Source organism: Microtus pennsylvanicus, chromosome 16 (assembly GCF_037038515.1).
Source record: "Microtus pennsylvanicus isolate mMicPen1 chromosome 16, mMicPen1.hap1, whole genome shotgun sequence".
NCBI classification, from domain to species: domain Eukaryota; kingdom Metazoa; phylum Chordata; class Mammalia; order Rodentia; family Cricetidae; genus Microtus; species Microtus pennsylvanicus.
Genome location: NC_134594.1, coordinates 10518927 through 10661828, shown reverse-complemented (window position 1 = coordinate 10661828; position 142902 = coordinate 10518927). Strand labels below are relative to the sequence as shown.

The following is a 142902-nucleotide window of genomic DNA, read 5'->3' as shown; positions in this document are numbered from 1 at the left end:
TATCATACTCCTGCCGTCCTCCCTATCGTACTCCTGCCGTCCTCCCTACCGTACTCCTGCCCTGTCCTCCCTATCGTACTCCTGCCATCCTCCCTACCATACTCCTGCCCTGTCCTCCCTGCCCAATCCTCCCTACCCAATCCTCCCTGCCCTGTCCTCCCTACCCTATCCTCCTACCCTGTCCTCCCTACCCAATCCTCCCTACCCAGTTCTCCCTGCCCTATCCTCCTCCCTACCCTGTCCCCCCTGCCCTGTCCTCCTCCCTACTCAGTCCTCCCTGCAGAGGGCAACTTTCCCACCAGTCCTGAGCACAGCAGCAGTTCCGGTGCGCATGAGCAGGCTAGCTTGCTGGCTGCCTAGCTTTCTGGGTGTGATCGGGACAGAAGCCAGCAGCCTTGCCCTTTGACATGGGAACTGTGTAAGAACTGTTCCTTAAAGGCTTACTATAGCTCAGCCACGTGCCACAATTCACTTGGCAAGAATTCCGCTGCATTTGTGACTCTGGGCATGGGGCATATTCAACTAGCACCTTCTGGAAATTAGTTTCTGTTTTTAAAAAAAAGACTTTGGTCATTGTTTTCATCCCCTTCTGGGTGTTTGTTTTTAATTACAAAACTGCTTAACTTTTTTTTTCGAAACAGCAGATGAGGTTGACTAAAAGCCACCACCAAGTTCAGGGTGGGAGCAAAGAGCACTATCCAGCTCTGCATATCAGGAATGAAAGTGAAATGCAGGTACGTGGGGTCAGACTGACTGTCTTCTAAGTCATGAGCAGTGCAGGGACAGACTGACTGTCTTCCAAGTCATGAGCAGTGTGGGGACAGACTGACTGTCTTCCACGTCGTGAGCAGTGTGGGGGACAGACTGACTGTCTTCCACATCATGAGCAGTGCGGGGGACAGACTGACTGTCTTCCTTGTCATGAGCAGCATCTAACTTTCACTTGCTGGCTTGGGTCGCTGCTCAATCTTGCGCCATGCAGAGACTCGCTGTAATTGCTCATAAAAGCATTAGTCCATAGCTCGGAGACTTTCTCTGCTCTGTGGTCTGACCCTCTTACCTGCCTGAATCTCATCCCCAACCCATCCGCCCCCCTCCCTCTTCTTCACGTCCCATCCCAGGAGGGTAGTTAAAGTGAGTGGCGAGCCAGTACCAGCTCCTACTAGCAAGCTTCCTGTGGTAGGAGAGCTCGGCCTCAAGGCGTTCCCCTCCCAAGAACATGCCAGCACATCTTTAATATCTCTTTACTCAAAACCCCGGGCACTGCTCTCCTTTCCTCTGCCCGTTGCTGACTGCGCTGCTGCCCCAGTTCTAGGACAGGCGTGGGAGCCCCACTTCCCTGAAGCTTAAAACTCTTCTGCTTTGCACACCCTGGGGGAGCTGGGGCCCTAAAATGATCCTTTTCACTTCCTCCTCTCTGCAGCATAGCTGGGTGGTGCGCACCTGCCGCCTCTGTGCTGGGGAAGTGGTGGCTGGAAGATCAGGAGTTCAAAGTCAGCCTCAGAAAGACCCTGTCTCAAAAAACAAAAACCAACCAAATGAACAAACACCCCCCCCCCCAAACTAACAAAACCAAAAATAATAAAATAAAAAAGCTAATGTACACAGGACACACAGTTTTGTCTAGTTTAGAGAGTTCAAGGATGGTTTATCCCTGTGCTAGGGCACACATAGGTAAGTGTCACTATTTCAAGATAAGAAGAAGGGTGGCGGCCGGGCGGTGGTGGCGCACGCCTTTAATCCCAGCACTTGGGAGGCAGAGGCAGGCGGATCTTTGTGAGTTCGAGACCAGCCTGGTCTACAAGAGCTAGTTCCAGGACAGGCTCCAAAACCACAGAGAAACCCTGTCTCGAAAAACCAAAAAAAAAAAAAAAAAAAAAAAAGAAGAAGAAGAAGGGTAGCAGACACCCAGAATTTTACAGCTGCCTAGATGGGGAGCTGGCACCCGGGTCTTGGTCTGGATCACCAAGACTTCACCACTGAGACCAAAGGCTAGTGTCATTTCTTCATTCCTTCACACAGAAGGTATTGAGCACTGCCTGAGAGCTGGGATCCAGAGCCCACACGGTCTGCCTCCATCACCCGTGCTCCAGGTACATGGGTCCATACTTGTAATCCCAGCACTTGGGAAGTGGAGGCAGGAAGATCATTCTTAACTGTATAGAGAACTTGGGGCCCCTAGTCTACCTGGGATCCTGTCTCAAAACGACAACCAAAGGTGGTGGTGGGATGGAGTAGGAGGTATATGGGGGAGGGGTTGGGGAATAAGAGGGTGTAGTTTGCGGGTGCCTGGAGGCATTGCAAACCTGGCCTCCTCAAAGCACCTACCAAGCTGAGCCTCCAATCTGAGCCTGTCTGCTAGAAGTGCACATAGCTTTGTCCGGCAGGATGAACTCTAGTGAGAGATTCCGGTGGGGACTTACCTCCCCTGGCGCCTCCGGCCACCCTGCAGTGTGATTTGGACCGGGATGCTGAAGGGCTGCATGAGGCCTGCGGCTGAACAGAACGGATGCTGCTTGCCCGAGCCGTGCCCTTCTAGAGCTCAGGAAGCTTGAGCATCATCAGAAGTGGGGTTCCAGAGGGAGTTCCCAACTCTCTGCTGAGCCACAGCCACCAGGAGCTCTCTCTGGTTCATCCAGAGCTGCAGGATTTGTAGAAGTTTCCTAGAGAGGTGGGGACTCGGGCAGTCTGGCTGGGCTGGCAGGCAAAGCGGAGTACTCGGGCACAGACGCTCATGTACCTGTGCGATTCTGCAGTCAACAAGTCTCCCCCAACATTGCCTGGCACCTGCACCACCTGTCACCTGTGCTTCCTCTGAGGCCACAAGGCGCATTGTCATAGAGACCAAAAGGCTATGGAAAGTCCCGAGCCCTCAGGGACTTGGTGTAATTGGAGACAGACATACCTAATACATTACACATAACAAGAGGAAATGTTCTGTCCCAGACACAATGCTTTTTTTTTTCCCAAATATTATGTTAGGGTACAGGTTTAACATAGCAGCTTTTCTGGTTAATTGTCTGTTCTGGTTAAGAGAATTAGCTTTACAACCCTGCAAAATGACTCAGTAGGTAAAGGGTCATTTGGCCAAGACTGGGTGACCTGGGTTCTGTGACCAGACAACAGGAAAAGGTGGAAAGAGAGAGCCAACTCCATACACCTACACAAACAGATCATGAGCACGCACTCAATAGTCATAATATTAATCAATTTAATCTTTAAAATTAGCTTTACAGGGGCTGGAGAGATGGCTCAGTGGTTAAGAGCATCGCCTACTCTTCCAAAGGTCCTGAGTTCAATTCCCAACAACCATATGGTGGCTCACAACCATCTGTAAAGAGGTCTGGCGCCCTCTTCTGGCCTTCAGGCATACAGACAGAATATTGTATACATAATAAATAAATAAATATTAAAAAAATTAGCTTTACAGCAGACACAATAACACACACACCTCTATTTCCAGTCAGAAGGTAGAGGCAAGAGGGTCAGAGTTCAGGGCCATCCTCAACTACAGAGAGAGTTTGAGACTGTCCTGTGCTACGTGAGAATTCTATCTCAAAAATCGTCATTACATTTATATCATTTATATCATTACCTGATTTTTCAGAATTTCTGAGACTCAGCGATGGGCTAGAGAATTGGCTCAGTGGTTAAGAGCACTGGCTGCTGTTCCAGAAAACCCAGGCTCAATTTCCAGCACCCATATGGGGCTCACAACCACCTGTACCTCCAGTCTTATGGCATCCAATGCCCTCTTCCGTCCTCTGTGGGCACCAGGCATGCATATGGTACACCAACATACAGCCAGACAAAACATTCGTACACATAAAGTTAAACAAAGAAATAATGAAAAACAAAGCAATATTATCCCTGGAAGAACAACTTAAATGAGGAAGAATTTAGTTTGGATTTTTGACTTTGTCAGGATGAGACAGTCATCGCTGAGCTGTAGGAGGCCCGGAGGTCCTTGTCCTCACAGATAAGTACCAGCAGAACCAAGAACATCAAATACATGGGATTGTCTCTTCAAAGGGAGAGGCGAGACGTACAACCTGTTTTCTGCCCAGAAGGCTGGGGTGGATGTGGTTAATAGCCTAGTGACCTTTTCAGTATTTGTGTAGCCCAGGCCACCCCACATCCTCCCCCAGACCCTAAACTTGAGATTGTTTTCTCATTTACTCTATAGGAGGTATCTTTATGGAAGACGTCACTTGTACTTTATTTAAAAAGTTTCAAAGTAAGCAAGTCTTAAGCTTTGGACACATGGGACTGAGCTCACTATAACCAAGGAACTCTTTCCCAAACTGTGCTGCATTTAAATATGCCTAGAATAAACTACTCTGGGTCAGACTCTCAAAGTTGAAGCAACACCAGCATATAGGCTTATACCACCACATATACCAGAGGTAGAAGCAGAGGCAGGTTAATCTCGATGAGTTCAAAGCCAGCCTGGTCTAAATAATGAGTTCCAGGACATTCTGACTATGTAGGGAGATCCTGTCCAAAAAAAAAAAAAAAAAAATGTTAGGACAGCAAGAAGGGAGACCTGGACAGAAGCCTGCCCACAGGCAAAGCAGAGGATGCTGGGAAAGAGTAAGCAGGCCCAGCCATTTGCCCTCTGCTTCGGTGGGCACTAGAGTCATCTCGCCCTCTAGGCCTGTGGTCAGCACAATATGCTGTGGCCTCAGCAATGCAGGCCAAGCAGGAACATTTCATAAAGGGTCTAGTGAGTCAACACATTAGCCATGACTTTTCAGCCGTCAGTATAACTGTGTGCTTGAGCGGAGACGTTCCTACCTATCGGACCCTTTTATTCTGTGGGGAGACATAAGAAATAAAGGCCCAAGCATGGTTAATCCAAGTACTTGAATGTGCAGAAGAAAGAGAAGCAAACCCAGTTGGAGGAAGTCATGGGAAACGGCAGCACAAACACACCGAGTTGAGAACTTAGTGGCGAGGAAAAGCCTACGGAATGGAGAACAGGCTACAGCTAGGCATGGGTAAAGACTGGTTGGGAAGAAGAAGCAAACACAAGGTTTCTGTAATCCCTACACTGGGGAGGCAGAAAACGGGCCAGCAGGAGTCCAAGACCTGCCTGGGTAACATGATACCCTGTCTCAAAAGAGGCCCATCCAGTAGTGCCTCACCACTAGAAGGGGGTTTACATTAGCTGGGCTCAGCTTCGCTGCTCTCTGTCGTAAAGAGCTGCTGCGGATCTCCCTGCGCCCCGCTAAAGTCTGAGTCATCTGTCTTTTTATTCACTGCCCTGGACCCACAGTTGTGAGTCACCGGAGCCAGCTGGTAACCCTTTTTGATCTGCCAGCTTCTTCCTCCCACAGGGCCAAGGCAGGGGCAAGACAGTCACCCCCTGGCTTGGGTTGGTCACAGATTCGGGGGCTGTGTGGAGTATGCAGCGGGCTGTCTCTGTGCAAATCAGCTTCCTCCCCTGGAGATGGCAGGGTCACAGCCTGTGTGGGGTTATTAAGGGGATTTATGGAAGAACTTTGGAGAAGTAAACATACAGGAACCTCTTTAGTGAGCCATGAAGCCAGGAACAGGACGGATTCAAGAAAGTCACCCCACCCAGCCTCCCACCCCAGGCTCCACCCTCACCTCCCACAAGAGGCCAGATTCCTATTCCTTTCCCACTGTGCATACTGTGGGTCTCCTTTGACCAAAGCTTAAGGATGATTAATTATAATGATGAAATAAACATGATTTATTTTCCAGAGCCATATCTATGACCTTGAAGATCACCCCGTTAATCTTTAACATTGAAACTAGGTCAACTGAGCTGAGTGCGAAGCACGTGCCTTTTATCACAGCACTTTGGAGGCAGGGGCAGGGGCAAAGGTAGGTGGATCTCTGTGAGTCTGAGGCTGGCCTAGTTTACATAGTGAGTTCCACAACAGCCAGAGCAAGGAGAGAGACCCTGCCTCTCAGAAAAGAAACAAATAACAAAATCAAGTGGGCTTGGTGTTCCATGCCTGTGACCTCAACATCTGGGTGGTAGTCAAGAGGGTGTGGTGGTCCATGCCTATGACCTCAACATCTGGGAAGTGGTCAAGAGAGTGTGGTGGTCCATGCCTGTGACCTCAACATCTGGGAGGTAGCCAAGAAGGTGTGGTGGTCATTGCCTGTGACCTCAACATCTGGGAAGTAGCCAAGAGGGTGTGGTGGTCCATTCCTGTGACCTCAACATCTGGGAAGTAGTCAAGAGGGTGTGGTGGTCATTGCCTGTGACCTCAACATCTGGGAGGTAGTCTAGAGGGTGTGGTGGTCCATACCTGTGACCTCAACATCTGGGAGGTAGTCAAGAGGGTGTGGTGGTCCATACTTGTGACCTCAACATCTGGGAGGTAGTCAAGAGGGTGTGGTGGTCCATGCCTGTGACCTCAACACCTGGGAGGTAGCCAAGAAGGTATGGTGGTCATTGCCTGTGACCTCAATATCTGGGATGTAGTCAAGAGGGTGTGGTGGTCCATGACTGTGACCTCAACATCTGGGAGGTAGTCTAGAGGGCGTGGTGGTCCATACTTGTGACCTCAACATCTGGGAGGTAGTCAAGAGGGTGTGGTGGTCCATACTTGTGACCTCAACATCTGGGAGGTAGTCAAGAGGGTGTGGTGGTCCATGCCTATGGCCTGAATATCTGGGAATTAGTCAAGAGGGTATGGTGGTCCATGACTTTGACCTCAACATCTGGGAGGTAGTCAAGAGGGTGTGGTGGTCCATACTTGTGACCTCAACATCTAGGAGGTAGTCAAGAGGGTGTGGTGGTCCATGCCTATGGCCTGAACATCTGGGAGGTAGTCAAGAGGGTGTGGTGGTCTATGCCTACGACCTCAACATCTGGGATGTAGTCAGGAAGGTGTGGTGGTCCATGCCTATGAACTCAACATCTGGGAAGTAGTCAATAGGGCATGGTGGTACTTGCCTATGATCTCAACATCTGGGCAACAGAGGCAAGATGATTGCAATTGAGGCAAATCTGGGCTACAAAGTGTAGAAATTGTAGTGAAATATATAAATTCTAAAATGTATAACTAGCCAGGCGGTGGTGGCACACGCCTTTAATTCCAGCACTTGGGAGGCAGAGGCAGGCCGATCTCTGTGAATTCAAGGCCAGCCTACTCTACAAGAGCTAGTTCCAGGACAGGCTCCAAAGCTACCATTGCCCAGTTACATAATAAGTTCCAAGCCAATCAGAACTACATAGTGAGAGAACCTGTCTCAAAAAACGTTTTTCTCTTATTTATATTCACTTAACTTGCACACGGTTAACAACTATATTTAAAATGTTTATTAAAAGTAAAAGTGGGACAAAATCAACACAATGCCCATCAAAATGCCAGCAAAATTCTTCAAAGACCTCAAAAAAAAAAGGTACTCAATTTCATATGGAAAAGCAAAAAATCCCAGGATAGCCAAAACAATCCTGTACAATAAAAGAACTTCTGGAGGCATCACAATCCCTGACTTCAAACTCTACTATAGAGCTACAGTACTGAAAAAAGCCTGGTATTGGCATAAGAACAGACTGGAGGACCAATGGAATCGAATTGAAGACCCAGATATCAATCCACACGTCTTTGAACACCTGATTTTTGATAAAGAAGTAAAAAATATCAAATGGAAAAAAGAAAGCATATATAACAAATGGTGCTGGCATAATTGGATATCAACATGTAGAAGAACGAAAATAAACCCATATCTATCACCATGCACAAAACTCAAGTCCACATGGATCAAAGACCTCAACATAAAGCCAGCCACACTGAACTTTATAGACAAGAAAGTGAAAAGTACACATGAACTCATTGGTACAGGAGATCACTTCCTAAATATAACCCCAGCAGCATAAACACTGAGAGAAACAATTAATAAATGGAACCTCCTGAAACTGAAAAGCTCTGTAAAGCAAAGGACACAGTCAACAAGACAAAATGACAGCCTACAGAATGGGAAAAGATCTTCACTAACCCTACATCAGACAGAGGTCTGATCTCCAAAATATACAAAGAACTCAAGAAATTGTACACCAAAAGATCACATAATCCAATAAAAAAAAATGGAGTACAGACCTAAACAGAGAACTCTCAACAGAGGAATCTAAAATGGCTGAAAGACACTTAAGGAACTATTCAACATCCTTAGTCATCAGAGAAATGCAAATCAAAACAACTCCGAGATTCCATCTTACACCTGTAAGAATGGCCAAGATCAAAAACACTGATGACAACTTATGCTGGAGAGGTTGTGGGGAAAAGGGAACACTCCTGCATTGTTGGTGGGAATACAGGCTGGTACATCCCCTTTGGATGTCAGTGTGGTGATTTCTTAGAAAATTAGGAAACAACCTTCCTCAAGACCCAGTAATACCACTTTTGGGTGTATATCCAAAGGATGCTCAGTTGTGCCACAAGGGCATGTGCTCAACAATGTTCATAGCAGCTTTGTTTGTCATAGCCAGAACCTGGAAACAACCTCAATGCCCCTCGACCAAGGAATGGATAAGGAAAATGTGGTACATTTATACAATGGAGTACTACACAACAGAAAAAAATTACGACATCTTGAATTTTGCAGGCAAATGGATGGAGCTAGAAAACATTATTTTGAGTGAGGTAACCCAGACCCAGAAAGACAATTATGACATATACTCACTGAGACCCACACAGAGGAAGGAGGCCAGCATACGTGCTGGATGGCATGCTTGTGTTCACATGCATGTTCCCATAGGCTCAGAGATTTGAATGCTTGGTCAGCAGGGAGTGGATCTACTTGATAAAGATTAGGAGGTGTGGCCTTATTAGTAGGTATGCCCTTGCTGGAGGAAGTGTATCCCTGCAGGTGGGCCTCAGGATTCAGAAGCCCAAACCAGTCCCAGTGGCTCTCTCTGCTCTTCCTGCTGACTGCTTATAGAATGTAGACCTCTCAGCTCCTCCAGCACCACGTCTGCCTGCATGCCACCATGCTTTCTGCCATGACGATACTAAACTAAACCTCTGAAACTGTACACCAGCCTTAATTAAATGTTTTCTTTTATAAGAGTTGCCGTGGTCATGGTGTCTCTTCATAGCAACAGAACATTGACCAAGACAAATGGCATCACTCACGGTGGGTTGGGTCATCTGCATCAATTAATGCTTTGGGCTCTATTCACTCTGTTCATGGTTTCCTGCAATTCCATTTGTCAGGTCTTGGCACTATTTCCTATGCTACCGGAGTCCTTTTCATAAAGGCATTGCCTATGAAGATGCCTTACAGCATTTTCCTGTTTCTGAGCTTCCATTCGAATATTAAGGCAACAGAGAGCTACCCAGATCATCTCATCACAAAATTCTGGACACACACACATACACACACACACTCTCTCACACACATACACATATACTCTCACACACACATTCACACAGACACACATACACACACCCTCACACACATACACACAAATTCACACACATACACACACAAACTCTCACACACATTAAATAAAATAATTTTTTATTGATTTATTATATATACAATATTCTGTCTGTATATATGCCTGAAGGCCAGAAGAGGGCACCAGACCTCATTGCAGATGGTTATGAGCCACTATGTAGTTGCTTGGAATTGAACTCAGGACCTTTGGAAGAGCAGGCAATGCTCTTAACCGCTGAGCCATCTCTCCAGCCCAATAAATTTTTTTTTAAAAAAAGGAAGAACGAAAGAAATTCTGGGAATAGGGTCAGGACTGACACTGAAAACACTGGTTTGGCAGTGCCTGCCTGTAATTCCAGCTTTAGGGAGGCAGAGGCAGAAGGGTCCTTGCAAATTCAAGACTAGCTAGCTTTACATAATGAGTTTCAGACTAACCAGAGACACATATGGAGACTTGAGAAGATAAAGGAACATACAATTCAACAGGTACACAGTTCTGAGAAGCCAATGGAGGATGCCCACTTAGTCTCTCATGTGTCCTGCGCATTCTCAAATTCATCTTTTCAAGATTAAAGTGGACGTAAGATTTGGGTAACTCACTCTTGGGAATATACCCAAGAGATGCCCTACCATACAACAAAAGTATATGCTCAACTATGTTCATAGCAGCATTGTTTATAATAGCCAGAATCTGGAAACAACCTAGATGCCCTTCAACGGAAGAATGGATGAAGAAAGTATGGAATATATACATATTAGAGTACTACTCAGCAGTAAAAAACAATTGAATTTTGCATGCAAATGGACAGAAATAGAAAACACTATCCTGAGTGAGGTAAGCCAGACCCAAAAAGAGGAACATGGGATGTACTCACTCATATTTGGTTTCTAGCCATAAATAAAGGACATTGAGCCTATAATTCGTGATCCTAGAGAAGCTAAATAAGAAGGAGAACCCAAAGAAAGACATATAGTCATCCTCCTGGAGATTAACTTGCATCGGGTAGTGAAAGCAGACAGAGACAGAGACCCAAATTGGAACACCAGACTGAAATCCCAAGGTCCAAATCAGGAGCAGAAGGAGAGAGAGCACGAGCAAGGAACTCAGGACCACGAGGGGTGCACCCACATACTGAGACATTGGGGATGATCTATTGGGAACTTAACAAGGCCAGCTGGTCTGGGTCTGAAAAAGCCTGGTTTAAAACCGGACTCGCTGAACATAGTGGACAATGAGGACTGCTGAGAAGTCAAGATCAATGACACTGGGTTTTGATCCTACTGCACGTACTGGCTTTGTAGGAGCCTAGGCAGTTTGGATGCTCACCTTACTAGACCTGGAAGGAGGTGGGAGGTCCTTGGACTTCCCACAAGGCAGGGAACCCAGACTGCTCTTCGGGCTGATGAGGGAGGGGGACTTGATTGGGGGAGGGGGAGGGATATGGGAGGCGGTAGAGGGGAGGAGGCAGAAATCTTTAATAAATAATTTTTTTAAAAAAGCTTAAAAAAAAAAGATTTGGGTAACTTAGTTCACAGCTGTCAGATGAAACTTCTCCATGCTTCCCCAAGGGTGGAAATGCTAATTACCCAGTAAGTTCCGTCTCCTCTAAGTCTGCTGAGGCATTCCCTTGTAATTAGTCTCTTGCCTCTGAAATGAGGTGGTGTGTCCCCAAGGACAGACCTTCCTTTTGTGCCTGAACTTCTGAATTAAACTTGGTTATCTCATCTGATCAGTTTCCATGACCAGGTCCCAGGCTGAGAATCATGGAAAGGGAAAGAAATGCAGCTGACAGAGACAAGGGACTGTCCACGACAGGAACATTTTCACCAGCTACCTCAGGGAGCTGTGTTCCGTGGGGAAAGTGCAGGCTCAGGGATTGCCTGTTTGCTCAGAGCTCTGTGCTCAGCATGCTGAAGGCCACAGGCCCAATCTCCAATGCTCAAAGACCAAAACAACAACAAAGGTGGACTCACCTATTCAGATCACCCCCTTTCTCTGTTGATCCAGGGTGTGTGCAGCCCAGGCTGACCTCAAACTTTTACACAGCTAAGGATGACTTGAAGTCTCTGTGTGGTTATTTGGGGAATGGCTGGCAGAACAGAAAAGTCCACCTACAGTCCCCCTGCTTCTACCCACAGTCAGGCACCATTGTGCCTGCTCAAGCTACTTTTCCAATGGTCACTTTGCTCAGGGCAACCATGCCTTCTCTAAGAAGCTCACAGGGTCTTGTTCTTGTTTCCTGAGAGGACAGTCAGTCTAGACCACAGCAGAGCAGAACCCTGGGGATCTAGAAATGTCCCCCTGCCTTTGTCGTCCCTAGTCATTCTAATGTCTTTCCTTTAAGAGCGGGCAGCATTGCAGAGTCACCCTTCAGCGTCTGGACAATGCACCGACCTAAGACCTTGCCTCTGAAGCTGACTGTCCTCCTCAGCCATCTCTGTCATTACGCCTGCACACGGGCAGCACCTCCTCCTTCGGTTTCTTATCACACCAACTCACCTTAAGTAGTCATGACCAGTTAATATAGATTTGAACTTCCATCCTGATGAGTTTAAAAGATTCAAAGTTCCGCGTATTTGGAAATGATGTCCATGCTAGTGATCCCAGCATGTAGGAGGCAAAGAGCAAGTGGATCTCTACGAGTTCATGGCCAGCCTGGTTTACACTCTAAGTTCCAGGCCAGCCAAGACTACATAGAGAGACCCTGTCTTATTTTTATTTTTAAGTTTAAAATGACTTTCTGCGGGCAGATGAGACTGTTCGGGGTGTGGGAAGACCCTTGCTGCCAAGCCTGACGATCTGAGTTCAATCCCTGGCACTCAGGATGGACGGAGAGAACAGACTCCTGCAAGTTGTTTTCTGACTTCCTCCGTGTGGCATGCACAGGAGAGTGCACATGCGCACAAACCCACCCACACCCACACACCATATATAATTTAAAAATGTTAAATTAACCTTATGCTACTTCACACAATATGGAAAACTTACCTTAAAATGATCAAAAACCTAAACGTAAGCGTTAAAACTACAGATTCTTTCTTTCTTCCTTTTTTTAAATTACAGATTCTTAAAAGACAGTGTTAGCTGAGCACACAAGTAAAGCAGGCACACAATTCAAGTACTTTAGGAGGCTGAGCAGGAGGCTCAGGAGTTCAAGGACAGTCAGGGCTACAGAACACCCTGTCTCAACAAAACTGATTGATTAAAATGTGCAAAGAGGAGATGCAGCCAGGAACCGTGGATTCAAGTCACAGTGAGTGAGAAGCCAGAGGACTAAAGCCCTCTCTCCCTGGGGCCATCCTCTTCCCCACGGATTTTCATGTGACAAAATGTGAATCTTGTTGGATATGCTCTAGAAGCTTCCTGTGTAAGCTTTGTCTCCCACCTGGGGTGGGAAGGAGCTGTCTCTTTTTCTGAGGTGACGGAGGCCCAGAACAGTGTAAGCATGCCACTCACAGCCTTCTGAGTAAGAGGATCAGTCACTTCATTTGGGAGAGTCCTCTCTTCCGCTGCTTCTTGTACACAAAATCTATCGGATGAAATGATTTCTGAGGTTATGTGTTGTGGACTATTCCTTTATACCATATGAATATATGTTGCTGCGATTGGTTAATAAAGAAGCTGACTGGCCAATAGCTGTACAAGGTAAGGTTAGGCAGGAGAGCCAGACTAAGGACACTGGGAAGAAGGGAGGCATCAGAGGAGTTGCCAGAGCCAGACGCGGAGAGGAAACAGGAGGTGCAAGATGGAAGAGAGGTAACACCACATAGCCATAGCAGAATGTATATTAATATAAATGAGTTAATTTACATTATAAGAGCTAGCTGAGAGAAGCCTAAGCTAAAGACCAAGCTTCCATAATTAACAAGTTTCCATGTCGTTACTTGTGAGCTGGCGGCCCAAAGGAAACCGTCGTGTGATATTTTGATTGTGTTCTGACAAATAAAGCTTGCTTAGTGTCAGAGGGTGGAGCCAGCCACTAGCTGACCACAATTAACCATAGAATATGGAGAACTGTAGACAGAAAGGAGACAGGAAGTAGTAAGGTGGGGCTAAGAGAGAGGATTGCTGCCCTTTTTGGAGGAAGCAACGGAAGAGGTAGATGGTGACTCGTGGTGTCTCCCTCCTTCTCCCATCTTTCAGGTTCTTACCCCAATATCTGACTCTTGATTTTTTCATTGATAAAGCATAATAATTAGATAAATGCGTCAGGAAACAATGACTACAAGAGAAAGAGAGAGGTTGGACCCATCACAACACACTCCACATACAATGAGCTTTGCATGTGGTCCAGCCACAGCCTTGCCTCCTTAACCCAGTAACAACACTCCCTCCTTGGAGCTACCCAGGGTAGCCTCCTCTTCTGACTTGGGTCAAAAAGGTGCCAGGGTCATCTAGTGTTCAGGGGCCTAGGGGAGGATGAAGTCTGGAATTGTTTCGATCAGCCTGGCTGGAGCAGATAACAGCTGTTTTGTTGCTGGCACGAGGAGAGTCTGAAGCCAGGTGCAGAGGCCTACACCTTTAAACCCAGCATTTGGGAGGCCGAGGCTGGTGGGTCTGTATGAGTTGGAGACCATCCTGGTCTACATAGTTCCAGGACGGTTATACTAATTAGTCCTGAAATTCGTTTCTGTGTTTAAGCTAAGGGTCTGGTTTTTACCAGAGCCAAGATTCCCAGAAGATGGGGGACTCCCTAGGCTGCTGTGGTTGACAGACCATGTCGCAGCTGACGGAACGCCTGCCTAGTGCCCCTTATCTAAGTCAACATGGATAACTCTGTGCAGTACAAACTTCCATCACTCCTCCCCTTTCTTTGCTCTCTCTCTATTTTCCTTTCTTTCCCAGATGTTAAGTATCTATTTCCCAGCTGCCTATGGTGGCACGATCCCTTGTGTTTGTGAAGCGGAGGTTGGAGGATCAGGAGTTTGAAGCCAGCCTGGGTTATAGGAGAGTCTCAGAACAGCCTGGGAGAAAATAAGAAGAGAGATGGTGGTCAGGAAATAAGAAGGGAGAGAAGAGGAAGGGGAAGGGGCTGAGGAAGAGGAGGGGTAAGAAAAGGAGAGGGTAGGATAAGGGAATTATGGGAAATATGCATAGAGTCCTGCCCTATCACTACAAGTAGAAGTTTCAAAAATTACAATGAGCAATCTTTCTATAGTGATTAGTCTTCGGTGAGGGGAAGCTCTGCTGCTCACTTTGGCTAGTTAACCTTTACAGCAGGGGAGTATTAATTCCAGTGTTCGAAAGTAAGACCTCTACCACAATTTTTATGCCAAATTAGGAAGCAAGGTTTAGTGAATTTCGGTCAGAATGACGGACACGGGCCAAGTCCACACCCAGGATTTCCAGAGAATGGCGCTGAATTACATTAGTCAGGGGCTTTTAAAGGCAAAGCCCACAAGGCTCTGTCCTTCACACCTTCATCCAGTCAGGGACTAGCGTGTGTCCTGATACGTACACCCTGAGACGTACTTCCCACCTACTTGTAGTCAGGCACGCCCTGCGCAGTTGGGCAACCAAGCCTATTTACTGAAGTCAAAACGTGTGGCTTGTCATAGTTCATGAACAACAGTCTCAGGATTCTAGGAAGTTGTCTGCCCTTTGCCAGCGCTGCTTACAGGTTAGAGGCATTTCTGTTGTACAGCTCTCTCAAGCACCGTAGCTTAAACTTAACGCGTAACATGAGTCCTCAGAATAAGGTGGGCAATGGTGCTGGGACTTCAAAACTCAGAATATGGGAATACTTCAGACACTTATGGTCCACAGAGGGCTGAAAAGATTTCCCCAGTGGCCTTTCAAGCCTGTCATTAAAAGGCTCAAAAGATCTTGTATTAACCCCTCTACCTTGGCTACTGCAGTCTCCTTAAAATGCTAAGCAGGAGGCTCACTAATGAATCCAAATGCATATTCATTGAACACAGGTGGGGACAAGGGGTTTGCAGCCTAGGCTGGCCTCCAACTTGGTGTGTAGTTGAGACTGTCCTTGAACTTTTGATCCTTCTGCCTCCACTTTACAAGTGGGACTACAGTCGTTTACCACCATGCCTGCTTTGGCAAGGTAGTTGAAAAGGTGCAAACAGCTTAAATACCATGGTTTAACTTATATTGTCATTTACAGTAAATGTAAGGTACCACTAGGACTTTAATAATATAAGGAATGTTTATATTATATTAACTGAAAAAAAGCTGCCACTTAATATGATAGTCTGATTTTGAGAAAATATTTGTGCATGCATGAGCAGACACAGATCAAAATACACAGTTCAGGGATGTGGGACTTGGTAATTCTTTCATTCTTTATACTGTTCTATTGTCTACTATATAACTCACACCTGTGTAATCAGGAAAAACTCAAGCTATAATACACGTGTAGCAAAAGGTTGGGAGGATGGCGGTTAAATATTCCTGTAAAAATGTTGTCCTAGGGCTTTCAAGAGTTTACCCAGCTGCCCTTCTAAGGGGAAGGAGAAAAGGGGAGGCTTGAAAATAGACCAAGAAAGAGTCCAGTTAATCATCTATGACGATGACGCATGACACCTAAATACTATGACGTAGGCAACTCCGTGGTGCACCCAGCAAGCTTTTCTTGTTTGTTTTGTTTTGTTTGTTTAGTGATGCAGACAAAAGGATGTGTGTTTACTCTTGCCTGCAAAATGCTTTGGAATAAAACCGCTGCGTAGAAGACAGATCAGGCAAGGGCAAGTATGAGAAACTTTAACTGACGGTTGTGGCATGGCGCCCCCTGTTGCCACCACTGGACTCACACTAAAGCCAACATCCGCGGCAGCATCTTTAAGAATTCAACAGTCTTGGGGCTGGAGAGATGGCTCAGTGGTTAAGAGCATTGCCTGCTCTTCCAGAGGTCCTGAGTTCAATTCCCAGCAACCACATGGTGGCTCACAACCATCTGTAAAGAGGTCTGGTGCCCTCTTCTGGCCTTCAGGCATACACACAGAATATTGTATACATAATAAATAAATAAATTAAAAAAAAAAGAATTCAACAGTCTTGTAGCGATCACTCAAATCGATTCCCTATTCTGTGCCAGGCACTAAGTATACTAGGAGTGAATTGTGTCTGCAAATCCTTTCTTACTTTGTTCGGGTCACACTAACGTCTGTGAATGTTCATTTGTCTAAGCTGAGAATGCCTGTGGGTTATGAGGTCACTAAACTGAACCCCACAAACACTAACGCCTGTGAATGTTCATTTGTCTATGCTGGGAATGCCTGCGGGTTATGAGGTCACTAAACTGAACCCCACAAACACTAACGTCTGTGAATATTCATTTGTCTAAGCTGAGAACGCTTGTGGATTATGAGGTCACTAAACTGAACCCCACAAACACTATCGTCTGTGAATATTCATCTGTCTAAGCTGAGAACGCCTGCGGGTTATGAGGTCACTAAACTGAACCTCACAAACAAGCACTGTCTCTCCAGTACCACACAGCTGGATTTCCCGTCATGTTGGGATCAGTCAGTAAAGACTGCCTGAGTAGCAGGTGACTGTCAGCAAGAACACAGTGTATGAGAGGGGGCAAGACACGGAACCGCAGCTGGGGCTTTGCAGGTGACCTTGGGAATAAGGTACCCTGACTCAATTTAGCCATTCACTTACAATTGGTTGAACGCCAGGTGCCTAAATTAAAAAACCAAGTAACACAGCTCCTTTTTCCTAATTGTCCTGATGTCTTTCCCCGGCATCAGATTAGGGGTTGGGGAGGCAGCTCAGTGGTGGAGGCCTGCAATTACATTACTTAAGTGTTTTTGTTTTTGTTTTTTTAAAGCCAGACGTGGTGGCACATGCTCAATCCCAGCATTCGGAAGGCAGAGGCATGTAGTGGCATTTCATTTGTATTTTAATAAATAAAACTTGCCTCGGGATTAGGAAAGTAAAACAGCCACACTGGTCAGCCTTGCGGACCGGGCAGTGACGATACACACCTTTAATCCCAGAAGCCACACTAGTTTACCATAGACACCAGGTGGCAGTGGTGCACGCATTTAATCCCAGAACTCGAGAGGATTATACAACAGGAGGAGACAGCTCTCAGTCTCAGTCCCATTTTGAGATTCCTGGAGGCAGGATCATCATTTTCAGACTGAGGTCGAGGTAAGAGCCAATGCTGGCCATTTTGGTTTTCTGACCTTCAGGTTGAACCCCAAATTCTGTCTCTTAGTTTTTATTAATTGTGCTTCAGAAGCAGATTGAGAATTCGAAGCCAGCCTGATCTATAAATCAAGTTTCACGACAGCTAGGACTGTTACACGGAGAAACTGTCTCGAAAAAACAAAACTGACATATTTTATTCTCTTGTGTATGAGTGTTTCCCTGGACGTATGTCTGAGCATTACGTGTGTTTGTACTGCACATGACGGTCAGAATGCAGCGTCTGATTACCTAGAACTGAATTCATAGGCAGTTGTAAGCCTCATGTGGGTCCTGGGAATTGAACCTGGGTCTCCTAGTAGAGATTTTTAACAGCAGAGCCTTCTTTCCATCCCCTGGAGTCCATTCTTAACACCGAGGGAGGGGAAACACTCAGTCACACTCTAGAGGGTTTGTAAGGACGAGGGCTCAAACCTCAGTTCTCACCCTGACAAGCACAGACCGCTACTGAACTCTTCCTCCAGTCCAAGGGATAATTCAAAAACTATGTTCAGGGGCTGGAGAGATGGCTCAGTGGTTAGGAGCATTGCCTGCTCTTCCAAAGGTCCTGAGTTCAATTCCCGGCAACCACATGGTGGCTTACAACCACCTGGAATAAGGTCTGGTGCCCTCTTCTGGCCTACAGACATACACACAGAATATTGTATACATAATAAATAAATAAATAAATATTAAAAAAAGAAAAAAACCAAAAACTATGTTCACAATTATGTTCATTTAATTTTTTTCTTTTTCTTTCTTTTTTTTTCTTTTGGTTTTCGAGACAGGCTTTCTCTGTGTAACAGCTCTGGCCGCCCTGGAACTAACTCTTGTAGACTGGGCGTAGACCAGCCTGGCCTCGAACTCACAAAGATCCACCTGTCTGTCTCTGCCTCCCGAGTGCTGGGATTAAAGGCACGCACCACCACCGCCTGGCACGTTCATTTAATTTAATTCTTTTCCATCAGCTCATTGACTGTGAAGGTCCGAAAAGTATTTAAAAGATGAAATCCAATCCTTTGCATAGCCTCAGTTCACTCCACCAAGACTTCTCTTTTAGGATTTATTTGCATTTAGGTGTGTGTGTGTTGTGTGCGTCTGCGGGGGCATCAGAACCCCGCAGTTGGAATTACAGTACCGGCGGTTGTGAGTGACCATGTGGGTGCTTTTTCTGTTAGAGGAATAATACTCTTATATACTCTTGCTTAGCCGCTGGGCCATTTTCTTCAGCCTCTCTCACCCCACCTCCAATCCCCAAGGCCTCTCGAATCTAGGGTGTGGCCTGAGGACGAATCTCGAAACGTGTCGCCTTTTCCCGGACCTGTACTTATCTAGCCCGGATGCTCTTTGTTAGGGCTTGAGTGCAACCACCACGCGGTGTGTGTGACGTCAGGCTGCAGAGATACTTCCAGGTGAAACGCTAATGATCGTGGAGCCCCGCGGATTGATCACAGCCGGCCTTCAGGGTCCCGCCGTGTAGGAGAACACGGAGCACAGTGGGGTGGAGGGGTGGAGGGAGGGACACGGTGGGGAGACGCCCGCAGGGGGCGCTGGGCCTCGCAGGGCCGCTAGCCTCTTCCAGCCCGCGGCCTGTTATCAGGCCCCGCCCACAGCACGAAACCACGCCCGCCTCGTTCTCAGACCACGCCCTCAGCCTGGGGTTCAGGGGTTTCTCCACCCCCGCCCCGCCCTCGCGGCCTGCAGCGGCGCACGCGCGGAGCGACGGGGTGAGTGCAGCCGGGCCTGGCGGGCAGGGCAGGGAGGGCGCGCGCGGCGGGGGAGGGCGTGGGCGATCTCCCGGCAGCCACCTCCGTACCACCACCCGGGCGAGCCTCGGCGGAGCTGCGCTGCTGCGTGAGGTGAGGGCCGGCCTGCCGCGGCCTGTGCGCCGAGCAAGGGCCGCGGGGCGAGCGGGGCCTGCCCATCTGGGTGCGGGTCGGCGGCCGTGGCTCGGGTGGACTCTGCGGCGTGAAGGCCCACGTCGGCCTGCAGGAGGCCGCTCCTCCCCAGCGGGGACCCGGCCCTGCATCTTCAGGGACGGCGGGTCTCGGGAAAGGCCAAATGGGGCCAGCACTCTCCGAAAGCCGCTTCAATTCCTGTTATTTGTGACAAGGTCTTGTGTAGCCCAGGCTGGACTGAGGCGTGAGCCACAACGCCGAGCTTCAATCAGAACGTGAAAATTCTCTTTTTATGCTTGAAATTATGTGTGTTTATTGTGTGCATGCATGCACACGTGTGGCACAGCGTAAGTGTAGAGGTCAGAGGACAACTTTCAAGAAGTCTGTTCTTCCACCATGTGGGTTCCGGGAATCACTCAGGTTAGGCTTGCCGGTAAGCGCGTTCTGAGCCATCACGCCGGTCCTGAAAATACTTACTTTTATGGTAGTGAAAACTAAAAGTAATTTAAACGTCTTGAAAACGCAACGACCCTGTGTTGGAGTTGGAGAGAACAGCCAATTGGAGCAGGCTCATGATTGCCTGTAACTCCATCTCCAGGAGATTCAACACCCTCTTGTACCGCACAATACACGCACACACACGAAAACAAGGTTTTTTAAAAATCCATCTTTGCATTGTGTAGAGACACTAGAGTTGCATGAAGTCTTTGAAAAGGGAAGCACTAGTAAGATGTCAGGTGCCAAGATGCCTACGTGTGGTTACCCGTTTATTTTGTTTTTAGGAGATAGTCTATCAGTGTAGCCTTACCTCGGCCTCCTGAGTGCTGGGATGCCAGCTGTGAGCCCCTGAGCTCTGCTGTTGACGTGGAAGATGATTTCTTAAGTTTTTCGAGACAGGGTTTCTTTGTGTAGCCCCAGCTATCCTGGAACTTGAGATCCGAAGACTAGACTGGCCTTGAATTCAGAGATCCACCTGCCTTTGCCTCCCAAGTGCCACCATGGCCCAGCTATGGAGGAGGATTTTTAAAATAAGATTTCACATATTGTGCTCCCAGATTTTTAGGGATGTACCTGTAGGCTGCCAGCCAGACTGCTCTTTGCCTGAGAATGGGGTTGGGGCTTTTTAAAGTGGGACTTTTTCTTTCATGTTTTCTCAGAAATGAAGACACAGCCAGGAGTGGTGGTGCATACCTTTGATCCCTGCACTCTGATGAAGGCAGAGGCAGACCTTTGAGTTCAAACAAACAAACAAACAAATACCTCAAATATAGATTAACATATGACCACATCCCATCTGTTCCTTCTTTTTTGAAACACAATGTACTCCTGACTGGTGCTGGAACTCATTATGTAGACCAGGTTGACCAAGAAATCAAAGATCTCTTGTCTCTGCCTCCTGAGGGCTGGGAATAAAGCCATGCACCACCACACTCAGCAAAGTAGAGGGGTTTTGTTTGTTTTTTGGGGGGTGGTTCTCCGCCTACCCCAGACAAGGTTGTCTGTGGGTGCAGCCCTGGCTGTCCTGAAACCTGTTTTGTAGATCAGCTGTCCTCAAATTCACAAGAGATCCGCCTGGCTTTTTTTTTTTTAAGCACTACATTATAAACTGTGGATACATCATCAAAATTTGACTTTTTCTGAGTGAATAGATTTTAGGTGGTTTGATTTTAAATGTCCTGGTTTTCTACAGTGACGTGTGTATAGTTGGGGGCAGAGGTAAGTTTCAGGTGATTCACAATCTTTTTGATAGGAGAATTAGTGAGCACAAGTTTATCTGATTTATATTATTTGATTAAGAAGCTAAATTTCTGGAGCTGGCAAGATGGCTCCGTGAGTAAAGGCGCCTGATGACCTGAGTTCAATCCCCTGGACACCCCACTCCTGTGCTGTGGCAGTTTGCATGTGTGCATGCTCCGAATGTCTTTATGAAGGCACTTGCATACAGAAAGCCCATACTGTTTGCTGATGTGAAGCTTGATTAGCAGGTTTGGTTGTGAGTGGTCTTAATCAGCCTTTGGTGGTGTTCGGTCCTAAGTAGAAGTCAGACTCTCACCTGTTTTCTCTCTCTCGACAGGCCAAATCCAACTTGCTATTTTAAATCATTGTCTTTTCATGCTTGGTTTCCCTTTTGTGTTCTGAACAATCTGAAATATCCTCTTGACATATTAGTTAATATATATTAAGATATGGGCTACAAGAAACCCTGTCTCTAAAAACCAAAGAATGCTGTTTATGGTGTTGGGTGAGGCATTTTGTATATGTACCTAATATTTCTAGCCTGGTCTACAAAGGGAGTTCCAGGACAGGCTCCAAAGCCACAGAGAAACCCTGTCTCGAAAAACAAAAAAAACAAACAAACAAACAAAAAAAAAGAATATGGCTGTCAGTTTTCCAGGTATCGCTTCCCCCCTCCAACCTGTGGCTAAGAACGTGAGGCAAGATGAACAAACTTGCTGGTGGCGGTATGGAGCAGTGAGAGTCCACACACACAGAGTTAATTGACACCAGTGGTCCAAAGACAAGTGTTCCATCTTTGGTCCTGCTATGTCATAATGGACTTTATCGGAGTTGGTTTCTTCATTGCTTAAAATGAGGTGAGTTTGATAGGGAACCCTTCTGTGTTCCTCATGGGACTGTTGGGAAGATGACATAAGTAAGGAGAATGTGCTTCTTACCTGGGAACTGCCACCTTATCATTGTGTGATCATGTGACATGCAGCACAGTGACTAACCTAGTTTGTGCCCCTCGGGCAATGACTCCAGCGGCTAGGACAAGACCACCATAGATGGAGTCTTAGGACTAGACAGGACTCCATACGCGCTATCTCAAGAAACTAACAGGGGAGAAGTGGAGAGAGAAAAGCAGCGTTCAGGGTGCTCCCTCCCTGCACCAGTGGACAGATGTTAAGCTGAGATGGGAGAAGGAGCTTGGATATTTTGTCATTTTTCTTGTTTTTTTTTTCTAGACGGGGTTTCTCTGTGTAATAAATAGCTCTGGCTGGCCTTGAACTCAGAGAGAGCCATCCTCTTATGCTTCTTAGTGCTGGGATTAAAAGTGTGGACTACCACAACCAGCCATTTATGACCGACTTTTCTTTCCTTCCTTCCTTCCTTCCTTCCTTCCTTCCTTCCTTCCTTCCTTCCTTCCTTCTTCCTTCCTTCTTTTTATTGTTTTTGTTTTGTTTTTCTGTTTTTTGAGACAGGGTTTCTCTGTAGCTTTGGAACCTGTCCTGAAACTCACTCTGTAGACCAAGCTAGCCTCGAACTCACAGAGATCCACCCGTCTCTGTCTCCTGAGTGCTGGGATTAAAGGCATGCGCCACCACCACCTGGCCATTTGTGATTTTTCTAATGTCTGAATAAATTAATGCAGACTTACACTGTGATTTTTTTTTTTTAAAATCTGAGTTAAACTCTCTCTCCCTTATTTTTAAGCCTTCTCAGGTTTTTTTTAAAGATTTATTTAGTTATTTATTTATTTATTATGTATACAACATTCTGCCTCATGTATGCCCACATGCCAGAAGAGGGCACCAGATCTCATTACAGATGGTTGTGAGCCACCACGTGGTTGCTGGGAATTGAACTCAGGACCTCTGGAAGAGCAGCCAGTGCTCTTAACCACTGAGCCATCTCTCCAGCCCTACACTGTGATTTTGATGTCAAGATACAGCTGTGGCTATAAATATAAAAATTTTAAAAGAAATATGAAAATTTTACATATAATTGGGTATTTAGCTAGGCGGGGAAGGCAGAGGCAGGTGGATCTCTGTGAGTTCGAGGCCAACCTGGTCTATAAGAGCTAGTTCCAGGACAGGCTCCAAAGCTACAGAGAAACCCTGTCTCGAAACCACCCGCCCCCCTCTCCCCCCCAAAAATTGGGTATTTATCAGTATATACAATTGTTAAGAGTTTAGAAAGCATAAATATTATGTCCGAGTTCATTCTTTCTGTGGCTAATTTAAGATGTTGGAAGCATTTTATCCATAAGCTATGGCTCATTCAGTGGTGCTATTGCTTATATGACTGCTGGTCTCTTTTACTTTTAGGTATTTTTTGCCATCTGTGGAAATTTGCCTGTGATTCATTTTCCTTGCTGTAGTATTGATAATTATACCAAGTAAGTGGAATACAGCCGAACTAATTAGTAAATTTTCTGGAATTTAGTTGTTTGGTGGCAGCCACACTTCTCAGTAGAATGTTGAATGTGACATCATAATCATTATTAAGATTTTTTTCTTTCTTGAAAATTACTTATATTCCAAGATTCTGTATAACACATTTTTTTTTTCTGGAAGCCATTGTGTTAATAGACTCACAACTATATATATATATTTTTTTTTTTTTTTGGTTTTTCGAGACAGGGTTTCTCTGTGGTTTTGGAACCTATCCTGGAACTAGCTCTTGTAAACCAGGCTGGTCTCGAACTCACAGAGATCCGCCTGCCTCTGCCTCCCGAGTGCTGGGATTAAAGGCGTGCGCCACCACCGCCCGGCTTTCACAACTATATTTTAAAAGGAAAGATATCCATGTTTAACTTGAAGTCTGTAGAAATGTTGTATGCCCAAAGATATAATGGGTTGTGGGGGGGTATGTGTGGGGGGGAGGCAGTGGTGTCTGTATTTGATTGACAGGGTCTCGCTTTGTAACCATGGCTGGTCTGGAACTCTTTTTGTAGACCAGTATAGTCTCAGCCTCCTGAATGCTGGGACTAAAAGGTGCATGTTGCTTTGTTTTATGAGACAGGGTCTCATAGTCTAGGCTTATCTGGGAGGCTCTCTATAATTTTCAATAGAGAGAGGCATTGTGCAGTGTTGTTCTTGTGATACCTATTTTCATGTTCCACACAGATTTCTTTATAAAATATTTTATATGTATGGATGTCTTGCACCACATACATTCTTGGTACCCTTGGAGGCCCACAGAAGGGAGTCAGAGTCCCTGAGATTCAAATTACAGATAGTAGTGAGCTGCCACATGGGTGCTGGGAATTGAACCCAGGTCCTCTGGAAGAGTAGCCAGTCTTCTTAGAAAACTGCTGAGCCATTTCTCCACCCCACCCCCATTTCTTATTGCTACTAAATTCTTTGGCTCATAAGAATTTATACAATAATACTAGTTATTGTACCATGCCTGTGAATGTTTTTCATTTTTTAGATTGAAAAGATATGAATGAATATCCTAAAAAAAGAAAAAGGAAGACTTTACACCCTTCTCGTTATTCAGGTTAGTGTATAATTATTATTTTCAAAAGAGTAAAGGATTAATTTCTGCGTAGTTGTTATTCCCATCTAGTTTTGCATAAATGATAAGGTGCTGTCGGGACCATTTTCTCGTATGTCTCCTGGATGGAGTGCTGCAGGATGCTTTACCACTTGACATTTTAGAGTTCCCAGCTTACTCCTCATGTACCATCAGAGTCAGAACTGTGCTTAAGGTGCAGCAATAACTTCAGCAGGAAATATTGAGGGAAAAAGCTTTATCTTGAACACTTTTTGGAACTGTGACCTTTATTTTATGTGTCTTGAGTGTTTATCTGCATGTGTATGTGGTACCATGTGCATGCCTGTTGCCTATGGAAGTCAGAAGAGGTTGTTGGATCCCCTGGAAGTACATGATGGTTGTGAACCATCATGGAGGAGCTAGAACTGAACCCAGGTCCTCTGCAAGAGCAACCCCAGTGCTCTTCTTAATCCTTGAGCCATCTCTACCTCCCCAGTTTTTATCTTGATTGTGTAATTTGTGACAGAGGTTGGCTCTGCTCTGTTAACATAAGAGGTCTGGGCTGGGGGTATAGCTCAGTGTATAGAATGCTTGCCTTGCATACATGAAGCCCTGGTTTCGCCTCATCCCATCACTTGAGAGATGGAGGCAGGACAGATCCAGAGTGAGGTCAGCTTGGGCTGCGTGAGATCCAATCTCAAAAAAAGGAAAACGAGGCTGTTAGTGGTGCTTGCCTTTAAGCCTAGACTCCAGGCCAGCCTGGTCTATAGAGCAGAGTTCCATGACAGCCAAGGTCACACAAAGAAATCCTGTCATAAAAAACAAAGAAGATCATCTTTGTGACCATCTCTGGCACACGTACTTGAGACAGCATACCCATTAGCTTGCTCCTTGCACATGTCCTTTATGAGGAAAGTGAGCTTGGTCTGTTGTGTATTTATTGGTGCTTACCAGGCAATGTTTGGAATGACTGATATCAGAAGCCCTCTCTGCTCCTGAGACTAGTTCTCCTCATGTATTACGCTTTCTTGGCATGGCATGCCTTCTTAGTAGTTCACGGTACCTAATTCACTGTTTTAATCCTTAACGCAGGATTTATTATATATGTATATTTTGTGAGATTCAAACTTTAGGCAAATGTTTCCTTGTATATGTTTCAAGGTACATTTATTTTTATGTGTGTGAGTGTTTTGACAACATTTCTGTATGTGCACCATAAGCCTAGTGCTGGTGGAGGCTCGAAGGTGTTAGATCCCCTGGAACTGAGTTACAGACAGTTGTGAGCCACCATGTGGGTGCTGTAAACTGAACCTAGCAACAGAGTATCTGAGCCATCTCTCCAGCCCGTTTCCAAAGGTTTCAGTTATATCTTATTTAAATTCATTATAGAATTAAAGCCTTGCTGATCCACCTTAGCCTCTGTGTTCCTGACACCATAGGTGTGCAGCAGTCATTCTTTTTTTTTTTTTTTTTTGGTTTTTCGAGACAGGGTTTCTCTGTGGCTTTGGAGCCTGTCCTGGACCAGGCTGGCCTCGAACTCAGTCACTCAGCTTCTTAAGCGTTACTACAGTTTAGTTTATGGCTCTTTTTTAAAGCCAAACGCCAGTGTCTGATCTAAAGTGTAAAACTGAGGAACACGCTACATTTTTCCTATTGAAACTCGTTAAAATCATGACAATACAGGCTAGGGCTATAGGCGGAGGGCTTGCCTGGTATGTGTAAGGTGCTGGGTTCAGTCTTTAACATAGGGAAGTAGACAAAAAAATATGTCAGACTAGCTCATGCATCTGTGTACTATGCTGGGAATTGTCTTCATTTTGTTTTACATTCAGATTCTTCTGGAATAAGCAGAATCACAGATGGAGTCAGTGGAATCTTTTCTGATCATTGTTACAGTGTCTGCTCTATGAGACAGCCTGACTTAAAATACTTTGACAACAAAGGTAAGTCCCATATCTTCCAGAGTACTTAGTGTAACTCGCTTTGACAGGACCTAGGAATGCCCCCATGGATGAGCCTCTGCCTCTGTGTGTAAGAACTGACTCCTCTGTGGTACTGCAAAAAACAAAAGCCAAGCAACAAGGCTGCCTTTGCATGTTTTCCCTTCAGGATTATCTGAAACGGTAGTTTGAAATGTGGGCTTATAGTTCCAAGGCAGGCAAAGATTTTAATTGTTGTAATATCAGAAAAAAGTAGTTTTTTAAATAAGTAACTTTCTTTTTTTTTTTTTTTGGTTTTTCAAGACAGGGTTTCTCTGTGGCTTTGGAGCCTTTCCTGGAACTAGCTCTTGTAGACCAGGCTGGTCTCGAACTCACAGAGATCTGCCTGCCTCTGCTTCCCAAGTGCTGGGAAGTAACTTTCATTTTTAAGCAAACTCTTAATTTCTTTTATTTGGCTAAGAGTTGATCCAAAGCCAGAGTGACCTAGAATTGGACGTTGGCAGTCAAGTGTCTTCTCTCAGTCTGGAGTGCTGAGAGAAGGGAGGGGTCAAGAGCAGCTGTTGGTATTTTTCAGTCTCTAGAGCATTGGTAAATGATAAGAACATGCATACTTTTCTTTCTCTGCACCCACTGCTGCTCCTTACCTGTGTGAGCCCACACCTGGCTCCGTAGACTCTCATGCTCGCACACAGAGGTGCTCACGGCTCTGCATCTGCATCCGTGACAGTTAATAGAACTGTTTTAGGCAGTTGTGAGGCCTAAAAGAAGCAAATAGTAGCAGTGAGCATATTTTATGTTCAGGTCTTGGTTTAAAATACCAGTGAACTAAAGCCCCTATAGCCATGGCTGGCTCCAGATCTGGGGAGGAGATGGACAGGATGAGTTTCGAGCATCTTGTAGCGCTGGAAAATAGGAAGTATTAAAAACAACAACACACACAGTGCGCGGATGAGCTGAAGGCGCTCTCAAGGGCCTAGGTGGAGCTCAGGTGACAGTGCTTGTCTAGCGCACGTGAGCCCCTGGCTTCCACCCCAGCAATGAAGACAAAGGAAAGCTTCCAATAGCCAAAGCTGAAAATAATTTGAGAAACATGAATCTTTACTGCTATAAATGATTGTGCATAAATGGGGTAGAAGAGAAAAATTGCCTGCACAAAAGAAACCCTTCCACTGTTTTTTTTCAAGACAGATTTCCCTGTGTAGCCACAACTATCCTGGAGCTCTGTAGACCAGGCTGGCCTCAAACTTAGAGATCTGCCTGCTTCTGCCTCCTGAGTGCTGGGATTAAAGGTGTGAACCATAACCACCTGCATGAATTCCTCCCTTAAGGAGATGGAACCCAACTTTCCACCTCTTGGTGTAGGCATCACAGTGACGTTCAGAGAGGAGAGTAGGGGAGGACAGAAACCAGGTGGCACACTGGCCAGGTCAGGAGGGTAGCTCAGCAGTTAGTGTGCATTCTGGGAGGGATGGCAGGCGGGGCTGCCTTCCAGGATCTCGCAATTCCAATCTAATCATGAGAAAAAGAAACAGATGAGTTCCATTAGTACAGCATTCTACAAACTGGCTGACAATAGTCCTTAGGACAGTCAATTTTCAGTCACCTAGAAAGACATGACTAAATGTATGTGGGATCCAAAAGGACATTGGGTAAAAACAAAGTAAGTCTGGATGAAGTATGGGCTTCAGTCAGTAATAATATATCACTATCAGTGGCCATATATCAGTCATTAATTGCAACAAATGCCCCGTACTAGTGTAAAGAATTAATAGTGGGAGCTGGGCAGTGGTGGCGCACGCCTTTAATCCCAGCACTCGGGAGGCAGAGGCAGGTGGATCTCTGTGAGTTCGAGACCAGCCTGGTCTACAAGAGCTAGTTCCAGGACAGGCTCCAAAGCTACAGAGAAACCCTGTCTCGAAAAACAAAACAAACAAACAAAAGAATTAATAGTAGAAATGTTGTGATATGTTAGGAGTACTTTATACTGTTTTCATGATTTTTCCCCTAAGTTTTTCTTTTAAAAAATAGTCTATTAAAATGCACACACATATACTGCTGTCCAGTTTTCTCTGTTGACCCTCAGATCATGCTAACTTGGAGGGAACGAGGTTGAACTAAAGGAATAGTGATTCGTTCTCACTCCTTAGGAAGTTCAGAGTGTATTCCAGTAAGTTGGGCATATAAACAAAGGCAGTGAGCCAGGCAGTGGTGGCGCACGCCTTTAATCCCAGCACTCGGGAGGCAGAGGCAGGTGGATCTCTGTGCGTTCAAGGCCAGCCTGGTCTACAAGAGCTAGTTCCAGGACAGGAACCAAAAGCTACGGAGAAACCCTGTCTCGAAAAATATAAATAAATAAATAAATAAATAAATAAATAAATAAATGCAGTGGATTATTCTGGTATATTCTCAGTGTCTATAGGGATCTGTAATATGTAATAGGCAATATGTCCTTTCATGGCTAAGTCTGTTGTTCCTATTGGTATTAAGTATTTTGTGATGGTTAATGCTTTGATATAAAATGTTTTTCCAAATTCTTTTTACAGATGATGATTCTGATCCTGAGACATCAAATGACTTGCCCAAATTTACAGACGGAACCAAGGCCAGAAACAGGAATCAGAACTACCTTGTTCCCAGCCCCGTGCTTAGAATTCTAGACCACACTGTCTTTCCCACAGGTTAGAGGAACTCATTACCCAATAGCATTTAATGTATTTTGTACAGAGCAGGTAAAAGCAGTGCATGCCGTAACTACTGTTCACACAGCTGTTTCTAATGGGACTTAGTACAGTGCTGCGGTACCGGGACAGATGGTTCCGAAGGGCTTAGTGCAGTGGGGCAGCCCTGGACCGCGGTATCTAATGGGGTGTACTGTGGACAGTACTACATAGGATGATTCTCTAATAGGGCTTATGTAGTACAGTGCTATAACAGTGGGCTTCCTGTTTCAGAAAAGTCTGCTGATGTGGAAATCTGTGATGAAGAATGTGATTCACCCGAGTCTGTGCCTCAGCACACTCAAGAGGAGAGCCCTATAGAGGTTCACACCTCAGAAGACGTCCCAATTGCTGTAGAAGTTCATGCCATTTCTGAAGATTATGATATAGAAACAGAGAACAATTCCTCCGAGAGCCTCCAAGACCAGACTGATGAAGAACCACCAGCCAAACTCTGTAAAATACTTGACAAGAGCCAAGCTTTGAATGTGACTGCCCAACAGAAGTGGCCTTTACTGCGAGCCAACAGCAGTGGCCTCTACAAGTGTGAACTTTGTGAATTCAACAGTAAGTACTTTTCTGACCTAAAGCAGCATATGATCCTGAAACACAAGCGCACTGACTCGAATGTGTGTCGAGTGTGTAAGGAAAGCTTTTCCACTAATATGCTTCTCATTGAGCACGCCAAACTTCATGAAGAAGACCCCTACATCTGTAAGTACTGTGACTATAAGACAGTGATCTTTGAGAACCTCAGCCAGCACATTGCGGACACCCACTTCAGCGACCACCTTTACTGGTGCGAGCAGTGTGACGTGCAGTTCTCCTCCAGCAGTGAGCTCTACCTGCACTTCCAGGAGCACAGCCGCGATGAACAGTACCTGTGCCAGTTCTGTGAGCACGAGACAGGTGACCCTGAGGACCTGCACAGCCACGTGGTCAATGAGCATGCCCGAAGACTGATAGAGCTGAGTGACAAGTGCAGCGGTGGTGGGCACGGGCAGTGCAGCCTTTTAAGCAAGATCACCTTTGACAAATGCAAGAACTTCTTTGTGTGTCAAGTATGTGGATTTCGTAGCAGACTTCACACAAACGTGAACAGACATGTTGCTATCGAGCATACTAAAATCTTCCCCCACGTTTGTGATGACTGTGGGAAGGGCTTTTCCAGCATGTTAGAATATTGCAAGCATCTAAATTCACATTTATCTGAAGGGATTTATTTATGCCAATATTGTGAATACTCAACAGGACAAATTGAAGATCTTAAAATTCATCTTGACTTCAAGCATTCAGCTGACTTGCCTCATAAATGCAGTGACTGCCTGATGAGGTTTGGGAATGAAAGGGAATTAATCAGTCACCTTCCAATCCATGAGACTACCTGACTGTTAACTTTACATAATGTTTATGTAAAATAATGTTTTTTAATATTAAAATGGATGATCTGAAACATAACTTGTATAATTTGTCTTTGACAAGTTTTCTGGCATTACTGCATTTTTCAGTATATAAGTATATTTAATGGAGGTGTTTTCAATCGCATGACAGTCTGTAGTTGTCACTTTTGGTGACTATTTTCCAGTTTTTTGCCTATGCTTTCAAGTTCCTGAATGCAAACAAAGGTGCTGAAGAGACGGACCACAGTTTTCTTTCTTTACCACAGGGCTTCAAACTTGTCTTTAGAACTGAAGACCACCTTCTATGAAGTCTAACTACTGCACTACCAGAGCATATATGTCTAGTGTGGTGTTTGCCTGTATGTAAGCACACCAGATGTGTGCAGTATCCATGGAGGCCCGAGGAGGGCAGCAGATCCCCTGGAACTGGAGTTAATAACTGCTGTAACTGGGTTGAGACAGGCTTCACTCTGTAGCCCAAGCTGGGTTCCAGCTATCAAAGTCCTGCCTCAGCCACTCGGTGCTGGGAAGGCAGGCTTAAAGCGCCACACCAACAAACATTTCTAAAGGCTCTGCTTAAGTTGAAGGGTGTAAACGGAGAGAGCTGGGAATGTGTGAAACTAAGCACCTCACACCCCTTCATAACCAACTGGCACTTTATCTTCATCTAAGTGCACGTTACCAGAGCTCCTAGCATTTCATCCTCAGTCATAATCCTACAAAGTCATGCCCCAACTTCTGACAAAAGTGTACGGATTGAGAAGACCCACTGAAATATTAGCATAGAGTTAGGGGTGTGGGGATGAAAGGTTTCTGGTGTAATGTACTGATGAATCTGCATCCTAGTGGCTGCTGTACCTGCTACAGAGCAGTTCTCAGTTCTGACACCGCTGGCCGAGGTGTTGCTCCTGAGGACCACTGAGGAAGGATCCAACCCTAGCTTCTCAGCTGGTCAGTGGCCGTCTGTGCCAGAGTGTTCTGACTTGACCGTCCCACATCTCCTTGTCTCTACTGGATCACCAATCATACAGCCAGTCCTACCAAGCTTACTGAAGAAGGGTCTGGGCCAGGGCGTGGTGGCACCCAGCGGCAACCCAAGCACTCTGGAGATAGAGGTTTAAACTGCAGGAGCTCAAGGTTTTCAGATACAGCATGCTGCTTTTTATGATTTATTCTTATTATTTTATGTATACGAGTGTTTTGCTTGCATGGATAGCTATGCATCGCATGCATGCTTGGTTCCTGAGGAGGTGGTGAGCCTCTATGTGGGTGCTAGAAATCAAGCCCGGGTCTTTGGCAACAGGAGCTCTTAACCACACCAACTCTCCAGCCCCACAAGCCCAGGAGGCTAAGGTAGAAAAACAGCATTCAGGACCAGCCTGAGCCATAAAATAAAATCCCATCTCAACCAAAAACATAACACTATTTGATAATGGATAACTCAATGAATATTCTCACAATTCAGCATCTATTTCTATTATGCATGCCTGCATTCCTAGAACTCACTTCTGATTATAACATTCCTGGTAGGCTTTCCAGTTAACTGTCTCCTAAAGCTTGAAATCTTAGCAGTTTAAATTTCTTGTAAAATAGCAAGCTGTCAAGGAGTCAAGGTCATAGCACCCAGGAGTGGAATCCAGGTCTGCACAGTTCACTGAGTGAACTTTGTCCTTGCGCTGTTTTCACTAACTTCACGCCTTAGATTCTTGGTAATTCTGCTGTTTATGCTTGCTAGGAAACATCTAGTTCAAGGGGGCTGGCTTTCAGGAAGCAGACCTGATGAGAACAGGCTAATGCCATTCAGTTTTGCATTTTTCCAGGAGTCCAGCATGAAACCAGATCCCCTTGAGTTCACAGGCCTTAAACTGCTGGTGTAGTTGAACTGTACATTTAGCTCAATGATCTCTGGGAAAACAGACCCAAGTAAAGAGAAAAATTTCAGAACTGGCAAGATGGTTTAGTGGGTAAAGTCTCCTAAGTGTGGCGAACTGAGTTCAGTTCCCCAGGACCCATGTAGTGGAAGAGAACCCACTACAACCTGTTCTCTGACTAACACACTTGCCCACACAGAAATGTAATGGATAAGATGGAGAACGCTGAAGACTTCCGGACACACAGAGAAAATTTCCTACTAGATTCTCCCCTTTAGAAGCAGGTATTTCCATTGTCCTGGGATAGTTTCCACACGTGTCCACTCCTACTGCTCTCCGCTCTTCACCACTCCTCCTCCTCTTCCTCTTCCTCCCTCCTCCTTCTCCTCCTCCTCCTCCCCCCCTCCTCCTCCCTCCTCCCTCCCCCCTCCTCCTCCTCCCTCCCCCCTCCTCCTCCTCCCTCCTCCCTCCTCCTCCTCCCTCCCCCCTCCTCCTCCTCCCTCCCCCCTCCTCCTTCTCCCTCCTCCCTCCTCCTCCTCCCTCCCCCCTCCTCCTCCTCCCTCCTCCTCTTCCTCCCTCCTCCTCCCCCTCCTCCCCCCCTCCTCCTCCCTCCTCCTCCCTCCCCCCCTCCTCCTCCCTCCTCCTCCTCCTCCCTCCCCCCCCTCCTCCTCCCTCCTCCTCCTCCTCCTCCTCCTCCTCTCACGTCTTTGTGTGATCCAGACAGTGGTTGCTTACAGGATCACGAGGGAGGGCTTTACGGGGTCAGGGATAACCCTGAAGAAAATGTTTTTCCCACCTCATTAACCATTAACTGCTTATAGATCCTGAGAAGGAAAGGTAGGGCCTCCCCTAGCCCTCCCGATTCTGTACTCTTGGGGCTTAACCACATTCCAGTCAGAGCACGTCCTGAACACTAGCCTCGGCAGAGGAACAGCAGTGGTGAGTGCCTTTGTTTTTAAATGTCAGCTTGAATTGAGTTACTACTTGTGAGGTTCCAAAGCATTTTCCAGTACTCCCAAAGCTGAAAATGTTGTGCACTATTCAAAAGCCTTTCCTGTGTATAATTTTGCTATGTCATTTGAAATAATCTTTTCTAGACTTCTCTAAATGTACTCATCACATATTAGTCAGCTGCTTATCTTCCCAGGGATCTATGACATCTCAGGTGATGGTTTCTGAACTGTTATAAGAAAAATAGATAGGCTTTGAGAAAATAACACTATTCCTAATTTCACTTTTTTGTTTTGTTTTTCGAGACATGGTTTTTCCGTTCTCCATGTAGCCCTAGCTGTCCTGGAACTGCTGTGTAGACCAGGCTGGCCTTGAACTCAGAGACCCACCTGCTTCTGCCTCCCCAAGTGCTGGGATTAAAGGCATGTGCCACCACAAACACAGTTTTATTTTTTTTAATATTTATTTATTTATTATGTATACAATATTCTGTCTGTGTGTATGCCTGCAGGCCAGAAGAGGGCACCAGACCTCATTACAGATGGTTGTGAGCCACCATGTGGTTGCTGGGAATTGAACTCAGAACCTTTGGAAGAGCAGGCAATGCTCTTAACCACTGAGCCATCTCTCCAGCCCCAAACACAATTTTATTATTGTTATTTATTATTAGTATGTGGAGGTCAAAAAAAAAAACTTGGTGGAGCTGGCTCCTTCCCTTCTATCTGTGCCTGGATTCCAAGGATCAAATTAAGGTTTCCAGGCTAGTATGGTAAAGTTCCTTTACTTTATTTATTTGTTTGTTTGTTTGTTTTGCCAAGGAGAGTTTCTTTGTAACTTTGGAGCCTAACCTATTCAGGAACTCGCTCTGGCCTTGAACTCACAGAGACCTGTCTTTCCTTTGCCGACTGAGTGCTGCGCCACTACCACCTGGCAGAATTTTTTTCTTAAGTGCTTTTGATCAAACGTAGGCCAAGCAAGTGTACTCCCACTGAGCTATGTGCACAACCCTCTTTGCTACCCAAAACCAACCAACCAACAAAAAAAATCACACCTTTAAATTCCAGAACTCAGGAGGCAGAGGCAGGCAAATCTCCGAGTTCTAGACTAGGCTGGTCTACAGAGTGAGTTCCAAGAGAAGCAGGGCTATGAAGAAAATCATGTCTGTATGGAGTGAGTTCTACAATGGCCAGAGTTACAAAGAGAAACCCTGTCTTGAAAAAAACCACAAAAAGAGAGCGAGAGAAACCCTGTCTTGACAAACCACAAAACAACAAAAATCAAAACTGATGTCTAGTCAACAATAAAGCCCTAACTAAGACAGCAATGTCCTTAGAAGGGACCTAGAGACCTTACCCATCCATATGTGACTGTAAGGAGCCATCAGTCTGCATACTGGGAGAAGGGCCTCACCAGAACCTCACCATGCTGGACCTCAGTCTGACTTCCAAACTGTGAGAAATGCTTAAGTTATTTGGTCTATGAACTTTAATTTGTTCGAAAGTGTCACAAGCTGGCTCCAAACCTGGCTTTGTAGCTCAGGATGGCCCTGAACTCCAGGTGCTCCTGCCTCCACTTTCCAAGTGCTGGGGTTGCAGGTATGTTGTTTCCCTTCAGCAAATTGCTGCTCTGCAGTTACTAGCCTTCTTGGGCAGCGGCCTGGCAACTCAGGCCATGACCCAGCAGGAATTCCGTTCCCACAGGCACCAGCTGTATTGCTGTCGCCAAATTGAACCCCCCTCCCCATTTTTTTTTTTTTTTGAGACAGGGTTTCTCTGTGTGACAGTGCTAGCTGTCCTGGAACTAGCTCTGTAGACCTGGCTGGCCTCAAAATACACAGAGATCTGCTGCAGGACAATGGTTTCTTATGCTTGTTTAATAAAATGCTGATTGCCCAGTAGCCAGGCAGGAAGCAGAGGCAAGGCAATGAGAACAGGAGAATTCTGGGAAGAGAAAGAGTGTCCTTCCGCTCCACCAAAATGAAACAAAACAAACAACAAAAACTATGCCACACAGAGTCCCTTCCTACTACATCCTGTGCATCTGTCTATCATCTTCCAGACACCGTCTGACTCTCGAAGATTACTTTCTGTCAACGAGTTGCTAACCCAGCCTTCCGACCAAAAAATTGATTTTGTTTAATTAATGCAAATGCAAACTTGGGGTTTACAGTGTGACTGAATGTCCTGTAACACAGGTGCACATACCATACCAGGCCATGGCAACCCAACTAAAACACAGCAGAGGTTTCTTTTGGTTCTTTCTTCTATCTGACCTCTAAACTTTATAAAGTTTCCTCCCTTGGTACATGTATCATCATACATAACACAGCCTATACACGCTGGAATGGATTTTTGTATATCTAGTAGATAGCACTCAAATAGTACATTTCAAATGTATCTATTTTGGATTCTAAAGAGCAGAACTTAATAGACAACTTTGTGTGTGTGAACTAGTGAGATTCATCTAGCCCAGTTGGTTTGAGCCTCTTTCAGGCAGCTTAGCAGATCTGAGCCTGTCTCTCAGTAGTTCTTACTATTTACAGACATTTGTAGAGTGAGGAGCTAGGTGCTTATGGTCAGGTTAGGGACTTCCTGAAGCTTTTCAGGTGTTTTCCTGAGCTTTTTTTGTTTGTTTGTTTGTTTGTTTTTAGACCAGGCTGGCCTTGAACTCAGAGAGATTCACCTGACTCTGACCCCGCCTCCACACACCCAGTGCTAGAATTAAAGGCAAGTACTACCACAGCCTGGCTTCTTCCAGAGTTTTAAGATGATTTTCCACAGAATGCAATATTTTTGTCTCCATTTAGAGCATTCTAGGTTTTAACTGGCTCCCCCCTCAAAAACCTGAGCAGGAATGTTTTGTCTTAGAGGAAACTGCTAAACACCACTACCTTCCAACTCTCACAGAGGAGATGGGTGCTCTAAGAAAATGGGTTGACACTTTTTTAAAACAGAGTCTAACTCTCTAGTCCTTGGTGACAGGGAACTCACTATGAAGAACAGGCTGAGCCGGGCGGTGGTGGCGCACGCCTTTAATCCCAGCACTCGGGAGGCAGAAGAATGCGGATCTCAGTGAGTTCAAGGCCAGCTTGGTTTACAGGAGCTAATTCCAGGACTCGCTCCAAAGCTACAGAGAAACCCTGGTCTCAAAAAAAAACCTAAATAAACAAACAAACAAACAAATAAATAAAAGTGGTCTCAGGGCAGACAAACAAAAAATATCAACTTTTATTATTCTCCAGGCTAAAAGTTTCCCAGCACACTTAATCAAAGCCAAATTTCTGCAGGATGTGGTGGTGCACACACATTTATAAAACCAACACTTGGCAGATTTCAGAACAATTTCAAGTTTAAGGCTCATCTGGGCTGTCTCAAAGAAATTCATACTTCTGATCTTAGTTTTTATGTTTTTTTATTTTATTTTTAGTTTTTATGATTCTACACCTGCCTTCCTTCTAACAGTTATTTCTCTTTCCCTTTTCCCCTACACTCCACCACACTGGTCTTTTATTCCATCCATCTTTCCACTATTCTTTCAACTAGTCTTTGAACAGTTTTCCTCCAGAGATTCCCAGTAAGGGTCTGGAAAAAACCTGAGAAACGACACCCTCTCAGGAAACACCTACTTAGCGCCACCTTCCTCCTTTTCCTTCAGATACTCTATTCCATCGCCCTGATTTCCCCCACCCCATAATAGTAAGCACAGGTTGAAATGATCTCACCCACTGTATTTGATTGACAGTCGCCTATTCAATAGAACCACAGTATTCACTTATGCACCCCTTCCAAGTGTCCATCAGTGTTCTAACCCCCTCACTTTCCCGTTACCCATAAAGTAGGCATTTTTTAGTATTTTACATTTTACAGATGAGATACCCGCCATTCACAGAGATGAAGTGGCTTCCCTGGCAAAAGCATCTCACTTGCTAATTCTGGCTCTCCCGGGATGTGAACCACGTAGAACCACGTAGGCGCTTCGGCTTCACCTGATCAATGAATCAAAATCAATAGTTTACCAAGATTTCCAGGTGATGCCTATCAAAGTTTAAGTCAAAGACAAGCTAACTAACTCCTAAGTAACACGCCTTTCACACGCATCCCACACTCTAAGACAACCATAGGCATCTTTTCACGCCAAGGTTCCCCTGAGCTTTGAAAACTTTGAAGGGAAAAACGAACTGGAGAAGTTGCAAGGTCGGCTGGAAAAGCGGTCAAAGCTTCTGTAACGAGTCCCTGCCCACAACAAACCTCGCCTTCTGCCCTGAAGGAAAATGGTTCCCGGAATATACGCAGTTCCGGTCTCGGAGTAACAGCCAATAGGAGAGGCGAGAGACCGGAAGTAGCCGCCACGCCGCCACGCCTCTGGGCGCCTCCCCTCTCTCGGGAGGATGAGACGTTCCAGGGGCTTGTGCGGAGCTTCAGTTGCCGGGTGACCGTTGGGGCCGGGACGGAGTGAAAGTCTGTTGGCGGGCGGGGATGCCCGGGGTGACCTTCGAGCTCCGGACAGGGAGAACGAGGGCGTCCTGACCGGCTGGGGCGACGGGCCGGGCGGGAGCGACAGGCGGCCGGCTTGCGGGAAGGCCTGTCCAGGTAGGAGTCCACCCGGCTGGGCCAGCTCACGGCCCACGCGGCTTCCTGTCCCCACGCACCTCCTCCGCGACGTCAGTTCAGGATTCCGAAGGGACCCACCCTCCGCGTCACCACGGTGCTTCATTTCACTCACCACCGGGGTTAGTGGGTAATTGTCTTTGGTGTCTTTCATAAGACGCTTCCAGGCACAACGTCTTTTATTTTAAATTTAACATTCCTTGAAGTTTGGGGACTTTGGCTTGGAGACTTCATGCCTCCTTTTTTTAGATTCTTTTTTTTTTCTGTCGTACAGATACTGGAGCCTCCTTTTTAAAAGAAATTTCGAGTCCTTAATTGTGATGAAACCTGCTGCTTTCCCAGTGTCTTGACTGCAATTGTGACCTGGGAATTTTCTTCTCTATACGTGAATTGGGAAAGTTAATTACTTAGTTATGGTTTGAGATCTTGGCTTCCTCTCCCTAACCCAGTTCCCTGGTGGGCTTAAAAGTCGCTCGCAGCCACTGCTTAGCTACAATGGTTTCATCTTCATTCGAGGGAAATAAAGGAGGAAATGTACCCAAGACTTTTGTCCTTAGCCTTTACCGATTTTACATTATTTACTTTTCCGGTGTCACATGCTTGACAAGTGCTTCACCACTGAGCCACCGTGCCCTCCCTTGCTGCAACCCATTTCTAAACTTCTCATGTTGAGACAGGGTCTTACTAAGACACTCAAGCAAGCCTCGAACTCAGTATTGCCTTTGTAGGCCTTGAATTTGCAGGTTTTCATGCCTTAGCCTCCTGAGTGACTGGATTACAGGCAGATTTTACCAGTTTTGCTAAGAACGCATTCAAGAGTAGTCTTCTGTTTCTGACTAAAGTGGTTTCTTAAAAAATTATCTAAAAAATTACCTTAAATCTATTTGGTCTATTTGGTTAGGTTAATTTTTGCTGTTAGGGACTTGAGACACACACAAACTGGAAGGTATTAGCATATGTATGATTTTAAAACATTTTTTGTTTGTTTTTAGTTTTTTTATTTCTTTTTTATTATGTCTTTCCTAGTATCCTTCGAGGACAGAAGAGGGTGTCAGGTCCCCTGGAACTGGAGTTAGATGGTTGTGAGCTGCCGTGTGGGTTCTGGGAACCTGATTTGAGTTCTCCTGAAGATCAACAAGTGATCTTAACCACTGAGATATCTGCCCAGTCCCAGAAATATACACATTTTTATCATATAGTTTTTAAAGTTACATTTGATTTATGGACGGGATTGTTGGAGTTTCACAACTTGTGTTGGAGGCAGGGAACACCTTATTGGGATTGGTTGTCTCCTTCCATCAGTTGGTTTCTGGGCATTGAACTCAGGTCCTTAGGCTTAGCAGTAAGTGCCTTTACCCATTGGGTCATTTTTAGGGTCCCAAAATGCTTTGCCTGATTGTTGTTTTTTTTTTAAGCAAGGTCTTGTCAAAGCTGGCCTGCTTCAGCCTGCTCTCTGTTGGAATTATAGAATGTGACACCACAGCTTCCTTATTACTCAGTTTAGCTTTTTGTTGTTGTTTTTTTCAGTTTAGTTTTTATTATTTGTTAAAAATGGCTTTTCTCTTTTTAATGTTTTAATAATTTTTATTTTATGTGTGTGGGTATTGTGGCTGCATGTAAGAATGTGCACCATGTGTGTGCATGGTGCCTGTGGGGGCCAGAGGAGTGTATCAGACCCCCTAGAACTGGAGTCGTAGTTAGGAGCCACCATGTGGGCACTGGGAACCAGGGTCCTCTGGAAGAACTGCTGGACCACCTCTTCAGACTCCTTGTTATTCAGTTAATTAGTGCTCTGGAAATGAGGAAAGCCCTGCTATGTTGTGTTATCCAAGCAGAATGGATTTCTTTGGTTCAATGTACCTCCTGCCTCAGCCTGCCCCATAGCTGAGACTCCAGGTGTGTATCACCCAAAGGCTCACTATTGCTTTTTAACTTTTTTCATCCTAGGTGCATAATGGCAGAAAGTGTGTCTCCACTGAAGCACTTTGTGCTGGCAAAGAAGGCCATCACTGCGATCTTTGGCCAGTTGCTGGAGTTTGTTACTGAAGGGTCACAGTTTATTGAAGGTTGGTACCTCTTAAATTTTTTTTTACAATTACTGTTGAGAATATATACAAGTGTTTTATTATTTCAACTTTAGTTCTTTATTTTATTTTGGCTCTGTGGCCAGAATGAATTTAAACTCCTTATCCACCTGCCTCTGCCTCCCGACTGCTGGGTTTACAGGTGTGTGCTTTGCTCAGGTTTATTGTTGAAGTCACACTGTTTTATATTCTGGGGACAATACCATAGTGAGTTAAAGTGATTTCATAGTTAAGAAATGAGTAAGATACTAGTCAGAGCTTTATGAAATTAAAAATTCCTCCTCCTAAGACCAGTAGGTAAGTTAAGAGCAGACTCATTTTAAGGCTCTGTGAAGATGAGCCCCTTGCCCCAGGCCCACAGAGTGCCCAACCACCAGGCATCTCTATGCAGCCATTACAGAGGCCTTTTCCCCAGTTTGTTTGTGAGCAATTTTAGAATCTCAGTCTTTTATCTCTTCTGTCACATGAGATGTAATTGTTTTGGGAGAGGATAAATGTTTTCCTTTTGTGCTTGTAAACTGCTCAAAAGTAGGTAGCCTCAACTGTCTTATCAAGATATACTAATTTAGAGAGAACTAATTTGGAATTTATTCAGGTTCTTAACATATCTCCCTATTAAGTTAACAATGAAAAAGTGAGGAATTCTTAGAATATTTGTAATGATAGCCCGGTGGTGGCAGCAATGGGCGGGCGTGGTCTTTAATCCCAGTGGATCTCCCTAAATTTAAGGCCAGTCTGGTCTACAGAGTGAGTTCCAGGCCAGGCTCCAAAACTACAGAGAAACCCCATCTCAAAAAAAAACAAAAAACAAAAATCCAAAAAAAACAAACAAACTAGTATATCTATTTCCAATGACAATGGAAAGGCATTTAATCTTTTGGTCAAATCAAACTTTTTTCCCACTTGTTCCTTTAAATCTCCCTCACCAGATTGTGAGCTCGTTAGGTCTGGAACTTTTGTTATCTCCAATTCCAAATGTCACATAACTCAAGTTTCATTGAGTGAAAAAGTTTGTTTTCAATTTGGGAAGGATTCGAGCCAGCACAGTGACTTGTGAAAAAGTCTATTTCCTACAGTTGATAGTGAGTAAAACTGAAGTTAAATGTAGTAAAATCTCTTTTGGTCTCCTGTCAATTACAGATTGAACACTGCTGGGAACTAGTGAAAAGGCAGCATTAGAATCCAAATTCTTTTGACTTGTTCTAAAACCTGGGAAAAAATGTTGCAAGAAAGTGTGTGTGTGTGGGGGGGGTAAATAGAAACATAAACCAAAAAGTGTAAAATGAGAAATAGCAAGGAGTATAATATGTAAGGTAAGGCTTTAAGCGTTACAATCTTGGCTTGGTGGTGCAAGTCTGTAGGCTCTGTGGTAGCAAGTTCAGTGCAGTCTTTCCACTACTCCCCAGTTGCACATGCTTTATTAATGTACTCAAAATGTAAAATAGGTGGGAAAAGCTTGAGTCGCCTTGTCTTATCTTCAAAAAGAGACAGTTTTGGCTTTTTCATCTATTACCAGGATGAAGAAAAAGTGAATGTTTTGCTCTTTTTCTTTTCTTTTTTTTCCTCCATGTAACAATCCTGGCTGTTGTAGAACTTGCTCTGTAGACCAGGCTGGTCTCAAACTCACAGAGATCAGCTTGCCTCTGCCATCTGAGTGTTGGGATTAAAAGTGTGCACTACCACCCCCTGGCTCATTTCACTCCTTTTCAAATCCGTGATCTTGGAACTTCCTCCATCCTTGGTTAGGGCTGTGTGTACAGTTTGCCTGCTCTGATCAGCCCAGCTTCTGCTGCAGTCAGTATGTCTTTCTCTCTGCCTTTTCGTACAACTTGGACTGTTGTATTCCTTTTCGGGGAGTCAAGATGTGGAGGGATGGGGAAAAGGGGCTTTCCTAGCTCACAGACTGAATTCCACCTTCCTGTCAGAGGGGTAGGAAACTTCACGGCTTAGTATGTGAACTTCTTTCCAGCTCAAGATTGGCTTGAACAAAAATAGATGGCTATTAGGTTCTTGTTTCTTTCTTTAAAACTGATTGTTTGTGTCATATATGGTTTGAATTTTTGACTGCTAGATAAGTATTAAGTAATCCCTTTTACCAAGTTCTTGAAATCTTTAATATTTTTGAAATTAATGCAGGGAAGTCATCACTGTGGGCATTCACTTTTTATTAGATATTCAAGGTTATGGCTTAGTGGTAGAGTGCCTGCCTAGAATGTATGAGGTCCTAGATTAAATACCTGACACACGCATCTTAAAAATAATAAAGAATATGCCAAATACTCAGATACTATAAAGATTTTTATTTTTCAAGTGATATGCTAATGTATCCAGTTGTATGCTTAGCAGAATTCATTCATATCTCTTTTTCTAATACTATTTCAACTTTGCAGCAACTTACAGGAATCCGGAACTTGATAGAATAGCAACTGAGGATGATCTAGTGGAAATACAAGGCTACAGAAACAAGCTTGCCGTCATCGGGGAGGTGCTGTCGCGGAGACATATGAAAGTGGCATTTTTTGGCAGGTAAAGCTTCTTGATTTCATCTAGGGTTAGCTGCACAGGTCAGCTTTTCATTCTCATGGCTCCTGGTGTTTCAGTGGGTTGTTTTCCTCTTGCTCCCCCTCTTAGGTTGAGTATTCTTAGGTTAAGTGTTGCAGCTGTTACCTTGTCCATCTCCTGACTGAACGTGAAGCTTTTTGAGAGCTGGTATACGTTCGCTTTTAAGGACTCTCTTCTCATAAGGATTGCCTAAGAAAGACGGAGAGTTAGGTAATGAAGAACATGTTGTTTAATTTTTTTCTCCTTTTCTTCTTGAGACAGGGTTTCATGTAGCCTAGGCTAGGGTTGGCTCCAGTTTGCTATGTAGCCGAGGCTGACCTTGAATCCTACCACTATACCTAGGTTGTGAATTATTTTTCTAGGTTTATATTGATTGTTTTATTTTAATTTACTTGAGAATGGGGGTCTCACTATGTATCTTTGGCCATCCTGGAACTTGCCATGTAAACCAGGTTGGCCTTGAGCTCACAGAGTTTTGTCTGCCTCTGCCTCCTGATTGGAGGATTAAAGGCATACGCCTCTGCTCATTGATTACTAAGTATGTCTTCCAGAAGACTCAACTTATGATTCCCAGAGGAAGATCAGGGAACACTGTATGTCAATATGTCTAGGTGATAGGGTGCTCTTTGTCACACCTGATATACTCATCTGGCCATCAGGTGTTGAGCTGCAGATGTGGCCTGTGATCAAAAGCCTGCCTTGTATACACAACAAGGCCCTAGGTTGATGACCGTCACTGCAAAGAAAAAGGACTGTTAACTACTACCTGCTCACTTGTGTGCTCTGCTCTGCCGAGGGACACAAAGACAAATGACTAGGCTTATATTTCTTGTCTCAATATCTTTTTTTCTTTTTAACCAATAATGACATTTATTTACTAAACTCATGTCAAGCTGTTTCTCATCTTAAGACTTTTGCAGTTGTAATTGTTGGTGCGTAGATCATTTTTTCTATTTAACCTCAAAAGGCTTTCCTGGCCACTACATCTGAAGGATTCCCCCTCAGATTCTATTTGTTGATTTTGCTTTTTTGAGACAGGGTAGCCAAGGGTAGCCTTGAACTTACTCTCCCATGTTAGTTCCTTCAGTCAATTCTCTGTTTCATTTCTGTTTCTAGTAGTGCTACTTCTAGTAGTGCTGAGGTGGGGCTAGCAGTTGATCCAGCCAGTCTGTGTCACATGCTAGGCAGACATTCAGTCACATGGCTCCATCCCCAGCAGTTCTGTTCTCAAAGTAGCCTGTTAAAGTTCCTCTAGCCTTTCACAATGCTCTATTATTTTGTTTTACTATCTGCTACTTCTACTTGGCACAGTATTCTCAGGCCTTAGACAAGTTTAGAGAGAGGCAACTCCATGAATAGGCTTTACCTAAGACTACGGTGAAGTAATTGGAAGACACCTCTAGATAGATGGTGGGTACTGATGTCTTCCTTGAGGCTAAGAGATAGAAGATAGCCCTTGACTTACAGTGACTGACTTCAATCCCTGCCCAGACATGATGTTGTGGAAGTGTTGCATACTCCTGTGCAGTAGAAGACTCGCTTAGAGTGTGGCTAGGAGCAATAGTTCCTAGTAACCACGCGATCACCCAGCTGTAATTGTGGGGAGCCAGGAGCATCTGTATTTTTGCAGCATATTACGAACTTGCTGTGGGTTTATTAGCCTTTAAACCTGCCGTTAGGTGAGAAATAAAGCCTTGGATATGAGCTGGCCCTAACGCCCATTTCTTGCAGAGAGTAGCAAGTGGAAAGGGAGAAGGAGCCCTTAATGTTCTTGGTTAGGTTTGAGATACTCAGGAGCATTAGCACAGCGAGCAGAGAGAAATTTGCTGAAGACTTCCTAGGGCACAAATAAGTTCTGTATACTTTATGCTTTGAAAGGTAAAATGAGAGGATTTAGTTAACAGTTAGGATGTTGGATATGGAGCACAGAGGATAGGTTGAATGGGAATAGGAGGTAGGAGTTGAGGCATTCGAGGGTCTTAGTCTGTGTGGTTAGACAGGAAGGTTGATAGGAGATATCAGAGAATAAGTAGGAGGCAGGAGACGTGCAATGCTTAAGAGTACTTACTGTTCTTGAAGAGGTCCAGGGTTCACTTCCTAGCACCCACCCCGTGGCTCACAGTTCCAGGGGCTCCAATGTCCTGCTCCAGCTTCCATAGCACTATATGCACATGGTACACATACAGATAAGTATGTGTATCCTACAGATTAATTAGAAAGATGACAGTCACAAATTACTTGGTAGGTTTGTGAACAGGTGTTTGTGTTCATGTGATGTAGATGTGTATTGTGGGTGCTTATTAGCCATTCAAATAAAGTTTTCCAAACTGCCAAGTTGGATATTTGAAATTGCAATTTAGACAAGTTATAGGAAGTTTAGAAATTATTGACTTATGTTGGTGGTTGGGATCTGGGGAGTTGATGAGATAATTCACAGGGAAAAGGAAGAGTAATAACAAGAGAGGGGAGAAGAGGAACCATCCATGAATTAGAGATGTCACACAGCTTGGGAAAACTAGGAGTAATTAGGATGCTAGAAGAGAAGATGTCTATTTGGCATTCATGTCTCTTCCTATAACAGACTTGCTAAAACCTTTAGAGTTTCCTAAGTGGTAGGAATAGCTTTTATTATTTATAATGAGCTCCTTTGATCAGCCTGGATTTATGCTAATGAGCCTGGGTGAGATAGGGTAGCCCTTAGATAATTTTAGGTTAGGGCTGGTCACTAAATGATTTGAGAGTTGGAAATAAAGCTTCATGAAAACAGTAGAAGAGATTCATACATGGTGGTACATAGCTATGATCCCAGTATTGTTAAGCACAGGAGGAAGATTACCTGTGCTTGGGTGTAACTTTATAGTCTGATTCTATGGTTCATAATGTACCTGAGGACTTGATATCATTTGTATTCTCCCAGATTCTGATAGAGTTAGGGGTCTCAAACTAGTTTTGAGAATCACTGCTGGACAGTGGTGGCATATACTTTTAGTCCCAGTGAAGGAGGCAGAGGCAGGTGGATCTTGAGTTTGAGGCCAACCTGGTCTACAGAGTGAATTCCAGGACAGCCATGGCTACACAGAGAAACCCTGTCTCAAAAAACCGAAACAAACATCCATTTCGCTGTACACACTGATTCCTAGTTCAGACATGACACAGTGGAGACAGCTTATCTTTGTTCTGAAGATTGGGGCTGCTCAGCACTGGAGGGGTAGAATTATCTGGTACTGGGCTGGAGTGACGTGGAGACTCAGCTAGCACCCCTTGCCAGACCTCCCTCAGCCTGCCTTAACTGTGGCAAAGCAGTCAGTGCAGTTGACCTCTTCTGTGGCAGGATTCCCAGTAAACAGGAAGGAGCTGCACTGCCTTTTATGTTCATCCTTGGAAACCACCGCTGTCACACAGACCAGCCTGAGAAGATGGGACATTAGACCTCATCTTGAAATAGGAAATGCACCACAGAATTTTGATGTTTGTTTTCAAATTGGCACAATTTTATAGCACTTTATCTTCTCTAAATACACTGCTGATATTTAACAGCACTTGTCTGGCTTTCTTATTTGCCTACTTGTTTTTTTTTTTTTTTTTTAACTTTGTTTTACTTTGTCTTGTGTAGTTGAACTGGTCCTCCTGTCTCTATCTCCCAAGTTCTAGATCACAGGTGTGCTCTGTGGTCTTTTTATAAAAGGCGCTGTCTGTGCAGTTGAAGTGTGAAATGTTGGTTTGAGCACAGTGAAGCTTGTTTTTACTCCTTGTTTTGCATGTTTCTCAGGACGAGCAGTGGCAAGAGCTCTGTCATCAATGCAATGCTGTGGGATAAAGTTCTCCCTAGCGGGATTGGCCACACAACCAACTGCTTCCTGAGTGTAGAGGGAACCGACGGAGATAAAGCCTACCTTATGACCGAAGGGTCAGATGAAAAGAAAAGTGTGAAGGTATACTACCCAACCCATAATGCACCTGGAAATTGTAAGATGTCCATGTGGCTAGGCTTGGTTACTAGTGATACTCACTTTGACAGTTTGCAAAGCCAGTGCTTATATATTTTGACTTCTGAGAGCTAAATCATTGGAAGTATAAAATTGTTAACATTTTTATTGGGGGGATGGAGTGATAGGACCCAAGGCTTCATACATGTTAGGTAAACTCTGCCACTAGCCCTGTCCCTAACTTTAAATAAAAATAGAATTAAGGTCTTATTTTGATTTTATGTGTATGTGCCTGCATTTGTGTCCACCAGGTGCGTTGGATCCCCCAGAACAGGAGTAGAGACAGTTGTGAGCTGCCGTCTGGTGCTGAGAACTAAACATCAGAACAGTTTAGAAGAGCAGCCAGTGCGCTTAGTCTCCAAGCCATCTCTAGCACCCAAATTAAGAGTTTTTTTAAAAACTGATTTAGTAACAATAGGGTATTGTTGAAAACTGCTGTTTAATCTTAACTTTCCTTATTTTTTGAGATAGAGTTTCACTATGTTGATATTTCTGGCTCAGAACTCTACATGTAGACCACACTGGCCTTGAACTCAAAGAAATTTGCCTGCCTCTGCCTCCTGAGTGCTGAGATGTAAAGGACATGCACTTTGTCTTTTTTAAAAATTTTACTGACATTCTTTTACCTTAGGAAAAGTTACTAAGCATATTTATGAGTAAATGCAGAGTTGTGAAACAAAGGCCAGAGGCATTTTAGGTTCTTGAAAATGGTAGCTGAGCTATTTAATACCTGATCTATGTCCCTAGGTATTTCATAAATTTCTTTTTTAAAAATTATGGGTTTTTATTATTTGTTTGTTTTGTGCATATGTGCATGCATGTGTGTGTTTGTGTATTCAGACGTCTTGATGTGCACATGGAGCTCAGAGAAGAACTTGTGGGAGTCAGCTCACACTTTCCACAATGGGATCCCGCGAGTGACTTTTACCCACTGAGCCAGGCCGCTGGCCTTATTTTATAAACTTTTTAATTCAATGTTGCTATACTGCTTCAGCCAACAAAAGAATAAAGTACTAAGAAATTAGAATGTTTGATGCTAACTTTGGCCTGATAGGATTTAGAAAACATTGTCTTTAGTACCTTTTGGACCCAGGTTAAGCAAGTGCTTGAATGCTGAGCCATACCTTACCCAAGTATTTATGTGTATGTCCCCATGTGCACGCATGTGAGTATATGCGTGCGCATAATACTATGCACATGCCTGTGGAACTCAGGAGTTGATGTCAGATGTCATCCTTCAGTTACTCTCCACTTTCTTTTTTGTGATCTAGTCTCTCATTGAACGGGAACTCACTGATTCACCGGTAGGCTGGCCGGCCAGCAAATGCCAGAGATCTACCTGCTTCCATTTCCCCCACACTGGAATTAGCAACATACAGTGGCACACCCATCTTTAAGTCAGGTGTTGGGGACCAGAACTCAGGTCTTCATACTGTATAGAAAGCATTTTACAGGGCCATCACCCTATCTTCTCAACCTCTTTTTGTAATAGGACTTTATTTTGTAGTCTGTACTGGCCTTGCATTTTAGAACTTCCTGGTTAGTCTCCTTAGTGCTGGGATTTGAAGAGTGCTACCAAGTCATAGCCACCTTAAATAGAAAGATCTCACAAACACAAAAGTTCAGTATTGAAGACACATACCTCTGTATGTGCAAATGGGTGCATGGATGCTGGGAATTGAACATAAGACCCTGTACATTCTAGTCAAATGCTCTGCCATGGAACTGCATCCCCAGCTCCTTGTTATTTCTGGTTTTGGTAAACTGTAGGTGAGTTTAGGTCATTAGTTTAGTTTTGTGAGCTAAGGCTATGACCTGGATTAAGTAGTCTGTTTGTTATTTACCTTTGTTGGTGGTGCACATCCTTCAAATTAATTTTGAGAGAAGAAAAATGAGATGGTTATGAAAAGTATTCCTCAATCTTAAAATTTATTATTTTTTGAGACATTATGTATCCTTGACTGAGCTGAAATTTTTTGTATAGACAGTCCTCTGCCTCCTGAATGCTGGGATTAGGCTACACCCTTCAAACTTCTGACATACCATTTAGGGCATTTCTTAGTTAGTTTTCTATTGCCATGCAAAACACTGTGATCAAGACAATTTTAGAAGAGTTACTGTAAGTTTCAGAGGGACTCCATGACCATCATGGCAGGAAGCATGGCAGTGGGCAGACAGGTGTAGTGCTAAAGCAGTAGCTGGGAGTTCACATCTTATCTGCACGTGTGAGGCAGAGAGCTAACTGGAAACCCACCTCTGGTGACATTCCTCCTCCAACAAGTCCATGCCTTCTAATCCTTCCCAAATAGTTCACCAGCTGCAGAGCAAGCACTCAGATATGAATGTGGGGCCATTCTCGTTCAGACCACCCCAGGCACCACTGTTACTTTGTAATTAAGACTTTTTGCCAAATTGGAATTTGAATTATTTGTGTTGAATCATTTAAGTCTTGGAACACTTTGCTGTGATATTTTATTTTCTACAGTTTAAAAATTTTTTTTTAGAAAGTTTTATATGTAAGAGTGTTTTGCCTGCATGCATGTCTGTGTACAGTTTATGTGCCTGGTACCTGTGGAGGTCAGAAGAGGGTGTCAGATGCCCTGAAACTGGAGTTGCAGATGGTTGTTAGCCACCATGTGGGTGCTGGGAACCAAACGCAGAAACAAGTGCTCTAAACTGCTGTGCCATCAATTTAGTTTTAGTGTGTGTGTGTGTGTGTGTGTGTGTGTGTGCACGTGTGAGCCTGCCCAACCGTCTACATGCATACTCAGAAATGTCAGTGATGGTAGTAATGGGGGGAGGTGTGCACATGAGTTAGTGTTGGAGGAGGCCAGAGGACAGCTAGAGTTAAAAGCAGTCGTGAGACACACTAGTGTGGGTGCTGCCAACCAAACTCAGGTCTTCTGCCGGAGCAATACCCACTCTTAGCTGCTGAGCCATCTCTCTAGCCCCGCGTTTCATTTCCCTCATCTTTTGTTTGTAGTGGTAGGGTCCTGCCCCAGGGGACTTACGTTTGGAAGTGCTCACTGAGCCACTGCCCAGCCTTTAGGATTTTAATTGTATAAATCCTGTACTAAGATTGCTTTATAGGCTTATCCATCTATCAAAGCATTTATTAAAGCAAGCCTTATTAAAAACAAGTAAGCTGAGCAGTGGCGGTGCACACCTTAATCCCAGCACTTGGGCGGTAGAGGCAGATGGATCTCTGTGAGTTTGAGGCCATTAGTTCCAGGACAGACCCCAAAGATACAGAGAAACCCTGTCTCGAAAAACAACAACAACAAAACCAAATAAATAGGAGCTTGAAGAGATGGTTCCGTGGTTAATATCACTGGCTGTCCTTCCAAGGGACCCATGGTCCATTCTTAGCACATACATGGTGAATCAGAACACCTGTAACTCCATTTTCTGGGGACCTAGCACCCTCTCCTGGCCTTGGTGAGCGCTAAACATGCAAGTGGTACACAGATAAACATGTTTACTAAACACCCATGCACATAAAAAATAAACTAAAAAAAACCCCAAATTAACAAAAGCATCTAACATTGTCTCTGTAGAATATTACTTCAGCTTCATTTCAGACTTTGAGTACATTTGAAAAGTAGATATTTCTCTATTTCCTTATTTTTTGTGGGAGTGTATGGGTGTTTTTGTCTGTGTGTATATCTGTGTATCACATGGATACATTGCCTGTTGAAGTCAGAAGAGGACTTCAGATATCCTGGGATTGGAGTGGATGTGTGTGTGCTAGGAACCAAACCCAAGTCCTCTGGAGGAGCAACTAATGTTCTTAACCTCGGAGCCATCTTTCCAACCTCTGCCTTTTTATTTTAGTTTAAGGAAGGGTCACGTGTAGTCTAAGCTGGCCTTAACTGGGTATGCAAGTATGGCCTTGCTACATCCCCAGTGCCACAGTTACAGAGCATGTGCCACCACGTTCTGTTGATGCAGTGCTGACAGAGCATGGGCTTGGCAGGCACTGTACAGTGGCGCCGTATTCCCAGCCACAGCTATGGTGGTATGTGTGCTGTGTCCTACCCTTAATTGTTCTAATTTTGCTTTAAGATCCTTGTGTTGCTTATTTTACATATATATGAGCTAATGATAAATATGTACATTGGTTTCATAAGTTAATATACCTGAGAAGTTATCTTGAGAAATAGAAATGGTTTGGGATTTAAATGACAAGGATTTCAAGGTTTTTGTGAATTACTGCCTGATAAGGAAAAAACATCTTGAAAGACAGGCTTTGCCTCACAAATTTGAGTGTGGTGCTTCACATCTGTACTCCTACGCTCAGGACGCTGAGGCCTGAGGGTAGCCATGAGTTTGGGGCCAGCCTGGGCTAGACATATTTAAAGATTTATTTATTTATTATGTATACAGTATTCTCAGCGCTCTGCCTGCAGGCCAGAAGAGGGCACCAGATCTCATTACAGATGGTTATGAGCCACCATGTGGTTGCTGGGAATTGAACTCAGGACCTTTGGAAGAGCAGGCGGTGCTCTTAACCACTGGGCCATCTCTCCAGCCCATGGGCTAGACATATTTGAATTGACCTCCCTTACTTCAGTGGGGCATTTAAATTGATTTTAGTATCACTTCTTCTAAATGATTTTCCCCTTTACAACTAAGCAGTCACCTTCATTTTAGAAGAACCAGAAAGTACAAATTTGCAGAAACACCAGATCCATAACTCATCCTTTACAATAAACAGCATTACTTAGGAGTCCCATTGGGCTCTGCCGCTAGTGTCCTCTTTGTTAAGTGTTTATCTTTCCAAACCCTGATTGCTTTCTAGGTGGTATGAGTGAACTTTCAAAGGGGAAATGTTTTTCCCGTATTTGGTTATTTTAAAACCCTGGTTTCTCAGGCTGGAGAGATGGATGACTCAGTGGTTAAGAGCACTGCCTGCTCTTGCAGAGGACCAGTGTTTCATTCCCAGTACCCATATATATAACAGTTCACTACCACCTGTAATTCCGGTTCCAAGGGATCTGATGCCCCATTCTGACCTCTGAAGGCAGCGGACATGCACACAATACACAGATCCACATGCAAGCAGAATACTCATATACATTTAAATATATGTGTTTTAAAAAAACAACCCTCATTTCTCAATTGGTCAGGTGGTTTTATTTCAAACCATTTGAAGTTCAACTTTGCAAAAATGGGTGCTATTTAGCTGGACTTAGTGGTCACACCTGTAGGTCCCAGCACTGATGAGGCAGAGAGAGGGTAGTGAGATCAAGGCCAACCTGGGCTGCGTTTAGCACTAGCTTCGGTTAAAATGGATGTGCCAAACCATAGTATCTTTAATTTTTATTGAACCTCTTTTTCCTTCTTACTTTAGACAGTTAATCAGCTTGCACATGCTCTCCATATGGACAAAGACTTGAAAGCTGGCTGCCTTGTGCATGTATTTTGGCCCAAAGCAAAATGTGCCCTCCTGAGAGATGACCTGGTTTTAGTAGACAGGTAAATTTACATACAAATTGTGTTTTCTCTTGGTTTACTTGGTAGAATAATGCTACTTATCACACTGCTGTGATCTGATTCCTGACAAGAAGCAGTGTGAGGGAGTAGTGGTTTGTTCTCGGTTGGAGGCTGGAGTTCATCATGGTAGGGAAGGTATGGCAAGAGCAGCAGCCCCCAGGAGCATGAACTGCTGGCCACAGTGTGTCTGCAGTTAGGAAGTTCAGAGGTGAGTCCTGGTGCCCTGCAGTTAGGAAGTGCAGAGGTGAGTCCTGCGGTTAGGAAGTGCAGAGGTGAGCCCTGGTGCCCTGCAGTTAGGAAGTGCAGAGGTGAGTCCTGGTGCCCTGCAGTTAGGAAGTGCAGAGGTGAGTCCTGCGGTTAGGAAGTGCAGAGGTGAGCCCTGGTGCCCTGCAGTTAGGAAGTGCAGAGGTGAGTCCTGGTGCCCTGCGGTTAGGAAGTGCAGAGGTGAGTCCTGCGGTTAGGAAGTGCAGAGGTGAGCCCTGGTGCCCTGCAGTTAGGAAGTGCAGAGGTGAGTCCTGGTGCCCTGCAGTTAGGAAGTGCAGAGGTGAGTCCTGGTGCCCTGCAGTTAGGAAGTTCAGAGGTGAGTCCTGGTGCCCTGCGGTTAGGAAGTGCAGAGGTGAGTCCTGGTGCCCTGCGGTTAGGAAATGCAGAGGTGAGTCCTGGTGCCCTGCGGTTAGGAAGTGCAGAGGTGAGTCCTGGTGCCCTGCGGTTAGGAAATGCAGAGGTGAGTCCTGGTGGTTTACTCCTCCTTCCCCCTCCCCCCCTTTTTTTAACTTGGAAAGTCTAGGAGGTTTGTATGCTCTGAAGGTAACTGAATGATTTTAGAATTTTCCATTGCTTTTACTAATATGCATTTTTATGTGTTTTAAATTTTACTTTAGTTTGTGGCATTGGGGCTTGAACCAAGGACCTTTGCTTACCATGCAGGTATTCTGCCTGAGCTATAGCAGCAGGTCCCATGATGTATTTTAAGATCATCTTACTAGTGCTTGATGAAGTGGTGCACATTGATTATTTTTCTTAACTATAGTATTCAAAGGATCCAAACATTTTTGTTATGTTTTTGTTTCTTCAATGAACAATTTGATGATTCCCCCCTCCCTTTTTTGAGATACAGGGTCTCTTATATAGACCAGGCTAGCCTTGAACTCACAGAGATCCACCTGCTTTTCTTTCGGAGTGCTGGGGTTAAAGGTGTGCGCCACCATGCCTGATCCCAGAGGGTTTTTGTTTGGGTGAACTTCTAAGCATTTTCATCTCTAAGCTATACTGGATATAGCTGATTGGAACAATTTATTGATATTAACCTAGACTATTATTGGTACTTTCCCCCCCCGATTTTCCAGCATAAAACTTTAAAATTTATTTATTTATTTTAACTTTATTTTATGTGCATTGGTGTGAAGTGTCAGATCGCCTGGAACTGATCTTCAGACAGTTGTGAGCTGCCATGTGGGTGCTGGGAATTGAACCCAAGTCCTCTGGAAGAGCAGTCAGTGCTCTTAACCACTGAGCCATCTCTCCAGCCCCCAAAACTTTAAAATTTAAAATGTAAAAGATTGCTTGTTTTGTCAAAAACATTGAATTAAAATTCTCTAAACAACTGCTTGATGGCTGAGAGAATGTCTCCCCTTTGGACTTGAAATGATAGAAAATGTTTTTTATTTGTTTGTTTTAATTTGTAACCCAAGTTTTGCTTTTTAACAAACATCATATGACACAGTGTTTGCTTCCTTCTCATTAGCCCAGGAACAGATGTTACCACAGAGCTGGATAGCTGGATTGATAAGTTCTGCCTCGATGCTGATGTCTTTGTTTTGGTTGCAAACTCAGAATCTACATTGATGAACACGGTAGGATTTATTCTTACTGCTGTGCTTGGGTGGCGTTCACTTTAATTCTGTAAAGAGAGGGCAGTCCTGGTGATGAGCTAGAAAGTTCAGTGAGGAGCCGGGTGGTGGTGGCGCACGCCTTTAATTCCAGCACTTGGGAGGCAGAGGCAGGTGGATCTCTGTGAGTTTGAGACCAGCCTGGTCGACAAGAGCTAGTTCCAGGACAGGCTCCAAAACCATAGAGAAACCCTGTCTCGAAAAACCAAAAAAAAAAAAAAAAAAAAGTTCACTGAGGGCCTGCTTTCCCTAGGACTAGAGGGCTGTTGCTGGCCTCCTGTAATGTTGCCTGGTTTCAGGAACAATCTAGGACTCAGTGACTTTAGCTTCTAGTGTTTGTGGGTTTAGGGTGATTCAAGCATGAGACTGACAATCACCCCATGTGTGTGTTAGCCTGGAAGAACATGGTGCCAAGGTTGTTGAGATGTTTACTTAGGAGTCTTTTTAAAAAAAAAATTCAAGCCATCCCTCCTCCTGCTTCCCTGTCAGGCATCCGGCAAAACTTTTCTCTTCAAGTTCTCCTCCTTTCCCAACTTGATGTAGGTTCACGTTCATCCAACCTGGCTGGGAAGGTTCTTTGTTCTTATTGACCAGATTCAGTCCAGACAAGCTTTCAGAGTTTAGATAGCTAGTATGCAAACAGTAGCATGCTATTGAAAAGGTTATTCACCGGAAGTGTAGGAATGACTGAGTACCATTGTAGCCAAGGTGTCACCAGTAAGGTCTTACTATCACAAATACCAGGCTTCTGTTGTCATACTGGACAGCTTGTTTCCTCGTTCTGTGAGAAGCTCCACAAGTGTTTTAGATGTTGTACAGGACAATCATGGTTTGGTGATGGCTAAGTGCCAAGTCCTTTTACAGCTTCTAGGGACAGACCTGACTAGAAGTGACAGAGTAGTGAAGAAAAGGCAAACAGATGGAAACACACAGAAAGAGTGGGATTGGGAGGACCGGATTATCTGATGGAGAAACAACAGCCCCTAGGTGCTCAGTGTGTCTGTTATATGTGTGCAACAGAGAGGCAGGGTTGTTGCCTACAGCTGAGCCAGGATATGGGGCTATTACAGATGGATAAGGGGGCAGGGGTATCATAAACAGCTGAACAAGAGGCAGATTTAGTGGGAGCGGTCTTTGTAGGGGAGCAGTCTTTAGGCTGTAAATATCTGCAGGGAGAAAGCTACTGTGGTCATTTCTGCACACATTGTCAGCATCCCTGTGTGAACCATTTTCCTGTGTGTCAGATGCCCATGTCAAACAGCATACATTAACTGAGGGCTTTACTCCCACAGATGAGCAAATGGTCAGCCTCAGTCTGACTTTGGTGCCTCTGATTATGCTAGTCTCATTTGTTCTCTCTTTTGTGCTAGCAATCAAACTCAGGGTTGTGCATGTGTCAGGCAAACATTGTCTCTGAGCAAAATCCCCAGTCCTATTGATGCTATTCTTTTCTTGCAGTTTGTCCACTTCTGAGCTTTTCCTCTTTCAGAAATGCCTGTTAAGCTGGCTGTAGTCACATGTCTGTAATCTTGTATATAGAAGCAGGAGAATGAGATATTTAATGCCAACTTTGATATATAATGAGTTCAGGGCCAGCCTGGATTATGAAAGACCCTGTTAGCAGCATGTCTAAACCCATCATTAGTACCTATTATTTTCTTTGTGGAGCTGTTCCTATTTTCAACTAGCTATGGCATCTTGCTGTGAACAGACACAACACTTACTTTACAGTATTTATATAATGATCTTCACTTGAACTTATCCAAAAGACCAAGAAGCAGTTTATATGATATTTGCTTTGTTATTTGAGTTTCTACAAGTATGCCAGTGAAGTCAGCCAAATTTATTTGTTGGTTTGTTTTCAAGGCAGGGTCTCACTATGTATCTCTGGCTTGTCTGGAGCTAACAGTGTAGAGCAGGCTGGCCTCAAACTCACAGAGATCTGCTTGTCTCTACCTTGAATTGAAGGTGTGCCCCTACCACAACTATCAGCTTAGCTAACTCTGAAAAATGATTTGAAGTGACTTTGAACTTCTGGGGCTATTATCAGTCAGTCACTTTCTGTCCTATACATACAGACTGGTGAGTGTTGGTTGAATCTTAAGAGAGACCTGGCAAGAGCAGGAACCCTTGCCATTGGGTTTGTGTTTTGATTTCCAAGGGCAAGATGAGTGTTCACAAGGGTCTTAAGTGGATGCTAATCACTGTGCTTTAAATGATTCAGACTTTATGTCTGAGGGTTTTCATTATAAGTGTAAATAGAAAGTGCTTGTTAAAATGTTGTTCTTGATATTTTTCAGGAGAAACATTTTTTCCATAAGGTGAATGAGCGGCTCTCCAAGCCAAACATTTTCATTCTGAACAATCGTTGGGATGCTTCTGCCTCAGAGCCGGAATATATGGAGGATGTAAGTTTCACCCCTATTTTGAACTATAGTTGTGTACATTGTTATCTGAGAAAACAATCAACCTCAGAGGACATCACGAGAAGTTATTCTGTGATTGTTGAAATAATATGAATATAGCTGGGCGTCATGATACGCACTCTTATCTAATGCCTGACTTGGGAGGTGGGGGCAAAAGGATCAGGAAGTCAAAATCAATATGAGCTGTAAGTTTGAGGCTAGCCTGAGCCATGCTAGACGCTGTCTGAAAAATTAAAAGAAAAAAAATAAGAGTATGATTTTAGAAAACCTGTAGGGTTTGTGACAGGTATCTGGTACACTAAGCTATAGTTTTTCTCAGAACTAGAGACTTCTTTTCATGTCTCACTTTTTTTTCACATGGGTGTTTTGCCTGCCTTCCGTGTTTATGCACCCCTTCCATGCCAGAGGAGACTAGAATTGGAGGTACAGAGGGTTGTGAGCTGCCATGTGGAAGAGCAATTATATTCTCAGTCATTTAGTCATCTCCCTGGCCCATGTTTAACTTTTATTGAAGTATGGAATGTGTAACAGAAAGTGCCTACCCAAATCATTGAGTGCTTGACTCGGATTTTCACAATCCCTGCATCAGAATGCAGATGACTCCCAGAGCTTCTTGTGACTCTGGCTTTTTTCTGTTTTGGTTTCTTGCTTTGCTTTTTGAGATGGTTGTTGGGACTGGAACTATGACCTTTTGAAAGAGCAACAGGGGTTCTTAAATGTTGAGCCATTTCTCCAGTCCCAGTTTCCATGTTCTTAAGAAAAATAGGCTGTTATGTTTTTATTTAAAATGAAGACGATAACTTTATTTTCTATTCGTATTGTAGTACTCCTTTTCTGATTTCAAAGGTATTAACAGCCCCATGGATGACAGTGTAGAAAATAAGCAGAGTAAAACTAAAAATGTTACCCACTTCTGCCCACTACTGTTAATGTACATATTATTTTTGTTATGCCCTGAATATAAAATTGATTACATTGTCCCATACAATTAGGTAGGTATTTAAACTCGTTTGTGATGTTTTATAATATTTGAGTAATATTTGATGTTCAGAAGGAAGATTATTAAGTAGAGATTTCCTGCTATCAAAATCAGACTTCATATGTATCACTATGAGAGTATGACCATGACAGCTTATAGAAGAAAGTTTATAAAAGTCTGTTATGGTGGGGAGGCAAGCTATAATCATGGCAACTAGAGCAGAAGCTAAGGGTTCAGATCTTGAACTGCAGGCATTAAGTAGAGAGAACAAACTGGAAGTGGGGAGAGGCCTTAAGTTTTCAAAGCCCTTTGACACTTTTGTTTGTCTGTCAAACAAGGCCACCACCAGGCGGTGGTGGCTCACGCCTTTAATCCCAGCACTTGGGAGGCAGAGGCAGGCGGATCTCTGTGAGTTAGAGACCAGCCTGGTCTACAAGAGCTAGTTCCAGGACAGGCTCCAAAGCTACAGAGAAACCCTGTCTCGAAAAACAAAACAAAACAAAAACAAACAAGGCCACCAACTGAGTCCAGTTATTTAAATTCCCAAGCCTATGTCGGATATTTCTCATTCAAAGCATGACAGTTACTATACCTGAAATTTAGTACAGGCCTGTGGTTGAAGGTTATTATTTCTGTTTTAAAATTCCTGTGCTACTTGCAGGTGCGCAGACAGCACATGGATAGATGCCTTCACTTCTTGGTAGAAGAGCTCAAAGTTGTGAGTCCTTTGGAAGCTCGGAATCGGATCTTTTTTGTTTCAGCTAAGGAAGTTCTCAACTCCCGAAAACATAAAGCCCAGGGGATGCCAGAAGGTGGTATGTAGTAATTACAGTTTCCTTCTTAAATATAAATGTAGGTCATAACTAAACAGTAGCATACTGGAAATCTTGTCTCCTGCTACCTGTGACTGTGCTCAGCTGTGGTGCAGTAATAGTATTTGGCAAGTGTTAAATCACACTGTCAAGAGTTGTGTGGTAGCCAGGCGGTGGTGGCGTGTGCCTTTAATCCCAGCACTCGAGAGGCAGAGGCAGGGGCAGGCCGATCTCTGAGTTCGAGGCCAGCCTGGTCTACAGGAGCTAGTTCCAGGACAGCTAGGACTGTAACACAGAGAAAACCTATCTTGAAACAAACAAACAAAAACAACGACAAAATAAAAAGAGTAGTGTGGTGAGCTCTCTCATCATCCCATGCATCAGGAGGCTTCCTTTTGTTGAGTACCCGTCTGTCTTAATGAGCCAGCATGTTACTGCATGGTTGTGCTGGAGAACCTTTATTGTGCTGAAGATAGCCCAAATGGAGCATGCCCACTGACGCAGGCAGTTTAGTCAAACCCAGTGATGATCACAAAGTGCTTCCCTTAGGTGAAAAGGTGAAATGCGTGACTTAATAAAGTTTGTTATGATTCTACAGTAAGAACAAATCTGTGAAACTGTGAAGATGCAAAAAGAAATTTGTGTTAATACGCTATTGTACCTCTAACTTCAAAAGATATGACCTCAGTGCATACTAAATGCTTTCTTTCTTTTTTTGGTTTTTCGAGACAGGGTTTCTCTGTGGTTTTGGAGCCTGTCCTGGAACTAGCTCTTATAGACCAGGCTGGTCTCGAACTCACAGAGATCTGCCTGTCTCTGCCTCCCAAGTGCTGGGATTAAAGGCGTGCACCATCACCGCCTGGCTTACTAAATGCTTTCTTAAGATAAAAAGGGCATTAACTGTGTATGTGTGTAGATGATAGAACATAGTGTCCCGGTTAGATTTCTGTCAATTTGACACAAGCTAAGATCATTTGGGAAAAGGAAAAGTTTAATGAAACAATGCCTCTATCAGATTGACCATTGGGCATGTCTGTGGTACATTTTCTTGATTAGTGACTGAGAGAGGGCCAGCCCACTGTGAGCAGTGCCACCCCAGGCAGATTGTCCTGGGTATTATAAGAAAGACAGCTGAGCAAGCCTTGGAGAGCAAACCAGTCAGTGGCATTATTCTTTGGCATCTGCTTTGGTTCCTGCCCTGGCTTAACCTCATGATGAACTGTGATGGGAAAAAGTAAGCCATGTTTACTTCCCAAGTTATTTTAGATTATTGTGTTTTAGCACAACAATAGGAAGAAAGCAAATTAACTTACGTAGTATAATAGAGGGTTTCATATTTTATAGTTTACAGCAGCTATGATGTTTTGGAACATTTGTGTCATAAGTAAAGGAAGGTTATTATACTAGATTTAAAAATCTTTGCCTAAGTCAGACATGATGGCTCACGCCTGTAACGTACATTCTTTGGAAGCCGAAAAAGGAGGATTGCCACAAGTTCAAGGTAGTAGTACATCTGTGTAGTAAGACCTTGTCTCAAAAAACAAAAATCAAACTCTTTGCCTGTGTTACAGGTGGGGCACTGGCTGAAGGATTTCAGGCAAGATTACAAGAGTTTCAGAATTTTGAACAAACTTTTGAGGTAGGAATTTCATTACTACTGGCTTGTACACGGCACTGGTTGGAGAGGGACTATAATCTCAATTGTCTACCTTTGTCAGTAACCTCTATAACCTCTACTGTTATTAAGCGTAGTCCTGACAGCAGCAAGTGAAACACGAAAGGTTTGAAGAAATGAAGGCCCTGCAGGAAGGATGACCTGTAAGAATTGAGAAAGGTGTATTCTATTTGTGTTTATAAATGAAAAGTGGTCTAGTATTGCTTATGTTGTGCAGTGAATGGTTATTTCTTGTGTTCATGCCTGTGGAGCAAGAGCAGACTAATTTCTGTTGGGACAGATGATGGTTGCTGGGTAGTAGTTGACAAAAAGCCCTAGCCAGCACAGAGGGAAAGAGGGAAATTGGTCTTGGGTTGTAGGCATTTGTTTTTTTTTTTTTCCCCCAAAAAACTTAAAACTTATTCTGTCTCTGAATGAAACATTGTTTGGATGTTGACATTCTAAGTCCTTACACAGCCTGCTTGGTATAGTTCTGCTTGATTTCCTATCACCTTCTCAATTGCAGGTGAACAAAGACTGTAGAATTAGAAAACTACTGTCCATAATTATTCCCTATAAGGACTAATTGCCTTAATAGAGCACATAAATGATGAGTGTACCAAGCCAAACTTTTTAAATGAAAAGTTTATTATTCCCTAATCTTTTATTTGGTGAGAGAATGGCAGGAGAAGACATGTATTTAAAAAAGGAATTAATATCAACTGCTTTTCTTTCTAGGCAGAGTTTCCCATTCAGCTCTGGCTGGCCTGGAACTTGTTATGTAGACCTTCCTGGCTTTTTTTAAAAAACAAGTGTTGATGTGTTTTTTTTTCTTTAATTTTGAGTCAAAGTCTCTATGTTAAGTTGGTCTTGAATGCTTGGGTCTTACTGGTCCTCCCACTATAGCCTTCCAAGTCCTGGAGACCACAGGTGTGACTCCAAGCCTGCTTTTGGTAGTGACATGATGGATGTTTGGCCATTAAGGTACAAGAAGAAAGCTGGGTACATGGCTATTGTCTAAGCTACTTGGGAGACTGAGTCAGGATGATTTCAGGGCTATCCTGGACAGTTTAGTGAGACTGCTTTTTTAAACGTGTGTGTGTGTGTGTGTGTGTGTGTGTGTCACACATGTGCATGTATTAGAAAAAAATGTGCATATTTCCATGAATGTTACATCCAGGGAAGAGGTAAGTTCATCCTGTCTTTTTAACTCTGAGTTTAAAACATACTGAAATAGCATTCTTGGGTGTTTGTGACTGTGCATTATTAATAAATTGACTTCTTTAGATGTTAACAAGAAATCAGAAAACAGATTGATCTGTGCTTTTCATTTTGGTTCTCAGTTTTTAAATTTGAAAGTCTATATAACATGTTTTGACAAGATGGAAGTGAGAGTAGTTTGATCAGTATTTTTTAACCTGGTACAAAGGTACAATAGTTTCTGATAATGTAACTCTGCAAATTGCACTTTCATGCTCCCAGCAAAAATTTGTTAGTTCAGAGTGTGTAAGGACTTTCTCACGGTGCTCCTTCAGACCCTGTAGATGACTAGAACCCCCCGTTGTGGATACCCTCGGTGGAAAGGCTTCTTTTCTTCCTTGTGCTTGCTCATAACTGAATCTGTACCTCCCACGCTGATGACGTTGAGTCCCTTCACTCTGTCTAGTCCAGCTCTCGCACTGTGCTGTCTTCTCTGCGCTGGATCTTCATTACTGACATCTAGATCGACTTCATCGAGGAATATTGCTTTTTTTCTCTTAAAATTGTTTTTATGCTTTTGGTATAATTTTATAGATATTTATTTGGCACATTTACAAGGTAGTTATGTAAAATAAAATCAAAGCTTAGTTGGATCATTTAAAAATTCTCAGAGGTGGGTAATGATGTTCTAGTGAAGGGTGTGTCTCAGAGCCTCTACTTCAAACTCATAGAACAGGAGTAGGCAACTTGCTGTCAGTAGGTTAGTAAGAATGAGTGATGCTTCAGGGAGCTTCATGAGAAAGGTACGGGGGAAGAAAGAAGAAAGGTAACTGGGGAGGGATGGACTGTCATTACAAGCCTAAAAGAAGAATTGTTCTGCTTTCCATACCTCAAAGGAAATACTGAAGAAATAGCTACACAGCAAAAAGTTAGGTTTTTCCTGAATGAGACAGCCTTACGAGGTTGTGAATAGCACATTCAGTAAGCGTGGGCCATACAGATGACTCTAGTGTAACTCACACAGCTGGAGGATTGAAGCTTGAAAGCTTCTGTCAGTATTGACAGAAGAACAATAGTCAGTTTCAGAAAGTCATGACCACAATTAGTATCATATGCACACATGCATGCACACACACATGTGCTTGCATACATATCTATCTATCTATCTATCTATCTATCTATCTATCTATCTATCTATCTACCTACCTACCTACCTACCTACCTACCTACCTACCTACCTACCTATCTACCTATCTACCTATCTATCTGACATTCCCAGTGATGGACTCTTAGTAGTGCAGGAGTATTGTATGGCCCAGATAGAAATAGAAAGTCAGAACATTTCCTATAAACAAGTTTTACTTGCATCATTGTAGAATTTTACTTTCTTGGAAGTAAAAATTAAATGAGGTTAGTTGTAACAGTTTTGTTAACTTTTTTTTATATTTATTTATTATTTATACAGTATTCTGTCTGCTTGTATGCCTGCAGGCCAGAAGAGGGCACCAGACCTCATTATGGATGGTTGTGAGCCACCATGTGGTTGCTGGGAATTGAACTCAGGACCTTTGGAAGAGCAGGCAGTGCTCTTAACCGCTGAGCCATCTCTCCAACCTCTTTGTTAACTTTTGATGATGAATCATTAAAAAAAAGTATGACATATATTCCACATGTTAAAAATTGAAACAGAATTTTACAAATCAAATGTGTCCATTGGTATATGTGATGCATTCTGACATATGTGAGTTACAAGAAACAAAACATACTATTGACACAGTGTAGTGGCATGTGCTTTCCATTTCATTTTAAGGCCAGCCTGAGTTATATAGAGTCTAGGTTATGTATAAAACTCTGTATCTAGGGCTGGAGAGATGGCTCAGAGGTTAAGAGCACTTGTTGCTCTTCTAGAGGTCCTGAGTTCAATTCCCAGCAACCACATGATGGCTCACAACCATGTGTATTGAGATCTTGTGCCCTCCTCTGGCAAGTGGGCATATATCGAGGCAGAATGTTGTATACATAATAAATAAATAAATCTTTTTAAAAAAAAACCTCTGTATTTAAAAACAAACTCAAAGAACCAGAAATAGTCATGCATACCTATAACCACAGCACTTGGGTAGCAGGGGGTTGCTGTGAGTTGGACGCTAGAGAGCGAAACCTACTTCAAAACTTCAAAACACACACATGCTCGCTCTCTCTCTCACACACCCACTCACTCACTCCAACAAAAAAAGAGGAAGAAAGGAAGGGGAGCGGTCTGTTTGTTGGGAGACACTGGCTGATTCTAGCTACGTTTGCTGTGAAGGGGAGACAGTCAAGCTTAGTGTCCTTCAGGCCTGGTGCTGTCTGTGCTGCACTCTCATGGTCTTTGAGATAGCTGCAAGTGGCTTTCTATGTGTATTTTAAAATGTTAATGATAATTTTAACTGTTCATGTATTACTCCTTAGATATTTTCAGTAACCTTAGGTATATTATCACGTTATATAAGTCATTTTAAAATAAGAACTCTAAAACAACACCACAAAGAATTCTAACAACTCAGACTTTATTTGGTTATATATTACAAACATGATTAAAACAAGGTAAATGGAAAAAGTCAAATAGGTGTTTCTCGTGGGACATCTGTGACCCTGAGAATAGTGCCATTTGTTAGTTTCCTTTTTTGTTGTAATTGTTTTGTAGTCAGCCCCCTGCACATTACTGTGTGAAGATGCACAAAAATACAAACTTGCTGTTACAGCTCTTCTTACTTTTAAGTTCTTCAGTTTGCTTAATCTTTGTAATTTTAAGTTGTGTTTCATCATGCAATTTTTTTCATCTTTCCTTTTGGTTTTGGTTTACATTACAACCAGCAAGTTTTTGTGTTTGAATTCCTGAAAGTGTTTGGATGGAATTGCAGTAATGTGTTATGGCTTGGGCCCCTCGCAGGAGTGTATCTCGCAGTCAGCAGTGAAAACAAAGTTTGAACAGCACACTGTCAGAGCTAAACAGATACTAGACACTGTGAAAAACATATTGGACTCAGTAAACGTGGCAGCAGCAGAGAAGAGGTAGGCATCCCCATTATTATGGTCCAAATGTTACTTTCATTGTGTCAGATCTTTAGGGCTGAGGTTTGAAATTGTACGAAAAATACTTTGGCACTAAGCCCAGTTTTGTGACTTTACTGGTGCCTGCTTGTGAATTTTTAAATGAATATTTGAAGATGATTTATTAATTTTGTGACCTTCCCCGGGTGACTGTGTATGAATTGTGGCTTTAAAATGTTGAGTAGCGTCATGGGAGAGGAGGACCGATCTTCAAGCAGAATCGTAAGAAGATTTCCAAACCAGGTGATGCTGTTTGCAGTCAATTCACAGCCCTTCTCCTGTAACCTTGAATAGTATGCGAAGGTACTGAAGCAGACAGCTTTCCCAGATGTGGCACACACCACACACCAGACCACACACCAGCTCTGGTGAGGCTGAGGTGGGAAGAGCTTGGGTTAAGGCCATCTTAAAATATGAAACTTGACACATTTGGGAACAAATTGCAAAATGTTGTTAGGTGTGACAAATACGTTATCAGGCCTCATGCCTTAGCAAGCTTAACCCAGTTCAGGGAAGCATAGAAAGATCAAAGATTAAGTCAAGATGGGGTGAAACTGAAGAATGTTTTTGAGATAGTCTAGTCTAAAACCCATGGCACTCCACATGCCTCAGCCTCCCAAACACAGGGATTAGAAGCTTCACCTGTTAAACCTTGATAAAACTGAGGGTTGCTTGGTTGTTTATAAGTCCTCTGTCACTGGCACTTAAAATTGAAGTTTTGAAATTACATATTTTCACTAAGAACACCTCTCTGCCTGTCCTTGACTGTGCAGCTTATTCAGCAACATGTGTAAATGATGGCAGCTGAGGCTGTGCCCTGCGTCTCTCTCAGCCCCGGCAGCGTCTCTCCGCACAGCTTGCATGCTGAGCGTGTTGCTGCTGAAGCCCATTCCAGCTTGACTCCTCCCTGATGCACGCCAGATAACAAATATAGTCTAACTGGCTGACTTCCATCTTTTTAAAACATAGGACGTTGAACTAAACGTGGCAAAAGATGTGATTTGAGAACAATGTCCTGGAAACTAATGCTGCTGGTTTTCTTAAACAGCTCCCAGGTCCTACTTTTCCTGTCACCCGAGGTCCACAGACCTTCACAGGGAGTCCGATAGTGGATATTTGGAGCTTTGTGGGCCGTGCCATCTCTAGTGTGCCTGCTTAGTCATAGACAACAGGAGGAGCTTGTGGCTTCCCACTGTACTGTCTGCTTCACTTGTTTATTAACTGAATCGCTGTCATGGAGACTTAGAATCCTTACTGTTTTTGTGGGATGCAGATAACTTGAGAGAGTCAAGGTCATTTATATTAAGCCATCGACATTGAAGGACTTGCCAGGTGAAATGGAATTGTAGTCCTTTGAGACTTTGAACACAAGATTTCCTTTTTCTTGTGTCATGTTAAAGAATGATTCCAGATATAAATGAATGACCTTGCTTAATTAATTGCTTTAGACTTTAACATGGCCCACATATTGATCACTCTTCCTAATAAAATAGGGTTTATTCAATGGAAGAGAGGGAAGACCAGATTGATAGACTGGACTTCATCCGAAACCAGATGAACCTCCTAACACTAGAGGTTAAGAAGAAAATCAAGGAGGTCACGGAGGAGGTGGCCAACAAGGTAACAGCGTCTCTGGTCATGGTGTCTGGAAGCAGCAGTATGTGTTAGCACTAAATGCGTCTGTCTCTTACCTTAAAGGAGTATGTCCCTTGATTTGTAGTTGCTAATCTTTTTTTATTTTATCTTGTTTGTTTATTTGAGGGGATGTTATGCAGCCCTGGCTGGCTGTGGATCACTTTAATTTTTAACACCGAGTTTTTTTTTAATGTTTTCAGGTTTCTTGTGCAATGACAGATGAAATTTGTCGACTGTCTGTTTTGGTTGATGAGTTTTGTTCTGACTTTCATCCTACCCCCAGTGTACTGAAAGTGTATAAGAGTGTAAGTTCAAGTTGTTGGCCATTCGTTCTGAGGCTGCTCTCTTGCTCTTTGCTTTATTGGTGTGTTTAGTGGCTCTTTCCCTGCATTCTTGGCAGTTGCTGTACAGAGGATGACAGCTTCCATGCTCTGGTAGTAAATACAAACTGTCTCACATGTAAAATTTCAGAGGGCCTGGGGATGGAGCTCGGTGGTCAAGCATGTGTTTAGCAACTGTGAAGTTCTAGGTTCGATTGCCAGCATCCACCCAAAAGAAGATCATTTCAACAGTCTTTATAAAATCTACCTACTTTATATGGAAAAAATAATGTGGACATTTACAATTATTATTGATAGGAATTAAATAAGCACATAGAAGATGGTATGGGAAGAAATTTGGCTGATCGGTGCACCAATGAAGTCAATGCCTCCATGCTTCAGTCACAACAAGAAATTATTGGTAATGTTCATGTCTCCAGAGTCGTGTATAACCTCCCTCCTCCATCCCTCCTTCTCTCCCTCTCTCCTTCCCCTTTCTCTCCTCACTTCTTTCATAAAGGGCTGTTTGCATTTGGGTACATTGCCTGGAAGGTAAAACACATACTCCTGTTTGTTAAAATAAATGTAATCTTTTTTCCAGAAAACTTGAAGCCATTACTTCCAGCTGGTATACAGAGTCAGCTTCATACACTAATACCTTGCAAAAAATTTGATCTCAGCTATGATCTCAATTGCCACAAGTTGTGTTCAGATTTTCAAGAGGACATTGTGTTTCGATTTTCCCTGGGGTGGTCTTCCCTTGTGCATCGATTCCTGGGCTCCACAAATGCACAGAGGGTGCTGCTTGGGCTCTCCGAGCCTGTATTTCAGGTATGTGTCTTGATTGCCCCAGTTGGCACTCTTAACGCTGCTCATGCAGGTTCACTTATAAGCTGGCTTACTCGAATCTGCCTACTTAGGAGCTCATGTCTGTCTCATCCAGCCTTGTCTGAGTTGGAGTTTGTTTGCCCATTAATACTATGAATGCCATGTTTGCAGCTTCTCCATTCACTTTTTGTATCTGTACATGTTTGCCTGTGTGTACAATGCATGTTCATGTGCATGTGTGTGCCACATGTGAAGGTCAGAGGACAATATGTAGGAGTTGGTTCTGTGCTTCTACCATTTGGCTTCTGGGATTGAACTCAGATCCTCAGACTTTACAGGAAGTATTTTTAAAATTTGGTTCTAGACTTTAAATAAATTAGAATAAGCTTTAATTTTTGTTAATTTTAGAATTTCGAGGAAGTTTATGGAGTAAAAACCATCCCAGAGGCTAAAGAGATAGCCCAAGAGTTAAAAGCACTCTTGCTCTTGCGGAAGACCTGAGTATCTTTTCGGCACCCACCTGTAACTCCAGCTCCAGGGGATTTGATAGCCTCTTCTGGTCTCTGCACACTGTCATGCCTTCACACAAACACATACATGTACATATAAATATTAAACATAAAAATAAATTAAAAACATCACTGTAGTCTACTTTTATTTTTTTTTTATTTTTTGGATTTTCGAGACAGGGTTTCTCCGTAGCTTTTGGTTACTGTCCTGGAACTAGCTTTTCTAGACCAGGCTGGCCTCGAACTCACAGAAATCCGCCTGCCTCTGCCTCCCGAGTGCTGGGATTAAAGGCGTGCGCCACCACTGCCCGGCTTGTAGTCTACTTTTAAAGCATTTCTGTTGGGGCTGGAGAAGTGGCTCAGTGACTAAGAATGCACGCTGTTCTTGCAGGGCCTGAGTTTGGTTGCCAGCACCCATCCTGGGTAGTTCAGAACTGCTGTAACTCCATCTCCAGGGATCTGACACCCTCTGGCCATTGTAGGCTTGTGTACACATAGCCCCCTCCATAAACACATAATTAAAATTAAAGAAGAACACTTTTGTTCTTCTCCAGAGATTCCCTCCTGCCCATTTATGGCAGGTCATCATTCATGTCTCTGAGGTTAGCAGTAGTCAGGTTTTTCAGTTTGGATTTGCCATCTACACATTCCCTAGTGTCTCAGGTGCCTAGGCAGAGCTCAGGTAGGATGTTTTCAAGGTACATCCCCAATGTGCCAGTGTTGTAGCACTCCAGGTGGCAGAGTAATAGGTGGGACACATTTTATTTCTCCACCGTCCATTGGCCCATAGTGTGCTGGCTGGCTTTGCCAACGAAGCCTGCAGAAGTGATTATGTAGCATGTCAGGGGAGTCTCTTCATTAGTGTCGGTAGAGGACAGCGAGAGACTGCTATTTTAGACTTAAGTGGGCTCTACTAAGCAAATTTTAAGATAATGTTTATATATTCATTTAAAGGTGCTTGGGCCTCTTCCTTGACTCCTAATACTCCACTATTCACTCTGTTCTCATTTTCTACTCTCCCATGAGTCGCCTTTGTTCCTAAACAATTCTGCTTGTGCTTGCATATCCCCAGTATATATGTGATACATGTACCTGTCATGTCCAGGACCCGCAAGTGAGAAAAGTCATCCAGTACTTGTCTTTCTCATATGATTTATTCATGCAATATGGTTCTCTTTAGTTTTATCGTTTTCCTGAAAATGACATAACTTAGAATTCTATTGCATTTATAAACTATCTTTTCTCTTTATGTTTGTGGGGTATATGCTTTTTTTGAAAACTCTAAATATTCTTCAGACAGAACATCTCATCTTCAATAAAGGCTTTCATGTAACCCACACATAAAACTACATTTTTCTTAATACATTCATTTGCTGTTGTACAACTGCCTTGGTTCTTATAGCAGCCATTGTGAATAGCACTGCATAGTTGCTTTTGAAAATGCTGTGGATGTGCATGCATACTGTCATGTGGATGTGTGCTTTGCTTCTGGGGTACTCCAGGAGTAAATGCTACGCCACGTAGTAATTTGAGGTGAACTTCCTTTTATTAGCATTCTCTCCCCTACCTGCCTCCCATCCTTCTTTTTGTTCTTTTTTAAAGATTTTATTTATTTATTATGTATACAACATTCTGTCTTCATGTATGCCTGCAGGCCAGAAGAGGGCGTCAGATCTCATTACAGATGGTTGTGAGCCACCATGTGGTTGCTGGGAATTGAACTCAGGACCTCTGGAAGAACAGTCAGTGCTCTTAACCATTGAGCCATCTCTCCAGCCCCCATCCTTCTTTTCTTTCTGCCTGGTGTGTGTGTGTGTGTGTGTGTGTGTGTGTGTGTGTGTGTGTGTGTGTGTGTGTGTGTGTATGTGTTGGGGTGACCTTGAATGTGAAATCTTCTTTCCTTTACTTTCCAAGTTCTGGGATATAGATGTGTGCCACCATGCCCTGCTAATTTAGGTATTTAGACAAGGTCTTACTTTGTAGCCCAGACTGGCCTCAGATGTAATGATCTTCCTATCTCAACCTCCTGAGCATTGGGATCACAGGTGAGCATCACTCCTGGCACTTATGTTTATGTTTCTTAGGATTTTCCAAATTTTTTCCAAGCTGGTCACATTTTACCCTGCCCACAAGTACAGTGAAGGGTTAATTTTTCAGGTGTACTTTGTACGCTTGTTTTATTGTCTATTTTATCCTGATGAGTGTGAACTGATATCTCATCATGGGTTTGATTTATACTACCTCAATGACTGATTTGAACACCTTTTCATGTACTTATTAAATAAACCCTTTGCCCTTGTGGGGGATGGGGCTCTTGTAGTCCTGGCTGTCCTGTAACTCGGCAACCAGGCCGGCCTCGAACCCAGAGATCCACCTGCCTCTGCCTCCTAGGTGCTAGGATTAAAGATGTGTACCACCAGTGCCCAGGTGTGTTCCTCTTGAGCAATATTTTTATTCACGTTCTAATTGTAATTGTTGGCCACTACTAAGTTTAGGGATTCTATCATCTGCATGTAAATTTACAATTTACTTTACAGATAGGTGATGTCCAAATATATTTTTCAGTGTGTGGCTTATTTTTTAATCTTCTTTGATGTGTTTTGCCTCCCAAGTGCTGGGATGAAAGGTGTGCATTACCATTGCCCAGCTGTTTGTTTTAATTAATGCTAGAAATGAGCTAAGCACACAAGTGTTAGTACTATGCTACATCTTCAACTCTTAAAAAAAAGTAATCTTAGCTGGGTGGTTGGTGATCCATGTCTTTAATCCCAGCACTTGGGAGGCAGAGGCAGGCAGATTTCTGTGAGTTCAAGGCCAGCCTGGTCTACAAGAGCTAGTTCCAGGACAGGCTCCAAAGCTACAAAGAAACCCTGTCTTGAAAAACAAAAAACAAACAAACAAAAAATTTAATTCTTGGGAGATAGAATTAGCTGTAGAGGTGGCCCAATGGTTAAAAGTGCTTACTGCTTTTTCAGAGTTCTCAGTACCCACATTTAGGCAGCTCACAATTGCCTGTAACATCCAGGGGATCTAACACCTCCATTCTTGGGGTACACTCCATACACACACATAATGAAAAATAAGAAAAGTTACTCTTAGAAAACCAGTTTTAGCCGGGCGGTGGTGGCGCACGCCTTTAATCCCAGCACTTGGGAGGCAGAGGCAGGCGGATCTCTGTGAGTTCGAGACCTGCCTGGTCTACAAGAGCTAGTTCCAGGACAGGCTCCAAAACCACAGAGAAACCCTGTCTCGAAAAACCAAAAAAAAAAAAAAAAAAGAAAACCAGTTTTAATTCTTATTGATTTACTATTAAATTTATTGTTCGTTATATCATTAGTTCACATAGAAAATAATTTCTGTGAAGGTACATGTTTGTCATTTCAGCAGTCTGGTAGCTGAGACTGGAAGATTCTGAGTTTGAGTTTCAGGCTAGCCTTGGCAACTGTGTCAGACACTGTCACAACCCTCTCCACAGCCAACAAGAAAAAGAACTTTTAGTGTATTTTTATTTTCTTCCTGTAGTTGCGCTCTACTCATTATTTGGAACCTTCCCCTCCCCCCATAAATTGCTTTACCTTTTTTTTTTTTAAACAAACAGCTTTTGTTTTTGTAACTCTTTTTTTTTGTTGTTGTTTTCTTCTCCTAAATTCTCCAGCTCCCCAGATCTTTGGCTTCAACTCCCACTGCTTCTCCTAATCCAGCAACCCCAGACGGTGCAGCTCAGGAAGAGCTCATGATCACCTTGATTACAGGATTGGCATCTCTCACATCTAGAACCTCCATGGGCATCTTAGTTGTTGGGGGAGTGGTAAGAAACAGTTCTTTAATATTCTCAGGAACTTTCAAGCATCTGAAAATTTGTAATTGTAAATGTGACTAAGGAGCTGGGTAGTGGTGGTGCACACCTTGAATCCCGGCACTTCGGTGGCAGAGGCGGGTGAATCTCTGTGAACTCAAGGCCAGCCTGGTCTACAGAGATAGTTCCAGGACAGCCACAGCTACACAGAGAAACTCTGTCTCAAAAACAACAACAAAAAAGTAGTGACTAAGATTTTACAGATGTAACTTATCATAAAAACACATGCACACCTGCACCCCTACCTACCTGCACCCTTACCTGTAAGTTTAGGGTGAAAGCTGTTGAGTTGGTTTCTGTTTGCTGTTTGTTTGTTTTCCTTTGGGCAGTGCCCCCAGAGCCTTGCACATGCCAAATAGGCATTATACCACTGAATTACCTTCCTAACCGTATCTGACTTTTAATAAAATGACCTATTTTCTCACTATAGCACATAAATAAGTGATTTATTTATATATTGACATAACAAGAAAGAGCCAAGTTGGTAGAAAACTTGCCTTTCTTTTGTGAGGGCTGGTTTAATCTTTGACAACAAACATGATGTCCTGCAGGACTGTCTCTGAATACCAATGGGAGCTGTCTTAAGTGTTAAATATTATTAGTAAGTTATGTTCAGTTTTTTTATTCATTAACAGCATGTATGTGCTGTTATAATGTTTGAAACATTCAACCTAAAATATAATTTTCTTTCTCTCTTCCTTTTTTTGGGGGGATAATACCAAGTTGGTGCTGAAGAGATGGTTAAGGTGTGGTGCTCTTCAGAGGACCCCTGCTTGGTTCTCCGCACCCACATGGCAGCTCAGCCATTTGTAATTCTAGTCCTGGGGGTTCTGATGCCATCTACTGGCCTCCATAGGCACGGCACACACATCTGGCATACATTCATGTAGGCAGACAGAACACTTATACATAAAAAAAAAATTAAAGAAAACTTTACAAGGGAGGGAGCTTAATTCAGCCCATCAATTGTGGCAGGCTGTGAAACTCCATCTTAGTGTTTATATTTTTTCTATCAGATTTCCTTATGAGGAAGGTCTATACATTTTTAGAAGATGATTACTGTCTCCTTCTAATGTGTTTATTTCTCACAGTGAGCTGTGACTTTGTCTTGCAGATTTGGAAAACAGTGGGCTGGAAACTCATCTCTGTTTCCTTAAGTATGTATGGAGCTTTGTACCTTTATGAAAGGTTGACTTGGACCACCCGCGCTAAAGAGCGAGCATTTAAGCAGCAATTTGTGAACTATGCAACCGAAAAGCTGCAGATGATTGTGAGCTTCACAAGTGCAAACTGCAGCCACCAAGTCCAGCAGTAAGTAGGGAGGTGCAGCCTGCAGAGGATCTCTGCAGTTGGTGAGCACATGTGTAGTCACATCCAAGACAGCAAGAGCTCGCCCCTGCTTTCCCTCTCAGCACTCCACTCCTCATTCCCTGGTAGATTAGGGTTGAACATTTGGAAGTTGGTGTATAGGAACGCTTTAGAAGGAAGGAGAGCTGTCTTTAACAAATAGTTATTTAGCAAACCTATTCTAAGTTATGATCCTATTCAAATGCTTGTGGTTCCTTCATTATGAAGATTGAATTTTTAGCATTCATTAAATGGGCTCAATTAAGTGGACAGACTTCTCGTTTTTGCTTGTTTGTTTTGTTTTGTTAAGACAGGGTCTCATTGTAGCCCAGGCTGGCCTCTAACTCATGGCCATCCTCCTGCCTCAATCTCCTGAGTCCTCTTTGCCCTGGTGATTTTGTGATGAATAGAATGTGCTTTTTACTATCATAATTCAAACTTCAAGTCTGTAACAGCATTGGTTTTTAGATCTCAAAAGGATTTTCTTATAGTTCTAGGTCTACCCACTTTCTCTTTTTTTTTTCTTTTCTTTTTTTAAAAAAAGTTGTTACTGAGTAAAATCACACTCATAGTAAAGCTCTGACTGATCTTGGACTCACTCTGTAGACTTGGCTGGCTTTGAACTCACAGAGATCTTCCTGCCTCTGCTTCCTGAGTGCTGGGATTAAAGGAAGAGGCTACCATACTTGCCATTGTTTTTTAGATTTAGTTTATGGATTTGAATGTTACACCTGCATATATGTCTATTTACTGCTCTGGAGGCAGTGGGACCTGGGAGGATGGAGGCAATAAAGGAAGCAAGCTGAAGTCTCATGCAGTAGCCACGTTTATTCAGGGCATCAGACAGTTTATACTCTGAAGGTTAAGAAGAGTCACATAGGTAAAGCATACAGTCACAAGGACAAGCCTCATACAGCAGAAATATGTCTTTGCATAGGGGCATAAAAGCAAATAACAATAGCCAGTTGTAATGAATAGTCTGAAAGAAACTCCTCTGTCTGCTACACCAGGGAGAGGCACAAAACACATTCCAAGAACCATGTTCTTGAAGAAACTGTGGTCACAAGACTCTTGTCCTGTTTTCTGAGTTTTCTCACAAGCACTCAATTCTCACACAATTTTATTCTTGGGCTGTGGTCCACCATATGTCTCTGTACCACATGTGTGCCTAGTGTTCTTGGAGATGAGAAGAGAGCACCAGATCTTCGGGAACTGGAGTTACAGTTGGTGTGAGCCATCATGTGAGTGCCAGGAACCAAGCCCAGGTCCTCTTCAGGAGCACCAACTATTCTTAACCACAAACCCCCAGTTTCTGCTTTTATAACAGTTAAATATTAGAAGAAGTGTATTGAATCCCTTTAAACCAGGGGCAGTGTTGTATATTTAAATATTAGAAGAAGTGTATTGAATTCCTTTAAACCAGGGGTAGTGTTTGTATATTTAAATATTAGAAGAAGTGTATTGAATTCCTTTAAACCAGGGGCAGTGTTGTATATTTAAATATTAGAAGAAGTGTATTGAATTCCTTTAAACCAGGGGCAGTGTTTGTATTTGTCTTTCTAAGTCTGGGTTACCTCACTCAGTGTGATCTTTTTTAGTTCTGTCCATTTACCTGGAAAGTTCATGATTTCATTTTTCTTTGCTGCTGAGCAGTTTTCCATAGTGTTTCTGTACCACATTTCCATCAGCTGAAGGACATGTATGTGTCCATTTCTCACTGTTGCCCATAGAGCACCAATGAGCTGAGCAAGTATGTCTGAAGGAGGAGATTGAATCCAGCATCTGGGTCATATGGTAGAATAATTTTTGAGATGTTTCTTAAGCCATTTTTCTTCTTTTGAGGACTATGTTCAGATCTAAAGCCCCCCCCCCTTTTTTTTTACTTGGGTGGTTTGTTTTCTTGACTTTTGTTTTTTTGAGTTCTTTCTACATTCTGGATACTAATCTCTCAGATTTACAACTGACAAGATCTATTCCACACTATGGGTTTCTTCCTCCAGTTGATTGTGTCCTTTGCTGTAAAGAGGCTTGTCAGTTTATGAGTTTCCTCTTGTCAGTTGTTGGCCTAAACTCCTGAAAGTCCTCTTCTGCTCCTCTGTCTTCTGGGTGCTGCCTTTGTTTTCTTCTAGCAGTCCTAGCATTTGTCTGGTTTGTATTCACGGCCCTGTGGCAGCTGAAGCCAAGTCTTGTGAGTATGTTGTCTTCAGGTAAAATAAAGGAGCCTGCAGTTGTCCTAAGCTTCCAAGTGTCGTGCTGGCCTTCTGGCTTAGCTGGTATTGAAGTTTCCTCTTTAACCGAGCATAGTGGTGCATACCTTTAGTCCCCGCACTCCAGAGGCAGAGAGAGGCAGGTGGATTTGAGTTCCAGGACAGCCAGGACTATATTCAAAACAAAACAAAACCCTGTCTCAAAAACAAAACTAAGGTTTTCTTATTAATATATATTTGTTTCAGAAAACATCTCTCTCTCTCTCTCTTTCTATTTTTTTTAGAGAAATGGCTACCACTTTTGCTAGACTGTGCCAACAAGTTGATGTTACTCAAAAACATCTGGAAGAAGAAATTGCTAAATTATCCAAAGAAATAGATCAGCTGGAGAAAATACAAAACAACTCAAAGCTCTTAAGGTAAACTTTTTCCCTCTCAATAACATGAATATCTAATTTCATCTCACATCCAAAATGGTAATTATATGACGTCACTAATGACTTTGTATTAGAACTTTTAAATTAACTTTTCTTGTTGCTTTAAATTAAGAGTTCATGTTTGAGGCTGGAGAGATGGCTCGCAAGAATACTTGATACTTTTCTGGAGAAACCTACTTGGTTCCCAGCACCCACATGGACTTCATAAAACTAAAGACTGTATACAGACAGGAAAGGGCACCCAGCAGCCACCTATAACTCTAGTTCTAAGAGATTCTGTGCCTTCTGACATTTTTCATCACCAGTCAAGCAAGTGCAAGTACATACATGTAGGCCAACACACATAAAATAAATCTTTCCATGTTTATATTCCCTCGTGCTCTGAAATTTCAGTGAAAGCCAGTTGCAGCAGGAATCCATCTGAGCCAAAGGAAATTTCCAGGACTTCTACTCTCTGTTAGGCTAGGATAATTCTCTTTCAGAACAGAAGTTCAGTAATTTAAAATGTCAGTTGGGCATTGTGTCAGCACGGTCAAGGTCAGCCTGGACCACTGGAGACTTTACTCAAAAAAACCCAAACAGACAAATAAAACCAAAAACATAGCTTCTGTTCTTTCTGAGGACTGAGAACACTTGCTTTGAAGCAGTGAATATACAAGTGTCCTGATAAATTGGACTTCTGCTTTGTTATGACTTATTATGGATCCTTTGGGAGACAGTAGCGGAAGTGTCACCATCAGGTCTAACTTGGCAGTTATTTTTACTCCCTTGCCAGCATGTCTGGGCGTATTGTTGTGTACCACCTGAGCAACACTGCTGATTCAGGGATCATACAGCTTATAGCTCTGCATCAAAGAACAGCTTTATGGCTAGTGTTTACAGATTGGAGGATGGTCCTCACGGCCTGAGTTTGGGGTGCATATGTAATTAGTCAAATGAAAATGTGTCAACACAGCGCTCACATTCGTCATCACCTTTGCAAGGGCACAGTGCAGCACAGTGCTTAACTTCTGTTTTCATGAATTGTAGCGTTCTCACCACAAGCCAGTTTCCAGCCTAGACAGTAGGCTGCAGCACAGCCCCGAGTGTGTCCAAGTGCACTCTGATGTTCACAGTGCAGTCCTCTTGGAAGTCAGTCTAGCCTAGCAGCGCATGGTGGGTTGGGACCACAGCTGTACCAACTTAGGCTCAGCCATCCTGTCTAGTGTCTCAAGAGTGTCACCTGAAGAAATATATTCACCAACGTACGCACATTTCACTTCTGTGACCTCAGCCACACGTGCAGAGAGGGCAAAACAACTCCTCTCGAAATAGAGTCCCTTCTTTGTGAGTATATGCCCTGGCATGGTATGCGAATATGCTGCGTAGATCTGCATCTGGCAGTTCAGTCAGGGCTTCCTCTCATAGACAGCTTATTACATCAAATATAGTCCTAATGTGTTCCTTGCCAGCTTCTTTGCATGTAGTGTATGAGTCATTCAGTACTTTACACTGTACAGTTATGACCGTGATGTAAGTAAGATGTGACTCCTGTTTAAGCTGTCTGTTAGACTGTTTTAATACTGAAGTCCACACCTTATTACCGCTCCAGACTCTGAGGTGTTCACTGTGAGCATGGCAGGAGCCACGTGGTAGCAATCATATATGAGTTTCAATAAGGATGGCCACAGCTGCTTAGAGGACTGTTTCTTAGTGTGGAGAGAACATATTTTTCTCACTGACTGTTCGGATAATTAGGTGTATTCATTGTCTTAACTAGAAATAAAGCCGTTCAACTTGAAAGTGAGCTGGAGAATTTTTCGAAGCAATTTCTGCACTCAAGCAATGAAGAATCTTAACAAACGTTGCTGTGCTGATTGCATTGGAGGAAGTGGACTTGGAAGAAGGGGAGAACTATTTTTATGAAATGACCTCAGTATGAATTACTACTCTGAGTACTGATGCGTTGCAGAGACTGTGGTAATGACCTGTCTTGGGGGGGTCACACTTTTTGAAGTGTCGCAATAACATCATTAGCGGTAGTTTAAAGACTGAACTGTCGGGTTAAATGATGGGTTCCTTTAGAATCAGTGGAACCAGCTGTGCAGCCTCTGAGGCATCCTGCGACTCTTAACCAGGGCTTTCTGTCTTTGATTCTGAGTAACTGCTTCCTGGCATCCAGGAGTTAGAGATCTTTTCATCTTCCTTCACTAGTTCTTGATGCCTTCTTTAATGGGAATATGGAATTTCTTTATCAGATGATTTGTTCACACCAGGGAGTGTGGGCTGCTCCTGGGTTTCGCCCTCACAGCAAGGATGTAACCATTACTACACAGTTTTATCCTCATTAAAACTCATGTGAAATCGTAGGAGGGCCTGTCATTATAGTCACGTATGAAGTATCTGGCTCTGGTCTTCTGCTCTGTCTCTAACATTTCCAGCCTTGAGTCCAACAAGGAGAGGTCTTCTGCCTAAACGTGAGCTGGACGGTCAGAAGGGATGGCTAGCATGGGGCACAGGAGGTGTGCGTGGTGTATGGTGACATGACTGTGACAAATGGATCCTTGGGAGGAATCGCACTGACACACTGGGCTTGTCCCCACTAGAATTTCATGAATTCCCCACTTTAATTACATGGATTTCTTTGGGCCCCATTAAAAATTATCACTCTTGCCAGGCAATGGTGGCATCCCAGCACTCAGGAGGTAGAAACAAGTGGATCTCAGTGAGTTCGAGGCCAGCCTGGTCTACAAAGTGAGTTCCAGGACAACCAGGACTACTATACAAAGAAACCATCTTGAAAAAAACAAAACAAAACAACCACAAAAATCACTGTGTTAGTGAAATGTTTATGGTTCGGGTATTATGTGTTCCTCTGTGTTAGAGGCCGGTTGACAGTGTCTATGGAAGTACTTTTAAATGGCAAGGAAGGTTGCTTCTCTGACCTGACCATGAAAATAAAGTGCAAACCTATGGGTATTTTGTAGATGCCAGCTGTGCCATCCAGGGGACAGTACACTGCATTTGGTTGTCCTTGAATTCACAGAGATCCACCTCCTAAGTGATGGGATTAAAGGTGTGCACCTACCATAGGTACATCTCTTATTTTTAAAATTTTAAAGAATGTTACAATATTTTTTATTTATTTATTTTTTTGATTTTTTGAGACAGGGTTTCTCTGTAGCTTTGGTTTCTGTCCCGGAACTAGCTCTTGTAGACCAGGCTGGCCTTGAACTCCCAGAGATCCGCCTGCCTCTGCCTCCCGAGTGCTGGGATTAAAGGCGTGCGCCACCATCGCCCGGCTAATATTTTATACCATTATTTAGACCATCAAAAAGTTTCAAACTTACTTACGCTTTAGGAAAATTGGGTTTAGGGCTGCAGTATTCAAATTTAAACACACGTGACTACATTTTGCTTTTATTGCTGATATTTCACCCCCCCCAATGGTAACCAAGTGTGATTAGGTGAAAATTACATGAAAAACTTATCTGAAATCAAGGCCTGCTAACCTAAGTTACAAAGTTACACCGAGCACTTTAACTTCTGGCCACATAATTAGCATGCTTCTGTGTAGTTCTCTGGGTCTGATCACTGGGTTATCAACATTACTTTGAAACTTGTAAGTGCAGGTTCTCAAGCTCAACAGTTGTAGAATCATATCAAGTTTGGAGTCTGCAGCAAGCTTCAAGAAGCCCTCCAGGTGATCTCTGTACTCTCAGTCTGGGAATGAGTGTTCATAGTTCAGAACGCTTTCCGTCACTGGATAGGAGTGCAGTTCCCAGCTGATGAAGTCGTGGCTGTTGAGAAAAGATTGTTTTACTGCTGGAAGCCAGCTTTTCTACCAGACTGGAGTGCACCTGTGGCTGGGCTCATGCATTACACAGAATGTAATCATGACTGTTTCTGCTCAGTTACTACACACATACTTGATGATTTACTGTGTATGTTTACAGTTTTATAAACTTTATATGATCTTTAACTTTTTACAAAACATTTTTATAAGTATGCAAGCTTGAAAGGTGACAATAAACCTATTTGCCATTAGTTGATAAATGCAGCATCTATCTGTTAGTGACTTTTCATTTCTATCCCAGTCATTCTCATGATAGTCATGGAAGTCTTTCTCACACCTGAGGCCCCGATGACTGCACCACTGTCATTTAGTTCCTTTGGCCAGTCACAGGGAGAGAGCCCCGGTTTGCCACTGTCAGTGGCAGTTTGAGAGGTTTTCCGTGGTAGGCATGCAACTTTAAGTACTGAGCCAGCAGGACTCCCTAAACAGGTAGAATACAAACCTTTTCTGTAGGTGGTGTTTTCGACACAGGGTTTCTCTGTGTAGCCCTGGCCATCCTGGAACTTGATCTGTAGATCAGACTGGTCTCAAACTCAGAAATCTACCTGCCTCTGCCTCCCAAATGTTGGAATTAAAGGCGTGTATCATGCCTGACTCTAATGTTTTATGTTTGTCTTGGTAACTATTTCAAACTCTTTCATTAATCTTAAAATTGAGATATAAACATTGAATAGATTTTTTTTCAATTTAAAAAATGGAACTAAATTACCCCAAGTGAGCTACAGGGGAAGCATGTTGTTTCTTTTGAGACATGGTCTTACATGTAGTCCAAGCTGGCCTCAAACTTGGGATCTTCCTGTGTGTGTCTCCCAATTACTAGAACTACAGACCTGCTCTTGTGCTCCACACGGGGAGGAATGACCTATCTGTGAATGAGAAATTGGTGGCTTTAATAATAAACTAAAAGCTAGCTTTGGGTCAGTGACACACCAGTCTCTCCCTTACTTCCTTTCTTATTAAACAACAACAACAAAAACAGCATTTAAACAAAGGAAGTAGAGTTAACTATGGAAGTACTAAATTTGAATTAGTTCTGGGACTTAATTTTAAAAATCTCACTAAAATTTGACTAAAAACATGGTACAATGAAGACAGTGAAAAGCACTTTATTGATTACAGAGTATAGTACAGCTCACTACAACAGCATTGCACAAGCTACTGTACAAATAGGGGATCACTGTTCTAGCTCAGCACTGTTGGATCCTGGCACAGGTCCTCTGCTTGTATGGGAAAGCTTTAGACATATGGCTGACATTCACAGTCAGCTGGCTGTGTTGAAAATACTTGAGGACATTTCCAAGGTGCCTTATAGAAAAATTCTCAAATCTGCTTCAAGACACATTTATGCTATCTGATGGCTTCGGTGAGACAATGCAGATGTTCAAAGAGAAGCCTCTTCGAGGAGAAAGTGATAGGTTAGAGCACCATTGTATAAAGACAGAAGGGCCTGGACAGCCTACAGCTGTATCACAGAAGTCCGAGTTAACAGACTATGCTATGGAAGATTTTGTTGGATACAGTTCTTATAGTTGAAAAGTTTTTTTCCTCATAATGCTACATTATTACACCTGTTTTACAAAATCAGCCATTGGGTTTAAGAAAAAAAAAACTCTTAGAAAACTATAAATATGGAAAATATTTCCTAAATACAAGATGTTCCATCTGCCTGTGGCTAACAGTGCTGACTCAGACATCCCATGAGCACCTGTTGTAAGCAGTGAGCAGCAGAAGTGAGCCTGCTGTGCGCCTCACGTCCCACAGGATCAGTTTAAGATTATCTTGGTAAAACCAGTGCTTTCCACAGTGGCCAGAAAACAAACACAGTACAAGCCAGGTCTGATCTGCAGAGTCTAAAGGGATGTTCCGTATTTAAATGATGGCAGGGTCCATCTGGGGTCTGCTTATTCAGTTTTTCTAGGCTAGTTAATACAAGAATGTGCATTATGATTCAAAATCCAAGATGTTCGTACCCACTTAATTTCCCTGGATACTTTCACTTCTAAAACAAAGGCTTAGTTTTACTCCTAACCCTAAGTCTTCAATGGGATTGGAGAGTACTTTCAACAATAGAATGGTCATTTTTATGGTCTTTTTTTTTTTTTAAGATAGGGTTTCTTTTTCTTCAAAGGGGGATTTATTTAAATTAGGTTTGTGTGTGCGGGGCCTGAGAAAGCCAGAAGAGGGCTTTGGGCCCCTTGAAGTTACAGGCAGTTGAACTGGGAACTGTACTCATGTGCTCTGTGAGAAGAGCCATCTCTCCAGTCCCTGGGATAAATAAGGTTTCCACCTCATAGCCCTGGCTGACTGGCCTCAACTCTCAGTGGTCCCTCTGTGGTCCTTCACATGCAACCCCCCAGGCGAAGGGTTACAGGACTACACTAGGTCATGTTCAGATTCAAATTCCTTACATCTCAGAAACACATCATCAATAAGCTTGCCAAGTCAAAATTAAAATGACAGCCACTGACTAGACTTGAACTTGAGGGACCAGAGCCCAACACTCACTGCTTTTATGAATTTGGAATTCAATACAGTATATGTGTATCACAACTGAGTCCAAGCTCGTAAGGGACCTGGAATATTACATGGAGCACAGCTGCCAAAAATGAACTTGCTCATCTCAGGGTAGAGCTGTCCTTGTTGAACAGCACGTTGAGGAATGTCTTAGAAAAGATTGTGTGCCTTTGCAATACTCTCGGGGAAAATGCTGTGGACTCAGCTAGAGGCCAAGGCAGAAGCCATAGCAAAATGTTAAAATCTTGCTGGTCTCAAACTTTGTTTGATGTTTTGCATGCTAAGCATCAACCTGCTAAGGCACATTATATAGGCTAATTTTGGGATGTCTCAGGCAAGCCAGTGTATTTAGCCACAACAAACTGCAGAGAAACCCTAAAGGTACCCACCAGTAGAAAGCAGCTTGACTACAGTCACTACTGTGCCAAACATTGGCACTGTGTGCAGTGAGCCATATGTTTGTTTGCATGGTTACTCTCCAGCTGCATTGTAAGGGACAAGCTTTGAATAACATGAAAGCACACCCCCTTTTTAAATATAGATCTATGTGTACAAATGTTTGCCTTGTGTCCAAGGGAGTCATATTCCCTGAGACTGGAGTTACAGGTGGTTGTGAGCTGCCACATGGTTGCTGGGAATTGAACCCAGGTTCTCTGCAAGAGTAACAAGTGCTCTTCTCTGCTTAGCCAACTCTCATGCCCTGAATTCCATTTTAAAATATTTAGGGCCATAGAATTCTTCAGTATGACTTTTGACTGACAAAACTGAGGACTGAACCCAGGGCCCTGCGCTTCAAGCACTTTACCACAGATTAAATCCTTTAGCCCCGTTTTAAAATACATATTAGAAGTGCTGTTTTGCACAGAGTTTTTGTATGAGTTCTGAGTTACACAGCAGTCTTGGAAACACACCCTTTTGGGGAAATGATTGTGATCCTCTAGTGTGCCTCAACTCTGGCTTGGGTGGGGCAGGCTGCAGGTGCAGCCCAGAGGTACAGCGCAGCACATACAAGGAGGGCTAGATTCCAGCCCAGCACTGTCTTTTATTCTTCCCTATTTCAGAGAGCTATGCTTCATAAAGTAACCTCTCTATTTCACAAATAGGCAAGAGCAAAGGGGTCCCAGAATGAGGACTGAGGTACAGTCACACCTGCCATTGATGATCTGTTTCTCTTCAATACTGTATCTCGTTCACCTCTCTGCTGTTGGGAGCGAATGTGTGCTGTGACATGGGCGCTGCTGTGACAAGGACCCTTGCTTCAGACGTGCGGGAGAATGGCCTGAGTATGAGTGTCAATGGGCCGTGTCCACCATAGCGCCCTCACCCAGATTAGCTAACCCTGTCTCCGTGGTCCAGCTGCGTACCGTAAAGGCTGCCTCCTTGTTCACCTGTATGCAGCAGCACCAATTCTGGGCCATTCCATGTAACAAACTCACTTCCTGGGGGCTGCAGTTTCTTCCATGGCCCCAGCTCTCCTGTGTCTGTCAGCTTTTCATTCCCTTTCTGCCCCACAGAACAGAGGAGGCTCTGTTCATTATAGTACGTGAAGAGCAACTGACCTTAATAAAGCTGCTGCTGATTTCATCCCGGCAGACACATACACGGGCACAGTCACAGTATGAGGAGGAAAATGCCAGAGTTTGGAAGTGTTACAGTTACAGGTGATCAACTTTAACAAACTATTAAACAGCAACATATGTGTTACTGAGTTTCAATGTTTTGTATACATCCTGGTAACCTATGAAGGCAGCACCCAGCAAGAGGTAACAGTCTGCTATTGTCAGTCATTTGAATTTTAGGAGAAAACAAGAGGAGAGGCAGGACAGAGCAATTGGACAGCCTGCTGTGAGCGGACCCTCTGAAACAATGCTGTAGGCTCCAGGGGCCAGCTCTGCACACTCAGCTGCAAGCTGCGCAGGAACAGGTATGTCGTGCTCTGGAGGAATTACTGCACGGCAGCAGAACGCTTGCTTGCATCTGAGGAGCTGGGGTGCAGAGCGAGCCTGGTGGGCACAAGGCCCTAGATTCCTTCTGCAGCACCACCAAAATAGAAGAGCAAAGGTTTAAGGGTGCAGATAATTTATACCAATTCAGATCTCACATTACACAGAATTCATAAAGCCATCTTATATATGTTAGTGCCAGCTGAGTGGATGAGTTTACATTTCTCAAAAATGTTAAAGGTGAGCCACTGTTTCCTACCCTTTACAGAGAATACTGGACAGGAGTCTTCAGAAGCAGGGGCAAGTCAGGTTTTGTCAAACTTCTGAAATACTAGTACATTCTACAAACTTGGTTTCAGAATGTGAAATTAACAGCAAGATCTAAAGGTTCAAAGGGCTCAGCCTTTTAGAATACCAAAAATTAACATACATGCCAATGTCTACTGGTTATAATAAATTGTAATGACATTTCAGTGTGCCCCCCTATGTCGGTGAAATTTTTACCCTCTGGTCTTCACATCACCTGTCCCCTCAAATGACTCAAAAGGAGCACTTACTTAGATCAGCATGGCAAAGAATGCATGAACAGCCACTGGTTTCTGCAGAGCCACCTCACCTATCAGCCCTCCTAATCATGAGGCCATCCTGATTCAGATGCAATGTCAGAGCCCAAGGGGACACCTTCAGACAGCACATATATCTACAATATCACTTCTGCCTATTACGGGTCCTGGCTCTACCATGACAATACTTTAAAAATGTGATGTTTCTCATATATACAGAGTTCAAGGGGAGTCCCTAACAAAATGCAAACACACAGTCACCCGCTACAGAATGTGCATTCTAATCTACAGAGAAAGGACCAGCACAAGCAGGAATCTGTCGGGCTTGATGTCAGCACAACTGCTCAATACCCAGGCCCTTCGCCCTCAGCAAGGGACCTTAGTCTTGATTGTCTCTGACCACCATTTGGCTGTACTTTATTCAAAGACGCTTTCTTTCGTATGTAGTCATCTCAATAGAAAAATCCTCATCCGCAAACAGAAGGAAGAGTGTCTTCTCACAGCTGTAGGCCGTAGCATGGATCTCCAGATAGCCATTGGAGAACAGAACACAGGACACTGTTAATTCCAGATTCTAAGAAAACTGTCCCAGGAGCCGGTGGCCACAGCCATGCCGTCATCAGTCACGCCTAAGCAGCTAACACGGTTGTCATGACCAGCAAGGACACCTACAAAGAAAGGTCAATACAGAGTTAAAACTGCAAAAGTTGTGCGTTACAATGCAGATGGTGACTAGAAAACGAACAGGCAGCCTGGGGACACAGCCGGCAGGGTAAGTCAAGCACGAGACTCCGTGGGTTACGTGAATGTTTTTTTAAAAAACGAAAACATCAATTTGTGCTTTCAATTTCTGAAGAGTCATTATCTTAAGAAAAAAGGGAAGAAAAATTGAGAAGAGTCTCTTGTTTTTACAGTTCAAAAGGTGACTCACCTCCTACTTTTTAAAATGAACCCTGTTATCTACAACACTTAGGAGCCTTAAACCATAGTTGGGAGCAACAATAGGCTGAATAGTTTTCCAGGGCAATAAACTGTCCACCATTTAAGAAAAATTGAGAAGAGGGGTCTCATGTAATCCAGACTGATCCTGAATTTGTGACCCAGCCAAAGATAATCTTAAGATCCCAATCCTCCTCCATTTACCTCCCAGGTGCTGGGATAGCAAGTGTGTGCCATTGTACCTGGGAGTTTTGTAATTTTTCTGCCTAGGAAAACATGTAAAAACAAATTCCACATCTCAGTAAGTTCATGATATTCCTATTCTGCTATTGAACTGTGCTACTTTCAATAAAAACACATTTTTAAAGGGAAGTTCTATACAGCGTACTTTTCCAACAAGAACAAGACAGTTGCCTTCCATCCTATCTCCAAAATAGACCCAAACCATTCATTTTGTTCTTTCTGTTCATCACCAAACACAAACTGGTTTTAACCTGATGAAGACATCGAGCTCATTACGTCCTGTTCGCTGCAGTGACCTGAGACTCGCTCATCCCCTTTTTTACTGCACAGGACAAAATAAACAGTTCTCAAGATTTGAGTGAAAATGCAAATATCAAATGAAGATGAGAATATCCTTTCATTATCTCGTGTCAAGGAATGCATGAACAGTCACTGGCTCCCTCAGAGCCGCCTCACCCATCAGCCCTCCTAATCACGAAGGTCAGGGACTCTGAGATTCAAGTGCAATGGCAGAGCCACTATCTCTCTTTAAACATATTTCATTCTCAGAAGTGTATCCTGTGTAAGTATTCCCTGTAGCGTTTCCAGTCTGGCGGTGTATGGATGGCAACTTTACTTAGAATACCAAGTAAGAAGAAAGCACAGAGGTGGCCTCTCCAGTCACCCGGAAAGGACAGGGAAGAGAAGGGCTCCCAAGTCTGGATTTGGCTTTAAAGTGAGACACTGTGCTAAGCCCGCCAATGAAGACAGCTATCAGCAAAGCAAACCGGGAACTCAAACATGTTAGAAATGAGTTGATACTAGCAGATTGAGGTAACAGCCACATACAGAATCCCTCATTTCTGGAGCCGCTGGCATTGGGCAACATGTTATTTACAAAAATCTACTTGCAAGGTACAAACTCTGAACTCTGTGATTGGTTAACCGACTTGAGAAGATAATTCCTATGAGAGCTGAGAGCCTGTATGCCCAACAACTCTGGGGGCTTCTAAAGGTGGGGACTGAGCAAAAGAGGCACAAGACAGCAACAGAGCTGGAAGCCACAAGGTCTACAGTAGTGGAGATGGGGATCCCTGGGACTAAGTGGGGGCAGGTGTGTCAAAAGAGAACTGCATTAACAATTGGACAATAAGGGATGACACCCTCCCATTTGCTCTTCTGTGATGCCAGTCACACGACCAATGCCAGCTTAAGACTAGGGAATCAGCCACTAACCTGTCTCCTGATTGGTGAGAATGGAGATAAGAATTGACTTGTTAAACTGTGATCCCAGCTTTCCTCTTGAGTCAGTCAGACAGTGGTGGGAGCACAGGGAGGGGTTTCAGGGGACAGGGATGTGTGGAAAAGGAGAAAACTGGCAGTAACACGTGCTATTTCAAGCTTTTTTCTGAGATGAGGGTCTTGATGTGTAGCCCAGGCTGACCTCAAAGTTGTGATCCTCCTGTGTGTCTCCTGAGTGTTAGGATTACAGGTATACACCACTGCACCACACCACTGCACCCTACCAGTTTATCTTGGGGTGCAGAAAATATGTTCGCTGTGTTATAGTAACGAAGTACACACAGCCATATGTGTATACGGAGTATGTATACATACACACACACACACACACACACATACACACCATATGTTTGGTTGGTTGGTTGGTTTTCCGAGACAGGGTTTCTCTGTGTAACAGTCCTAGCTGTCCTGGAACTAGCTCTCGTAGACCAGACCAACCTTGAACTCAACAGAGATCCACCTGCATCTTCCTCCCGAGTGCTGGGATTAAAGGCATGCACCACCACTGCCCAGCTTCTGGAGTATAATTTTAAATTATTTCAGTTAACATTACAAATTACTCCATTTAATCCCAGTTCCAGTATGGTTGCTATGTTCGCTTGTAATGGCAGGGCTCCTGTTGAGGCAGGAAGACAGTCTGCCTATATCAAGAGCATGAGCCACTGCAGAACCCATGCTTCCTGTTAGGTTAGAGAGCAATGGTATAGCCCCAAGTGACAGCTTAGCAGGGTTATGATGGCGGCATTCACCAGCAATCCCAGCATTTGGAAGGCTGAGGCAGGGTAACACTGAGCTCAAGGCCAGCCTGGCCTTTATAGTGACTTCCAAGCATAAGGATTTGTCTCAGAATAATAAATAAACAAACCAACCAGGATGTAAGAAAAAGAAAACTGATTAGTGCAAGAAGGCACCAATTTATATTTACTGCTCCTGACCCCTAATTTCCCATTCTAGGACCTAATGTCATTCTTCAGTAGGGTAAGTGTTCCTCCAGCTACCATCAAAGGTAATAAAGATACAAAGGAGAGCCGCCTGCTCTGACAGCTCCCGGATGCCCAGCCGGCCTCAGTGTCTGTGGGAGCCTCTTCAGGCTTCCTGAAACAGAACCTGCCTTGGCCACATCACTGACCTGCCCGGCTTCCTTTCAGCGCATCCCACACGCTGCAGTTGAAGTCATCATAGCCGGCTAGCAGAAGGCGGCCGCTCTTGGAGAAAGCCACGGATGTAATCCCGCAGATGATGTTGTCATGAGAATACAGCAGTAGCTCTTGGTCTGCACGGAGGTCAAAGAGCCGGCAGGTGGCATCATCGGAGCCCGTGGCAAAGGCATAGCCACTTGGGAAGAACTAAAAAGAAAAAAAAAAAACAAGGTAAAAACAATGGAGGCAGAGAGGCTGGCGTTGGAGGTGAGGTTGGTCAACACCATAATAGATGCCTGCGGAGACCTGGAGACAGAGAACCAGGGACGGGAGGTGGGGCAGGCTCTGAGGCTAATTTTGTTTTTTCCATTTCAGTGACTGCTGAGAAGTTTGTTTCTTTTTATGTGAGCCAGTGTCTTGCCATGTAGCCCAGGCTGGCCCAGAACGCACAACACTTCTGCTCCAGCCTCCTAAGTGCTAGGACTACAAAGGTGTGAGCCACCACACCAGGCCTAATACATACATATTTTTACTCTTCTGGGCTTTCGTTTTAGTTGAAGATTTAGGCTGTATAGCACATGCAAAGTGTTAGTAACACACAGTGTTCGCAGCACACAGTGTTAGTAACGCCGCCTGTGGTCCTTCGCCTGTCTGATCCATACATTTCAGCACAGACATACTGGGTGCCTGTCATTTAGGAGTCAGGAACAGTGTGCCGCACTAGGACAGCGGACACAGACTGCATGTCCACACTAAGGTCAGCATCAGCGCAGTGACCTCCCAGGACCAGGGGCCACCAGGATGCCTAAGAGGAGGTTCCTGCACGTGAGTCAGAATCAGAGCAAACCAAAACTCCCCATGCTGATCGTAAGTCAAGTATTACTATGTACAGGACGTCTACTTAAATATTCCAGAATTCTATTATGAAAAATAAATGGGAAAGATTTTAGAACATACAGAACACTGCGGCTGGGAGATGGCTCGGGAGGTAAAAGCACTCGTGTGCCTGTGAAGACTACATTGGGGTTGCTAATGAATGCCACCCTCGTGCCATGCTGTGGAGCCCAGGAACCGTAAATGCTGGCCGAGTGTGGAGGCCTGCCTGTACCTCAGCATTTGGGTGGCAGAGAGGGGATCCCCTAAGCAAGCCATCTAGCTGCACTAGTATAGGTCCCTGCCTCTGAATAAGGTGAAGAGGGCACCCAACGTCAGCCTCTGGCATACACAACACCTGCACACACATCACAGACATTACACATGCAGAAAGACAGAAAACAGACAACTTCCCCCTCCACTGGCGATGGAGGGGTACAGACCCAGGCACGCCTGGCACCTGAGTAGCGTTTCCTGCTGCAGCCCTGGTCAGTGCACCTTTCCACGTGTGCCTAGTCAAAGCAAGTCCAGCTCCCGGGAACCGTTTTCTGCAGTTGAGCTGCTGACACCGATTTCTTACTGCGTAGAAACAGAATCTCTGTACGTTGGTTTTATTGGCTCAAGTGTGACTCCCAGCGTGTTAAGGCTTCACGGAGTCGGGTTTGTTTAGGCTTCACTTACTTCTTTGATTGTGTTTTTGATTACTAAATACAAAAATGTTATAATTATATCCTCTCAGCTTCTTGGCTTATCTTTCTTCGTTCTCAGATCTGACTATAGAGTTGGAAGTTTGAGAAGGATTTATATAATGGGGCAGTGTTATTTCCAGCTGTTATTAAGCACAGGGAGACAGTCCCCGACTGTTTCACTAAGAGTCCCACAGGTACAATTCTGCTGGGCAGCAGCTTGACGAGGCTCACAGGTTCCTGGAAATGGCGGAGGCTGCTCTCAGTGAACACGGCTTCTCCATTCCAAACAGGAAATGCTTTCCTCATAGATTCCTGGAGGACTGCAGGACCTGGGACCATAAAGTCTTCCTTCCTCCCACCATGCGCCTCGTGGTTTGGTTCCTTGAAGTTCAAAGCCTTCCCTAACCTCCTCCCTCTGCTGGTGTTCCTAGCCGCTTCCTTCTGTACCCTCACCTCTCCAGGCCACTCTTGGCTTTTGTTTTGTTTTCCTTGCTGCTGCTGCTGCTTGTTTGGCTTTTGGTTTCTGAGACTGGTTTCTCTGTGTAGCACTGGCTGTCCCAGACCTCACTCTGTAGCCCAGGCTGGCCTCAAATCGGCGGCAATTCTCCTGTGCTGGGACCATGGCATGGTCTTTGTCCTAAGGCCTAGCCTATTTATACAATATTTTTCTCCCAACTATTTCATTTCAGAAATAGTGTTTACTAACAACTCAACAAAGATGGCACTTAGTGCCTCATTCCACAAACAAGGAAAACAGCATCAGTCTCTGTAAACTCACTGTTGTAGGGCTGGAGAGAGCACTTGCTCAGCATGCCTGAGCACATGAGGACATGGAGCTTGAATCCCCAGCTCCTGGGTGACAAGTTGGGCTTGGCTGAGTGTGTCCTTAACCCCAGCATTGTGGGCGTGGCTGAGTGTAACCCCAGCACTGTGGACGGGCAGATGATTCTGAGACATTGCTGATGAGGCAGCTCAGCCAGGAAGGCAAGCTTCCAGTTGAGTGAGACCTGTTTTAAGTAGTAAGGTAGCCGGTTACAGAAGAGGACAGCTGGTTTTGTTTGGGCCTCTGATTGTGTACACACAGGTCTCTACACCCATACTCATGCACACGTACCACACATCACTCGCACACAAAATTTAAAATAATAATAAACGCCGGGCGGTGGTGGCGCACGCCTTTAATCCCAGCACTCGGGAGGCAGAGGCAGGCGGATCTCTGTGAGTTTGAGGCCAGCCTGGTCTACAAGAGCTAGTTCCAGGACAGGCTCCAAAACCACAGAGAAACCCTGTCTCGAAAAAGCAAAAAAATAATAAAATAAAATAATAATAAACAAATTAACTTTTACCAAGCCCTAAAGAAGAAACAAACAACAAAAATGAGCACCTGCCTAGCATTCCTGTTGGCCTGCATTCAACGCTCAGTAGCCTGCAGACAGACACACCCCGGGGTGGGGGCTGGGACAGAGAAGGGGGGAACCCACACATTTCAACAGATAAAGTGTTGGATAAAATTTAACATTTGTTCCTGATTTTTCAAACTGACAGCACTTGCTGCTCTTACCAGGTGAGCAGGGGTTAGTGCCCAGGGCCCACATCAAGCAGTTTACAGTCCACTCTAACCCCACCTCTGGGGGCTCCATATTTGATGCATTCTTCTGGCCTTCAAAGTATCTGCTCACACAGGTGCACACAAACGTGCACGCGCGCACACACACACACACTGTACATATTTTTTAAAAGCCCTTGGTAATTTTGACTATAAGAGGACACACTCAGCCTTGTAAAAATGACTCATAGCCGGGCGGTGGTGGCACAGGCCTTTAATCCCAGCACTCGGGAGGCAGAGGCAGGCGGATCCCTGTGAGTTCGAGGCCAGCCTGGTCTAGAAGAGCTAGTTCCAGGACAGGAACCAAAAAGCTACAGAGAAACCCTGTCTCAAAAAAAAAAAAAAGTGCCCCATGATGGGTGGGGCAGGTGTGCCTTCCCTGGGGTGCTATGGTATAAGCAGGCTGATCTGAGAGAGGGGAACCAAGCACTGGCTCTCTTTGATTCTGTATTGCTCAGGTTCTGTCCACTCAATACAAACCATAGTCATTTGGGAAGAAGGAGCCTTAGCTAAGATGCCTCCATCTCCATCAGACGGGCCTGTAGGCAAGCCTATGGGGCATTTTTGATGAACGATTGATGTGGAAGAGCCCAGTCCACAGTGCTTTGTACCGTCCCTAGACAGGTAATCCTGGGCTATAAAAAACCAAGCTGAGCAATCCATAGGGAGCAAGTGGAACCAGCATTCCTCAGTCTGTGCCTCAGCTCCTGCCTCCGGTTCCTATCTAGAGTTCCTGTCCTGTCTGCCCTCAGTGATGGACTGTCACCTAATGTGTAAGCCAGAATAAACTCCTCTCAAGTTTCTGTTAGCTAGGGATGGACCGAGCGGATGCCATAACAGGTGCTCACGCTTCTCTCAGAGACCAGGCTTATTTCCAGTTTCCTGAGATTGAACAAGCGGTTTCTTAGGAAAAGCTAAGAACAAAGGACAATCAATATTCAACACCCGCAACAGCCCAGGCCGGGCCAGGCCTGCGCCAGCCCCCACAGCAGTTCAAGGACAGGGCCTGCCCCCAAAGGAAAACTGTAGTCCTGACTAACCCCTGGCTAGCCCTGGCCAATAAAGACATACTAATATGATTTCCACTTGCCTAAGTTAATCATATCTAAAATGACCTAACTTCCGTAGACACTCCTCAGTACGGCTTAAAAGATGCTGGTCGTAAGAATCACAAAAGCACTCTGTTTGTTATAATGGTGTCATGTTCAGCACTTAGACAGTGCAGTTTTGAGAGGGTCAGGGGGATCGGAAGTAGGGGGTTTCATCAGCCTCATAGTCTGGGCTACACGACTCTGTCCCCAAAACAAACCAACAGAACAAAAAGCCAAGCGTGCTTCACTTACGCTGACAGCATTGATGTCCGAGATGTGTCCTGTGAAAGACTGTCTACACATGCCGTCTCGGACATCCCACAGCTTTGAAGACGCGTCACAAGCACCAGAAACAAAGGTCTTCAGGTCAGGACTCAGTGAGAGACTCATCACGTCACCCGAGTGTCCTGCGAAGGTCGTAGTCTGCTGCCCCGTCTCGATGTCCCACAGAGCACTGTGAGGAAACGAAAAAGGGCAGACACAAAATGACTGCATCCCGCCCCAGGGTCTGTGCCCACGAAGACAGGCTTCTTTGGGAAGGAACTCACCAAGTCGTGTCTCCTGAGCTGGTGATGATCTGTCCGTCATCTAGGAATCGACAGCAGGACAAGTAGCCTGCAGCGGAGAGCAGAAATGTCAGGCCACCGATCCAGTGACACAGGATTAGGATAAAAACTCGGGCAACAGGGCCTTGTCAGTGGGCCATGTGGCTCTGCTTTAATGGTTCCAGTTCCTCGCTGTCTTCTGAGGCTCTCATGTATCACACGGGAGCACTCAAAGTGACCGCATCAAGCACGGTAGCCTGTTAGCCGCAGCACAGTGTTTAACCTTGACACTGTGACCACAACACTGTCATCTACAAAATTCACGCTTAAGAACCAATCAGTTGGATTTTTAAAAATTGTGAGGAGTGTTTTTATTTTCAGTATATTTGTGACAGTGTGTTGGGCTGCATTCATAGCTTCCCTGGGCTCCTTGTAGTCTGTAGGCTGCAGGTTGGACACACCCGAGAGAGTTTGCTCCTATAGCCTAGAACCTATGGCAGAATGGGCCCAGCACTGGGGAAGACCCTAAAAATACTGTGAACGTGTTATGGGAGATGCAACATCTGCATGATTCCTGTCCATCAGCATTCCAGAGTCCCCAGACAGCAGGGAGTGGTCAGCCGGCAGCACCCAAACCACAGACGGGAAGGATCGGAGTGGCAGGGGCCTCCTGAATAACAGGGCCTGGGGACTAAGCACCGCTGCCCGCCCGGTGACAGTGCTGCTGGAGACATGATCCCAGCAGCCAGCCAATACAGTCCCGAACCTTGTTCCAGGGCAGCAGAAAGCGCAGAAGGCTGGATTTGCTTTCTTTTGTATTTTTTAGGATTGTCTGGATTTTTTTGGGGGGGTAGCAAAATTTATCATGCTTACAAAGCAATAGTTATATTTGAAAGAAGAAAACAGAGGGATAGGAGTCCACCTCCATGCAGGGTGCATGCTCAGTGAGCTCAAGGCCCCAGGGGCAGCCCCAGCAACAAAATGAAGTAACAATGACTGGAGTGCATATGCATTCTGGGAGCTAGTACTTTCCAAACCACAGTAATTGCTGCTTCCCTCTGGTCACAGTCTGCCAAGAATCCTTGCTCAGCTGTCAGGAAGGGGGAGACGGGGACCGAGCGGGGATAAATGGCTCACCTATGTGCCCGCTGTCAGGAAGGGGGAGACGGGGACCTGGCGGCGGGTAAATGGCTCACCTGTGTGCCCGCTGTCAGGAAGGGGGAGACGGGCACCTGGCGGCGGGTAAACGGCTCACCTGTGTGCCCGCTGTCAGGAAGGGGGAGACGGGGACCGGGCGGCGGGTAAATGGCTCACCTGTGTGCCCGCTGTCAGGAAGGGGGAGACGGGGGACCTGGCGGCGGGTAAACGGCTCACCTGTGTGCCCGCTGTCAGGAAGGGGGAGACGGGGACCTGGCGGCAGGTAAATGGCTCACCTGTGTGCCCTGGCAGTTCTCTGCTCACCCGCACGTTCCCCTCACGCGTCTTCAGGTTGTATATGGAGCAGATGTTGTCCAAGCCTCCACAGGCAACATAGTTCCCAGACGGGGCATAGGCGCAGGTCATCACCCAGGAAGACCTCAGCGGAATGGCATGCATCTACCACACAAACAACGCACAGAGGCATGGGGTTCGTTATGGGGAAAGACTACAAGGGTGTTCAGTGCACTCCTAAACCTGCTTAGGATGAGGCAAGCTTTGCTGGAAATCAGGCATAGCGAAGAACAACGGGCAGGAGCTCGGGAAAGGAGGCCACGTGACCTGGAAACACCGCAGGCACGTCGGATGGATGCCCCTTTCTGTGTTAGCAGGCCACCTGCACTTGAAGTGTTCGTTTTAGGGATGGTTTTATTTTTAACTATGTGCCTGTGTGATCATGGGCAGTGCCCTCAGAACCACAGGCACTGAATGCCCTGGAGCCAGCACTACAGGGAGTTGTAAGCCCTGGATGCAAGTTCTAGGAACCAAACTTGGGGCCTCTGGAAGAGAGCAGCAAGAGCTTTTAGCCAAGTGAGCCGCCTCTCTAGCCCCAGAACCCTTTCAATGTTTTAAATAAAAGCAAAGATATATATATATGTGTGTGTGTGTGTGTGTGTATGTATGTATGTATGTATGTATTTTGTTCTTACTTTTTGAGAAACTTTCTTAATAGACAGCCCGGTTGGCCTGGAGTTACTTATGTAGACCGGCCTGGAGTTACTTATGTAGACCAGACTGGACTCCAAGAGATCTGCTTGCCCCTGTCTATTGAATAAGATCTAAAATATGAGTAAAGATTTTAGCAAAATCATTGGCACACTAATGCTCAAAAGAGGAATCTCCTGTGCTGAACACTGAACCATAAAAGGGAGGGAACCGAAAAGCGACAGAGCCAGTTCGAATGGCTTTGCCCAGGGGCCTGCATGAGTGCCCTTGTCATAACAGCATCCATTCCAGGATCTCAAGGAGACTTAGAAGCAGGTCAGGCGGAACAGCTGAAGGTGTCTGATCTACAAGACTAACCCCACACAGGGTGTCCACACATCCTGGGACAGATACTACCACGCTTCCTCTTGACTAAAATAATATCATAAAAGTGTATCTGGTTTTCTGGTTTAGGAAAATAGGTTTGAACGAGACTAGCTTAATACCAATCAGGATACAAAAAAGCTGTTAGCTTACAAATTAGTCACCTTTGAAGTCTCAGTCAGGCTGAGTGTGCAGCTCATGGACACAGCACCTGCTGGGTACGGGCAAGGACCTGAGTCCGGCCTCAGCACTCCAGGGGGAGAGGCTTAAGGCCTACTCATCTCACCAAATACTGCTTCTGACTGCACAGTCAGTTACCGCTAATGCATACACTGTACAAAAGTACGTGACTTAGAAAATATGCCCCCCTCCATGTTTTCACTGCTACTCAGCAACCTGGAATCAAGGATTCCTTATGCTGGGTACAGTAAGAAAATCCAGATTTTCACTATTAGATTTCAACAAATTCAATGTGTCTATCTTTCTAAGTCACCCAGAAAAGCCAAGTGGTCTCTGGAGGAAGCCAGGGAAAAGCTGTCCTGGAACTATCACCCATAATCTACCCCAAACAAAAAGGTCAGTGTTATTTCATCCTAGGAACTGGAAATTGTAAACGTTCGTGTCTATGTAACAATGACGGTCTTCACAGGCAGGTGTGGTGCCGCATGGCCGTAAACTCAGCACTGAGGAGGCAGAGGCAAGACAACTAAGAGCTGAAGGCTAGCCTCAGCTATATAGATTTCAAGACTAGCCTGGGCTAAATAGGAGCCTGTCAAAGAGAGAAAGAGGGGTGGGGGGAACAGACAGGGAGGGAAGGAGGAAGAGGGAGGGAGGAAGAGGGAGAGAAACTCAAACCGACACAGACATTGTTCTTACAGTGTGTCCCTAGAAATAAAAAGAGCTCAGCACTAAAAGCAAGTGTGTCTGTCCTAATAGCGGGTCTGGATCTAGAATAAATTCATCTCAAAAGGAGGGGCTATGAATGAGAAGGAACTGGCAGGCGGTAAACAAATACAAGATCATTTAAGAGAAAGATGAAGAAATTCTACCTTATTTGTGGTATAGCTATCCCAAATAATTAATTTTCCATCTTGGGATGCACTGACTAGTAGCCTAGAGGAGAAACACAAGAACAATTGGACACTGAGAGGAAAAATGGTTAATTAGTTATGCATTTCATCTTTGAAGGACACTTCAGAAGAGAACACAGTTTTTCCAATAAAACCTGTAGACCGAAATAACTTTTCTGCCATCCTTTAAAAATGTTATATTCCATGCCAAACACTTAGAACAGAAAGCAGAATATTTAGCCACTGACTAAAGAGTCTCTGTCTAGGATTCAGGTTTCCCCCTGTGACGTTTTAGTTACCCATAGAGGTTTCCGTGGATACTAGTGGAGTGGCTTAGTCCTGACTGACAGGTTTAGTGACTTAACAGGAGACCCAGGCCCAAATCCACATCCCATCCAGCCTAGGCTGTCACCCAAGAGCCTGCGAGTGAAGGGATGTGCTGTGGGTACCGCGGAGACCAAAGAACCAAAGGCATAAAATGACTACATTAAGGGTTTTGCATTAATAAAAGGACAATGTGTGGGCTGGGCGTTGATAACACGTGTCTTTAATCCCAGACAGAGGCACATGCAGGCAGGTACAGGAGGATCTCTGTGAGCTAGAGGCCAGGCTGGTCTACAGAGCTAGTTCTGGGACAGTGAGGGCTACACAAAGTAACCCTGTCTCAAAAAAACAGAAACAAACAACAAAAAAGGGCAACGTGTAGGAAATGGAGTTTTAAGTTTTTTGTACTTTTAACTATGTATACGTGTGCTTGTATACACACTGGAGTGCAAGTGCCATTGGAGGTCGGGGTGTCAGATCCCCTGGAGCTGGAGTCATAGGTGGTTGATGTGGGTGCTGGGACTCGAACTTGGGTCCTCTGGAAGAGCAGAACCACTAAACTGTCTCTCCAGCCTCAGAAACTGGGATTTCCGAGAACAAAAGATAAACTGTATCCTAGGAGGGGTAATGATGAGTGAACAGAGACAGGAAAATTCTGGGGAGTCCCAGGACCCGGGGCCTTCCCGTCATGCAGCTGGAAACACAGATGGGGCTTATGCTGCAGAGAGCTTATGAGAAAGCTCCACCAATTTATGAATTCTGGACTATGTGGTCACTGGATTTTTTGTTGTTGTTGTTGTTCTGTTCTGGAATTTTGCTTTATGAAGAGAGGGACAATTACAAAAATCACTCAGTTTTCCTCTTTGCAGGCAAAGGTTTCCAATCTAACTATGCTATAGAAGGGGAGGTCCAAAGGTGGGCTGAGCGGGACCAAGGAAAACCTGACAATCAACCCATCCATTGTGCAGACAGGAGTAGTAACCCAGGAATTAATTAGCAGAGAACCTGGAAGAGGGAGGCAGCTTCCTGGGTGATATTTGGTTTTTGAAGAAAAAAAAATTAAAAAAAAGTCACTAACATTGGTTCAGTAATTAGACTGTGGGTTAAAAGTCTAGATTATCAAGGCAAATTCATTTTAGATTGTTAAATCATATTTATTGATTTTTATGAGTGTGGGGAGCAGAGGCCAATTTGCAGGAACCACTCTCCTTCCACTACGGGAGTTCTGGGGAGCAAATTCAGATCGTCAGGTGGTGAGAGCTTTTCACCCACTGGCCCAGGGCAAAATTTTTATCTTAAATTACAGAAAAAAAAAATCTGCCTTAGCTTTATGTAAATTGTCTTCCCTTCAAAGAGGCACATACACTATGTTAGTGTGTTCAATACCCTCCCCACTTATAGATCAAGATTATATTAAACTCAGAAACAGCAACAAAATGATTTAATAGAACTCAAATGATCATAGACCAACAATAGCATATGTGTGTTACGCCCGGGGAGTAAGAGATTATTCCATTGCTGGACCTGGTGGTGCTAATCTTTAATCCCAGCATTCGGGAGCAGACCTCTGTGAGTTCAAGGCCAGCCTGGTCTATAAAGAGAGTTCCAGGACAGCCAGGGCTACACAGAGAAACCCTGTAGAGTGGTATTCAATCAAAATACTCATTTTGTATAATTCAATCTTTGGTGAGTTAGTTAAGTATAGTAACACCCATAATTTAGACATTAATTTACCCAAGCATTTGCTTATTAACTGCTATTTTAATATAAGTCTTGGCTAGGAATGATGCCCAAATCTTGTCAGGTATAAAGGAAATTCCATAGCCCCAAATTCCAAAAGGCTCTCTGTGGTCCAAAGTACACACTGGCCTCCAAGTTCCCTCTTTCATAAGTCCCTGTTAGCTCTTCTCATCTACTGCCCTCCCCTAACCTCCCTCCACCTCACAGGCTTCCCTCCCCCAGTTACCCCTTCTCTGTCTCCCTTCCCCATCTCTCTGCTCAGTTCCTCCTCTCACAGCCCAGCCCAGTCTCTGCTCTGGACTTTTCTGGATGTCTCTAGATGTTCCCCCTAACCATACTATGGAGCAATCCTGTGGTTGGTTTATACATACTTGTGATTCTAGCTCTCAGGAGCCTGAGTCACCAGAATAATGGCTTTAAGGCTAGCTGGAGCTACTTAGCAATAACCTGTCTTAAAAGGAACCACCCTTCCCAAAACAAATAGTTTTGACATATTAAGAAAACACATATAACACTCCTCTGTAAAGATAATGTCGTTATAAAAGTTTTACTAATCTGCTTGGAAGACAATAAATCACAGAAAGTAGACTTTTGTCAAAGACTGCTCCTCCAAAAACACCCCAGAGGTGTTTGCTGACCAGGCCTGTTAGAGATGAGTAAAATTTAAGATGCCAGGAAAGCAGTGTTCTCCAGGATTGAGCAGGCTTTAGGCTCTGTTCCCATAACAAAGGAGACAACTCTGATTTACAAGCAGTCATTAGGCCATCCCCATATCAAAGAACAGACCTCTAATAGGCTGCCAGGAGCAGCCCAGGGTCACAACCAAAGTCCAGGCCTGCCGTCAAGCCCCCAGTGCTGAGAACAGCAGAAGAGCATCATTCTGCCCTGGGCAAAAGGACCCCGGATAACAGTGGAAAAGTATACTCTGGTATATTTAAAATAGTTCCGGCAATAGGTAGTGTCTTCTGTGCAAATCTCTCATCTGCCTAAAGGGCCAGACTTGCGGTCTCCTGTCTGTTTAAACTCTTCAAGGTCTAACCTGGGCCAGGATGTGAAGGAGATTTAAGGATGACAGTGCCTGTGGAATGCAGAAGCCTCAAGTGTAGCTCACTAGGCCAGCTCCACTTGGAGCATTCACCAGAGCTGGACGGGCGCTATCTTAGAGAGCTTTTTCCTCTACTAATCTCTAAGGGTGCAGGGCGATTTCTCACTGGGAAGGCTTATTAATTCTAGAACACAGCGAGAAATCCTCCGCTAAGTGGTTTCCACAGTGGGCTGGGGCGGAGGCAAGGGGAGGTGGAGGGAGAACTGTGTGTTAGAACGTAAAATGAAATCTTTTAAAAAACGCAGTTGTGCCCAAAAATAAATAAATAAAGTTTCCATAGGTCACTAGATAAAGATCATTTATTTATTTATTTATTTATTGTGTATACAATATTCTGTCTGTGTGTATGCCTACAGGCCAGCAGAGGGCACCAGACCCCATTACAGATGGTTGTGAGCCACCATGTGGTTGCTGGGAATTGAACTCAGCACCTTTGGAAGAGCAGGCAATGCTCTTAACCTCTGAGCCATCTCTCCAGCCCGATAAAGATCTTTTTGAGAAGCATTTTCTCATATTAGAAACTTTAAAAACTATGTATTAACACTGTTACTACTCTGTATGTTTATGTCTACTTGTGGGCACACAGGTGCAAATTACGGGACCACTTGTCAAACACTTTTACCCAAGAAGCCATCTTGCATGCCCTAAAAACTCTGTAAGCTTTAACAAATCAGAGCCTCTGGGTTTGAGCCCCGCGCTGGAACAAACAAACGGCTCTAAACCTGGCAATGAATATTCATTCCTAGTACAAGGAGCATGTTCGTAACTGACACCTTTTCTACAACACTGCACAAATGAGGCTTGCTTTGAAGAGAGAAAACACAAACAATGATTCCTGAGGAAACAACTTCAGAAGCGACAGCCACTGACCTGGAATCATATCCCCAGTGCATGGCGTAGATCTTAGCGAGGTGGCCCCGCAGCGTGCGCCTTGTTCGCATTTGTATCCGACCCACGGAATCCATATTAGACGTGATCTTTAGAAAGTGACAATAACATTACTCTTTACCTTAGACACGGCGTAGATAAAAAGCAGAAACAAATTCGCAGCAGCTGAAGGTGATTTGGTACAAAGAGAACAAGAGCATCGCTGTGAGTTCAGTTCACGGAAACCATGATTAACAGGGGTCATCCTGTGTGCTGCTGGGGCTGAGGAGGCTTTTTCAGCCGAGGAAACAGACATCCAAACTTTTAAAAAAAACTCCAACCACAGTGAGAAGGAACAGGGGTGACTGGGCAAACTGCCCTCTGCAGGACGGCTTCTGAGCTGCTCATCAAGAGAGCTGTCTGCAAAACATGCCAGCCTACAAATACTTTAAAGGTTTTATGTATTATTGTATGGGTGCAGTATGTGTGAAGGGGGTGGAGGAGAGAGAGAACAGGAGGTAGAAGCTGAGGTCATAGGGCAACTTCTTTGTGGCCGGTGCCTTTCCCTCCTTCCACTGTGCTCCAATTTTGGGGATCACACTGAGGTCTTCAAGCTTGCATGGCAATTGCCTGGCCTCAAGCCCTCTACCAAACATCTATCGGCTAGCCCCTATCAGATAGTTTATAAAGAACTAGGGAGGGGCTGGAGAGATGGCTCAGTGGTTAAGAGCATTGCCTGCTCTTCCAAAGGTCCTGAGTTCAATTCCCAGCAACCACATGGTGGCTCACAACCATCTGTAATGAGGTCTGGTGCCCTCTTCTGGCCTGCAGACAGAACATTGTATACATAATAAATAAATAAATATTTAAAAAAAAAAAAGAACTAGGGAGAGGTAGCCTGGGTCTCTCAACACAAAGCAATGACAAACACTGGAAACTCTTACCACCCTGATTTGATACACCGCATAAGTACCCAGCTGTCACAGTGTGCCCACAAATACGGACACACCATGTTTTGATAGGAAAAAAAATGCAGTCACAAAGGGAAACTAGAAATAAATGATTAAAGAAGAAAACATCTCTAACTGTCTGTAAGAAAGCCATGGAGCTGGAAAGATGGCTCAGCAGTATTGGCCGCTCTCCCAGAGGACCCAGGTTCAATTCCCTGCACCCACATGGCAGGCAGCTCACAGGCATCTGTAATTCAGTTCCAGGGGATCTGACTCTTCCCTCTGGCCTCTGAGGGCAACGGACACGCACGCGCGCGCGCGCGCGTGCGCGCGCGCACACACACACACACACACACACACACACACACACACACGAGTGCACAAGAAAACAGCGTAGCCAGCATATACGAAAAGACTCAGGAAGTGCTGAAGAACAAGCACGAACTAGACGCCCCTGCGTGTCACGGCACCTACTGTCCCGCAGACTCCTATTTCAGCAGTGACAACATCTGGAATAACAACATCTGGATGTAACCCTACTGTGATACTTCATGTGAACCGCTGACATGAACTGGGGACACTTTACCTGAACCAGCGTGGCATCGTTGCAGGCCTTCCTAGCGTCCTAGAGCAAAGAGAAATAATGACATGTTAAGATGGGGGAACCGCTAGAGTAACAGGCTGTGTTTACTGAAAATAAACCTTTACTGTATCATGTCACTTAATTTTTAAATTTTTCTGAAATACACTTTACCTAACATAAAAGGGGCCATTTTAAGGTACACAGTTTAGCAGTTTTCCAGTCATTCAGAATTGAACCACGTCATAATCCAATCTAGGATATGTTTACCACGTCTGTCTGTCCCCAATCTACCCAATCCCCTTCTCTGTACGCCTCGACTTCTCCTCCCTCCACTCTGTCCTTTCGGCGTGGACCTGCCAATCAGACCTCTCTTGTAAATCAAGTCACACAGTACACGGCTTCTTCCGCTTTGCATGTTTCCAGGGTTCAGCCATGTTACTGTATGTTGCGGCCTCAAGCCGTGTGCCTCCACTTTAAGGCAGACAGTTCTAATGGATGATTTTTCAGCATTCTATCTGGTAGTTGAGAATTTGGGGGCATAGATGGTTTCCACCTTCCAGTAATTTCAAAGCATGATGCTGTGTTCCCACGGTTTCCATCTCTTTGGGATGTCTACCTGCTATCGCCCAGAGCTGCTGCCCCAGCCATGTCCAGGGCTCCACCTCCTTAGCATCTTCATGTCGCCGCCAACTCTTACGATTAGTCTGTGCTTTTAGTCACGGCCATCTTAGTTGTGAAGTAGCTCACTGTGGTTTGGATTTTATCGTGAATCTTCCCATGCACTTCCTGTGTGTGAGTGTGTGTGTGTGTGTGTGTGTGTGTCTGTCTGTCTGTGAGTATAAATCTGTACATGTGCCAGGCAATGGTGGCGCACGCCTTTAGTCTCAGCACTCGAGAGAGAGGCAGAGGCAGGTGGATCTCTGTGAGTTGGAGGCCAGCCTGGTCTATAAGAGCAAGTTCCAGGACAGGCTCCAAACCGAGAAACCCTGTCTCAGAAAAAAAAAATCTGTGTATGTACATTGTTGGTATTGTTGGTGTACATCTGTGTTTGTGTCTGAGTGTGATGTGTGTATGCTTGTGTATCTGTGTTTCCATGTCTTTCAGGGGACCTCTTTTAAAGCTTTTGCCAATTTTTAGATCAGGTTGTCTTTTTATTGTCCAAATAGTAGTTCGTTACTTATTCTAGATACTTGACTCTTATAAGATGTACAATTTTCAAACTTGATAATTTAAGATATATTTTGTTTTTAATTTATGCATATGTATATGTGTGTGAATTGCCTGCAGAGGCCAGGAAAGTGTTAAATCCGTGGAGCTGGTTATAGGTAAGTTGTGAGTCTCCTGATGTGAGCTCTGAGAACGGAACTTGGGTCCTCTGCAAGAGCAGCAAGCGCTCTTAACCACTGAGCCATTTTTCTTGGCCCCTTGATAGTTTTTTGATATATAAATGTTTATATAATGAGATGTAATTTTCTGAGTTTTTTCTTTTATTGTTGAATTTTTGACGTCATATTTAATTGGAGCACACTGAGAGAGTGTGTATTATTGACATGACTATGACCATGTCAAGGACCCCAACTGTCAGACCCATGGGAATGGAAAAGTCTTCCCTAGGTCAGGTTCACAGGACTGGTACAGTCTTTCTCCTGGCCTGGGTGTGGCTGTTGACAAATGACTGACCTTTATCTAAAACCAGTGTGTGCAAACACTACCAACTCCAGTTTCCCCCTCCTGGATGACTGTAGCCCGAGAGGGCTCCCTGATGGAACTCTCTTAGCTACCCACCATCTGCTGGCTGAGTCGCTGACCGAACAAGCCACTGTGCTGTGCCTCCAGAAGAGCATGTGGCCCACCCGATCCAGGGTTTCTGTGAGTATTCCTGTCATGTTTTTCATTTCTGTCACCCAGTTAGGGCAATCCCCAGGCCGTGTGGGTCATGACAGCTATTTCCTAATCAAAGGGTATGAGAATATCTACCAGGTTTACTTCTAAGAATTTTATATCATAAATTTGTTTTAAATTTTGGGTTTGTTTGTTTTGTTTTGTGTTTTTCTAAACAAGGTTTCTCTGGTATCCCTGGCTGTCCTGTAACTCACTCTACAGACCAGCCTGGCCTTGAACTCACAGAGATCTGCCTGCCTCTGCCTCCCAAGCACTGGGATTAAAAGCATGAGCCACAACACCCAACTTAAATTTTATGTGTTTTATGTAAGTGTTCTGTCTTAATATGTCTGTATACCATGCACATGCCTGGTGCCTTCAGAGAGAATAAGGGTGCTGATCCTCTGGAACTGCAGGTAAAGATAGTTGTAAGCGACCCTGTGGGTGCTGGAAATGGAACCTAGATCTTCTGGAAGAGCAACCAGTGTTCCTAACTTCTGAGCCGTCGTCTCTCTAGTCTCAGAGAGCTGAAACTGTACAAGCATTCTGCATTCAAAGCACTTTTGACGTATGGGTCCAGTGTGCAGGGATGCAGCTTGGGATTTTTCTAATTTTATTTTTTATATTTGGTGCTGGGATGAAACTCAGAGCTTTCCATGTCCTAAATACCGGCTCCGCTGCTGAACTACACCCTGGGTGCAGGAAAACCACCTTTTCTGTTAAAGGCAGCGAGTATCTCCCTGGATAGCACTTTCTGTTCTTCGTCCTTTCATCTTCTCGCCCCCTTCTTTCTCACAACATCTCTGCAGACTTTTACACTGTCCTGAGCAGTGTATAATGCTAAACCTTCCTAATGCTGTGACCCTTTAACCCACTTCCTCATGTTGTGTTGACTCCAAACATAAAATTATTTTCATTGCTACTTCATAGTTGTAAATTTTCTACAATTATGAATCATAATGTAATATCTGTGTTTTCTGATGGTCTTAGGAGACCCCTGTGAAAGAGTCGTTTGACCCCCTCAGGGGGTCGCGACCACAGGTTGAGAACCACTGGTCTTGAACTAGCCAATCATCCATGCTGGCCAGGCCCCCACCACATCCTAGGTCAGCAGGCTCTCTCCTGCTTGGCCTTCACTTGTGCTTTTCTCTGTAAAAAGAAGCAGGCAGCTGCGGGGCTACTTAGAGCACAGTCTCCTTCCTCCACCCGCTGCCAAGAGGGTACAGCACGCTTTCATTTCCAGTTTTCCTTCCTGGATGCCCCCCAGCTCCCAAAAGTTAATGTCTGTTTCACTGATGTCCCTTGGGGCACTTACTTCCTGAGACTCACTTACAGACTCCACCCCTGGTGCTTGCCCACCCACAGCCTACGGCAGCTCTTCCTCACAGAAGGGTCTAAACACCTCAGTATCTTTTGTTTGTTTTTAAGGTGGGTGGACCCGGCTAGCCTTGAACTCAAGTCTCCTGCCTTAGCCTAAGTAGCGTGGTGACCAGTGTTCTAGGTGTCCTTCAGTTTATCATCTGTTCCTTCTTTGCTGTGCATTTCAGTTGCCTTCCGAGACAGAGAGGCGTCACATCTGTCCTTTAGAATGCTTGTTTTGTAACAGAATACTATCGAGATAGAATCGCTTCAAGTTATATGGTAAGATCTGTCCCACGTATCCCACTCAAAACCTCCGTGTGTGAAGAAGAGGCTTGTTAGGTGCTTCCCATTGGCATATAATAATCATGGGTTTCACTATATTTTCATCTGTGTGGAGACTGGTTTCGGTCACACCGTCCCCGGTAAGCCTTCTTCTCTCACACCGATGCCTTCCTGGATGAGACTCATCATTACACTTGTCTTTCAGCTAGATTCGACAGTCTACTTTTCATTCATTTTAAAATTTTACTTTGTGTGTGGGCCATGTTCGCCACAGCACGTATGTGCAGGTCAGAGGACAGATGTCAGGAGCTTGTTCTTTCCTTCCATTGTGTGGGTCCCAGTGACAGAATTCAGGTCACCAGGCTTGGCACCGAGCACCTTTACCCACTGAGCCATCTTACCCGCCTGAGGTCTGTTTCTCATTTTTCTATTCATTTTTCAGTGTAAGATGTCATTTGCTAGCATGGGTAGTTGCTTGGAATGATTTGGGGGAGAATTCTCTAGAAACAGGATGAAAACACCTTAACCATTTCCATAATGTTTCCACAAGACAGGGTCGCCAAGTAACAAAGGCTGACCTTGAACTCCAGACCCCCCCCCACCTCCACCTCCTGAGTGCTGAGGTTGCGGGTGTGCGAATCACAGCTAGCTCAGGCCAGCCACTTCTAGCCTCGGGAATGATTTAGTGTGTGCTGACGGTAAACTAAACAGCAGAAACAAAGCTAAGTGGTGAGGCTTCAACGTGGGGCACTTCCTACCTGGATCTGATTCCGCAGCTGCTCAGCTTCCTGCCTCAGCTGTTCCAGTTCGCTCATCCTTCCTGACCGTTTTCCTCAGGCGTCCCACGTGAAGAGCTAAGGAGGGGGTGTCAATTAATGTCTATTTTAATAGACATGGAAGGCACGAAAACACAACTTTTTTTTTGGTTGTTTTTTTTTTTTTTCGAGACAGGGTTTCTCTGTGGTTTTGGAGCCTGTCCTGGAACTAGCTCTTGTAGACCAGGCTGGTCTCGAACTCACAGAGATCCGCCTGCCTCTGCCTCCTGAGTGCTGGGATTAAAGGCGTGCGCCACCATCGCCCGGCGAAAACACAACTTTTTATTCCTTCCAAAAGTAAACGAGACAAGCACTATTACTGGAACTTAAAACTGCTTAATAAATAAGCAACCAGATCATTTACAAAGCGATTTTATGCAGGAGTATGACATGAAAGTTGTTACGACCAACATGGAGTCCTTTCTGCCAAACCTTCCGTGAAGGAGGCGCTTGTCCACACACATGCATACCGATGAAGGAATGTTCAAAAATAAACTCTTTATGAAGGGGAACCTGCATACATATGTGCCCACAATGGAATATTCAGGAATTTCTGCAAAGGAATATCCCACGTAAGCGATTCGAACGTAGCCAGCTCCCCCAAGAGCCCACACCAGCTCCAGACACAGCAGAGTGAGCAATGCTCTTTGTTTCCAGCGTGGATAGACATTCCTCTTTCCTGTCTCCTCTTTTCTTTTCCCCTTTCCCTTTTCATTCCCAGCATGCTCAGATGCAGACATGCTGGCCTCGGGCCTTTTTCAGCATCACAACTATCCATGGCTCCTCTTAGCTCTTCTCACCCCACTCCTGCCCTGAACTTCACCAGTGCACCGGCTTCCCTTCCCCCAGCTCCTCCATCCTACATAACCTTGGTCCTTCGGCCCCTCTCTCTTGGCCTTCTCCTCTTCCTTTCTCTTTTCTTCCTCTCTCGCTCCCTACACCCCTCTCTCCTCTCTCAGTTGAGTCTACTGGCCATGTTCAGTGTGCTACGTTCTCTCCCTGCTCTGGACTCTTTCGGTGCCTCTGGCTGTGCTCTTCTTCATGTCTACAATAGAAACCTTCTCCTGGACCACACCTCAGAGCAGCCAGTCCCCATGTTATACATCCGGTGCCCCCAAACCCCACCATATACAGAGAGTTGGTCTTTATATCAGTTATTTTAGGTCAATGATGATCAGAAGATGAGGAAGAGATCTTGAGATGGTGTACTTAAGACCAAACCACAGGAACTGATAACAGACAGGTCCATGGAGAGGCTGCCTTGTGATGTTGTCCTGTCCTTGTTTGTTTTTGAGACAGAGTCTCACTATGTTGATCAGGTTGGCCTCCAGCTCAGAGAATCACCTGACTCTGCCACCCCCTAAGATAAAGGCATACACCAGGGCCAGCCTGAAGCTGGTTTGAATGGATCCTTCTGCTTCCACCTCCCAAGAACTAGAATAACAGACGTGGTGGCTGGGATGAGAATGGCCCCATGGCTCATATATCTGAATGCTTGGTCCTCAGTTGGTGGAACCCTTAGGAAGGACTAGGAGGTGTGGCCTTGTTGGAGTAGGTGTGGCTTTGTTGGAGGAGCTGTGTCACTGGTGATGGACTTTGAGGTTTCAAAAGCCCACGTCTCTGCTCTCTACCTCCAGTTAATGGGTCAGGATCTGAGCTCCCAGCTACCACTCCAGCTCCAGGCCAGCCTGCCTGCTGCCACACTTCCCACCATGATGGTCATGGGTTCACCCTCTCAAACAGTAAGCAAGCCCCCAATTAAATGCTTTCTTTTATAAGTTGCCTTGGTCATGGTGTCTCTTCACAGCAATGAAAGAGGTGTGGGCCACCATACCCAACTTGGATGGCTTTACATGCAACTCAAACTTAATATTTCAAAGCTGATCTCCAACATACCCTGATTCCCCTGTATTTCAGTCAATGGTATTCTATTGCTATAATTATTTGAGCTTAAAAAAAATCCTGGGACTCATTCATTTCCACTTGCCTCTGAACTTCCTGTCTATTCCATTAGTGACCCTGCCCACTCTCCCAGGAGCTGATGCAGTCTGAGGGCCTCTACTGCTATTCATCTGGTCATCATCCTCTCTCACCTGACCTGTTTTCCTGCTCCTTGACTTTTCCCTACCCATGTCTACAGCACACACTCTCCTTCTGTGTTAAATCTTGCAGTGTGTCTTCCACTCTCAAAGCTGAATTCTCTCTCCCCATGCATACATGCATGTGTGCATGCGAAAACACACACACATACATATATACACACACACACACACACACACACACAGAGAGAGAGAGAGAGAGAGAGAGAGAGAGAGAGAGAGAGAGAGCGAGCTCTTGTGAAAGCCAGAGGACAACCTGGGTGTCTTAGGGTTACTATTGCTGTGATACAATACCATTACCAAAGCAACCTACAGGGAGGGGAGGCCAAATTGGCTTACACCCCCACATCACTTTTCATCACTGAAGCAACTCAAACAGGGCAGAAACCTGGAGGCAGGAACTGATGCAGAGCCCATGGAAGGGTGCTGTGTACTGTATTGCTCCTCATGGCTTGTTCAATGTGCTTTTTTATAGAACCCAGGGAAGGCTCCACCCACAATGGGCTGTGTCCTCCTTAATCAATCACCAATCAGGAAAATGCCCTACAAGCTCACTTACAGTCAGATCTTATGGAGGCATCTTCTCAATTTAGGATCCTTCCTCTCAGGTGACTTTAGCTGGTGTCAACTTGACATAAACCTATCCAGCCCACTGGGGTATCATTTCCTATGCCCTGTCCACCATCTTTTGAGACAGGGTCTCTCATCCGAGCCTGGAGCTCACCAGACTGGCAGCTTCTCAGCACCAGAGGTCTGCATGCCTCTGCCTTCCCAGTGTTGTGGGATAAGCTTTTTGTGCACTGTGAAGATGTGTCTCTGCCAAGGCACCTTATGATTGGCTTAATAATGAGCTGAATGGCCAGTAGCTAGGCAGGAGAGGCTAGACAGACTTCCGGGGAGAGCTAGAAACTCTGGGAAGAAGAGAGGCAGGATTTGCCATTCAGACATGGAGAAGTGGGACATACTGTACTGAGTGAGGAGAGGTAATGAGCCACACGGCAGAATGCAGATCAACACAGCAACAAAAATGGGTTCTTCTAAGTTTTTGTTTGTTTGTTTGTTTTTTTAAGATAGGGTTTCTCTGTGTAGCTCCGTAGATCAGGCTGGCCTCGAACTCACAGAGATCCGCCCGCCTCTGGCTCCCAAGTGCTGGGATTAAAGGCGTGCGCCACCACCGCCTGGCTAACTGAAGTTTTAAGAGCTAGTTGGGAACAAGCCTAAGCTAAGGCCCAGCTTTCATAATTAGTAAGAAGTCTCTGCAGAGCTGGTGGTCCAAACAAAGCCTGACACTCCATTCCTGCACTGGGATTTCAATTCCACTACCAGGCCAGGCTAGGTTCTGGAAATTAACTCAGATTTCATGTTTAAAGGCAAGCACTTCTCCCAATGCAGCTTTCTCCCAGCCCCTAACACTGAACTCTTGACCTTGACCTTCAGAGGCTAGGCAGCAGTGCTCAATCCACACACACACACCCTACATATACCCCTGACCTCCTTCCCCAGCTTCTGAAAATCTCTTGCTGCTCCTGAAGACCCCCAGTGAGCCTTGGTGCTTTCCGACCCCACCGCTTCTGTCTCTGGGATGCTCCTGCTCCGGATGTTCTCGCTGCAGGCTCCCCTCGCCCATGGCACACACCACTTTCACTTGCAAGACCTCTTGCCTTGCCTTATTTCCTTACTTATTTGTGGTCTGTTTCTGCTCAATACAATGCGCTGACTCGAAGCGGGGCCTTTCTCTGCATCAGCACCTAAGACACTTTGGTCTCCAGTAAACAAACCAATTTGAAACAGAGTAAGAAATAAAGAAAATTCACTCTTAAGAGTTAGAGAAGTCACCGTGGCAAAAGGCGAGATTACTATGTCAGGAAGAGAAACTGTAACTTTACAATACCCCATGCCCACGAACCCAGAGACGCTAGGTAACAAGAAGACATACATCAATACCGCCGAGAAAGGGAAGTAGACAAGGCCTCCTGAGAAAATTAGGAGGGAGGGTGGAAGAGGAGGGGGAGGGGAGAAAGGGGGAGGAGAAGAACTTGAGGGAACAGGATGCTTAAGAAGGAGGAAGGACAGTGAGGGAAAGGAAAGAGATATCTTGATTGAGGGAGTCATTAAGGGACTAGCGAGAAACATGCCACTAAGGAAATTACCGGGAATCCACAAGGATGACCCCAGCTAAGACTCTCAGCAGCAGTGGAGAGGACGCCTAAACTGCCGTTCCCCTATAATCAAATTGATAACTACCTTAATTGTCATCATAGAACCTTCATCCAGCAACTGATGGAAGCAGATACAGAGATCTCAGAGACCAATCCAAGAGGCTACTGAAGACCAGTCCAAGAGAGGGAGGAGCAATAATATGAGCAAAGGGGTCAAGACCATGATGGTGAAACCCACAGAAACAGTTGACCTGAGCTAGTGGGAGCTCACTGACTCTGGACTGAGAGTGGGGGACCCTGCAGAGGACCAAACTAGGCCCACTGAATGTGGGAGACAGTTGTGAGGCTTGGGCAGACTGTGGGGCCACTGGCAGTGGGACCAGGATTTATCCCCAGGGCTTGAACTGGTGTCAGGGAGCACATTCTCTTTGGAGGGATACTTTGCTCAGCCTAGATACAGGGGAGAGGATCTTGGTCTTGCCTCAAAGCGAAGTGTCAGACTTTGTTGACTCACCATGGGAAGCCTTGTCCTTTCTGAGGAGTGGATGGGGGGATGGGGTGGAGGGAAGGTTGGAACAGGAGGAAGGGAGGGAGTGGGAACGGGGATATCTATGTAAAATGAGAAAAGTGTATTTAAAAATCTTAATTAAAAAAAAAAGGAAAAAAATACCCGATGCCCTTATCCTATCCACCTCTTATGGTGCTTATATTTTCTTATTTTCTACACTTCCCATATATTAAAAATGAGATCTGGAGACTACAGTATATTCAGGTTCAATATCCATACTGGCCAAGAAGCCTTGTTGGTGATGCTGAGTATGTCAGAATGATTTACTAGAGTTCACGAAGAGGAGCCAGATGTTAGCAATGTAATCTACCAAGTAAGTCCCCACTTTCAACCAACAGCTTAGCTTTCGAATTTACTCACTGGATCCATACCATCAATGGCTAACCAAGTTTTTTCCCTGGTGGGAGGGAGAGGGGAGGGGGAGAGGGGAGAGAAAGAGGGGAGAGGGGGGAGAGGAGAACTACAGCCTTCCCTCACATGACCACAGGTGCATCTTGGACTCTCTTGACCTTGGCATTGTTCACACGAAGCTGATTTTGCAGGCGTGCAGAATCCAAGTATTATGGGTCACGATGACTGCCACGAGACTACAGAGGAGAGCCTGGCGGCCATGCAGCACGCTGTGGGGTCAGTCCCATCATGTAGCCCCTTGTAGGGTGACGTGTGACGAAGATGAGAGAGTGAGGCCGACGCTGCAATGGAGACAGGAGATCCAGACAAGGTGTAATGTGTAAGGAAAGCTACCGACATCAGGCATAGCCAGCATGGTATGGAAGCCACGCAGGCTGCCACCAGAAAGCCCTCCACAGCCATGGTGTGCTCAGGATGACATACAGGGAGCATGAGGATTTATGTCAGCCCCACTGGGATTTGGCCTTGCTCCGGGCTGATTGTTCCTTACTATCCTCCTCCTCTCTTTCGAAATAAGAATGTCAACCCCGAACCTCATCCACAGACTGTGTTTGCTTGAGTCTTGGAGGATACTTTGAAGTTGGCCTTTTGAATGATGCTGGAGCAATTAAAACTTTGGGGGGCTCTTGACGTTTGCATTGCGAGACAGACGGGAGTCTTTGGGGATGGTAGAGGACTATGGGATGGGTCTGTATATGAAGAGCTTCATTCCCGGATGTTGCTATGGAGAGGGAAGACTGTTGAAAAGTCTGCAGTCCATGGGGCGGGAACCTTCTTTCTTGCCTTTTGTCTGATGACCGAGGAGCTGAGTGTTTTGCTCTGCTACAGTCTTGTTACAGGTCAAAGAAACTGGGAAGGTTCCTCATGGACTACAACCTCCCCAACCAGGAACCAAAGTTCTTTTTTTTTTTTTTTTTTTTGGTTTTTCGAGACAGGGTTTCTCTGTGGCTTTGGAGCATGTCCTGGAACTCACTCTGTAGACCAGGCTGGTCTCGAACTCACAGAGATCCGCCTGCCTCTGCCTCCCAAGTGCTGGGATTAAAGGCGTGTGCCACCGTCTTTGGCGACAGTGGAACCAAAGTTCTTTGCAAGACAACTCTTCACCTGAAGACAGTTCTGAGCTCCCTTTAGAACTTCTAACAAGGGGAAGCGAGCAGGATCCCAGTTCATCATGAGAAATCAGAGGACCTGGCCTCACTCATTTAGCCAGCTCCAGCTGGAAAGGGGACAGGAGTTAAGAGAAGCCATCTGGAGTTTCCTATGCTATGAACTCAACAGACAGGACAACCGCAAACTCGCTGTAGACGACACCAAAGTTGACCCCTTCCACACCTTACCTCTCTGCTGTTAAAAAAAGAGAAACTGGCTTTTTACATCCCTCCCCCTCCCTGTTCCGGTCCCAGGGATTGACTCCAGGGCCTTGAACATGACAGGCAAACACGTGGGAGCCACGTCACAATCCAATGACAGGCAAACACGTGACCCTTGAGCCACGTCACAATCCAAGCCCTCTAACTTTACTTCTAAAAAAAAAATCAATTCAGAAGAACATATTACATATTACACACACACACACACACACACACACACACATTCATGTTAATCTTTTCTTCTTATTCAACAATCATTGCATTCTGGACAGCTTCTATAATGAAAGAACTTAGCATGAACACCTGGACAGACTGTAAGGCATACCTGGGCAATCCCAGAGGCTCACCAGGGAAAACGAGAAAATCGCTGATTTGAGCCCATCAAGATGGTATGAGCCTAGAAGTCTCAAGAAGGACTTGAGAGAGGGAGGAGGATTATAAATTCAAAGTCGTCCTCAGCTACCCAGTAAGCCCAAGTCAGCCTGGGCTACATGAGAGGGGGAAAGAGGGAGAGAGGGAGAGCAGGAGGAAAGAGGGGGAGAGAGGAGGGGAGGGAAAACAAGCAAAGAAAGGAAAAGACAGCATCAAGGATTTTTATTTTTTGTACCATGCATATGATTGCCTGCGTTTAGGTTTATGCACCACATGCGTGCCTGGGTGCGTCTCTGGAACTGGAGCTACAGATGGCTGAGAGCCGTTATGTCAATGCTGGGAACTGAACCTGAGCCTTCTGTAAGGCAAGCAAGTGCTTAACCACTGAGCCATCTCTCCAGTCTCACGTCTACACTTTTAAAAAGCAACTCCTTAAATCCGATGCTACAACCAATCACCGATGAACAGGGCACGTGCACAGAGAGGGGTCAAGCAGGGAGCACTGCAGCGACCAATATCCAAATGAAACTCTTCCAAAAATAGGGGAATGCAAACTAAAGTGAGGTAAAGTTTCACCCCTGTAATCTGTCAGGAGCTGGTAAAGCTGATCACAAAGCTCTACTGGGACCCTGGTGGCCAGCTCCTGGAAGCCCTTGGGCAGCCTCTACCATGTCATGGATGGCATGGGTATCTTTCAATCCGACAATCTGTTTCCATTTCTGGATGCAGAAGCCCCAAATGCAGATACTCTAGTGCCTGCACCCCAGAACAGGGTGCCGCTGTTCAGAAGGTGTCGAAATGTAAATCAATCACAACAGACCTGCCTCTGGCAGAGTGGGTGAGGGCAGTGCCACACAGTGTTAGACACAGCAACAAAAGCCAGTGTTCCGATTAGACACGACATAGACAAGTCAAAGAGAAAAGCCCGGCACAACGTCGCTTACAGAATTTTAAGAAAAGCAACAAAAACCAAACAGTGTATTAAGATGTATGAATATTGCCAGGTGTACAACTGTGATCTCTGTCTGGGGAGGTGGAGGCAGGAGGATCAGAAATTCAAGGTCAGCCTTGCTTGCATCTTGAGTCTCAACGTCAGTCTGAGCCAAAGGAGTCCCCCTAGCTCAAAAAACCCAAAGGAAGAACAAGTATAAATATGCACTTTAACTTCTTTAAGGGAAGGAACACAACTTGTCGCAGGCAGTAGCTCACAGTCTGATTCCTCCGCTGTGCAGCGATTACAGTCTGAATGCTACTCATAACCAAGCAAACTCCGTCCAGCCCCCGAGACTCCCTGGGAACCACGAGTTAAATGCAATGAAACAAAACACAAGGAGAACAGAACGTGAGGCTGAGACAAGTTGTTTGACAGCGGGGGAAGGCTGGGATTGCGGTCCACACACACCTGGCACCAGGCAACACCTATCCTCCACGATGCCCCTTTCCAAAGGGCGTCTCCTTCAGTCTGCTGGAGTACGAATCCCACCTCCTTCCCTTAAACTCTATCTCTGTGACCGTCACAATATCCAGCCTCTCGCACTCTCTTGGACTTGACTGTTCATTCGCTGTTTCTTGGTAGCCCCTTGCTTCATTCATTTCTCAGATTCCAGGTTCACACAGCTAATTAAGAAACTCCCCTCCTGGGAAGAAGGAAAGATGAAAAGGAATCTGAGATACATATGAGACACCTGGGGGCTGGGAGATGACTCCGTTGGTAGAGTGCTCGCCATGCAAGCTTAAGGAGCTGGGTTCCAGCCCTCAGAACCCACGAACAAAAGTCAGTGGGGAAGGTGTATTTCGCTATTCGAACACTAGAGAGCTGGAGCCAGGCGGTTTCTGAGGCTCATGAGCCAACCTGCCTAGACTGATCATTAAGCCCCAGACCAGTGAGAGACCAGGTCTCAAAAAATAAAGGTGCTCATTGTCCACTATGTTCAGCAAGTCCGGTTTTATCCCATGCTTTTTCAGACCCAGGCCAGCTGGCCTTGGTGGGTTCCCGATAGAACATCCCCATTGTCTCAGTGTGTGGGTGTACCCCTTGGGGTCCTGAGTTCCTTGCTCGTGCTCTCTCTCCTTTTGCTCATGATTTGGACCTTGAGATTTCAGTCCGGTGCTCCAATGTGGGTCTCTGTCTCTGTCTGAACATAGTTGACAGTGAGGACTACTGAGAACTCAAGAACAATGGCAATGGGTTTTTGATCCCACTGCACGTACTGGCTTTGTGGGAGCCTAGGCAGTTTGGATGCTCACCTTACTAAACCTGGATGGAGGTGGGCGGTCCTTGGACTTCCCACAGGGCAGGGAACCCTGATTGCTCTTTGGGCTGATGATGGAGGGGGACTTGATCAGGGGAGGGGGAGGGAAATGGGAGGCGGTGGCGGGGAGGAGGCAGAAATCTTTAATAAATAAATTAATTAATTAATTAAAAAAATAAAGGTGCTTGAGGGATGACACCGGAGGCTGTATTCTGTGCACACACACACGTGCACACCCCCCACACTTACGTACATATACACTTGTATCTACACACATATAAACACAAACCCATGTACTCACAATGTACATAAGACATTCATGCTTCCTCTCTGCCCCCCACTTTCCACGTGTAGGGTGTATTTCTGCATGTTTTTAAGTGTGCGAGAATCATCCCGATGCGCTTTTTGACCTGATTCACTGACACAGGGTCTCTCAATCAAACCCAGAGTTTGCTGATAGGGCTGATCCTGGCAGCCAGGCCGTTCTGACGGTCCCCTGGCAATGCCTTGCCCACCCTGTATATGTAGGGTCTGGGGATTTGACATCATGCCTATTTGGCAAGCATTTTTAAAACTCTGAGCTCTCTCTGCAGCCCTCACACATCCCTTCTGAGAAGCAGAAATGCCAAGTGTGATCTGCAAAGATTTTCCCCAGTGGTGAATTTGCTCAGCTCGAACTGGAGCTGTGCCTGACAATTAACTGTAGAGGTGGGACTGACGTCAATGCGGCGAGCTGAAATTACTAATTTTTTACAAAAGCATTTGATAGCCGTGGTGCTCTTCAGATTGCCGCAGCTTGACTAAGTGTCTCGGCACTGAGTACCTGGTTCCTCCAGAAATTTTAGACACCTGTCACAGACTGAGAGCGCCGCAGAGCCTCCTATCAGGTACCTCTGAAAAGCCCGGCTGTGCCAGTAACATGGACCAGAAGACGCCAATAAGCCATTGCAGCCACACAGATTTATTAGTAAGAGAAAGCAAGACAGCTGTGTAATACAATGGCCTCCTCACAGCATGTCTTACAACATCCACACAACTTTTACCACAGTGAGGCATTCTGCTGTCTGCACAACGCCGCTGCTGTGGCAGTCAAGGGCCTTTCTGTCTCTCGGAGACGAAAACCTGCAAGCTCTTAGCTACTGAGAATCTCCACACAGACTGCAAAAGCTCACATGAGGCATGAAAGACACTAATTAGTTATCGCGTGTGCGGTACGGGTGTGTCGATGTTCTCACACACGTATGTGTGCAGTGCATGTATTTGTGGGGGTACAGGCAGTTGACAACAGGTGTTGGTGTACTCATGTATGCATGTGTGCGGTGCACGTATATGTGGGTGTGCAGGCCCCAGGTTGACATCAGGTGTCTTCCTCAATCACTCTCCACCTTTTTTTTTTTTTTGAGACAGGGTCCCTCCCTGAATCTGGAGCTTGCCTATTCAGTTAAGCTATCTAGCTGGTGAGCCCAAGGGATCCTCCTGTCTCCTCCCCACCACTGGGACTACACTGCCTCAACATACTGTTACGGACCATAGATGGACCTGGGACAGCAACCCACACAGGTAGGAACGAACACTTCTGTAGTAGAATGCAAGGGAATACACAGTAGGCAGTCCTCAGAGCAACGCCACGCTGGGCAGTGCACACTAGAGCCCTCTGTGCGACGCCACGCTGGGCATGCACACTACAGCCCTCTGTTGACAAATTTCAGTTTCCTGAGATAACTGTCTAGCGCATTCCATTCATTTATTTAAGGAGAGGGCTTACTATGGTAGCCCAGGCTAGCTTAAGCCTTGTGAGTACTGAGTTCATAGGCATGGCTTTAGTTCACAGAATTCTAGAATAAAACTGCCCACTCTACACCTTAATTGCCCTCATTAATACTACCGCACATGCCAGCTAGGGAACAGAGCCTCGCCCAACTCTAGGTCAGAACTGGGTCCTAATTTCACATCCCCAGATAGGGAAAGTACAGGATCTACACCAAGTCCTAGGCAAAGCGTTCTGGTGAGGGACTCACAGAAATTAGGGAAGGGCTGGGGGATGGCTCAGGAACTACGAGGGCACACACGACACCACACGAATAAATCATCTTTGTAAAAGTTAGGAAAGAACGAGTCCTAAATCAAGCCATTCACTATTAAATTCCCACTTAAAATACTAGAAATTGCCAGGCATGGTGATATTTTAATTCCAGCACTCAAGAGACAGAAACAGGAAGATTTCTGTGAGTTCAAGACCACACGTGTGTGTGTGTGGAGTTCCATCTGTCTGTCTGGAAAGATGGCACAGGGAGCAAAGGCACTAAATTTATGTGATCCCTGGGACCCACATGGTAGAAGAAGCCTAAGTAGTTGTCTGCATAGTGGTACGTACACACCTCCATCCAAACATGTAGATACACAAAATAAATGCAATTAAAAATTTAAATAGTTATAAAAATCCTAAGACCCAGTCATGATTTGCTCTCTGACCATAGGGATCAGTCTCCTTGTGCACAAAATAGATAGAGCACACCGGGGAATGGAGCACACCGGGGAATGATGAATACAGGGGAATGATGAATACAGGGGATTGGTGAATACAGGGGATTGGTGAATACAGGGGAATGGTGCACACCGGGGAATGGAGCACACTGGGGAATGATGAATACAGGGGACTGATGAATACAGGGGAATGGAGCACACTGGGGAATGGCACTGGGGACACTTGCTGGAAGCCTACCAACTATTGTTTTGCTCATAAGCAGTGTACCAAAGGAAACCATCTGGCACCCATGACCCCTGCCCCAGAACATCAGCATGAAAACGAGGTGCATCTCGGTGAAGCGCGTGGCCTCCAGTAGTGTCTGGGCACGCCACCCTCACTGCGTCTTCCCACCCGAAGTTTTCAGGCTCTACCGTCTGATCATCTCTTTCCATCCTTTGTGTCAGATTAGGACTAATTTGACCACTTGCCTAAAATTAAATATAAATACATATATTTCCTTCTTGACAGGGTCGTACTATGTAACCCAGGATGGCCTGACACTCACAGAGATCCACCCACCCCTGCTTCCTGAGTGCTGGGGTTAAAGGTGTGTGACGCCACATCTGACCCATAAAATTAGAAATTTCAAACTGACTTCTTTTGAAAGAAGGTCTTGAATCGCCCTGGCTGGTCTCATGCTTACGGTGTAGTCAAGGATGATTTGAACTTCTGGTCCTCCTGCCTCACCCTTCTGAGTACCAGCACTACAGCACGGGCCACCGCACCTCGTTTTCTGCAGCAGCGAGGACCGAACCCAAGGCTCTCTGCACACTCGGCAAACATTCTACCAGATGAGTTCCCAGTTCAATGATTTCTTTAAGGGAACCAACCATCCAGTTTGTGACCTGAGCTTTCCAATTTTTGTTTCTCTCTGGTGAACTACGACTCACACATGCTTGTTAGAACCACCTCCATCTGCCAGGCAGTGGTGGCACACGCCTGTAATCCTAGCACTGGGAGGCAGAGGTAGGTGAATCTCTGTGAGTTCTAGGCCAGCCTGGTCTACAGGATGCGTTCCAGGACAGTCAATGCTACACAGAGAAACCCGGTCTCAAAAAACAAACAAACAAGCCAAACAAAAACAAAAGAATTACCCAACCAGAGGGCAGCCAAGAGAAAGGTAGCTGTGTAAAGCACTGGAAAGTCACCGGCTTCCAGAGAAGCTGTACAGCATCGCTCCACAGTGCTGGGGGAGTCTCTGTACAGCGTCTGGTACATGTCAAATAGCATTCGTCAAACACAAGAGCTGGAAATATGAGTGCTTACACTCATCCGGCCAACCACGTCCTTATCCATCCATCCATCCATCCATCCATCCATCCATCCGTCCACCCATCCAGTACCTGTGTCAACCATGAACCAGGAATATTCCCGGCTCTGGAGTTACAATAATCAAGAACCAAGCTTCTTATTGCTGTGGTACTATAATGGATAATGTTAGCCACCTGAAGATGAGCATCTAGGCATGCCTGTGGGGATTATTCTGATTGTGTCAACTGAAGTGGGCAGGTCCACTCACTGTGGGTGGCACCATCGCGGGGTCCTGGACTATAAAGACGGGAAGCAAGCTGAGCAGTAGCACGGACGCTCTCCATCCATTGCTCTCTGCTTCTCTGCAGCCTGTACAGTGACTAACCACCTCAAGCATCCGCCGCTGCGGTTTCTCAGACAGCAACGGGCTGCAGCTCGAACTGTGAGCTGAAATAAAACCCTGACCTCCAACTTGCTTTTGTTAGAATATTTCATCATAACAAACAGGGCAGCCACTAAGCCAGGTCCTCTATTCTCGTCTGTTTAGGAAATGAACCCAAAGTAACACGACCCGACTTTAATTACAGTCAAAAACCATGTAGGAAAACACCCAAAGCTAGATCACGGGTGATTAGGGAGGCTGTTTTAAAGTAAATCAATTTAAGTAAAGTTGAATGCTATCAGGAAATGAGCCATGTCTTTCAAATGAAAAACAAGCCAGGCATGGAAGCACACACCTATAACGCTAGCACTGAGTCAGAAGACTTGCTACAAGTAAGAAGGCAGCCTGCATACACAAGGAGACAGTTTCAAAAGAAACTATAATAGAGCTGGGGGTGTAGCTGGGGATGGCAGGATGCTGGTCCCAGGCATGAGGCCCGAGGCAGAACAGGAAAAACAGAGCCTCAAAGGCAACCAACCTGGATCAACAGGCAATGTGATGCTGAAGGAAAGGGAGAGGGGAGGGAGGGTAGGAAGTGGGGGAGGGGGTCAGTGGCCGGTAGGCCTGCTTTGGGATCATGTACGCTTCTCGTGTACCTGGGGATTTTTTTCTTTTAATGGGCTGATATTATTCATTTTGGTGCTTGAGTTCCTCCAGACTGGGCTATGGGGAGACTTCCACGCTACGTCCTTCTGAAATTCCCCAGCACTGCTTGCAACTCTCTGTACTTCGTAGCACAAAGTTCAAGGCTCACGCTAGAGCTTCCCCGTCCCAGCTCCAGAGTCATTTAGAAAAGGGACTGGCCATGCTCACGGCTACTTCAGTGTCATGCTTCCAGGCTTTCACCAGCCAGAGCTAAGGAGTGTGTGTGTGTGTGAGAGAGAGAGAGACAGACAGAGACAGAGTGTGTGTGAGAGAAAGAGAGGAGACAGAGTGTGTGTGTGTGTGAGAGAGACAGAGAAGACAGTGTGTGTGTGTGTGTGTGTGTGTGTGTGTGAGAGAGAGAGAGACAGAGACAGAGTGTGTGTGTGTGAGAGAGAGAGAGACAGACAGAGACAGACAGAGAGACAGAGTGTGTGTGAGAGAGAGTCTGTGTGTGTGAGAGAAAGAGAGGAGACAGAGTGTGTGTGTGTGTGAGAGAGAGAGAGACAGACAGACAGACAGAGACAGTGTGTGTGTGTGTGAGAGAGAGGGGGGGGGAGGATATGTGTGTGTGAGGAGAGGAGAGAGAGAGAGAATATGTGTGTGTGTAAGGGGGGGAGACAGTGTATGTATGTGAGTGAGAGAGAGAATATGTTTGTGTGAGTGAGTGTGTGTGTATTGTATGAATGCAGTACGTACACTGCAAGTGTGTGCATATTCATGTATACAAGTGCGTTTACATCTTTTAATCATAGGTTCATACTGATGTCATTAGTCTCAATCGAATGCCAGATACTTTTTCACTGCCTCTTCCTTATCTCCTTCCACCCTTCCTTTCTAACCTAAAACATGCTGTGCAGTCAAGGGTGATCTAGAGCTTCCGACCCTCTGTTCCACCTCTCAAGTGCTAGGATCACAGACATGTGCCACCACACCTGATTATAGGGTGCTAGGGGTGGAAGCCAGGGCTCTGGCATGCTAGGCAAGCACTCTACCAACTGAACTCCATACTCAGCCCTTAATTCTTATTTTCTGTCTCGAAGAGTAAAATGTCTAGCTCCTAAAATATCAAGCTCATTCATTGTCTTTGTTACTGTTCTACTGCCATGAAGAGACACCATGACCAAGGCAACTCTTAGAAAAGAGTTCAATTAGGAGCTTGCTTACAGTTTAAGGATCAGTCCATGGTTATCATGGTTGGAAACAGAGAGGCATGGTGCTGGAGCAGTAGCTGCGAGTTTTACATCCTGACCAGCAGGAAGGAGGGAGGGAGGGAGGGAGGGACGGAGGGAGGTGACAGACAGTGGGCCTGGCATGGGCTTTTGAAACCTCAAAGCCTACTCCCACCACCTCCTCCTACAAGGCCACACCTCCTCCGACAAGGCCACGCCTCCTCCGACAAGGCCACACCTCCTAATCCTTCCCCAACAGTTCCACTAACTGGGGCCCAAGCACTCAAACACACAAGCCTAGGAGCCTATGGTGGCCTTTCTCATTCACACCACCACCGTCATCTTCTTACTGTGACTGTACACACACGATGGCTTCAGGACGGCTGTACTGCTGCCATGCTAGTAAGAGCGACCTGCAGAGTTCAAGCTTTCCTTCCCCAGTGGTTGGTCCTGTGTTCAAACCCTACCTGGGTTAAATGTTTTCCTTCTGATGTTAGGTTATTCGCTGTGTATACTCAGTTATGGAGTCTAAAAAAAAAAAAAGAAACATATCCTACAGCCCCCCCCACGTGTTGATGTGTATATGTTCATGTCTGTGTATAGATATGCAAACGTGTGTCTGGAGCCCGAGGAGGCTGAAGGTGTTGAATCTCCTGGAATTGGAGTTATGGATGGTTATGAACCACCATGTGGGTGCTGGGAGTCAAATCCAGGTCCTCTGCAAGAGCCCCTCCCCACGGTCATTAACTCATTATGGGGTGAACATAAACAAGACTAACACGTTTGTTTCTGTAAACAGAAACACTTAGGAAAGGTCTGTTCAGAACAGTGCCAATCTCCTACCCATCCAGGCTACTCAGTTCTTACCTCCCTCCAAGGGGGCTGTCTGCCTTGTATTTATTTTTGTTTTCTCCAAAAAGGCCGGTCTCAGGGCCAATGAGATAACTCAGCAGGGAAAACACTTGTCAACAAGCCTGAAGATCAGAGTTCAAACCCCAGGACCAAAGGGAATGACTCCTGCAAGTTGTCCTGTGACAAGCACAGGCGTGCATTCACTTGCTTACATGCATGCACATCTATGTGAGCGAACACACACACACACGCATGCTCGCGCACACGCACACAGAGTAATAAAAGGTTTTTTTTTTGTTTGTTTGGATTTGTTTGTTTTTTTGACAAAACTATCCCACTTTGCTTATCTGTTGCTAAAACACTTCCCCTGAGTAACCACGAGAGGAGAGGGTTTATTTGACTACACTTCCAGGTCACAGTCCATCGCTGAGGGAAGTCAGGGCAGGAGCTCAGGCTGGAACTGAAGCAGAAACCCCAGAGACTGGCAGCTTGCTCCTGTGACCACTTCAGCTACCTTTCTTACACAGCGCAAGCTCATTTGCCTATGGATGGTGCCCAGAGTGGGCGTGGGCGGGCAGATTCCAGAGCCACCTGAAGCAATTAGCGTCACCAATTAGCAATCAAGAAACTGTCCCGCAGACATGCCCAAAGGCCAAACTGATGAGGAAATTTCTTTCGGTTCCTCTACCCAGGTTCCACCAGTTGACAAGGAAGATTACTCTTTCTCAAAGAAGAGCAAAGTAAGACTGCAGTGCCTGGAGAGACGGTTCTTTCTTAAGAGAGCACACTGCTCTCCAAGACACAGACAGTGCCGTTGCCAACACCCAAGTGGCTCACAAAGGCTTGTAATAATTCTACCTCCAGGGTATCTGAAGCTTCAGACCCCCTAGGTCCTGGCACTCAAGTGCCCAGAAACACATGTAATTTAAAATGATTAAAAAAAAATACTTTAAAAAAGAAATAGGTCAGTAACTTTGGTAGGACACAACATCGAGGGGGGGGGAATGTGTTTTAAGTAGATGCAACAGAACATAACAGACTAAGGGACCGACAGAAACTGGACACGTAGAAGCTTCAGGGAAACGGGATGGTGGCAAGAAAAACAGCTATGAGAACAGCTCCTGGCTTACCGCAGGAGGGACAGCAACCAACTCCCGCCTTAGGAAGCAGGCTGCCATCCAGTTTTGATGTTGGGAGACAAGGCTTGCTATGCAGCCCAGAAAGATCCCCTCTTACCACCCTCCTGCCTCAGCTGCTATTGAGGGGGATCACAGGGGAGCCCCACAAAGCCTGGAGTTGCTTGCTACCCTGTTTCCACCTTCCCAAAGTTGTTACAGTTGCTTCTCCCAGCCCAAGTTAAAACAGGCATTAGTTTGGAAGGACAGTTAAGTCAACACTACGTTTTAAATGCCAACAGAGTAACTTTGCCCTAGGAAGGCGGACACGGATCCAGGGATGCCAGGGAGGAAATGGCTGATGGTTGGCGGTACAAAGTCACACTGCTAAGTGGTACCAATCACACCAGAAAAAAAACAGCACAGGTTTCTGACATGTCTAGGAAATTTACGTATACATTAATGAGTAGCTGAGGTTCGCCTAGAACTAAATGAATGCATTCTAGAGAGAAAAGCAGGCGCTCTGTGGTCAGAGGGCTCTTGCCCTGAATCCAACCAGAGTTAACAGTTTCAAGATTTCAGCGAGTTATTGAACATCTCCTTGCCTGTGGAAGGTGCAATGTGTCCTTTCAGAAGTGACCGAGAGATGACAGAATAGCACAGTTCACTGCCCCTGGGCCAGGACAGAGCTTTGGGGAATAATTCCATCATTAAACCAGATTAAACTAGTCAGCAAGGTAAAGAAACTAATAACCAAGTCACCCAACTTAAATAACATGCCTGAAAGGAAACAGGGAATTCATCCAATCTCCAGCATTTTGTCGTAATGGCATAAAGATCTCCAATACTCGGCTTCCATTCTCAGTTTTGAAAGTGTCCCAGGATCTATTTTTAAAGTGTAAAAATATACACTGATATGCTTATTCATAAAAGACCAACAACTCAAAATTGCTTCCTGTCTAATGATCACGGGCTTAAGGCACGCCGTCAAGCGAAGCACAGCACACAGGATCAACGTCTAAGAACCTGCAGACACAAGGGGATCTGGCAATATTCACTATATGACATTTTTAAGTTTCTATTTCGGTTTCAGCAAACCCAAATGCAAAATGAAAACCCCTTAAATGCTCTTAATCAAAATATTAAAATATAACAGTAAACTTTCAGAGACAGCAACAAACACTGGCAGAGACGAAATGTTATACAGTTTGCTCCACCCCTGCAAGAGACCTTATTCCAGGAGCATGTGTCATACATCATATCCAGATAAACTGGAAAATACAGAAGGTCACCGTCTCACTTCGCGATATTGAAAGGGCCTAATACATTTCGAAGTCTTAAGACAATTCCCTGGTAGGGTGCGGGTCCACACCAGGCTACATTTCTGCCCTTTATGGAAAGAGGGAAAGAGAGAGGAGCAGAGAAAACAAAATCGCCCAGCACTGCTACGAAGCCGTCTCTCAACTTTGAAAATGCAGTCTTTCCTTAGTGGAGAGCAATACACGCATGCCACACACAGTACACGGCAATCATTTGTGTTCTGAAGCAGAAGGAGACGCTGGGAGAAGACAAGGAAATGCTTTTTCCTGTTCTAAACTTGCAAATATCCAAAATCCGTTATCGTTCCTCCCCCCTTTAAAAATAACTAAGCAGAGAGCATCGTATCGGTCCAAAAAAACCAAAAAGCCCCCCAAGACAAAACAAAATCCAACAAGGCTCCAGCAGCCGGTGGAGTACTTGGGGGGCTACGCGCCCTGCTGCCATCACCATCTGAGCTCTCCGGGCGGCCGCACCCTCGAGCTGTCCCGGGCCTCGTCGAGCGCCTAGGAGCCCGCGTCTACTCGGAGACCCGCAACGCGCCGCCCGCGTCCACACGGTAGTCTACCTACCTGGAGCCGGGCCGCCACCACCGAGCTGCTGCTGGGTGTTCGGCTGCGGGGAGCGAACCGTGAGCAGGCTCCGCCACACGAGACGGCGGCCACACCCAGAGCCCTGCACGCCGGACGGGGCGGGGACCGGGGCGCGGCGCGCGGGGCGGGGGCGGGGGCGCGCGAGGCCGGGGAAAGGGTCTGGGAACGCGCTGAGGCTGCAGCGCGCGGGGCTTGGGTGGGAGCTGGCGGGAGCGAGCGCGGTCGGAGCGGGCGGGCGGGCGGGGGGCGCTCGAGGGAATCGTAGACCCCAGAGCGCGATTGGCCTGGGTGGAGGCTGCTTGGTGCGCGCAGGACCAGGGGTGCCTGTGGCTTAGTGGGGAGGGGCTGGTGGGGGCGCGCGTGGCCTGGGCTGGGGTGCACCGGGTGGGCGCGGGCACAGCGTGCTGCTTCTGCTGGGTTTGCCAAGCGGAAAGCTCATCCCAGGCAGTTTCGATTCATCTGTGTGCCTCTGGACGCGCCGTCTAAAGAATGTGCTGGATTTCTTCGCTGCGGGGGCATGGCCAGGAGTGCTCTGCTCGGGCGGGCTGCAGGCTTGAGCCAGGAGAGCCACAGATGCCTTCTGCGCTTATAGAGCACTGAAATCCGAAATCAGTCCAGCCTAGCCTCCCGACTTACCCGTCGGTGGAGGCCGGAGGTTCACTGGGAACATAAAGCTAGTGGTACCAGCCCCCTCACCCCCTAAAGGTGCTGAAAACATTTATGAACAAACCAGTGCTCACAGCTCTTGGAAGTTAGTCTGTGTTGTCACTGATGCCTGGAAGGCCTTCCGCAGCACCCTTAAACACCACGTGCACCTCAAGCGACTTTGTTCACATTTCTCTGGGTGTTTAATACCGAAAATGTCATAAAATAAATGTCTCCTAGCAATTTGCTGCTTCTGCAGGGGTATTGCTCCTGCCCCCACCCCCATCTTTCTTCGGAGTTAATTCCACTTTGACAGACGGTTGCTATAGCATTCCCCTCTCTGACGTCAAACAATTTAAAGGAACAGCACAGGGTAACAGGACTGCAGCCCCGGAGAAGGGTTTGAGGATTATCTGGAGAGCTTTGACAGCCCACAGCCTTCCATTCCCTCCTTGTCAGCTGCTCCCTAAAATCACCTGGAATACTATCTACTCACACCAGCAGACAAGGAGGCCAAACTCGGCGCCCTGCGTGGGACTGGGAAGAAAATGTGGCCTGTGTGTAAAAGCCACACCACCACAGATGTGGAAAAGGGAGGTACCAGGATGATGAAATGTTTGCTCCCTTCCCCCCCTCCCCGCAAAGTTTTGCTTTCCCTAACTCTTGGTGCTTTTTCTCCTTTAAGAAGAAAATGAAGAAGTGCCAGACCTACATATCAAAATGTCAGGAAGGGATGGTTGCAGCCTGGGTAGTCTAGTCTCTGATGGTGTGTTTTAGTAACAAATCCTAAACTATATCGTTGGAAGCAAAGGGAAGCTGGTACTTAGGGAGTGCCTATATGTCTACAGCTCCCACCTCAGCCTGCCTCTTTGTATTTTATCCCCGTTTCACAGATAAGCAAACCGAGGCCCCTAAAGATTCAGTATGTTACGTGGAGTCCTGCTGGATGTGGCACCTGGCTAGAACAACGCCAAAAAGCCCGTTCTCCTTTCTTGTTATTGGTTCTTTCCTAAGCCTGCGCACTAGCACTTACCAGAGTGTAGGATTCTGTGAAGGGTTTTACTGTATGTTGAAAAACAAGCATCTGGGGAAACTTAGTGGAAAGCACTGGGGTGTTGATTGTGTTCTAGAGAATAGAGGGGAAACGGACATCAGCAGCTCCAGAACACAAGCTACGAAGCCTGAAAAAAAAATTTAATGATCTTTGGTGATTTGTGAAAGTTTGATGTGGACAGAAACCTTGTCAAATAGTTCGAGTACTAGAAAGAAATATTTGTCGTCTGAATAAACCCACCCCTTACTATATTTCTGTTTTGTGACTCTTGGTGCTTAGTTTTCTGAAAAGAATGCTTACCTTTAAGACAAAGCCTATACTGTACTTGAGAAGGTAGAGTCCGTGAGATTTTCATCACCAAGAGCAGTGTGTGGATGCGTTCACGCCCACAGCTCCTGATGCTTCTGTAGATGAGGAAACCCATGTGTGTGGTGGGGGTGGGGGGTGACGGAGTAAAGAAAGAGGGAAGGAAGAGAAAGACTCCGAGATACAGAGATGTGGGGGAGGGGCAGAGAAGAGAGAGAGGGAAGGGAGACAGACAGAGACACAGAGACATCCCTGTGGGGAAGGAGGAGAGACACAGATACAGAGGGCAAGAGACAGGCACTGAGACACAGAAACACACACACACACACACACACACACACACACACACACACACAGCTCATTGCTGGTGCTACTGGCTGTGTAGAAAATTGGCTGTCAGAATTGAGCCTGGTGATCCTTTGAGGTGCCACAGTGACATTTAGATCTCTGACTCACTACCTCACTAGGTCCATCCACAGTCTCAAACCCTGCGCTATTAGCAGAACATACGGAGACCCTCAGAGACAGAATTCCGGTGCCTTTTACCCTCATCTCTAGGGCCTCATTCAGCAGGAGAGCTTCTGCTAGGTACTGGAAGGACAAAGAAACAAATGAACTCGTGGTTGCTTGTTTTGGTTTTCATTCCTATTCAGAAACCCTTGAATTCAGCTCAGAGGAAAGGAATTGGTTCCTAGGGATTTAGTGACAGTTATTTACAGAGATATGTGTCCCCTTGGTCAAGTTCAGAGACTTTCCATTCTTGATCTGTGATTGTGTGAATTTGAATTCTCTTCATAGTGGGTGGCCCTCACATTTACAGTGCCACAGGTTTGTAATCATACTCTAAAAACACTCAACTTTTTTGTTACATAGCTAAGTGTGCTATGAATAGTAGAACCAACAGAGTGGATGATTTTAATACTGAATCCCCCCCCACCCCAGAGTTGAATGGTTTAGAATTATGAGGTCAAATTATGTACAGCATCCACATCACATGGTTCACAAACACCTTTATCTCCAGTTCTGGGCTATCCAGTGCCCTCTCCTGGCCTCTGAAGATGCTGCATCCACACGTGTGTACACACATAAACACAGTTTAAAAGACAGAACAGATAAGTCTCTGAAAGAAATTGTATCCCAGGACCTTAAGACTCTTCAAGCAAATGAGAAGTGTGACTCCTTAGATTCGGTCAGAAGGGAGTTTGTGTGTTGTTTCTGCCAGGCATTCTCAACAGAGCAATTGTTCTGGAACCGTCCCTGTTGCTCAGTCAGCACTTTCCTACCAGCCCTACTACCCTGTATGTGCTGAGCTCCCATCACACACTCCCGCTGTGCGGTACCCGGCCCCTCACACACTCCTGCTGTTGGGCCCCTCACACACTCCCGCTATGCGGTACCGGGCCCCTCACACACTTCTGCCATAGAATCATTTCACTCAGACACTCAGCAAGAGCAGTTTGAAACCCATCTTCCTTAGGCATCTCAGAGAATTTAAGAGAGTATGCTGCACTGGGCTAATGATGTCCGTCCCAGGCACGGGAACGGAGTAGAAGCGTGCAGCCATGTGTTACCTGGTCTGTTTCTTGTAGTTACTGTTCCTAGAATCCTGTTGGAAAGGGACTTGGCACAGTGGAAAGGATGCAAACTCCAAATTATGTCAAAGACCCACTATAGGACTCACGTGGTGGTGGTGGTGGTGGTGGGGGCGGTGGGCGGGCGGTGGGGGGCAGTGATGGGAGTGGGGGTGGGGGCAGGGGCAGCGTGTGTGTTTGTGTGTGTGTGAGAGAGAGAGAGAAAGAGAGAGAGAGAGAGAGAGAGAGAGAGAGAGAGAGAGAGAGAGCTCCCTTGGGTCATATAGTCTGGGTCTGCCTTATCACAGAAAATAGGAGTACTGAATTCTAACATAGTTGACCAATACTTCTAACACTGTTGGTCAGTTAAATACTCACTAATTCCCTCACCCTGTCCTGAGAAGACTTTTGAACAGCTTGTTTTAGGAAGTCACTCTACTGGTGGGTAAAAACATCTGATTCATTCTCTCTTGCTCCATGTAAGCAACCCTGAACCAATGGAGTTAGACAAGCAGTGCGTGCGTGCGTGCGTGCGTGCTTGCTTGCGTGTGTGCGTGCGTGCGTGTGTGCGTGTGTGCGTGCGTGCGTGCGTGCGTGTGTGTATTGTAGTGGCGGTGTCACACAGCATGCTAGGCACAACAGGAGCTATCTCTTTTGCTCCTAAACACCTTTGCATACGGGGCTTGGTGGCTTGCCAGAAGCATCTTTTATTTACTCTTTGCGCTGTCAGCCACACCGTTAGCCGTGGTCCTCTCACACGGCTTCCAAATCAGAGCTACCTGTGGGCTGGGCGATCAGCCAGGTCTGTGGGCAATGAACTCAGTTTCTCTTCTCGTGGGCCTTTCCATGAATTGCAAATTCCCCACAGTGGTTGAGTTCCAGGAGCAGGTGTTCCAGAGAACAAGAAGGAAGTTGCCTTGTTGACAGCACGCAGCACAGCTGTGACTCCCCATGTGCTCTGGGTCGGTCGAGTGATAGGAGCCCAGACGGCTTCGTGAAATAGTGACTCATGCCAGGAGGGAAGCTGGAAGGCTAAGTACCCTTACAGACATCTTCAGAAGTACGTCCTTCTGGCCCAGGCATGGCCATGCACTCTTCGATTCCAGCACACTAGAGGCTGAGGCAGAAGGATTGTAAACTTAAGGATATGTCTGTGTGTGTCTCTCTCAAAAACTCAGTGTAGGCTGAACAGTGCTTTAAAATAAACAAAAAACCCCTACCAGAGTGCTACCATCAGCAGTAAAAGTACAAACTACACAGACCTACCCACCAACTCTCAATTTCATAACCTAAGGTTTTATTTTTCCTTTCCTTTCTTCCTCATAGGGAAAGCTTTATTTATGATAATATGTTCAGTCATACATTTCATACAGTAGAAAATGTCTCATCTTTCCTACTCATTTAACAAAGACTAGAGACACCTGAGGAGAGAAAGCCTCAATGAGGAATCGAACAGCTTGGCCGTGGAGATGTCCAGAAGGCAACTGCTTGATTAATGATTGCTGTGGGCGTACCCAGCCCACTGTGGGCAGTGCCATGCCTGGGCAAGGTGGTCCTGTGGCAGAGAAGAAAACAAAGGAAGCAAGCCATGGGGAGTGAAACTGTAAGTAGCTTCCTCCATGGCCTCTGCTGTGGTTCCTGCCCCGAATTCCCTCAACGATAAATTATCACCGAGAAGTTGTAAGATGAAGTAAACTCTTTCCTCCCGAAGTTGGTTTTGGGTCCATGTCGTCATAGGGTTTGTCTGGAAGGATTAGGTTTGGATTGGTGTCCTGGGAGGGTTTGTCAGGAAGAATTAGGGTCACTCCAGGGTGAAGTTTGACTTAGCAGAGCAGCAAGGAGCCAGTTTCTGGTGAACTGACTGCCCGTTGCTTCACAAAGTGTTTTGTTTTTTTTTAATTGCTGTACAATTTATACCTTAGCAAGTCAATTTCTGGATACCAACACCTCTAATCTGGAGTCACTTGAAGGAACCAAATGCCCAAGCAATTCTCAGTCACGAGAACTCTTGATTTTCCAAGTCCTCTCATAGCTAAGTTTTGCAGAGGTCTTAGACTCTTCAGGAAGAACCCATATAAAAATCGAACACTTCAAACAAAAGGTATCAGCAACAAAGAGAACATCACAAAAGGCAGCTCACATCCTAGGCACTAACACTCCGGAATCCAAGCAGATGCAATGCTCTGTGGGATCTCCTGCTGCGGGGGTTTGTCAACCCGGCCCAGCTAGAGTTATCTGGGAAGAGGTTCCTTAGTTGACATGATGTTCTATCAGCTTGCCTGTAGACAAGTCTGAGGACATTTTCTTGATTAACGATTGATGTGAGAGGGCCCAGCCCACTGCCATCATAGGCGGGTGGTACCTACTTGGATAAGGGAGCAGTCAATCAAGCCATGGGGAGCAAGCCAGTAAGCAGCATTCCTCCATGGCCTCTGCTTCACTTCCTGCCCTGACTTGCCTTCATGATGAACTACAACTGTAAGCTAAAATAAACTCTCTCTTCCCCAAGGTGCTTTTGGTCATTGTGGTGGTTTGAACGAGATGTCCCCCATCTTCATTTGAGTATTACTTGGTCCCCAGTTTGTGGTGCTCTTTGGGGAGGCTTAGGAGAAATGGCCTTGTTGAAGAAAGTATGTCATTGGGGTGGCCTTTAGAAATTTCAAAGGTCACGTGACGTTTGCAGTTCACGCCCTCTGCTTCCTGTTTGTGGGTTTGAGATGTATGCTTTCAGCTGGGCAGTGGTGGCATATGCCTTTAATCCCAGGACTCGAGAAGCAGAGGCAGGAAGTGGATTTCTGTGAGTTTGAGGCCAGCCTGGTCTATAGAGCAAGTTCCAGAACTGGCTCCATAGCTACAGAGAAACTCTGTCTTGAAAAACAACAACACCAACAAAACCAAGAGATGTGAGCCCTTGGCTGCTGCTCTAGCTGCCACACTTCCCAGCCATACAGTGATGGAAATCCCTCTGGCGCCATGAGTCCCAGGTACACCCTTCTGTAAGTGGCCTTGGTCACTGTATCTCATCTCAGCAATAGGACAGTGACCAAGGCAGTCAGGTCTTTTGTCACCGCAGCAGAAAGCAGGACAGATAGGATCTCATCTGTAGCTCAGGCAAGCATCAAGCCCACGGTAGTCTTCCTCCTTCAGCCTCACAAATGCCGAGGTTACAGGCATGAGCCATGAGGCATGTCCAGGTACTAATGTTATTTTTTAAGGTAGTGGCTCACTATGTAGACTAGGCTGGCCTTGAACTCACAGATAACTACCCCTGCCTCTAGAGTTCTAAGTTTACAGGCCTGTACAGTCACACTTGGCTGACTGCTTCTTTAATTGGCATTTTAAAATTATATTGTAAAAGTGACCTTTTGGTATATAGTACTATGAGTTTAAATTCTTGCAAAGATTCAAGGGACTGCTGTTATAACTACGATAAGTACAGTGCTATCCCCTGAGTAAATTCTCTTATATTCCCTTTCCTTGTCCTCTCATCCCCAGTAACCATTGATTGTCTTCATTCCCTACAGTTCTGTCTTGTTTTATTTTTTTCCCACAACATATGCATCCCTGTATGTAACCAAGGCTGGCCTAGAAATAACGGCCCCGCTACCTCAGCCTATTGAGTGCTGGGATTACAGGCATGTACCACCACCCTGCCCAATGAGGTTGTGACTTCCTGAGAACATTATATAAGTAGACACTCATGGAACATACACTGTGAGACTAGCTTCATTTATTCAACATAGAATGTTCATCCATGTAAAAATAATATTTTTATTCCTAGAAAATTCCATATATTTATATATTTTGATCCTGTCCATCCACCATTACGTCCTTCCAATTTCCCTTAGTGTCATGTCCTGTATCCCTCTCAACTTCAAGTTCTCCTTTTTTTTATATAGTTTTTATTTTATTTTTGAGCATGTGTAGGTGTGTATATGCATATGTGCACTTGAGTGCAAATTTCTATGGAAGCCACAGGCATTAGATCCTCCGGAATTGGAGTTGCAGGTAGGTGTGAGCCACCTGATGTGGATGCTGGAAACTGACCTTGGGTCCTCTGGGAGAGTAGTGCTTGTTCTTAACCACTGAGCCATCTCTCCAGCCCCAACCATGACTTCTTTTTCTATTGTTATTAAAAACCCTGAGTCCAGTTAGTACTGCCCGTGTGCACATAGGGATGGAGCCATCAATTGGACCAGCGGCAACCTATCATGTCCCTAGAGGTGAGTGATGTTCCCTCCCTCAACAGTCTTCAGCTGCCAATGTTCCTCCTACAGGGAGCCTGGTCTCCCTACTTCACATCTATGCTGTGATATGATAAAATATCTACCAGGTAGCTACTTAAGGGGGGGATGAGTGCTGTGGCTCACAGTTGGAGGAGATACAGATCAGTCTGTTTACAGTCAGGAAGCAGAGAGCGGACCCCAACTATAAAACCTCAAGGCGGGCTCCAGCGAGTCTCTACCTCTTAAGTAAATATTCCACAGTTTTCTAAAACAGCACAGTTAGCCAAGGGCAAGTGTTCAGACACATGAGCCTAGGGGAATAATTCATATTCAAACACAACAAATGTTTTCCAAACGTCTGCTAAACTCAATGTGTTGGGAGCTGCAGACCCTTGGCCCCTTGACTTTCTTTGCCTGCCTCAGACCCTTTGCCTCCTGGAGTGAACTGAACAAAACAACTTGTTTCCTGTGTTTGAAGCTGCTCTGAATACCAGACCCTCATGAGTTCCTGATGGCAGGGGAGTGAATTCCGGTGGGTTTTACAGCTGGAAATCCCAAGAGCTGGGGCATGGCTATCAGTTAAGGATCTCTATATAAGCTTCCCTGGAGCACAATAAAGTTGGCATTCTTGTTTCAAGGATGACCTGTGTCCTCATGTCTCTGTCTGTGCGTTTTTCTGTGTATGTTTTGAAACCTCCAGCCTAGCTCCTGGCTCACGCATACCATAGAGTGTAGAGCAGATGAGGCGCTGTACATCAGTGTGTGTGCTCTGCAAAGCCTGTAGCAGCACTCTCCAGCACTCTTCCCAGATCCTTGCCACACTCTGTTTCCTGCTCCACCTAGTGCCTTTGCCGCTTCCTCCCCAACCTGGCTCCTATGTCATTCTGCCAGGCACTCAGAAGAATGAAAAACTTAGCACTCTTCCTGCCCCAGGGTACCAAGAAGGCCACTGTGAAACACTCCTTTTGTTTGTTGTAGATGTTTGTCCCCAGGCTGTGAGTATGCTCCCCTAAGCAGGTAGCAAGCGCTACACCGGGTAGTAGCCGGCTGGGAAACACGTCAGCTTTGCTAGCAGAAATCGACCTGGTTCCCAGGGATTCTCCTGGACACCTTTCTTGGAATGAGGACACTACAAGGGAAGGTTCCACTTGCCCTTCAGCTCCTCATCCACTGGGGCAGGGGAGGGGAGGGATGGACACACTTCCCAGCCAACCTGTTTTATCCAGTTACTGAACAGAGTGAAACTCTGGGGAAAGTTCTTTTGTGCCTGTCTTAGCAGTTCTGTGAGAGGGTTTTGAAACTTCTTAAGAACTTAATGATATGGTAATTTTTCAAGTAATTTTCCAATAAAGCAGACAGAGCTCTGATAGCTGTCATCAACTTGTCACTTCCCTCCAGCAATGAAAGCCGAGAAGGCACAATCAAATAGCAGGAACAGTTTCCTCATGGAAACTCTGCAAGACAGGATAAAAAGGGGCCCTGTGGAACAGCCGCTTTTATTTGTTGGTAGAAACACCATGCTCCATATCAGACAACAAAAATTACTAACATGCTCTTTAGAACACAACTCTAAAATTAGAATATTGAATTGAGGACCGGAAAGATGGCTTAAACGGTTAATAGTACTGGCTGCTCTCGCAGAGGGCCCTGGGGTTGATTCCCAGCACCTATATGGTGTTTCACAACAACCTGCAATTCTAGTTCCTTGGAGGCTCTCTTGGGGCCTCCAAAGACTACATATATATTGTATACATGAACTTAAAAAGGAGTTCATGTGTACATGTGTGTGTGCATGCACACACACACACACACACACACACAAGTAAATAAGACAGCCAGACTTAAAAGAAGGATTTTGAGTGTTCTATTTTGCCTCTAAAAGGTATTTAACAGAAGAGGCATTGAATTCAGGCTTCCTTGTCCACCTCTCTAGATGGACCAGGAGATAGATCTATTGTGTTTTGATTTTTTTTTTTTTTCGAGACAGGGTTTCTCTGTGGCTTTGGAGCCTGTCCTGGAACTAGCTCTGTAGACCAGGCTGGTCTCGAACTCACAGAGATCCGCCTGCCTCTGCCTCCCGAGTGCTGGGATTAAAGGCGTGCGCCACCACCGCCCGGCTGTGTTTTGAATATAAAATGTTTCCCCAAGCTGCAGTGTTTGAGTGTTTGGTCCCAGCTGATGGTGCTGTTTGGGAGACTGTAGAACCTTTATGAGGTCAAGTCTGTCTTGATAGAGGAAGTCCACCAAGTTTACAGCCTGAGCCCGCTTCTCCCTGCTTTCTGCATGTAAAGGCAACCTGCTGCTTTTGCCATATCTTTCCTCCATGATGAATGTATTTCTTTGGATACAAAATTAGCCAAAATTAGCCCCTTCACTCCTAAGTTCCTTTTTCCTGGTCTATTCCATCAGAGCAACAGAAAAGTAACTAACACAACATTTAAATTATGCTTCCAAAAGTCCATTTAAACTGTAAAAAAAAAATCTAAGTGACATGATTAGAGACAATTAATTCCACGTGGGACAAGTGTATGATGTCTGAAAAGCACACCCTGAAAGACTTTCCACCACTTCACGCCCCGTTTAGCGCCTGGGCATAATATTCTTGTATGACCTACATTGTGATTGTGTGATTCTTTGCTGTCAAAATTGCAGTGTTGGGGGCTTACTCCTCTCTTAGCTTCAGATTTTCTTGATAAGTAAGTCAGTGAATGAGTGGAGTCTAAGGGTATGTCTCCAGGAGTACACTCAAACATTCATTCATTTATAAGTATTTAACGTGTTCACAGACAGAAATGTAACCTCACAGCTATTTAGGGACAATGAAGATGAAAAATAAAAGAACTCTTGCTTTTGTGTGAATGCTCTAGGAACAGGATCTTATCCCAGCTGGTGATGTAAAAGCAGGGGTAAAAGTAGGGCATAAGTGGAAAGACTTAGCATCATTTTTATGTATTATATCACTCTGAGCTAACACAGACAACTGGTCTACCTTCGATGCTTTCAGTCTATCATATGATGGGACGAGTGGCAGCTAGCCCATCTAAATGACAGTAGCTAAAGAAGTCTTTGACAGAATTCATTCCCCCCAGGAGCAGTGGTCCTTGTTCTCATGTATCCAGAGTGCTTTAATGGGTGGTGGTGTCTCCTGCTCCTAAGTGCTCCTTGGGAAGCCAAGCCCTGGAGACTCTGATTCAAGCTATTAACAAGGTAATGATGGATTAAATGATAATTGCTTTCTCTTTTCTTTAAAACTGTGTGTGGGGGAATCAATTATTAAAGCCAAATACCAGAAAGAAAGTATCTAAAATACTCTAGAACAGGAAAGAATTAAGAAGCAATCTTCTTTTAAGAAGAGTTCTTTTTGGAAATTTATTATTTTTAAATAGACTATTTTGTTAATTCTTTGAGAATTTAGCAGATGCATACAATGTATTTCATCATATCACCCCCACTCCTCCCTCACCTCTACCCAGATCCATCTTCCCATCCCACCACTTCACAGCCTTCTTTTTAAATAGCCAATTGCGTCCAATTAGTACTGTCCATATACACATGGGCGTGGGGGCCATATCCTGGAGCATGGTTGACCTCCTAGGGGCCATACTCTTAAAGAAAATGGACTCTCCTCCCTCCAGAAACCATTAACTGCCAACAGCCCCTCAGTTAGGGATGGTGACGAACTGAACAGGGTTGAGTCTGTTCCCTCTCCATGCAAGAGCTTGGCATCACTTGCTCTCCCGCAAGTCTCACGCAGACAGCCACAGCATCTGTGAGTTCCTGAGGACAAGGGTCCTGTCATGTCCAGAAGACAGTTTCAGTTCAATCTTTCCCAATCTTATTCTCTGCTTGCCCTTCCTTCCTTCCTTCCTTCCTTCCTTCCTTCCTTCCTTCCTTCCTTCCTTCCTTCCTTCCTTCCTTCCTTTCTTTCTCTTTCTTTTTTTAATTTTATTGATTTTTATTGAGCCCTACATTTTTCTCTGTTCCCCTCCCTGCCTCTCCCCTCCCCTTCAACCCTCCCTTAAGGCCCCATGCTTCCAATTTACTCAGGAGATTTTGCCTTTTTCTACTTCCCCATGTAGATTAGATCTATGCCTGTCTCTCTTAGGGTCCTCATTGTTGTCTAGGTTCTCTGGGATTGTGATTTGTAGGAGGGCTTTCTTTGCTTTATGTTTAAAAACCACCTATGAGTGAGTACATGTGATAATTGTCTTTCTGTGTCTGGGTTACCTCACTCAAAATAATGTTTTCTAGCTCCATCCATTTTCCCGCAAAATTCAAGATGTTGTTATTTTTTTTCTACTGTTTAATACTCCATTGTGTAAATGCACCACATTTTCCATATCCATTCTTCAGTCGAGGGGCATTTAGGTTGTTTCCAGGTTCTGGCTATGACAAACAAAGCTGCTATGAACATAATTGAGCCCATGTCCTTGTGGCATGATTGAGCATCCTTTGGATATATACCCCAAAGTGGTATTACTGGGTCTTGAGGGAGGTTGTTTCCTAATTTTCTAAGAAATCACCACACTGACATCTGAAGGGGCTGTACCAGCTTGCATTCCCACAGCAATGCAGAAGTGTGCCCTTTCCCCGACAACCTCTCCAGCATAAGTTGTCATCAGTGTTTTTGATCTTGGCCTTTCTTACAGGTGTAAGATGGAATCTCAGAGTTGTTTTGATTTTCATTTCTCTGATGGCTAAGGATGTTGAACATTTCCTTAAGTGTCTTTCAGCCATTTTAGATTCCTCTGTTGAGAGTTCTCTGTTGAGGTCTGTACTCCATTTTGTTTTTATTTGATTATGTGTTCTTTTGGTGTCCAATTTCTTGAGTTCTTTGTATATTTTGGAGATCAGACCTCTGTCTGATGTAGGGTTAGTGAAGATATTTTCCTATTCTGTAGGCTGTCATTTTGTCTTGTTGACTGTGTCCTTTGCTTTACAGAAGCTTTTCAGTTTCAGGAGGTTCCATTTATTGTTTTTCTCAGTGTCTGTGTGGCTAGGGTTATATTTAGGAAGTGGTTCCCTGTGCCAGTGCGTTCAAGTGTACTTCCCACTTTCTCTTCTATAAGGTTTAGTGTGGTTGGCTTTATGTTGAGGTCTTTGATCCATTTGGACTTGAGTTTTGTGCATGATGATAAATATGGGTCTATTTTCATTCTTCTACATGTTGATATCCAATTATGCCAGCACCACTTGTTAAATATGCTTTCTTTGTTCCATTTGATTTTTTTTTTTTGCTTCTTTATCAAAGATCAGGTATTCGAAGATGTGTGGATTGATATCCGGGTTGTCTATTCAGTTCCATTGGTCCTCCAGTCTGTTCTTATGCCAATACTAGACTGTTTTCAGTACTGTAGCTCTGTAGTAGAGTTTGAAGTCAGGGATTGTGATGCCTCCAGAAGTTCTTTTATTGCCCAGGATTGCTTTGGCTATCCTGGGTTTTTCGATTTCCCATATGAAGTTGAGTACTGTTCTTTTGAGGTCTTTGAAGAATTTTGCTGGGATTTTGATGGGCATTGTGTTGAATCTGTAGATTGCTTTTGATAAGATTGCCATTTTTACTATGTTAATTCTGCCTACCCAAGAGCATGGGAGATCTTTCCACTTTCTGGTGTCTTCTTCAATGTCTTTCTTCAAAGATTTAACATTCTTGTCATAAAAGTCTTCCACTTGTTTGGTTAGAGTTACTCCAAGATAGTTTATGCTATTTGGCTATTGTGAAGGGTGTTGATTCTCTGATTTCTTCCCCAGCTTTTTTATCATCTGTGTAAAGGAGGGCTGCTGATTTTTTTGAGTTAATCTTGTATCCTGCTACATTGCTGAAAGTGTTTATGAGTTGTAGAAATTCCTTGGTAGAATTTTTGGGATCACTTATGTCCTAGGTAGCTGGTTCTGTCCCACTCAGTTCTGGTGGAGATCGCTGACTCTTTGGACCCTCTTTCATGACAGTCTGTAGGCAGAAGTTTCTGTCCCACCAGCAACCCCAAATAAACACACTGAGACAATATTACTTTTAAATGTTCATCCAATAGCTCAGGTCTATTACTAACTAGGTCTTATATTTTAAGTTAACCCATATGCCTTCTTTACACTCTGCCACATGGCAGTAACTTTATTAGCATGACACATTCACCTCCTGCTCCCTCTGTGTCTAGATAGTGACTTTTCTGACTCCACCCCTATTCATCCCATCATTCTCAGGTTGGCTTTCCAGCCTAGCTTTATCTTTTCAGCTATTGTCTAGTCAGCTTGTTTATTGAACCAATCATAGTGACCTATACTCACACAGTGTACAGAAGGATTATTCCACAGTAACGGTCCTTAAATCTTGGTGGAGAGAATATGGTATAGGTTTCCCATTTGAGGCTGAACACTAGGGTAGTGGTTTCCTTAAGAACTGAAACATTCCATCTCCCAGCAAAAGCTCCTTAAGACAGAAAGTAAATGACCCCAAAATAGCAAAAATGTACTAGGCCTCGCCCTCCCAGAGAAATCAATAAAGGCTGCTGTTATTGTCAGACAAGTTAAGCTAAAAAAAAAATAAACAAACAACAAAAAAACTGTCTAGCTGCTTGGAAGAGGGTTAGACCAACTGAGGCACCTGGAAAGGACTCTTTCCAACCCATTGAGCTGCCTTCAGGCTGTGCCCTGTGCTCCAGGTTACCAGATTTTGTGAGCCGTCACCCACGCTGGGGTGGGCTTTGCAATCCAGCTGATCTTGAGTTATTTCTGCTCCTGTGAGTAACTCCACACCCATACTCCTGTAAGTAGCCCAAATAAAACTCAGTTAGGTCACCAATGATTTTTGGTGGTATCCATATCTGGTCTGTCTTTGGGCTCCCTCTGGGGTGAGTAGACTGTCCTGGGAAAAGCTTTGTCACGTAACAGCACACTGTGGTTGCTTATTCTCTGCACTTGATCAGTTATGAGTTTTTGTGTCATCCACTGTCCGCTGCAAAGGGAGACTCTGATCAGGTCTAATGTACAAGCCACCAACCAGTTCCCCAATTATGACACAAAGACTTACTAGTTTTGAATACTCAGCCTAGCTTAGGCACATGTCTGGTTAGCTCTTTTAACTTAAATTAGCCTGTTTCTCTTTATCTACCTATTGCCCCAGGGCTTATTACCTTTCTTACTTCTGTATATCTTGTTTCTCTGCGTCTACACATCCGTCCGCCTGTTTGGCATCTGCCTGTCTTCTTGCTTCCGGGCATCTCCCTGGTTCTGTCTTTCTCTTATTCTGTTCTTCTTTCTCAAGCCTAGTTTTCTCCACCTATTTATTATTCCTGCCCTCCAGCCTCACCTATCCTTCCTCCTGCCTAGCTATTGGCCATTCAGCTTTTTATCAGACCAATCAGGTGCCTTAGGCAGGCAAGGTAAAACAGATGCGATAAATCTTTACATAATTAAACACACGTCCTTACATCATTAAACAAATGCAGCATAAACAAAAGTAACACATCTTTACACAGTTAAAGCAATATTTTGCAGCATAAACAAATATAAAACATCTTTGCCTAGTTAAAATAATATTCTACAACAGACTAATAGTAAACAAAGTTCTTGCTTTGGAATTCCTCCTTTAATTTGACATATAAAATACTTTTATAAAGCACACAAAAGCAAGCACCTGCACTATCACCTCAGTTATGGTCTTCATCAGGGGATTTTATTATCCCTAGTACACACACACACACACACACACACACACACACACAGAGAGAGAGAGAGAGAGAGAGAGAGAGAGAGAGAGAGAGAGAGAGAGAGTCCGGCACACAGAACTGAGCACCCTGGTCAAGGTCCTGCAATATACCTGGGGCTTCTTCACCCCCTTATCTCTTCCTAACCACACATATTTATTCACCCTTCCCAAGTTAACTCTGCAACCTAGGAGGAGTGTGTTTGATATGCTACAGCTCCTTAGCAACCACACAGCACACCAGACCATCCTACCCATACCAGTCATCTGACCAATGACGGAGCTGCTGAACTTTCTGGAGTCTACACCCCAGTAGTAACACCACTATTTTCCCTATGGTCTCTCGCCTCTCACTCACCCCACTCTCTAGCTATCTCTTATTCAGTTCTCTTGTTTAGCTTTCTCTGCAACAGTCCTGAGCCCTTGCCCCTTCTGTGGATGGATTTCCTAGCCTAGAAGCTTTGAATTAGGAATGGTTCGTCCTGTGTTCCACACTGTGATGCTCCTTCACGGGCCTGCTGTGCTTCATCTTCTCTGAGGATTGCATGCACTACATTGCAAATGAATCCGTTTTTCTGAAATGTGTAATTTTTCAAACAACGAGCAGATCACCTCGCTTCTTTAAATTGTGCTTTTCCCCAAGACGTGTCTGGTTCCCTTAGCAATCTTAATAAAATCTGACTAATTTGTAATTAAACCCAGAATTCAATGAACTAGCCTTTACATTTTTACCCTTGCAGCGCGCAGGGATAAGGATCCCACGGAGACTGAACCTGGGGCGGCTGCACGAGTCCCCGCATGCAGGTTCTGGTTTAAGCGACACTGAGTCAGAGATGGATTAACTCAGAAGAGACTTGCAGGAGGAAACAAAGAGCCCTTGTCATGTAATGAGTAACTGCCTCATCTCTGTTTGGCTGAACGTGCAGTAACTCTAAAAATAAAACTTACTGTAGATTGTTCTTCTTTCTTTCATTTAAAAACCCAAACTCTTGAACTTGCCTTTTGCGTTCCTGCATGTATTACTCTCACCATTATTTCAGACAGCTTCTCACTGCATAGCCCTGGCTAGCCTGGAACTCACAGACATCCACCTGCCTCTGCTGCCCTGCGCTGGCATTACGTGCATGCACCATCACACTTGGTAACATGATGGATTGTTTTGTAAATGGCTTTAGATGCTCTTATTTGTAAGGAACAGCTTTCGTGAAGAACGGAGAGCTCATTCTTGGAGCTCGCATGTGTTGAAATACAAATTTCAAGGGAATTTTAATGTTTCAGATTTAGTTATTTTCTATTAAATTGGCCTTAGCTTTTGTTTTTCACATTGACATTTGTTGCCTAATAAATCTATCTTATACCAAATAAAACATAGATTTTTTTAAATCTAAATCTTCAGTTGCTTTGCCCATTTTGTACATTTTGATGACATCAAATTCTTCCTCCTGTTGAAGTTATTTGCACAAGTATATATTAAAAAATAATTCCTTGTGTGATAAGGGGGAAGATACAGGCTTTGCTGGACCATCTTTGTGTCTTTCTGGCTTCCAGCAAATTCTCAGACTTTCCCCGCCCCAGTCCATATGACACACTGTGGTTAAAATTATTTTTCTACTACTCAGTTTTGATGAAGTCACTCCTGGGCTAAGAAACTATGACTTTTTTGGGAAGGGGGCTCTAATGCTTAGAGCCTATCATTTAACAGGTCATCATTTAAGAGATGAATAAGCATCTTGCATGGCTTGTAACAATCATTTGGTGTAATCATGGCTCTCTCTCTTTCTTTTATTCTTTTCTCATACGATACATCATGACCACAGTTGCCCCTCCCTCCATTCCTCCCAGTCCCTCTCCACCACCCCTTTCCCCAAGATCCACTTCTCTTCCATTTTCCTTCAGAAAAGAACAGGCCTCCCAGGGATATTAACTGAACTTGACATAACAAGATACAATAAGACTAGGCACAAACCCTTATGGCAAGGCTTGGGGGAGGTGGCCCAGTAAGAGGA

General features: G+C 44.9%; 4 protein-coding genes across 7 annotated transcripts in view; 2 read left to right on the top strand and 2 right to left on the bottom strand.

Moving 5' to 3' along the window:
* The window catches only part of Kcnmb3 (potassium calcium-activated channel subfamily M regulatory beta subunit 3), an 11354-nt gene extending 8869 nt beyond the window's left edge, over positions 1-2485 (bottom strand). Inside the window, exon 1 of the mRNA XM_075951053.1 lies at positions 2424-2485. Coding sequence (XP_075807168.1) covers positions 2424-2485 — 62 coding nt within the window. The remainder of the gene's footprint in view (positions 1-2423) is intronic.
* Positions 2486-19270: 16785 nt separating this feature from the next.
* Positions 19271-30814, top strand: Znf639 (zinc finger protein 639). 2 transcript variants are annotated; one of them, XM_075950652.1, is made up of 7 exons: positions 19271-19305; positions 21864-22070; positions 23526-23596; positions 24634-24702; positions 26532-26642; positions 29183-29317; positions 29591-30814. In XM_075950652.1, the coding sequence occupies exons 4-7, from the start codon at positions 24645-24647 to the stop codon at positions 30742-30744; spliced, it is 1458 nt and encodes a 485-aa protein (XP_075806767.1). In that variant the 5' UTR covers positions 19271-19305; positions 21864-22070; positions 23526-23596; positions 24634-24644; the 3' UTR covers positions 30745-30814. The 2 variants fall into 2 exon arrangements, with proteins under 2 accessions (XP_075806767.1, XP_075806765.1); XM_075950650.1 differs by lacking the exon at positions 19271-19305 and adding an exon at positions 19312-19437.
* Positions 30815-37930: 7116 nt separating this feature from the next.
* Positions 37931-77853, top strand: Mfn1 (mitofusin 1). 2 transcript variants are annotated; one of them, XM_075950623.1, is made up of 18 exons: positions 37931-38167; positions 40133-40251; positions 42660-42795; positions 46601-46763; positions 52171-52295; positions 54058-54166; positions 56503-56610; positions 58269-58422; positions 59991-60058; positions 64206-64327; positions 65860-65986; positions 66202-66306; positions 66640-66742; positions 66923-67152; positions 71314-71466; positions 72629-72825; positions 75353-75487; positions 77265-77853. In XM_075950623.1, exons 2-18 carry the CDS (start codon positions 40140-40142, stop codon positions 77341-77343), a joined length of 2226 nt encoding a protein of 741 aa, XP_075806738.1. In that variant the 5' UTR covers positions 37931-38167; positions 40133-40139; the 3' UTR covers positions 77344-77853. The 2 variants fall into 2 exon arrangements, with proteins under 2 accessions (XP_075806738.1, XP_075806739.1); XM_075950624.1 differs by having other exon boundaries at positions 37942-38307.
* A 2577-nt stretch (positions 77854-80430) lies between these two features.
* Gnb4 (G protein subunit beta 4) lies at positions 80431-125510 on the bottom strand. Of its 2 annotated transcripts, XM_075950625.1 has the most exons (10): positions 125372-125510; positions 106194-106289; positions 101914-101952; positions 100381-100487; positions 96321-96384; positions 94200-94362; positions 92770-92836; positions 92474-92675; positions 87953-88169; positions 80431-85028 (listed from the first exon to the last, which is right to left on the bottom strand). In XM_075950625.1, exons 2-10 carry the CDS (start codon positions 106248-106250, stop codon positions 84922-84924), a joined length of 1023 nt encoding a protein of 340 aa, XP_075806740.1. In that variant the 5' UTR covers positions 106251-106289; positions 125372-125510; the 3' UTR covers positions 80431-84921. The 2 variants fall into 2 exon arrangements, with proteins under 2 accessions (XP_075806740.1, XP_075806741.1); XM_075950626.1 differs by lacking the exons at positions 96321-96384; positions 101914-101952; positions 106194-106289; positions 125372-125510 and having other exon boundaries at positions 84770-85028; positions 100381-100489.
* Between the last annotated feature and the right edge of the window lie 17392 nt (positions 125511-142902).

Excerpts from the sequence above, each read along its gene's own strand:
- Znf639 (XM_075950652.1), top strand. The coding sequence starts at position 24,645 with ATGAATGAATATCCTAAAAAAAGAAAAAGGAAGACTTTACACCCTTCT. Across the intron at positions 24,703-26,531 it reads ACACCCTTCTCGTTATTCAG|ATTCTTCTGGAATAAGCAGA; the intron begins GTTAGTGTATAA and ends TTTTACATTCAG. Across the intron at positions 29,318-29,590 it reads CCACACTGTCTTTCCCACAG|AAAAGTCTGCTGATGTGGAA; the intron begins GTTAGAGGAACT and ends TTCCTGTTTCAG.
- Mfn1 (XM_075950623.1), top strand. The coding sequence starts at position 40,140 with ATGGCAGAAAGTGTGTCTCCACTGAAGCACTTTGTGCTGGCAAAGAAG. Across the intron at positions 66,307-66,639 it reads TACTGAAAGTGTATAAGAGT|GAATTAAATAAGCACATAGA; the intron begins GTAAGTTCAAGT and ends TATTATTGATAG. Across the intron at positions 67,153-71,313 it reads TCTCCGAGCCTGTATTTCAG|CTCCCCAGATCTTTGGCTTC; the intron begins GTATGTGTCTTG and ends TAAATTCTCCAG.
- Gnb4 (XM_075950625.1), bottom strand. The coding sequence starts at position 106,250 with ATGAGCGAACTGGAACAGCTGAGGCAGGAAGCTGAGCAGCTGCGGAAT. Across the intron at positions 100,488-101,913 it reads ACGATGCCACGCTGGTTCAG|ATCACGTCTAATATGGATTC; the intron begins GTAAAGTGTCCC and ends CACTTTCTAAAG. Across the intron at positions 92,676-92,769 it reads AGCTCAGGAGACACGACTTG|TGCTCTGTGGGACATCGAGA; the intron begins GTGAGTTCCTTC and ends GTTTCCTCACAG.